This window comes from Oryctolagus cuniculus, chromosome X (assembly GCF_051225735.1).
Source record: "Oryctolagus cuniculus isolate XC-2025 breed Fujian yellow rabbit chromosome X, ASM5122573v1, whole genome shotgun sequence".
NCBI classification, from domain to species: Eukaryota; Metazoa; Chordata; class Mammalia; order Lagomorpha; family Leporidae; genus Oryctolagus; species Oryctolagus cuniculus.
The window spans coordinates 75,380,394-75,524,572 of record NC_142888.1 but is presented as its reverse complement, the minus strand read 5'-3'; the positions used below and the strand labels follow the sequence as shown (position 1 = coordinate 75,524,572).

At 37.5% G+C, this 144,179-nt stretch overlaps 1 pseudogene; it reads right to left on the bottom strand.

The window, feature by feature from the left end:
• Positions 1–33,808: 33,808 nt before the first annotated feature.
• LOC100351037 (cytochrome c pseudogene) lies at positions 33,809–34,981 on the bottom strand (annotated as a pseudogene).
• Positions 34,982–144,179: the final 109,198 nt, after the last annotated feature.

Sequence of the window (144,179 nt, the reverse complement as noted above, 5' to 3'; positions counted from 1 at the left end):
GCATAAAGAGTAAACTAAAACATAAGCATTGACTCCACATCAATCCAGTGAAGTCTGCTTACATAAGTGCTTCACAACTGGAAACCAGGGACAATTGTGCTCCCCAGAGGACATTAGGCAATGTCTGGAGGCATCTCGGATTGATACAATTAGGGATTAAAGAAGGTGCTACTGGCAATTTGTGGGTAAAGGCCAGGAATACTACTAAGCGTTCTGTAATGTGCAGGAAAGATCTAGTCCAAAATGGTAGTAGTTCCAAGGTTGATAACACTTGGATTAGAAAAATGATTGCCTTATCATTGGAAATTGGACTAATATATAAGAATATCAACCTAATTGGAAAATAAGATTTCATATACATATAGATTGGAAAAGAGAGAAAAGGAGATGCTTCACACACCTCACAATATTGAGACAGACTTAAGCCCTCCTTGATTCAAGAGAAGTAAGAGATATAAGTGATTAACATGGAGTCTCTGAGGGCAGTGATTTAGCCTAGCGTTGAAGACACCCATATTCCACATTGAAGTACCTGGATTGGATTCCTGTCTCTAGCTCCTGGCTCCTGCTCCTGACTCCAACTCCTGATTCTAGTTTCTTCCTAATGTATATGCAGGGAGACAGCAATGATAGCTCAAATAATTGGATTTTACCATCTATAGGTGAAACGTAGACTGAGTTCCTGGATCCTGGCTTCAGTACAGTTCAGCCCTAGCCATTGGAGGCACTTGAGGAATGAAACAGTAGAAAGCAGCTCGCTCGCCCTCCCTCCCTCCCTCCCTCCCTTTGCTTCCAAATACTTTTAAATGGGGTCTCTGAGAGCATACAACAGAACAAAGGTAAAGCGATGTTTTTGAAGACTTAATGGAGGAGCACACTTTGCCAATTACTTGCTCCACAAAGCAGCAGAAAAAATTAAATCTTCAGCCTTCTAAATCAGAGTCAAAAAGGCATGGTGTCTATAAAATAGGGACAGAGAAAAATAAATAACAGATATGAAGATGCAAAGCAAAGACAACTGGATGATCTGAAAGGAGCTCTGTAAGAAAACTATTCCACAGGAACTAAAATAGGAAACCACAAATAAACAGAGTCCACAAGCAGATGACATTAGAACCATCACTAAGGAAAATCAGTGAAGAGAAGGCAAATTGAAAACCAATAGCAAGGAGGAAAAGACAGACAAAAACAGTGAGAAACATAACAGTAGTGGCTCAGCCACAGATAATGGATGTCTCTAAAGAAAGGGCTAAAATAAATGGTATAAATATAATAACATTCTATCATAATTGAAAATTGTTCTCGGTAAATAAATGTCAGGGTCCAACATTCATGGGGTTTACCATTACTACGCACATTATGGCAACTATTTGATTCAAATTTATCAGCAAGAATTCAAAATACCAGGACTGGAGCTGTGGTGTAGCAGGTAAAACTGCTGTCTGTAACCCCAGCATCCTATATGAGTGCCGGTTCGAGTCCCAACTGTTCCACTTCTAATCCAGCTCCCTGCTAATGCACCTGGGAAAGCAGTGAAGATGGCCCCTGCCACTCACGTGGGAGACCTGGGGGAGGCTCATGGTTCATGGCTCCAGCTTGGCCCAGCCCTAACCATTGTGGCAATCTGCTGAGTGAACAAGCAGATAGAAGATTTCTTTCTTCTCCTTTCCCTCTCTCTTTCTCTCTGCCCCTCCCTCCATTACTGTCTTTAAAATAAAGTAAGTTAATTTTTTAAAAAAATAAATTCAAGATCTTCTATGAACTTTTTGGTGTGTGTGAGGAGGGCCAAGGTTTTCTACATAATAATAGAAGTCAAGCATTTAAGACTTCATGTATTTTTGTATCTTCCTTGATATTCTCAAAACTCTCTATTAGAAATCATACCCATGGGAGACCAGGATAAGCACCTGGCTCCTGTCATCGGACCAGCGCAGTGCGCCAGCCGCAGCGCGCCGGCCGCGGCGGCCATTGGAGGGTGAACCAACAGCAAAAGGAAGACCTTTCTCTCTGTCTCTCTCTCACTGTCCACTCTGCCTGTCAAAAAAAAAAATCATACAGCAAATACATAGTTCTGAGGAAGAAACATTCTGCTCAAGTGCTATACACATAACCAAGTTGTGATTTACTCATATCAGATGTGTAAGAGCCTGGAAAATGTACCAAGCAAAAATCATTCTTAGGAAAATAATTCATATTCCAGCCCATCTAGAAATGAAGTTAAATGAGTAAGTCGAGCAAAGGTTATTCCCACCATAGTGAATTACCATTGCTCATGGAATTCAATAAAATGTGGAGTCCTCAAAATGTAGTAATGGCTACTGAAAAATTAAATGCAAATCGTAAAAGGCTTTGTTATAAGAAATTTATGATGAGCACAACATAATTGCACCAAAAAACTAGATCTTAAACTCTAATGGGTAGCAATAGACAATGAATAAGTGATTGAGTACATGAGTAAATATATGAACAGAAGAAATCATTACAAATCCTATTACTAGTATGAAGGAAATAATTAGGATGCTATGAAAAAGAATAAGGGGCTAGCTTACTTTAAATATGATGGTCAAAGAAAAATTCCGTATGTAGCTTCATTTGAGCTGATATTTGAAGTATGAGAATGGGAAGAGTTGTGATAGGGGCATAGCACAGCATGGGTAAAGGTCAGACCAAACACAAAAGCCCTGTGCTGGGCAGGGGCATGGCACATTGGAAAGAATGGACAGCACCTCACTGGCTTCTTTCAGAGTATGCCTGGAAAAGCACAGTGAGACACAATACTAAAGAAATTGGCATGAGTAGCCATCTCCCACAGGCTGTATAAGGCCACAGTAAGAGTTCGTGAGTGTATTCCAAGGATAGAGATAAATTTTAAGCAGAGAATGGACAGATGTGTGTATAATATATAATATATGAAATTTAAAAATATATAATTTAATTATGATATGAATATATGATCTGGTTTATATTTCAAAAGGAAAGTATAATTCTTATTTGGAAATATATGATTCTTTTTAAAAAATAGATTTATTTATTTGAAAAACAGAGGAGCAAAGAGAAAGAGAGAGAGAGAAATATTCTGCTTGTTCACTCTCCAAATGGCCACGCAGCTTGGAGCCATCTGGGTCTCCTACATGGGTGCAGGGTCCCAAGTATGTGGGCCATCATACACTGCCTTCCCAGGCACATTAGCAGTGGAGACTTGAACTGTTACTCTGATATGGGATGCCAGTGTCACAAGCTATTGCTTACTTAACCTGCTGCACCAACACCAGCCCCTGTAGCTCTTTCTGTTTTTTTTTTTTTTTTTGATGACCAAGAAACAAATATTTTCAAATGAAAAAAAAAAAAACACAGGAAAAAGCTGACTAGCTGCCAATATATTTTTCTTCTGTTTTAAAGATCTATTTTATTTATTTGAAAGACAGATTTACAGAGAGAGGTAGAGATAGAGAATTCTTCCATCCGCTAATTCACTTACCAGATAGCCACAAAGGCTGGAGCTGCGCCATTCTGAAGCCAGGAGCCAGGAGTTTCTTCCGGGTCTCCCACGTGGATTCAGGGACCCAAGGACCTGGGCCATCTTCTACTGCTATCCCAGGCCATAGCACAGAGCTGAATCAGAAGTGGAGCAACCAGGACTAAAACCAGCGCCCATATGGGGTGCCGGCGCTTCGGGCCAGGGTGTTAACTTGCTGCGTCACAGCGCCAGCCCCCCAATATATTTTTCTGAAAAGAGCATAACATTTATACTAAAATATGACAAAGATGGCTCAACAAAATCAAGCTGAAGATATGAGTTCTAATTAAAACAATGATAAAACAAATTTATGGACATATATCATGATTACAAGGGTTTTTCAACATCAGGACAGAAATGGCATCCATAAAATTAAAAAGCCAAATAATTAAAATGAGATAAATATCTCAAAAGATGTAAAAACAAAGTACTGAATAAAATCAAAGGCATACTACTGATTTAAAAAGTTCCAAATAAACTATATATCAAGTCATATTTTCTTAAGATGATAGAATTAACCTATTGTAAAATCTTCAAAAAGTGATTATTGCAAATATTTCTATATTTTATACAAGTCCCCTTCAAAATGTAACAATATCAATAATAACAAGAATAGCAATAACAATATTTATGGGAGATTTGCATATGTAAGACAGTGGTATAATTATTTTCATGTGGCTTATCCTATTTAATTTCATGACAATCTTAGTGGTAAGTGTTACTTTTGTCTTCATTTGCAGATAAAGAATTTGTGCTCATAAACATAAATTATATGTAGAATAAAGGATGAAAAATGATCATGATTTGTGAATGGTAATATTATATGCCTAAAAGTCCAAGAAAATCAATTTCAAATGAAATACAGAGTTCACTTAGTTGGCCAGATAATTTTTAAGTATATAACTGTATAGCAGAAAATAACAGTAGACAAATACATTAACACATATAATTTATGGATGGCACTATTCAATATAGCGAACTTACTACTTCTCTCCAAACCGAACTATATACTTAATTAAATTCCAATTAAATTGCAAGTTCAATTATTTTGACTAGACAAATACATACCAGCACTAATAACAATGATTAAAGGGGTGAGAATATCTGTGGAACAATTGAAAAAAGAGTAGTGAGGATAGTATGTTAGGTAAACACAAATCACACAAAGAATAAAATTAAAATTGAAACACTATAATAAGAATATCTGATCAATAGAACAAAACTGAAACTCAATAAAAGGCTTTAATATGAAGTAATGTTAAATAAGGCAAATGAGAGTAGAATTATGGGCTATTCAATAAATGTATTGATACAATTGATTATTTAGAGAGGGAGTGGGAAAGGGGAGGGTTGTGGGTGGGAGGGACGGTATGGGGGGGAAGCCATTGTAATCCATAAGTCGTACACACAGAAGGAAAAAAAAACAGTAATAAAATATCATCAGAATTCATAAGAAGGCATACTTGAAGGAAAACTTTCTGGATAATCCTTGTAGATTTTGTATTATTTTAAGGTTTAGGTTTCTAAATTTTAAAAACACAGCACATGCATCTAATTATCTAGACATATTGATAGTTTGTCATTACATTTTGTAAATTCTGTATTTATGAGTTCACCAACTTGCTAACATTTATTTGTACCTTCCAAATCAATCAATACTCAATGCTGCTTTCATAGCCACTTACAGACAAGTGCACTGGGGAAAATAAACTGAATCTCAACTCAATACCTCCAGCTCATATTGAATAAGATTATATTTTGTGTTCTCGTTTCATTTCTCATAGTATAAATAATCACCATCTTGTGACTATGTAGTACCATATTTCTCACAATTTTGTGGTTTTTGTTAGGTATTTCAGTGTTTAAAATGGCCCATAACCATTGTGGTAAAAGATATGTCTGGTGTTTCTAAGTGCAAAAAGTCTAAAAGTGCCTCATGGAAAAGATATATGTATACTAGATAAGCTTTGTTTGGTCATATTTATATGGGACTATAAATTCAATGTTGATAAACAAACAATGTATTGAATAATGTGTCTTTAAATGTAGGTCATATAGTACAGTTGGTCATAAAATCATTGCTAATGAATGAACAATATATAAAATAAAGTGTCTTCAAACATAAATCCATGGAAAAAAACAATTGATTATTTAGAAAATAATATGTTAGAACCAAATTTTATTTTAGAACAGTAAAGGACATAATAGGTGGATTATAAAATAAAATGTCAAACAATTAATATATAATAAAACCAGGAGGAAACACTGGAATTATTTTTATAACAGAAAGCTATCACTATCTGGGGAAAATATTTACAAGTTGATTCTTGAAATATAACTATCAATATCCTAATAGAAATATGGTAAAGCACATGAAGAAATAAGCCATTAAAGCAAAATATAAATGGCAAACATAAAAGTATTCAGTCTAAATAAATATGATTGGGCAAGATCATCTTTCACTTCTTATGACTCAAATTTCTGATTTAAAAATGACAAAATAGAAAAGAGCAATTACTCGTCTTCACTATTTATGGGTATGTAAGAACAAGTGGTCGCAGAGTACTCACTGTGTACAACAACGAGTTAGACTTTGAAACTCTGCTGCTTCCTTTGCAAGAGTACTCTTCTATTTACCATGTCAAGAAAGGCAGGCTCTAGATGATTCCCATGTGTTCTTATCAGTAAGAAAAGTGAGTTCCAATGCCCTATAAGCATAAAGTGTAGTTCAGTCACCAACATTTTATAATAAATAATTTTTCTACTTGTTTTCTATTAGTGATCTCAGCCAAGTCCTTATTGCTGTGGCAAATGAAATTTATTAGATGTGTTTTTCACTTGCAGTTACAGAAAACACAATTCTACTACTCATTTCTCTTGGAAGTATACAGTGTCTCAGAAAATGTTTCAAATTATCTTGACCCTTCATGCCCTTCATAAAAAATAAGTATGTATACTTTGATAGAAAGAATTACTTTCAAAAGAGAAAAATCTAGAAATGTAGTTTAAAATCTGAGGTAAAATAATTTTATAAAGCAGACATCAAAGTATGGACAGAGGAAATATAAACTGCTTGCTATAACCTTGTTGAAAATTTATAAATCAATTTTGAATTGGGGATGAGAAAAAATAAAGTATTTCACTTATCTGGGGCTCAGACGTGCTACCCAGAATCATTGAACAAAATTCTTTATGGAATGAGTGGATGCATAAACTTAAAGCTTGGTCGTTTGGTATTCCATCTCAGAACAGACTACCAATAGCCAATTAAAAGAGGCAACGGATTGAAAAACATGTCAGAAAGTGACAATCTATAATGAGAAATAGCTGACTGTAAAATTACAAAGAAATCTCCACACATACCCTAGAGCCATTTAGTGCAGGGACAAACAGCCCTACAAGCTAAATGATCCATGGGGATGTCTTCACATTACAAGTCTTCTCAGTAATCATACGTATAATAAAAGCTACTATTGATCGAACAGGTATTATATTGACAGGCACTAACACACCATTGCATATTAACCTCACAACAATATTATAAAATTGGTACTATTATTACCCTAAAATTGTAGATGAGGAAATAGAAAGATTAAGCAATCACCAAAGGTCACAAAGGTAATAAGCAGCAGAGCTTGGCTTGAAATCCAAGTCCTTTCTGACTCTATAGCTCCTTGGCCTTAGCGATTTTGCTATGCTTTGTTCCCCAGTCAAGTTCACCCACCCCACTGTATTAGGGACTCCAAAATTTCATTCCTTGCTTATCTTCACTTGCCAGTAGCTCATTTAATAAACATATTGAGCATTTAATGGAATTAACACTACTTTAGGGAATGTCCTGAAGGAGTTCTCATTAAAGTGAGGAAGAATGTGGATACAAATACTTATCAACAATGCAATAAAGGAGCTGTAGCATTTTTCACAGTTGCTGAAGGGGTGTGGAGTATGACATCCCTGCAATTCTTTGCAATAGAATCTAATTTCAGTATATACTTTTCATTTCATTTTTGTTTATAATTCTCAAAAATGTTTCATCCTGAAAGCCCAGTGACACTTCCATCGGGCTTTCTAAAAAAAATGGAAAAGGGCTATCCATAGAGATGAGGATGTACAAATTCATGAAAGCAAGAAAGAATAATAATGAGTGGGAACTTGGAGAGTCTTCTGGATGAGTGACAGTGGTTCTCAAACCAGAACGATCTGGAGCACTTTTAAAAACATCAGATTCATGGTTCCATTGCAATGATACTTACTCAGGAGGTCTGGGGTGGGGATGCTCAGGAATATGAATTCTAAAGAAACCTCACACTGTCAACCAGATGAATCTGTTGCCTCACACGGGGAGAAAACCTTGGGATAGAGTTTGCTGAATCAGGAAGCATTGAAAGCCTGGTCTCAGAGTCTAATGGCCTTCCTCATCTTTGGCATCAAGCCCAAGAGAGCCTCTTGGGTTCCAGGCCTGGCTTCTCTGTGTGGTCCCTTTTAAGCCTTAGAGTCTGCAGGTCACACAGACCACTGAAGTGTTTGGCATGGGGCCTGGGAGGATAGACAGAAACGCAGCCACATGTGATCATTTTTTCTTGTCTTAGACTACTGGGCAGGGCTCAGAGTGAATCTAAAATAGCTGCCTCATTAGTTCTGTATGGCCACACAACTCCCATGAAATGAACAGACCAACAGCTCCTAACAAATGTTCGCTACTCACCATATTCTTCCTTAAAAAAAAAAAAAAAAAAAGACCCCTTTCCACTTTCCACTTTATTCTTCTCCTCCCTCACTTGGCAGATGGGAGTTATCTGAGATTTCTCAAGTACTACAATTCATGTACAGGCCAAAAGGAAATGTCTTTCAGCAACGATTTGTAAACCTATGACAAAGATATGGAGTGGCGCCAGGTTCTACATACTAAGTGAACCTGTGGTACTATATTTATAACACTGATTTTAAACTCTCCCTCTGAGACATTTCAAAAACACAGGTGGGAAAATGAGCCTATGGTGAAAGAAAAACACCAATAATTAGTGCCAATTTAATATTTGGACAGTGTTCTTTAAGGAGCTCTCATGTTATTCCTGTTCGCAGGCAGCTTAAAGTCCAAGTGTGAATAAAGAAATGCTAAATGTTTGAGGACATTATATACATATATATGTATAATACATATATATACATACATATATATATAGAAACACACACATTATATATATATATATATATGGACACATACACACACACATTTACCCTGATTGAACATGACATATTATCTACATGTATCAAAGCATCACATGATACTCCATAAATGTGTACTATTTCTATGTGTTTGTTTGAAAATTGTATTGAAATAAAAGTTTGTGGTTGTTTCAGGTCAAAATGTAGAAGTTGGCTTTATCAGTGGAAACACACTTTCTTTATTCCAATTAACTTTGCCTGTGTGAGCGTGTGTGTCAGCATGTGATGGTAGGTAGTACAGACTAGCTCTCTGTGTACAGAGCCCCTTTCTAGGTAGAATGGAAAGCATTAGGAAGTCAGAGACAAAGCCTCTTTTCTTCAAGATTGTTTTATGAATTAAGGATTTGAGGACAGAACAAAATACTGAAAAAAATACCCAAATTACACACAACAAAACACAAGTGAATACACTCATAATCAGCATAGCTGGACAAAGCGACACTTGAGAAAACTGCAATTAACTCACCATAACACTTACTATTCAGAATTTTCCCACACTCTGCATTTAAGGAAAAGGCAACGGCATAAAGAACTAATGCAGGTTATTTTAATAATTATAAAGTCCTGTTTCATATGCCCATAAGTCAAAATAGATTTACTGCTTTTTTTAAATTAACAGTTGCTTCCACATTAGAGTTACTGAGAGCAATAAGTATATTGCACATCATGATAAATTTGGTGAAGCATGTGTTGTATATGTTACCTTATTTCCTTATTTTATCCTGATACCAACCAGTGTAATAGGTACTTTCATGATTCACATATTTCTTTTTTAAGATTTATTTTTTATTTATTTGAAAGTTGCAGTTGCAGAGAAGAGAAGAGAAGGGAAGAGAAGAGAAGAGAAGAGAAGAGAAGAGAAGAGAAGAGAAGAGAAGAGAAGTTTTCTATCCACTAGTTCAGTCCTCAAATGGCCATAATGGCTGGAGCTGGAACTGGCTGAAGTCAGGAGCCAGGGGCTTCCTCCATGTCTCCCATGTAGGTGCAGGGGCCCAAGCACTTGGGTCATCCGCTGCCTTCCCAGGTGCATTAGCAGTGAGCTAGATTGGAAGTGGAGCAGCTGGGAATTGAACTGGCACCTACATGGGATGCCAGTGCCACAGACAGTGGCTTAACATGCTATGCCACAGTGCCAGCCCCAACTCACATATTTCAAATAAGAAAATGGGAGCTCTAGTGATCTTTTTTAAAAAATATTTTATTTATTTTTTTGAGAGGTAGAGTTGCAGACAGTGAGAGGGAGAGACAGAGAGAAAGGTCTTCCTTCCATTGGTTCACTCCCCAGATTGCCCCAACTGCTGGAGCTGTGCCAGTTCGAAGCCAGGAGCCAGGTGTTTCTTCCCAGTCTCCCATGCGGGTGTAGGGACTCAAGGACTTGAGCCATCTTCCACTGCTTTACCAGGCCATAGCAGAGAGCTGGATTGGAAGAGGAGCAGCCAGGACTAGAACCAGCACCCATATGGAATGCTGGCGCCGCAGGGTTAACCTACTGCACCATGGCACCGGCCCCTCTAGTGATCTTAAGTCATTGAAATACTCTCAATCATCAAAAAAAAAAAAATTCCATTTCGTCATGTGTATTTTTTTTACTAAGATGATAAGGCCATTCAAGATACTTTTAAAGGATTTTAAATACACAATGAAACAAATCAAAACAAAAGAAGTAAAAACTCCTGGTTAACTTAAAATGTTATCTAACACTCAACACTCATACATGCATACAATGACCAAGAAATATGGATAATTAAGGGCTCCTTGAGCATAATCTCAGGGGAGGACTCCATCCTATGATAAAATCAGAGGAGTGGAGTTAGGGATACTAGCAGGAGGAACTTGCAATAGGTCTCAGAGGGGATGTGGGATGGTGAAGAGCAGTTTCAAAGACAGGGAAAAGATAGGTAAATCCATGCGAGGCTGATGATAATTAAAATGTCAAACATGGGAATCAGAAAACCAAAGTTAAGAATGGGAAGGACTGCTGGGTAGAAGAAGAGTATGAATATTCGTTTTTCTTTTATATGAATATAACAGAGGCTAAAGTCAATGCAATTAATTCTGCTTAGAAATGTCTAGTTAGCTATTGCTGATAAGAGTGCAGTTACTCTTTATCTCAGAGTAAGAAGCCCACAGATTTTTTAAACACTGAACTTTTTTATTAGGCTTTGTGAAACCTATGAACTGTACAGTAATAACAACACTGGATTCAGAATATGACACTCCTATATAGTAAATATAGGTCTGAGATTTACTGATCAAGTAAATTTGATACTCAATTTGAATAGAATGGTTAGGGTCTGTGCTATGGTTTGAATAAGATTGATCTCCCTGAAATCACACTGAAGTTTAATTCTCAAAGCCCTGTGTTAAAGATATTCAGAAGGCAGAAACTTAAATTGACTATGGTGTTTAGAAATGAGGCCTTTAGAAAGTGATTAGATGAGAAATGAGCATTAGAGCAAGGTTCCCATGTTTGAGCCAGGGTGGCTTTATTAGAATGAGGAAAGTGACCACAGATGGAGACACAGATACATATATACTCTGTCATCATGTGATGTTCTACCACCTTGGCATTCTGCCATCAAGAAAGCCATAACCAGATGAGTGTCCTGGACCTTTTGCCTCTAGAACCATTAGTGAAAATAACCTCTTTTTTATATAAAGTTAGTTTGACTCGGGTATTTCATTATAGTACTGTGAAAACATGACTAATAAAATCCAGGTTCTGGAATAAGACTTAGTTTTAATCCTAGCTCTTCTACTTACCAGATGTATGGTTAAGGGAAAGATAATTTATCTCTGTGCACCTCAGTTTTCCCACCTATGAAATTTATAACAGAACTACTAGAAATAAATAATGCCCCTTTATGCATCAAATACAATACTAATACCTGTAAGAGCCTACATAACTGCAGTATTTTCTTCAACTGAGAATCAACAGGAGTTGGCAGTTATTAGGCACACAAAGATTGTGGGTTTCGCTACTAAAATCAACAATCATAATTACATCTTTTGTGCCATAAGTCTCTAGTACTAAGGGAAGATTCATATCACAATGCATAGAAAGCCTCACATCAATCTCAGTAAATAGTGTATTTTCTGGAAGAGTGTAGAAGTGTTAATAAGGAACTTCTAGCTCAGTTTAAAAAAGTGGACCTACCACTCCTCTTTAAAAAGTGATAACAACTAAAGCACAGACTTACTGAGGTTGATATCAGTAAATAAGTAGAGAAAGGCTAATGACCAAACAAGTCCTATTTGGTCAGTCTAGAAAGTTAAGGCAATGAACAAAATGTATGATTTGGGGTTATAGAGACTAGGTTGGAGTCTTAGCTATTTGTTTGAATAATGTCTCTAAATCTAAGATTCCTCATCTCAAAAATATGGATAATAATACCTACCATTCTGGGATTTTGATATAGATTGGAGATTCCTAAAGCACCTAGCTTGGGCCAGTAGTAGATGTTCCATGAAAGAAGATTTTACTATTACCAGCTGTATTTACTGTTTGAACTGCAAATTAATTGAGGTGGTAGATAGTTGGTTTTACTTTTTTTATTTAGTAAATACAAATTTCCAAAGTACAGTTTATGGATTACAATGGCTTCCCCCCCCATAATTTCCCTCCCACTCGCACCCTTCCCATCTCCTGCTCCCTCTCCAATTCCATTCACATCAAGATTCATTTTCAATTATCTTTATATACAGAAGATCAGTTCAGTATATATTAAGTAAAGATTTCATCAGTTTGCACCCACACAGAAACACAAAGTGTAAAATACTGTTTCAGTACTAGTTATAGCATTACTTCACATTGGACAACACATTAAGGACAGACCCCACATGAGAAGTAAGTACACAGTGACTCCTGTTGTTGACTTAACAATTTGACACTCTTGTTTATGGCGTCAGTAATCTCCCTAGGCTCTAGCCATGAGTTTCCAAGGCTATGGAAGCCTTTTGAGTTCGCCGACTTCAATCTTATTCTGACAGGGTCATAGTCAAAGTGGAAGTTCTCTCCTCCCTTCAGAGAAAGGTACCTCCTTCTTTGATGGCCCCGTTCTTTCCACTGGGATCTCACTCGCAGAGATCTTTCATTTAGGTCTTCTTTTTTTTTTCCCAGAGTGTTTTGGCTTTCCATGCCTAAAATACTCTCATGGGCTCTTCAGCCATACTTTTAATCTCACTTTTTGTTGGCTCATTAATGAGAACTCCTCTAGCAAACTGAGGATAGTCAGATACCATTCAACCATGCTAGTTCAAAATGGTGCCATGTGGGGCAGGTGTTTGGCTCAGTTTTTGAAATGCTTCTTGGGACTCTTGCATCCCAAATCAGAGAGCCTTGAATCAGGTCCCTGCTCTGCTTCTGATTTCAGCTTCCTGTTAAAGCATGCTGTAGGAGGCAAGTGATAGCCCAAGTTTTTGGGTCCCTTCCACACATGAAGGTGATCTGGATTGAGTTTGGGGCTCCTGGATTTGATCACACCCCACTTCAGTTATTGTAGGCTTTGAGGAAGTAAACCAGATGGTGGAAGATCTCTCCCTATCTGTCTCTCTATCTGATTCTGACTTTCAAATATTTTTTAACTTTAATTAAATAGTGAAAGGTATAATCACCTATCTTCATAAAATGTTATAAGAATGAATAATGGAGTTACTGATACTTTCTAAATTTGTTTTAACCAATGCTTTTCTAAAAAAAGTTTTTTGAACAAGGCAATAACAAAAAATGTTCTCAATTTCTGAGGGTGCTGATACTAAATAAGGATACTGCAAGGCAGTAAAAAACATAAAGGAAATCAACATATATTCACCTCCTATTGCTTGCCAGGCAATTTACACACAAAATATCACTTTTACAGTACAACATTCTTAAAGCATATGGATTCTTTTTGTCCCCATTTTACAGATGGGGAATTGAGCTTAAATATCTTACCTAAGTTGTACGTCTAGCAAGTGCCCCACACGGAAATTGAAATGACTACTTTTCTCTTTTCATTATAAGAGCCTATACAGGACATTCCTACATCTTAAGTAATCAGCCTCAGCTTAATAGGACAACAGAAGTGTCAATATCATATCTAGAGCAATGTGTATTTTGGGGCTGGTCATGGTGTTAGCAAGCCTGACTCAAAAAGATGTGAGCCCATTTTCCTTTGTAATTCCTATCTGTTGGAGCTGTGCTGCCCATTGTTCCATTCAGCCTATTTGTCTGGAAGATTTGCTAATTCAATTATTTTATTCTTCCAATATTGATCCTCACATCATACTCTAAGCCTTTGCTGGTCCTGTTCTTTGAAGTGCAATGATTTCCCATCAAGTTTTAATTCAGCAGTGCAGTGAACTAGATCAACATCGCCTTCTCCTTGGTGTTCATCTGCCCAGATTTCCTTATTAGAATTTAAAATTAGATTTTCTTTCTACCTAAAGCAAGGCTTCTACTTCATAAGTAGAGGAATGATTTCAGCGCTTTCTAAAGGAAACTGTATATGAACCTACAGCTCAATTTAAAAAAAAAAAAGGGCCAAATGACCCAAGGGATACAGTTTAATGGTTTCAAATGCGGACCATGCCACAAAAAGTTTTAATAATTATTCATTAAAGAATCCTTGATTTGTGGAGATTATGAAATCATTTTTATATTTTTTTCCTTGTGGAAGTATAATGTGGCTGGAAGGCAATAAGATTGATAAGAGGTGGATTGAATGAACATGATTTGATATCAGGTCAGATGCATTGAATTATAGTACCTCAAAAGTGACACTTCAGAAATTAAACATCGTTTTTTCTGCTAAAGTTCTTTCTTATCTTCTCTGATAACCTCATAATGACAACTGAGAGACCCATGTTTTAAATCCATGATAGATCATATATAATTGAAAGAAAAAAGGGACAGAGGAGTCAACCAACATATTTGACAGCAGGCATTATGGTAGAGATGATTGAGCAATGGACTGGGAGTAGAATGATTCAGCCTCATCAAGATAGCAGTTTTATTCAAGTAGTAAGAACGGAAATCTATGATTAAGTAAAGGGCAGTTGGTAAAAAAGAAATAGAGAGCCTTCTTGCAACTAGGGCTGTTATTAAATGTACCTTGGGGAATTACCAGGAATGAGGGAGAGTTGTTCTATGATAAAGGAAAACTGAGTTTAGTGGTTTTAGTCACCATCACCATTTTTACCATAAGAACTAAAAAATGTGTTCTTACCATATGCCAGGCACACTGCTTTGCAGTTTATGTAAATTATCTCACTTAATCATTGAACATATCCCATTTATTTACAGGTAGTAAAATAAAGCTTAGAAGGCTAGATGACTTATTCACAATCACACAGAATGCTATATTGGTATTCAAGTATAATCAGGAGAAAAAAAAAAAAACTTGGAGAGAAGGTCCACAAAATCCTTGGAGAGATTTATAATGTATGCAGTATGGTCTTAAAGGAAGAGTGAAGGCAAATACAGGAAGCATTTGCTGTAGAAATGAAAGGGAAACATCTTCCTCACTCCTTGAACAAAGGAGGAGGAGGGGGTAGGGGAGGAGATGGGTGATTTTGAGATGGAAAGAGTAGAACTTGAGGGAACACACAAAATATAAGTCAAATACAAGGCCACACTATAAAATATCTGTAATGGCAATGGGTATTGTGATAGTTTATAAGAATACAAGGATTCTTAAATATAATGAGTCCAACAAGACTACGAGATAGATTTGCAGTGAATCCAATCAATAAGGGTTGGTCATTTTCTCAATTTTCACAGCCCATCACATTGTGCTAGGTAATAGGACTTATCCAGAAAAGGAGTTTTTTTTTTATTTTTATTATTTTTTTGACAGGCAGAGTGGACAGTGAGAGAGAGAGAGAGACAGAGAGAAAGGTCTTCCTTTACCGTTGGTTCACCCTCCAATGGCCGCTGCGGCTGACGTGCTGCGGCTGGCGCACCTCACTGATCCGAAGCCGGGAGCCAGGTGCTTCTCCTGGTCTTCCCATGCTGGTGCAGGGCCCAAGCACCTGGGCCATCCTCCACTGCACTCCCGGGCCACAGCAGAGAGCTAGACTGGAAGAGGGGCAACCGGGACAGAATCTGGTGCCCCGACTGGGACTAGAACCCGGTGTGCCGGCGCTGCAAGGTGGAGGATTAGCCTAGTGAGCCACGGCGCCGGCCCAGAAAAGGAGTTTTTAAAAGACGCAAGGAGAAAGGATTGAGGTATTCTAGGAAAGGAATAATTCCCTCATTGAATAGTCTGACAATAAATGAATGCTAAACTGGAATACTGGAAGTATGAGGGAAGCATGAGGTAAAAATGAAGACAAGGAACATGTACAAGGAGAATAAAATAACAGAAGGGGGAGGACTGGGGTTTGAAATCAGACCCAGCGATTTCATGATCTTCATTTCATTTCCAAGTCTTCAAGCTGTAGTGCTGCCAGCAGGTGAGATCTAAAATGTCTGCTGTTCTACATCATGCTAAAAATCACATCATTCTTTAACACTGTTCCTAACATTCTCCATGATCTACTCTTCACCAATCTCTCTGGACTTTTACATCGCCATTCTGTCCCATATTATCCATAGCCACAATGGTTTTGTTTCAGTCCCTAAATAAGATTCCATCACTTCAGTAGTATCTTAACACTTCAGTGCTATATAGAATTCGTGTGTTGGAAGCATGTTCCTCAGTATGAAAACGTTGGTAGGTAGGAGGATCTTTAAGGAGTGGTATTTAGTGAAGGGTAATTAGGTCATTAAAGTGCACTGCACTCAGAGTTAACTGTAGTTCTCATGGGACACTGAGTCATTCTCCCAAGAATGAATTGTTATGAAACAGCAAGACTGGCTTCTCCCTGCTCTTTGGCTTCCTGTGTCACCATGTGACCTCTCCCTTCACAGGAACTCACATCACACCCATCCCCCATGTGTTACAACCAAGGGTGCCCTAACCAGAGGAAAGCACGTGTCACTTTGTGCTGTTGTGTCTGCATACGTATGTGCAAAATAAACATCTTTTCTTCATAAAGAACCTAGTTTTGAGCATTTCATTACAGCAACAAAAAAATAGACTAATACATTTAGCCAAAAATACATGAGTGCCTTTTATATGGCAGGTTTGTTTTAAGTGCCTGGGACTACAGCAATGAGTGAATCAAGAAGATCACTGCCCTCTTGGTCATTGCAATACAGCAGGTATAACCCAAACAAATCATCAAGATATCTTAGCATATTCTTTCAAAAGTTGAGAAAGAAAAGAACAGACCACAAAGGGAAAGCAAAATATTCTCTTCATTCTCACTTGCAGGCTACACTCACCAAAATCCGATATATTTTACGTATTCAAGTGGACTTATTTCACAAAACCTTCCTCTGACTCTCCATATTGGTGAGAGTGGGAGCATGGGCGGGAGAGACAGAAGGTTGGGAAGTATCACTATGTTACAAAATCAGTATATATTAAATGCATGAAATTTGTATACCTTAAATAAATTTTTTTTTTAAAAAAAGTAAGGAAACAAATCACAAAGGGTAGCCTGGCTTCATAACAACCTGCTCTTGTAATAAATAATCCCATCCTATGAGAATGCCATCAATACCTCTGGATGATCTAATCATCTGTAAAGTTCTCACCACCTCTCAACACTGTTACATTTGGAACCAAATTTGAATGTGAATTTCAGACAGGGCAAACCACCTTCAAAACACAGCAACTCTCATTGTACCTCCACTTTTCCTTCAGAGCACTTCCCAAAAAGTAAATATTTGTTGAATAATGGTTCTCTCATCACCTCACAGGGACTTTAAGTTCTGTTCAACCAGGAATTATGTTATTCATCTCTGTATTTCCTACCTGTGGCCCTCTGATTTCCAAAGAGAGAGGGAGACTATGCAGAGGAAGGTTCAGAGGGACTGGTATTTCATTTAGGACTAGGAGGTGATGGGAGTATTCCATGAATAGATGAAAGCTGTGACAATTCCTAAACTGTATTTATAATGAAATACATTTCAAAGGAAACGGTAGAGAAGATATCCAGACTAGTAGAATGGATGGTTTTGGAGAGGGAGAATGAGCTAGAAGATGAGAGCCAAAGAAATGATAGTTCTATGATGTTTTTTCTTTAGAAATAAAGCAGTGGTTGATTATGGAAGTAGTTTTTTTTTGGAAATGCAAAGTTGAATGGGTAGGATATAGACTTAGACAACCAAGGTGTTATGAAAGCTTCATGAATAAAGGCTTTATCTATGATCTTGGATTAGAGGTAAATTATTAATATTCAGAAACAAATTTCACAAAATAAAAAAAATTACAAACTTGCAATCTAAGCACAACTGGTATTCACCACCCTCTTCCTGTTGTCAGTTTTTCTTACTTTTTGGATCTACCTTGTCAATCAGGTACTAAGAAACCTCATTGTCCAACTTAGAATGTATAAACCATACCTGACATTTTAGGAAATGTTCTTTGCTAAGATAACACTTCTCAATAATTAATATACATACAAATCATTTGTAGGTCTTGTAACAATGAATATTCTGATTTAGTAGGTTGGTGTGGAGCTTGATACTATATGTTTCTAATATATTCCAGTTAATGTCATTGCTCCTGGTCATGAGTAGCATGAATCTGTATATATATTGACCACTATGTTAGCCAATGTCCACACATAGATACTGAGCACTTGTAATTTGGCTAGGCTGAATTGATATTTTCTTTTTTTTAATTTTTAATGAATTTTTAATACATTTTTTCCATTTGCTTTTTTTTAACTTTTATTTAATGAATATAAATTTCCAAAGTACAGCTTATGGATTACAATGGCTTCCCCCCTATAACGTCCCTCCCACCCACAACCCTCCCCTTTCCCACTCCCTCTCCCCTTCCATTCACATCAAGATTCATTTTCGATTATCTTTATATACAGAAGATCAGGTTAGCATACATTAAGTAAAGATTTCAACAGTTTGCTCCCACACAGAAACATAAAGTTAAAAATACTGTTTGAGTACTAGTTATAGCATTAAATCACAATGTACAGCACACTAAGGACAGAGATCCTACATGAGGAGTAAGTGCACAGTGACTCCTGTTGTTGACTTTACAAATTGACACTCCTGTTTATGGCATCAGTAATCACCCTAGGCTCTTGTCATGAGCTGCCAAGGCTATGGAAGCCTTTTGAGTTCACCAACTCTGATCATATTTAGACAAGGCCATGGTCAGAGTGGAAGTTCTCTCCTCCCTTCAGAGAAAGGTACCTCCTTCTTTGATGACCCATTCTTTCCACTGGGATCTCACTCACGGAGATCTTTCATTTAGGTTTTTTTTTTTTTTTTTTCCCCAGAGTGTTTTGGCTTTCCATGCCTGAAATACTCTCATGGGCTTTTCAGCCGGATCCATATGCCTTAAGGGCTGATTCTGAGGCCAGAGTGCTGTTTAGGACATCTGCCATTCTATGGGTCTGCTGTGTATCTCACTTCCCATGTTGGATCGTTCTCTCTCTTTTTTATTCTATCAGCTAGTATTTGCAGACACTAGTCTTGTTTATATGATCCCTTTGGTTCTTAGTCCTATCATTATGAGAATTGATATTTTCTTAAATGCAAAATATACAAAAGATTTCAAAGACAGCCTGAAAAAGTACAAAATATCTCAAACTTTTCATATTTACATCTATTTCAATAATAAAAGTATTACATTGCAGTCACTATATTTACTTCGAGTATTTACAGTAATATTTGAGCTATACCATGTTGAACAAATGATACTAAAATTAGCTTCACCTATTATTGTTTTACTATTGTTAATTTGGCTAGCAGAAAATTGAAAATTGCATATGTGACTTGCATTATACTCCTTTTACAAAGAGCTGGTCAATATCTTTTCTGAACATCTTTTCCTAAAATTGAACTTCCATGTCCTAATCCCATTTGTTCGGGGTCCTTCCTGCTTGTCTTCCAAAAAGCAGCTTGTTGGCTCAGCAAGTCCTCAGTACAGCCATGCATTAGATAAGGAGATTTAATGATTAAGTTTTAATGACTGTTAATGACATAACTCAAGTTTATGCCCACTACTGTACAAGTGGTACTCAAGTTAATGTGCAAGGAATTATACTTGCTCTTTAGCCTATGACAATTCCAGAAAAGGTTTAGAAGCTGACAAGAAACACACATGCACTCCATGCGGTCCATGCATCCCCTCCTGTGCCAACAGAATAAACCAAAGGCAGAAAGTGGAAGTACACTTCTTAACATCAGGTAGCCATAATTAGTAAATAAAAATACTTGATTCCCAGTTCAATTTGAAATTCAAATAAACAATTAAGAATCTTTTAGTATAAGTGTGCTCAGTTTAGGACATATTTATACTATATAAGCTATTCCTTGTTTACATGAAGTACAATTTAACATTACATACTATATTTTATCTGGAAAATCTACCCAGAAAATCATGGCTTCTTCATCTCTTTACAAAACTGTGCTTTAAAGAACTGGTTTAAGGGGCAGTAAAGCCAATGCTTGGAACACATGTGTCTCATGCCAGAGTGCCTGAGTTCGTGTCCTGGCTCTATTTGTTTACTCCAGCTTCCTGCTAACGTGCACCCTAGGAGGCAGCAGATGATGGCTCAAGTACTTGAGTCCCTGCCACAAATGTGAGAGACCCAGATTAATTTCCAGGCTCCTGGCTTCAACCTGATACAGCCTTGGCTGTTCTGGACATTTGGAGAGTGAACCAGCAGATAAGAGATCTCTTTATCTCTCTGTCTCTTTCTCTTTTTCTGCCATCTAATAGTTAAATAAATAAAAATTTCAAAAAAATTGTATATAAGTATCAATAGTTTCCATGCAAGAGAAGTTATACAGTTGCTTTCTAGTATGTTAATCTTTGAAATAAAAACCATTCCTAAGAAAGTTGGATTTTCTTTTGGACTTTCTTCAGGGTTTGGAGGCATTATCAGCTGATGGCACAAAAACCACACTTTTATATGTTCACTCTTATCCCTGAATTGATACTTTTTTTATACCCACCAAAATTGCTACCCTCAAAGCCACTGAAAGAGAAAAATCCATTTAATTAACATGAATACTATTGATTGAATTTTGCCATTAGGATTACCAACTTCCTCGGTATTTTGTTATGAAAAGAAACACTTGCTGGTAGACTGAGAAACAAGATAATAATAACTTGGGGTCAGGAATATATCATTTCCAGAGAACCTATAATACCATATGGTTTCACTGTAGAACTCCAAGTAATCTTTTGCATTTGTATGGCATTTGTGAGGCTATTCTATCCATAGTACCTGGGTATCACATTGGCCTAGTACACAGGGACAACTAGGAAAAGTTCAAGGTTTCTTCCATCACTTTTTCTTCATTTTGCCCAAATTGGTAGGGCAGTTAAGCATATTCAGATGATAGTGAAACAATGAAACAATTTAGCCTCTATTCTGATAAGCAGCAGTGTAGAACACATGATAATTCCACTTTATGCTAAGGAGCCTGCTGCCCCCATGCAAAACTATGGCAGGATTCTTTATTTTGTTTATCTTTTTTTTTTTTTTTTTTTTGCTTGAGGAGAGACTAGCATTAAGTTTTCCTTTGCCTTATTTTCAAAGATATATACAAATAGTATCTACTTACAAATCCAACATACTGGATGAGAAATCTGTCTCATTTAAATATCATACTGCATGAACTTATTTGCTTATTTTTCAAGATTCCAGATGGTGGATTTAGGACATGCGTTCAAATCTCATTATTCTAACAAAAGTGGAGAAGTACAAAAAGGAAGAAACTCATAAAAACTAAGAGAACAGGAAAGAGAGTCACCAAAAATGAGAGATGATAACATTTTGGGAAGACAGAATGTGGATAAGAAATGCCAGTTAAATATTGCATCCTGAAACTGAATGGAAAATATCCCTTTTACCTGCACACATTCAAATGTTTGATAACTTTTTCTTGCTATGTTTATAGAACTACTTTAGAACTACTTGATTTTAAATAATGTTTGTTTATTAATATATGCATATGCATACATGTGTGTATGCAAAAATGCACATTGATATATTTCAATTATTTTTATAAAAGTTTTATAAAATTCATTATGAAAAACAACATCTCTTCCCAGCAGCAACCCACTCTCAGATCCCTAGAGACTAGCCTTCTCAACAAAGTTAGTTATTTCTTCTAAAATAAAAATTGTATATTATACAAACATGATTATGCTTCTATGCATTCATATATTTTTATTATTATATATAATGACTTCATTTTTGTTTTATTGAGGCAAAAATAATAAATAAAATTATATTTATAACTATATATAATTTATATATGATTATGGTTTACATATTTTATATATATTTATATTTATATATTTGCTATATGTATGCCTTGATTACCACAATCAAGCAAACTGTCTATCACTTCCCACAGGTGTCTTCACTGTTTTGTAATGAGAACATTTCACGTGCCCATATAGTACAGTGTTATTAACCAGTCACCATACCAAATGTTTTTCAGAACTCACTCATCTTGTATAACTGATATTTGGTACACTTTCATCAATACCTCTCCATTTTTCCCATACCCCAGCCTCTAAAATACTAGGATTCTAATTTCTGCTTCTATGAGTATTTTCTTAAGATTTCTTTAGATTTCACATATCAGTGAGACCATGCAATACTTGTATTCTTTGTCTGACTTATTTCACTTAGGATAATGCCCTCCAGGGCCATCTATATTGTCTCAATTGACAGAATTAACTACATTTTATGAATGAATAATATACCATGGTGAGGTTGACATTGTGGTGCAACAGCTTAAGCTGCTGCTTACAACACTGCCATCCCATATCAGAGTTCTTACTATGTTTATAGAACGAATTTAGAACTAATTGATTTTAAAGAATGTTTGTATATTAATATATGTATGTGCTGGTTCAAGTCCCAGCTGCTCTGCTTCTGATCCAGCTCCCTTCTTCTGGGAAGGCAGTGGATAATGACCTAGGTGTTGCAGCAATTTGTGGAGTAGGCCAGTGAATGGAAGACACCTCTCTGTTCCTCCTTCTCTGTCACTCTGTCTTTCAAATAAATGAATAAAAATGTTCCATGTATACTCATGTGTATTTATATACATGAGGACACTTTACAAAGTTCATATAAATGGAATTAATAGGAAAGTTTATTTTGTTGAAAAATTTAAAAAAAATCATGCATTGCTTTCATAATAAACATTTACCATTGTAGTGGGAAACTCCAAAAGAAAGGTGGGGCACCAAGCTCTTAATAGGAAAATAGCTTTATTTGTCAGCAGATCCAGAGGAGGCGCTCCAGATTCTCGGTCCTGAACAAAGTAGGGTGCTGCCTAATATACCCTGGCACAAACAACTTTAAGTTTCCAAATGCATATTTGGTTTTATATATATCTTGATTGGCTAGTTTAGAGCTATAACACTGCTTACACAACCCTGACACAAAGTTAAACCTGCATGCATTAGAATTTCTTCAGTTGATCTAGTTATATTGTGGTATTTCTCAGAAAGCCCCTCTAACCCCCGGACCATTCCCAGAAAGTTCCTGCTGGAAAGCCCCTTCAGTTTCTGCCTTTAGCCAGTTTTTTTTTTTTTAAACCTTAGGGGAGATGGTCCCTGACATACCATGATCATTTGAAGATCCTCATATATATATCACATTACATTTTCTTTGTCCATTCATCTTGCAGGGTACATGTATGCTGATCCCATATCTTGGTTATTGTGAATAATGCTACCAATGAACACAGGAGTGCAGATAACTCTTTTAGCTCCTGATTTCATTTTGTTTGGATACACAAACAGAAGTGAGATTCTTGCATCATAGAATGGTTATATTTTAAATTCATTGAGGATACCCATATAGCTTTCCATATTGATATACTAATTTACATTTCCAACAACAGTATGTAAGCATTTCCTTTTTTTTTTTTTACATTCTTTCCAGCATTTGATATTTTTTGTCTTTTTGATAATAGCCAATCTGACTGGAGTAAAGTGATATATCATTGTGGCTTCATTTTCCATTATCTGATGATTAGGTATATTGAGCTTTTTGTTATTTACTTTTGGCCATTTGTTAGCATTTTTATATTGAGAAGTGTCTAATTCCATTACCTGAATCTTAATTGGGTTCTTTGCTTTCTTGCTATTGTGTTATGTATTTCTTTTCCTTTGATGAAACTTTTCTGTTTGATGCAATATCATTTGCCCTTTGTTGCTTTTATTACCTGTATATTTGGGGTCATTTCTTTATAAAGATTGCCAACACAAATGTCAAAAAGATTTCCCCTGTTAATTCTGCATGCAATTTCATGTTTTTGTACCTCATATTTTAAGACTTTATTCCATTTTAGGTCCATTTTCATAGTTGTGAGAGATAATGGCCCAATTGATTTTTCTGTAAGTAGCTTTCCAGTTTACTCAATATAATTTATTAAATGTCCTTTCCCCATGTGCATTCATGGCACATTAGTAGATTAATTGACTATAAACACATGGATTCTTTCTGGTTTTCTATAATGTTACATTAGTATATACAAGAATATATATTTTCATATATATATTCATTTTCAAACACAAACAATTTTATCCCTTTCTTTACAAATTTCAAAGTTACTTTCCTTGGAAGGCAGGGACAGGAAGACAGAAAAGAAGAAAAATATATACATATATACATGTATATATGTGTATATATATGTATACCTATATATGTATGTATACATGTATGTATATATGTATATATGCATGTATATATGTATATATATTTTATATATATACATGTATATGTATATATACATATACATATATATTCCAGTACTATGCTATTAGATTATAATAGGTTTATAGTATGTTTTCAGATCAGATAGTGTAATGAATCCAGATTTTTTGTTATTGCTCAAAATTGCTTTTTTATGGATTTTTGTGATTCCATATGAATTTAGGATTGAGTTTTCTATTTCTATGGAAAATTCCATTGCATTTTTTTTCTTTTTTTAAATTTATATGAGGTGAACAAATTTAATGTATTTCACATATATAGATGGGAGCATAATTAGGCTTCCCACGCTAGCCTCAGTTCTGACACACTCTCACCTTCCTTTGTCCTTCCTTATTCTTTCTTTTAATTTTTATAATGATATACTTTCAGTTCATTTTATAATCATAAGATTATCCCTCCACTAAGTAAAAAAAAATTCAACAAATAGTAAGAATAATACAACACTGTTTCTCAACAGTAGTGATAATAATCAATTCTCAAAATGAGAATTGGCTGTAACAATGGCTGTAAACAATAATCAATTCTCAAAATGACAATTTCACTCATACAAATTACATTTTTTGTACTCTATTAGTTACTACAGATATGCTTTTTACTGAATCTGTATCATGCTTGGGGTAATATGGACATTTTAAATATTAGTTCTAATCCATGAACATGAGATATCTTTCCACTCTCTTCTCTTAATTTCTTTCATCAATGTTTTATAGTTTACAGTGTACAAGTCTTCAGTTATTTGAATAAATTTATTTCTAAATATCTTTTTTTGGGGGAGGTAAAATAGCAAGGTTTATTAGGGAAGGGACATCTGTAAGGACAGATGGGCACCTCTCCAGACGGAGCCTGAAAGACTGGGGCGGGGGGAGGAGCGAGGTTACATGGTTGAGTGCAGAGATTACACCTGGCCAGACCAGGTGGGCAACTCAGCAGAGAGGCAGAAGGCTGAGCATGCAGTCTGGTTGAGGCCGAGGGTTTTTAAGGAGATGGGTCTTGCTTCCCCACCTCTGTTCCTCTTGGAACAAGGGATTTTTGTATGTAAATAGAAAAACTTCTCTCTTGAAGGTCTGAAACAAAGGACTTTATGGATGCAAATGTTATCAGACAGGAGGAAGGGAGCAGGGTTTTTGAGATGCAGATACTGGGCTGCACCTGAGAGATATCAGGTAGAAGGGGGCAGGGCAGGGCAGGATGTGAACACCGGGCTGCCCCTGAAAACCATCAGGATGACTTTGAGATGCAGCATATGCTGGACATAGATGTTTTCTCTTTAGGCCTTTATGTCGCATACACATAAACTCATAACTGACTTCCTACCTGACATTCCCCCCTCAAGAGGCAATATTTGATGTTATTACAAATGGAATCATTTTCTTAATTTGTGTTTTGTACAGCCATTGCTAGCATATGTCAATTTGTATCCTGCAGCTTTACTAAATTTGCTTATTGGTTTTAGCAGTCTCTGGGTGGAGTCTTTAGGGCTATCTATACATACAATCATGTCATTTTCAAACACAAACAATTTTATTCCTTTCTTTACCAATTTCAAAGTTACTTTCCTTGGAAGGCCAGGGGCAGGAAGACAGAAAAGAAGAAAAATAGCTAGTTAATATAAGATTACTTTAGATTACCTTTTTGATGTAAGTATTAAATCTAATGGAACATTGTTATCATGATAGTTAAAACTGGCTTGTTTAGGAAATTTGACCATTATTTCCCAATTCTAATTTCTCAGAAGATAATAATCTGCATTTGATTTGGTGATATAGAATTTCAGCATGAGTGACTCCATTTTGATTTTTAGTCCAGTTTACTGAGGCCCAGTGCAGAAACAGTCTAAAATATTGACATCTTGTATTTATTTAACATAAGTAAGTGGTGAAATGGAAAACTTTAAATAATGTCTGTTTTTCCATCTTATATTGAGTGGGTGTGGGACAGAGAGCATGTTGCTTTAGTTTACAAACATCCAAATCAAGATGATATGTCCCTGAGAAGCAACACCTGAAGAGGTACATACAAACCTTAGGAAGATTATAAACATCTGAATTTTTTTGTGTGCAAATAAAGAATTTGAGGACATTGGTATGCAGTGACCATGTTTGTATTGGAGAGAAATATTAATATATATACAGCCACAAAGCATGGGGTGGTATATGGTAACAACAGTCCCAGGTAATTTCCACTGTGTGAACAACCTTGAAAGGTGAATTTGTGAGGCCAGTGCCTGTGGTGCAGTATTAGTGCAGACTCAAGTACCTGCTGCTCCATTTCTGATACACCCCCCTCTGATTGTGATCCTTTGGGGAGTGAACCAATAAATGGAAGATTTTCTCTCTCTCTCTCTCCCTCTCCCTTTCCCTCTTCTTCTCCATCTACCTCTCCCCCTCTCTCTCTTCCTCTCTTTCTTTCTTTTTGTTTTTTTGTTTTTTTTTTTTTGTTTGTTTGTTTGTTTTGACAGGCAGAGTGGAAAGTGAGAGAGAGAGACAGAGAGAAAGGTCTTCCTTTGCCGTTTGTTCATCCTCCAATGGCCGCCGCGGCCAGCGCGCTGCAGCCGGCACACCGCACTGATCCGATTGGCAGGAGCCAGGTACTTATCCTGGTCTCCCATGGGGTACAGGGCCCAAGCACCTGGGCCATCCTCCACTGCACTCCCTGGCCACAGCAGAGAGCTGGCCTGGAAGAGGGGCAACCGGAACAGAATCTGGCACCCCGACCTGGACTAGAACCCGGTGTGCTGGCGCCGCAAGGCGGAGGATTAGCCTAGTGAGCCGCAGCACTGGCTCCTCTCTTTCTTTTTATCTCTCTTTTTCTCTCTCTCTCCTTGTCTCTCCAAATCTGCCACAGTGTTTTGGAGCTCTTTTTAAGAGGCTGAAAATATTAATCTACTTCTTGAGTTGAGACTAGGTTGTGAATTGCTTTGGCTAATTACATACAGAAAAAAACAATGTACCTGTTTTGTTCTTGTTCTCCCTGTGACATTATATCAACAAGGTTAGGCTAGACTGTTAAAGGACAATAATTATTGGGAATGGATGGACTGATCTGGAAGAGGACCTCCTATAATGATTACCCCCATCCACCAAATAACTAACCACAGGCTCATGAACAAGCCCAGAACCAACCAGCTGATTCTACTCATATTAGACAATCTGTGGAAATATGAGATAAATGAACTGTTGTTATTTAAAAATAAGTTCCTGAAAGTTTTGTAACAGAATATGTTTAGTGTAGTTATATTATTACCAGATAGAGTACACTTTACATCAAGGAGTGTTACTAGTGATAGAGGGATATTTCACAATGATTAAAGTGTCAATTCAACAAGAACAAGAATATATAACAATATAAATTTGTACGTATCTACTTACCTAGATTCAAAATATTCAGTGTAAATATTGATACAACTAAAAAGATATTACAATAAATCCACACTACATTTAAACAACAAAAATTCACACTAAAATGTCTTGAAGAAATAACAAAACAAAATATCAGCAGAATTATGGAATACTTTAAAATGATTAGGAAATTTCCCTAACCTTGCAACTCTATACCCTCCTCTCTTCGTCCTGCCCACACTTACACATGCATATATACATTACATCTAAAAAGTACAAAATATTCAAGTGAAAATGGATGCTCATCAAAATGAACTTTATTTAAGGTCAAAGGGGACATTTTAAATATTTCTCAGAAATTAAACCATAAAATATAATTTCCATGAGCATAATAGAATTAAGTATACAATATTAACAACAAAAAATTCAGCAAAACTACAAATGCTTTGGATTTATGTAATGTAACCTCAATAATCCAAAGGTCAATAAATAAATCCTAAAACAACTAGAAATTAAAATGAAGAAATAATTAAATTTGGGACATGCTCAATCGGACTTGCACCAAATGGTAGAGTTAGAAATGTGCCAGGGGATTCCAATTCAATCCCATCAAGGTTACATGTACCAATGCCATCTCACTAGTCCAAGTGATCAATTTCAGTTCACAATTGATCACACTGATAGGTCTAAGAGTCAAAGGGATCACACAAACAAGACTAGTTTCTGCTAATACTAACTGATAGAATTAAAAAGGGAGAGAACGATCCAACATGGGAACCGGGATACACAGCAGACCCATAGAATGGCAGATGTCCTAAACAGCACTCTGGCCTCAGAATCAGCCCTTAAGGCACTCAGATCTGGCTGAAGAGCCCATGAGAGTATTTTAGGCATGGAAAGCCAAGACACTCTGGCAAAATAAATAAATAAATAAATAAACCTAAATGAAAGATCACTGGAAGTGAGATCCCAGTGGAAAGAACAGGCCATCAAAGAAGGAGGTACCTTTCTATGAAGGGAGGAGAGAACTTCCACTTTGACTATGACCTTGTCTAAACAAGATTGAAGTCAGCGAACTCAAGAGGCTTCCATAGCCTTGGCAACTCATGACTAGAGCCTAGGGAGATTTCTGACGCCATAAACAAGAGTGTCAATTTGTTAAGTCAACAACAGGAGTCACTGTGTACTTGCTCCTCTTGTGGGATCTCTGTCCTTAATGTGTTGTCCAACGTGAATTAATGCTATAACTAGTACTCAAACAGTATTTTACACTTTATGTTCTGTGTGGTGCAAACTGATGAAATCTTTACTTAATATATACTAAATCGATCTTCTGTATAAAAGACAATTGAAAATGAATCTTGATGTGAATGGAATGGGATTGGGAGCGGGAGATATGAGGGGTGCAGGTGGGAGGGAAGTTTTGGGGGGGAAAAGCCATTGTAATCCATAAACTGTACTTTTGAAAATTATATTTACTAAATAAAAGTATTTATAATAAAAAATAATAATAATTTAAAATGTAGGGGTTTGCAGAGTAAAAGTACAGGTTTTTTTTTTTAATTGCAAACAGTGTTAACTTATTCTATGTAAGCCTCCTGGTAGTCACAAAGGAGAAACATACAACAGATATACAAAAGATAAAAAGTAACGAATAAGGCATGGGATTTGGCCTAGCAGTTAAGACATCCATGTCCCATATTGGAGTACCTGTAACTGATACCTAGCTCTGGCTCTTGACACCAGGTTCCTGCTAATGCAGACCCTGGGAGACATCAGTGATAACTCACGTAATTGGGTTCCTGCCATCCAATATGGGAGACCTGGATTGAGTTCCCAGTTCCTAGGTTCAACCTTTGCCTACATCTGGACATTGCAGACATCTGGGGAGTTAATCAATGGATGGGTGCTCTTTCTTACGCTGTGTGTCTTTCACCTTCTATGTGTGTCTTTACCTCTCAAATAAATAATAAATAATTTTAAGTAAGGGACCAAAAGATACCATCAGAAGTTCATCAAATCACAAAGGAAGATGGCAAGAGAGGAAAGGATAAAAAGTTCTACTTAAAGGGAAAAGCTAACAAAATGCTAACAATAAGTCAATGCATATCAATATTATCTTGACTCTAAATGAATTCAATTCACCAAACAAAAGACGTAAAGTGGATTTTTTAAAAGACCGAACTGTATACTGCTTAAAAGATACTTGGTCAGGCTGGCGCCGCAGCTCGCTAGGCTAATCCTCCACCTTGCGGCGCCAGCACACTGGGTTCTAGTCCCAGTCGGGGCGCCGGATTCTGTCCCGGTTGCCCCTCTTCCAGGCCAGCTCTCTGCTGTGGCCAGGGAGTGCAGTGGAGGATGGCCCAGGTGTTTGGGTCCTGCACCCCATGGGAGACCAGGATAAGTACCTGGCTCCTGCCATAAGTACCTGACTCCTGACATCGGATCAGCACGGTGCACCATTGGAGGGTGAACCAACGGCAAAGGAAGACCTTTCTCTCTGTCTCTCTCTCACACTGTCCACTCTGTCAAAAAAAAAAAAAAGATACTTGGTCTACTTTTAAGACTACATATAGGTTGAGAATGCAGGGATCGAAAACTATAGTTTATATTCGTTTGAAATGGATATCATAAGAGAGAAGAGACTGTTACATTTAGATAAAATAGATTTTAAGCAAAAAAAAAAAAAGAGTAAAACAAAGAAGGGCATATTATAATGGCAAAGGTGTACACTGTTAATGTATATGAATCTAACATCATCAGAAAACATAACTATATAAAGCAAATGTTAATTACCTGAAGTGAAAAATAGACTGCAATGCAATAGCACTATGGAATTTTAATACTGCTCTTTTAAAAATGGACAGATCATATCAGACAGAATAATCCATGAGGAATCATCCGAAATATGTCACACTTCAAAATAAATGGACCTAACAGATATATACAGAACATTCTACCTAATAGCAGCAGAGTACACACTCTTCTCAAGTGCATAGATTAGGTCTCAAATTGAAAGCTGAAACTACAACAAATATGTTTTCTGACAATAATATAAAACCAGAAATTATTAACAGAGGAACATGGGAAATTTGACAAATGCAAGCAAATTAAGCAATGCATTTCTGAATCAAAAATAAATCAACAAGGAAAGCAAAAAGTAAATAAAAAATACCTTGTGCTGAAATAAACTACAAACTCAATGTATGAAAACTCTATGATACATAAAAAAGCAGTTCTAGCACTCCAGTTTTTAAGACTGAAGCTATTTATTAAAAAATCAGAATTAGAGAGAGATATCTTCCACCCACTGATTCACTTGTCAAATGGCCACAAGAGCCAGGGCTGGACCAGAACAAATCTAGGAACCAGGAACTTTGTACAGATGTCCCATGTGGGTGCTGGGGCCCAACCACTTGGGTCATCTCTCATTGTTTCCCAGGCACATTAGCAGGGAGCTGCATTGGAAGTGAAGCAGCCAGGACTCGAATCTATACCCATACGGGATGCTGATGACAGCTTTACTCACTACGCCACAATGTCTTCCTAGTTCTAGCATTCTAGTATGTGTTACTATATATTAAGTTATATATAGTGTATGTTATTATATATTTTTCAAAAAGAAGAAAGAGCTTGAGTTAGCAATCTAACATTTCACCTCAGGGAACTAAAATATAACAAGAAGAAATGAAGTCAAAACTGTCAGAAGGGAAAAAATAATAGACTCTACTAAAATAAATGAATTAGAGACTAGAAAATCATAAAAAAAAAACGAAACAAAACATTGGGTTTTGTGCAAGTTAAAATTGATAAACTTTAACAAAACTAATTTAAATAAAATCAGAAACTAAAGAAGAGACTTTATAACTCATACCACAAGAATACAAAGGATAATAAGATAGTGCTATAAAAATTATACAATTATATGCCAGCAAACTGATAAGGATAGAAGGCAAATGTAAAGTCATAATCACATACAATTTTCAAAGACTAAACCATGAAGAAGTAGAAAACTTGAAGGGAGCAATGATGAATAATGAAATGCTATAGTATGAATATGTCCCCTAAAATTTCATGGTTTAGAAATTCAATCCCCAAATTCATGTGTTACTTGTATTTGGAGGTCAGGCTTTTAGGAGGCGATTAGAATTAAATGAGGTCCTGAAGGTGAGACCCTTGATGGCATGTATGGTTTTACTCTTTTTTAACTTTATTTATTTATTTTTAAACAAATTTCATGTATTTCATATATACAGATTTAGGAGCATACAGATACTTCCCACCTTGCCCTCCCTCCTGCCAACATTCCCACCCTTCATCTTGCTTCCTCTATTATTCCTTCTCTTAAATTTTACAATGATATACTTTCACCATACTTTATACTCATAAGATTAAACCTACACTAAGTAAAAATTCAGTAAATAGTAAGAAAAAATACACTGTTCTGGGCTGTAAACAATCATTGAAGTAAGCTTAAAATGTAAATTTTACCCCTTTACATTACATTTTTGGCACTCTATTAGTTACCACAGATCAGAGAAAGCATATAACACCTGTATTCTTGGGACTGGCTTATTTCACTAAGTATAATGGTTTCCAACTGTATCTGTTTTGTTTCAAAAGACAGGAATTCATCCTTTTTATGACTGAGTAGTATTCCATGGTGTATACAGACCATAATTTTTACATCCAGTCAGTTAATAGACTCTAGAACATATGCAAACACATGTAGACTGAACTGTGTTCCAGAATTAACAGTGGATAATAGAACAAATTAAAAGAGAAATCAAAAAAATTCTGGAAACAAATGGAGATGACAAAACAGCATATCAAAATTTATGGGATACTGCAAAAGCACTGTTCAGAGGGAAGTTTATAGCTATGAAATCCCAATCAAAATACCAACATTATTCTCAGATCTAGAAAAAAAATGATGCTAAAATTCATATGGAAACACAAGAGACCCTGAATAGCTAAGTCATTTTTATATAGCAAAACCAAAGCCAAAGGCATCACAACACCAGCTTTCAAGATACACTGGGCAGTTATAATCAAAAAAGTCTGGTACTGGCACAAAAATAGACATATAGACCCAACGTAACAGAATAGAAATTCCAGAAATTAACCCACACATCTACAGCCAGCTAATCTTTGACAAAGGAACTAAAATCAATCCCTGGAGAAAGCACATTCTCTTCAACAAATGGTGCTGGGAAAATTAGAAATCACCACGCAGAAGTATGAAAAAAGACCCTTACCTTACAACTTATACCAAAAATCAACTCAAAATGGATAAAGGCTCTAAATCTATGACATGATATCATCAAATTACCAGAGGAGAATATTGGAGGAAACTCTGCAAGATATTGGCATAAGCAAAGACTTCTTGGAAAGGGCCCCAGAACCACAGGCAATCAAAATCAAAATTGTCAAATGCAATTTATCAAGCTGAGAACCTTCTGTGCTGCAAAGGAAACACTCAGCAAAGTGAAGAGGCAATCAGCAGAATGAGAGAAAATATTTGCAAACTATGCAACTCATAAAGGATTAGCAGTCAGAATCTATAAAGAGCTCAAGAAACTCAACAAAACAATCTAATAAAGAAACACTCAAAGGACTTGAACAGGCAATTTTCAAAAGAGGAAATTCAAACGGCCAACCCACAGGTAAAAAATGCTCAGGATCACTATCCCAGCCCTGCCTGTTGTAGACATTTGGTGAGTGACCCAACAGATGGAAGATTTTGACCTCTCTCTCTCTCTCTCTATTCCTTCTCTCCCTCTATCCCTCCCTTCCTCGCGCCCTGTAACTCTGCCTGTCAAATAAATATGTGAATGTTTTGAAAAACATATTGTTAAAATGTCTGTCCTATACAAACCAATCTCCATATTCAATGCAATCCATATTAAAATTCTACTTTTCTTTTTTTTTTCATGATCTATAATTCTGTTTTTAATTCTCTTAAGTCTTGTGATCACATATTTTAGAGGTTTTGTGCTGATGGTGTCTCCTCTACCTTAGTCCTTCCATTGAGCTGGCAAAAGCACCATAACTAAACACAAATATGCAGTAGCTCCTCAGTTTTATGTGTTTCCAAATGGCTGCTTATAGACAATCCTGAATTTTAACTCAGTCTAAGGTAGTAAAGAATTCAACAGCAGGTGTAACTTGTTACTCCACCTGGTCATGCTGACGTTCAAAGCACCTGACTTTACAGATCATCTATAAAATGTGAGAAGTGTTAAATATTCTTTATTTGATATGCATAAACCACACTAAAATGACTTTCAGTAAGTAAAAGGCAGAAGTTTAGATACAGGAAATTCTAATGAGATTGCCACAGCTAAGACCAAAAATACGAAGTAGACGTTTCCAAATGTCTTCAGCTCTTGCCTTAGGCAGGTAGAGAACAAGTGAATCTTGTTCAGTTCTGAGACAGTGAGGCAATTTCCCCAGCATTTAAATCTAAATCCAATCTCCCAACAGGTTTTGGGATGGCATTGGCAAGTTTTGTTAGTTAAGTCCAATCATATCCTTAGAAGGGGAAAACAGTGAGGGCATTCACTGAACTGGAATTACTACCAAAATTTCCTATTTAACCACACAAGGCAATATTAGACTGTCGGACAAAAATATTCTGTCAGCCATTCATGATCTGAATTCTGGTGTATGAGAATTAAATTATGGTGCACATAAAAAAAGTCACGGGACATTGCTGTTTTATAATAAATAAGGCAGTGGCCAGCTATTACTCATTCGTAGCTTTTTTGAGATAAGCTATCAAGTCTGCCCTTTCATTCTTCTTCATAATGCCAGCGAAGATCATTTTGGTTCCAGGGATGTACTTCTTGGGATTCTCCAAATACTCCATCAGAGTGTCCTCTCCCCAGGTGATGCCTTTGTTCTTGTGGGCGTCTGTGTAGGAGAATCCAAAGGCCTGACCTGTCTTCCGCCCGAACAGACCATGGAGATTTGGTCCAGTCTTGTGCTTGCCTCCCTTTTCCACAGTGTGGCACTGGGCACATTTCTGAACAAAAATCTTCTTGCCTTTCTCAACATCACCCATTTTTAACTCGCTCGTTAGTAGCTCGTGCCCCAAAGGACCGCACTGGGAAGCTGGACGTCCTGCTCTCTAAAAATTCTACTTTTCATAGACAAAAGAAGACTACCTTAAAACTTTCATAGGACAAGAAAAGACTTGAAATAAACAAAGCATCCTTAAGCAAATAGGTCAAAGTTGGAAACAATATACAAGCTGACTTCTAAATCTATTAAAAAGCTATACTAGGGCCAGCGCTGTGGCGCAGTGGGTTAACGCCCTGGCCTGAAGCGCTGCTATCCCATATGGGTGCAGGTTCAAGACCCAGCTGCTCCACTTCGGATCCAGCTCTCTGCTATGGCCTGGGAAAGCAGTAGAAGATGGCCCAAGTCCTTGGGCCCCTTCACCTGTGTGGGAGACCCAGAAAAGCTCCTGGCTCCTGGCTTTGGATCTGCGCAGCTCTGGCCATTGCGGCCAATTGGGGAGTGAACCATTGGATGTAAGACCTCTCTCTCTCTCTCTCTCTGCCTCTCCTCTCTCTGTGTAACTCTGACTTTCAAATAAATAAATAAATCTTTTTTAAAAAGCTATACTAATAAAAAGCTCCATGTTAATGGCATAAAAATACACACATAGGCCTATCAAACATATATAGATATTAGAAATAAGTCCATAGATTTATGATCCATTTTTTTAACTTTTATTTAATAAATATAAATTTACAAAGTACAACTAATGGATTACAATATTCCCCCCCATAACTTCCCTACCACCTGCAACCCTCCCATCTCCCACACCCTCTCCCATTCCATTCAAATCAAGATTCATTTTCAATTATCTTTATATACAGACCAACCCAGTATATACTAAGTAAAGATTTCAACAGTTTGCACCCACACAGAAATGCAAAGTGTAAAGTACTGTTTGAGTACTAGTTATAGCATTAATCAACACATTAAGGACAGAGATCCTACATGAGGAGTAAGTACCCAGTGACTCCTGTTGTTGACCTAACAAATTAACACTCTTGTTTATGGCGTCAGTAATCTCCCTAGGCTCTTGTCATGAGTTTCCAAGGCTATGGAAGCCTTTTGAGTTCGCCGACTCTGATCTTATTTAGACAAGGTCATAGTCAAAGTGGAAGTTCTCTCCTCCCTTCAGAGAAAGGTACCTCTTTCTTTGATGGCCCATTCTTTCCACTGGGATCTCATTGGCAGAGATCTTTCATTTAGGTTTTTTGTTTGTTTGTTTGTTTGTTTTTTGCCAGAGTGTCTTGGCTTTCCATGCCTAAAATACTCTCATGGACTCTTCAGCCAGATCTGAATGCCTTACGGGCTGATTCTGAGGCTAGAGTGCTGTTTAGGACATTTGCCATTCTCAGAGTTTGTTGTGTATCCCACTTCTCATTTTGGATCATTCTCTCTCTTTTTAATTCTAACAGTATTAACAGACACTGTTCTTGTTTATGCAATCCCTTTGACTCTTAGACTTATCATTATGACAATTGTGAACTGAAATTGATCACTTGATCCATTGGTTTTTAACACAAATACCAAGAATACATAATGATAAAAGGCAGTTTCTTCAATAAATGTTGGGAAAACTGGATAGCAACATGTAGAGCTAAATTAAATCTTCATCTCAATCTTTATACAAAAATCAATGCAAAATGAATTAGCTACTTAAATGTAAGACCTGAACTATAAAAACACTAGAAGAAAACTTAAGGGCAAAGTTCTATGGCATTGGATTGGTCTGAGTAATCAGTAAATCCAAAAGTACAGGCAATAAGGGCAAAACAAAAGAAACAAACAAAAAAAGGAAATTACATCAAACTGAACATTTTGTATATCAAATTTAAAATCTGTCCACCAAAGAAATCAATATCATATTGAATAAACAACTAATGAAATGGGACAAAATATGTGTAAACCATATATCTGGTGAAAGGATAATATCCAAAATATATAAGTAATCAAAAGCAATAACATGAAAACCAACTTAATTTTTTTAAAAAAGGAAAATGCCTAACCTGAATAGACATTTCTCAAATGAAGACTTGCAAATCTTCACCAAGTTTACAAGAAAAATGCTCACCAAACTAGTCATAATAGAAATGTAAATTAAATCCACAATGTGATAACATCACACATCTGTGAGAATGACTATTACCCAAAAGATGAGAGAGGGGCAGATATTGTAGTACAGCCACTCAAGCCAGCACTTGGAATGTCTGCATTCCCATATTAAGGGTTGGTTTGTGTCCCATTTACTTCACTTCTGATCTACTTTTCTGCTAATGTGCCTGGAACTTCAGCAAATGATGGTACAAGTAACTTGTATCCCTGCCACCCACATGAAAGACCCAGATGGAGTTTCTACCACCTGGCTCTGGTCTGGCCTAGCTCCAGCTATGTGGGCATTTGGAGAGGGAACCAGAAGATAGAGATTCTCTCTCATTCTTTCTTTCTTTTTCACTCTGCCTTTCAAAAAATTAATAAATCTTTTTAAAAACATAAAAGATAGCAAATGTTGACCAGGATGTAGAGAAAAGGGAATGCTTGCATACAATTGATAGGAGTATAAATTAGCTCTGCTTTTATGGAAAATATCTCGGAGGTTCTTCAAAAAATCAAAATTGAACTACTCCAGTAATCTCAATGCTTGAATTTCCAAACTAAATAAAAAACTATTTTGAAGAGATATCTGTACTCCTATGAATATTACAGCATTATTTGTGACAGCCAAGATGTGGAATCAACCCATGTTCATCAATGGATTAATGGATAAAGAATATGTGATATAAATATATAATGGAATGCCACTAAGCCTTAATAAACAGGAAATCCTGTCACATTGGCAGCATCATAAATAAACCTGAAGGGCATTTTGTTATGTGAAATAAAGCAGGTACAGCAAAACAAATATTGCATAATCTCCCTTTTATGTGGAATCTTTATAAATTGAACTCAAAGAATTAGGAAGTAGCATGGAGGTTATCAGGGACTAGGGAGGGTGGGGATTAGGGTAAATATTTGTCAAGGGATACAAGGAAGAATAAATTCAAGAGCTCTATTGTACAACATGGTGACTATACTTAACAATAATTCTCAAAAATAACAAAGATATATTTAAGTGTTTTATCGCAAAAAAATAAGTATCAAGAAATGTGTATATTAATTAACTCAATTTAGTTATTTCTCAACATATACATATTTCAAAACAATATATTGTGTGTGGTAAGAATATACAATTATTATTTGTAAATAAAATTGTTTTTAAAAACCTGTGGAGACAGGCAAATCATTTCTTTGAACTGATTTGTACCCTTCAAGATATATATAGAAAGCATGGAGGTTTAAAGTCAATCCCTGCAGTTGTTTCAAAAGGTTAGAAATGTAATGAGGAATGATTAGAAATCAATGAAAAATTCAACAAATAGTCACAGCCCAAGGATGATTCGTTGAAATTACTATAAAATTTGATAATCAAATTGTTGTTCACACATTCAATGAAATGACACAGAGAAATGATTAAAAAAATCTGTTACAAACAACAATATGAATTATTTTCATCACAGAAATTTGAGCAAATGATATCAGGAAAGTGTGCACATGGTATCATTCCAATTTACAAAGTTCCAAATAGAATAACCCAGAATCAGAATAATAGCTGCATTTCTGGGCTAAAAACCAGTAGAGGCCATGAGACAAGCTTTACTGGGGCTGGCAGTGCTTAATGCTTTGATTTGGGTGGTGCTTTAAGAGATATGTTCAGTCTGTAAAAATTTCTATGAGCTGTAATAGTACATTTAAGAGTCATAAATTTTACTCTATATGTTGGGCTTTCATCCAAACTTTTCCCCTATGTCTTACATACACTTCAGAAAGTAGTTTGGCTCAGACACTCTGTCAAAAAAAAAAATGACCTAAATGAAAGATCTCCGTGAGTGAGATCCCAATGGAAAGAACAGGTCTTCAAAGCAGGAGGTACCTTTCTCTGAAGGGAGGAGAGAACTTCCACTTTGGCTATGGCCTTGTCTAAATAAGATAAGAGTCGGTGGATTCAAAAGGCTTCCATAGCCTTGGAAACTCATGACTGGAGCATAGGGAGATTACTGATGCCATAAACAAGAGTGTCAATTTGTTAAGTCAACAACAGGAGTCACTGTGCACTTACTCCTCATGTAGGATCTCTGTCTTTAATGTGCTGTACATTGTGATTTAATGCTATAACGAGTACTCAAACAGTATTTTTCACTTTGTGTTTCTATGTGCGTGCAAACTGTTGAAATCTTTACTTAATGTATACTAAACTGATCTTTTGTATATAAAGAGAATTGAAAATGTATCTTGATGTGAATGGAAGGGGAGAGGGAGCAGGAAAGGGGAGGGTTGCGGGTGGGAGGGAAGTTATGGGGTGGGGAAGCCACTGTAATCCATAAGCTGTACTTTGGTAATTTATATTCATTAAATAAAAAAAAAGTAGTTTGGCTCTATGTATTAATATGAAAAAATGATTGTACAAAACCTACTAACTTTATATCCAGTAATAAACTCTGGAGAACTGTATACATATTCACTAGGATTGGGAGATACATTTTTTTCTCCCTTCTATCCTTAAGGAGAGAGAGGAGGGTAGAAATTTGTTGTACAAAACAAAAAGCATTTAAAATGAATGAGCTAGAACTATTTATCCACATGAATAAAATTCAAGAAATAGTTTTGATCCTCAAGTTCACAGTATGACATGTAAAGTAACAAAAGCATTTATAAAATATCAAGCACAATATTCATTAGTTCAGATAGATAGATACATAGATAAAATTATCAAGGCATAAATTCTAAGGATGTGTACCAAATTTATCATGGCAGTTGGTTAGTTGCCACTGAGATTTGGTGGGCTACATGTATTTAGGAGAGCAAAATTTTACATATAATATCTTCATTCTTTCATGTAAAAATTCCTGAAACATAAAAGATCAAAATGTAAGCATTTGTTCATTCTCATAGGTGGATGCACAGGTGTTTGATACATTATTCTATGTAGTTCTCTGTATTTTAAAAACTTTTCAAAACCATGAAATGGAATGGATGATGGGAGCAAGTTAAAAGATGGAGGATGAAACAAACGGAGAAAACCCGTAGGCTAGAATATGTTTACAAGTGTGCTTCAGAGAAGGTGGAAACTAACTTACCAGTAGAAAGTCTGGAGAAGCTTTTGGCTCTACAGTCAACATTCGCTCTCAGAAGGAAATGTTTGGGGAAACTTAAGGCTTCTAGTATGTCAGAACTCTAGCAATGGGACTCTAAAACTTTAGCATGCATAAGAACCATCTGGATGGCTTTTTATTAAGAAAAGGATTTTTTTAATTAATTATTTATTTATTTATTTGAAAGTCAGAGAAAGAGATAGAGATCTTCCATCCATGGATTCACTAATCAAATTCCTGCCACATCCACAGCTAGGCCACACTGAAGTTAAGAGCTTCTAACTCTAACTGGGTCTCACAAACGGGTAGCACAGACCTAAGTAGTTGGGTCAGGCACACTAGCAGGAAGCTGGATTGGAAGTAGAACAGCCAAGACTTGATCAGCACTCTCATATGAGATGTGGGAATCCCAAAAGGGGGCTTAACCCACAAAACCACAACACCTGCACCAAGAACGTTTTAAAATATAGATTGCTGAGCTGTGCTTGGAAACTTGTGGGAAATTCAAATTCTTGTCTCTTTTCTGAGCTACTGAATCAAAACTCTGGGGATGGGGCCACATGACACAGATGTTTTTGGTCCCAGAATCTTAGGTTGAGAACCAGTGCTCTGGAATAAAAATTCTCCTTTCTTTATTCAGCATGGTCTTTCCCCTCAGTCTTCCTACTTCAGTGTAACTGAGGAACCCTTACCATGTATCCGGTTGTATTGAGAATAAGAAAACTAACCAGGAACAAAGGGAGTTTCAGCATAGTAAGAGGGAAAAACCCCACAAGTATAACCCCAACAGTTACACCAAAGGAATGAGATCTTTTACATTACAGAGTATAATTTTAAAAATAAATAAAACTCTAATTACCCTTAGAGACACGACAGAACTATCTTGTCCAATATGGTAGCAACTAGCTCCAGTTGTCTACCCAAACTGAAATGTCAATTGATATAATTTTTAAAAATTAAACATTTCAGTCATACTTGCCACAGAGTTCAGATACTTGATAGCTACATATGCCTAGTGGCTAACAATGTAGACAGTTTCAATTATTTCCATCATCATAGAACATTCAGTTGGACAACACTGTTCCAAGAGATACTGCAGCTTACTTTTGCCACCAAAATGCTTGTGCTGAAAGAATACAGAGAAAATTATCATGGTCACAGGACAAGGACGCCATATATCTGAGACTCATTAATTTATATTATTAATGAAGCTTAACCAGATACAATGGACTACATTTTTGTATCCCCCCAAAATTCATAGTTGGTATTCTAGCAAAAAAAAAAAAACACAATAGTATTAGGAGACAGAACATTTGGGAGCTGATTCAGTCGTGAGGTCATACATCCACTTTGTAAAATGAATGACCTTTCATCCAGGTTCCAGTCAGATATTCTTATTGCCTACCTTCATTTCCATCATCAAAATGGCTTTCCTGTCCCTATTTCTATCAGCATTCTGATCACTACCATTTAAACAATCATGAGCCTTCATGAGAATCATGCTTAACATCATTCCTTGGTGATCTAGGCATTTTCTAGATTTTCATGCAATTCTGAACTCTTCCAGTCTCTGTCATTACTGAATTCAAAAGCCCCTTTGACATTTTCAAGTATTTGTTACAACGATATCCAACTATTCAGTATTGATTTCTCTCTTAGTTTTTATGTAATTTACAAAGAACAGATATATTTGCTCACAGCCTAAGATATTCTAAGATCAAGGGGCCAATATTCAGTGTGTGGTGAGGGTATTCTTCCTGTGCTCTCACATAGTAGAAGACAGAAGGTCTAAAGGGCTATCTAGTTCTTGCAAACCCGTTTATAAGGGTATGTAATCCCATTCCTGAGAACAGAGCCTCCATGTGTTAAATCACTCCCTTAAGGTCCTGCTTGATAATATTGTTACATCATAGATTAAATTTCAACATGCGTTTTAGAGGGAACACAATCATTCAAACCATAGCAGCAATCAAATAATTTTTGAGAATGGCAAGACTATACCATGGGGAAAGAGTAGTTCCTTCACTATATGGTGTTGGGAAAACTGAATATTCCTTTGTAAAGGAATGAAATTAGACTATTTCCTCACACTATACACAAAAATCAATTCCAAATGGATAAAATACTTAAACATAAGATTTGAACATATAAAACTCTTGAAAGAAAACATAGGGGGAACCTCCTTGATATTGATCTTTGCAGTGATATTTTGGATATCACACCAAAAACACAGACAAGAAGAGCAAAAATGAACAAGATAAACCACATCAGAGTTTCCATATAGGGAAGGGAACAAGGGGGTAAAAAAAAAGTAAACTACAGAATGAAAGAAAACCATTTGCAAACCACGTATCTGAGAAGGAATTAATCTTTAAAATATACAAGGAAGTTATGTAACTGAATAACATAAAATTTAAAAAAACAAATTACCCAACTTTTTAAAATTGTATGTAAGACCTACAAATTTCCTATATTTCATAAATACATATTTAGGAACACAGTGACACTTCCCACCCTAACTTCCTCCTGCCCACACTCCCACCCTCCTTCCTCCTGTCTTGCCTACTCCCACTCTTAATTTTTACAAAGATCTACTTCCACTTACTTTATACTCATAAGGTTAACCCTACACTAAGTAAAGAGTTCAACAAATAGTGTGAAGAAAAAAAATCCACTGCTCCTCAACAGAAGAGACAAGGCTGTAAACAACCACTGAATCTCAAAATGAAAATGAGAAAATTTTCTAAAAAGACATTTCCCCAAAGAAGTAATACAAATGGTCAATAGGTACTTGAAAAGATGATATAGTTAGAGCATTTATCCTAGAATATTGGTGTATGCATCCCACATCATAGTACCTGGGTTCAAGTACCAGCTTTAGCCATAGATTCCAGCTGCTTTTGATTGCAGACCCTGGGAGGCAATGGTGATGGCACAAGTGATTGTGCTTCTACCACCCAAATGTGAGAACTGAATTGAGTTCTTGGTACCTAGCTTCAGCCTCAGCCATTGCAGACATTTCAGTAGTGAACCAACAGCTTTGTCTCTTTCTCTCTCTCAAACAAACAATATTAAAAGATGCTAAACATCATTAATCATCAGGGAAATGCAAATGAAAGCCATAGTTAAATATCACTTCACCATTGTCAGTATGGCTACTACTAAAAACCAACAGAAACATGTATTGGTGAGTTGAGGACATATAGAAAAGGGAACGTCTAGGCTGGCGCCACGGCTCACTAGGCTAATCCTCCGCCTTGCGGCGCCAGCACACCGGGTTCTAGTCCCAGTCACGGCGCCGGATTCTGTCCCAGTTGCCCCTCTTCCAGGCCAGCTCTCTGCTGTGGCCAGGGAGTGCAGTGGAGGATGGCCCAAGTGCTTGGGCCCTGCACCCCATGGGAGACCAGGATAAGTACCTGGCTCCTGCCATCGGATCAGCGTGGTGCGCTGGCCGCAGCGCGCTGGCTGCGGCGGCCATTGGAGGGTGAACCAATGGCAAAGGAAGACCTTTCTCTCTGTCTCTCTCTCTCTCACTGTCCACTCTGCCTGTAAAAAAAAAAAAAAGGAACGTCTATGCACTTCGGTGGAAATGTTAATTGGTGTAACCATTATGTAAAATAGCATGGAGATTCTTCAAAAAATTGCAAACAGTGCTACCACATGATCTGAGTGAGTTGAAATCAGGATCTTGAAACCTCTGTACACCCTGATTACTGCAGCACTATTCATAACAACCATGATATGGAAATAAATTCTATTATCCATCAACAGATGAACATACAGTAATCATAAAAAGGATGAAATCTTGTGATTTGCAACAACTTGGATGGAACTGGAGGTCATTCTGTTAGATGAAATAAACCAAACACAAAAAGACAAGTATTACATAGTCTCACTAATGTGTGGAGTCTTTTTTTTAAAAAAGTTGATCTCTGAAAAGTTATAATGGTAGTTCCCAGAGGCTGGGGAGATAAGGGAGAAAGGGGGATGAGGAAAGGTTGATTAACAGGTAGAATATATAAGCTATGTAGGTATAAGAAGTTCTAGGGTTCTATTTTACAGCAGGATGACTAACCATGCCAATAAAATATTATACATATTTTTATTAAAATAGAAACAATAAGACAGTTTTGAATGTTTTTGCCCTAAAGAAATGATGTTTGATAATGTCATATGACTATACTGATATGTACATTATATAAAGTATACATGTGTCAAAAGGTTAGGAAGCACCTGGGTGTGTAATTATTATCAGTTTAAAATATTTTGGGGGGCCGGCGTTGCAGCGTAGTGGGTAAAGCCACCGCCTGCAGTGCCGGCATCCCGTATAGGTACCAGTTCAAGTCCCGGCTGCTCCACTTCTGATCCTGCTCTCAACTATGGCCTGGGAAAACACTAGAAGATGGCCCAAGTCCTTGGGCCTCTGCACCCACATGAGAGACCTAGGAAAAGCTCCTGGCTCCAGATTGGCACAGCTCTGGCCATTGCAGCCAACTGGGGAGTGAACCAGAGGATGGAAGACTTTCTCTCTCTCTCTGCCTCTCCTTCCCTCCCCAGATGGCAGCAACAACTGGGGCTGGGGCTAGGCCTGACAGAAGTCAGGAGCCAGGAGCTTCTTGTGGGTCTCCCAAGTGAGTGAAGGGACCCAAGCACTTGGGCCATCTTCTGCTGCTTTTCTAGATGCATTATCAGGGAGCTGGATCAGAAGTGGAGCAGCTGGGACTTAAATCAGTGCCCATATAGGATGCCGACACTGCAGGCGGAGGCTTAATCTTCTACACCACAGCATCAGCCCCAGTTTAAAATATGTTTAACTTAAAAATGTTTAAAGAAATTCCACCATTTGTATCAACATGAATATCCCTGGAAGAAGATATATTAACTTAAATAATTCAGACAGAGAAAGACAAATATTGAATAATCTCACTTACATGTAGAATCTACACTAGCCAAATTCATAGAAATAGAGAATAGAGTCTTGATTGCCAGGGGCTAGGGAGAGGGGAATATGGGAAAGGAATGAGTAAGAAAAATCACTTATACAAGATAAGTAAGTTCTGTAGACCTAATATGCACAATAGTGGTTACAGCGAGAAAGATTGTAGTTTTCATTATTTTATTTATTTGAAAGGTGGAGAGAGAGAGAAATGAAATGTGAGAAAACTTTGGGAAATGAGGAACAAGATCATGACCTTGATACTGGTGATTGTTTCATGGATGTATATATACTTTTAAAGAATATTTATTTATTTGAAATTCAGAGAGAGTCATGCTCCAGTTTGCCACAACAGCCAGGGCTGGGCCAGACTGAAACTGGGAGCCAATAGCTTCATCCAATTCTCCCCTGTGGGTGTCAGGAGCCCAAACACTTGGATCACCTTACACTGCTTTCTGAAGCCATCAGCTGGGAGCTGAATCTGAAGTGGAGCAGCCAGAACATGAACTGACACTCATCTGGGATGCTGGCGTTGCAGACTGCAGCTTTACCCTTGGGCCCAGCATTTTGGCATAACTCATCAAAGTATACCCAGTGATAACTCATTAAAGTGGCTTAAAAACACAATTATTTATATATCACCAGTAAATTCTACCTAAGTACAAAAAAAAAAAAACTCCAACGAAATCTTAAGCTATATTTTGTAGCCTTATTACTACAGTAACAGTGAAATTGTTATATTGAAACTCATTGTAGTAATCTTATTGTTAGTAATAATACATGTAGTCTTCTTCTGAAATTATTATACATGTACATAAAAGCAATTAATTTATTATATTAATATGGAGATTTGATGAAGAGGTTATATTTTCTATTTAATAGAAGGAAAATATAAAATCAACGAAATTGAGTAAAAACATGTAAGCTTAATTTGTTTTAAAGATTTATTTATTTATTTGAAATGCCAAGATACAGAGAGGGAGAGACACAGAAAAAGAGAGAGATGTTCTACACTCCCCAAAGGACCAAAATGGCCAGGGCTGGCCCAGTCCAAAGCCAGGGGCCTGAAACTCTGTCCAGGACTTCCACATGTATAGCAGGGACTCAAGTATTGGAGACATCTTGCACTGCCTTCCCAGGTACATTAGTAGTGAGCTGTGTAGGAAGTGGTGCAGCTGGGACTTCAATGGCACCCATATGGTACATGGGCATTGCAGGCAGCAGCTTAACCTGCTGTGCCACATCAGCTCCATAATCTTAAATTTTAACTAAAATACCAGTCTTAAATAATGATATTTTCTTGCTCTTTTCTTATCTCTATCAACTGCAATAAACATCTAGTAGTAAAGAGCGGCCCTAATGCAAACATAATGGTCCTGAAATACCACTGGCTAAAGATGGGAAAAATTTGTGCAAGAAAATAATGCTAACTATTATGTATTTAAATACATGGTGTGATAGTCCAGGAAAAGATAGTTTAATAAAAGTGGAGATACTGTAGTCTCAGGGAAGAGTTAGGGAAAAAACTGCAGAGGAAGCCCTTCTGGAATGAGAGGGACATGGTGGATCCATGTGGAGGACATGGGCACCCATGGCTTGGGAGCCCAGCTGCCCAGAATCTTCTCCGCACCAGCGCTGGACAGAGAGGTGAGACAAAACTGCAGTAGCCCAAGACACTGGCAGAAAAGCAGCAGGAAGAGCCTAGAGGGAATGAGGCTTGAAGCCCCATGGAGGAAAGTACACCAGCCTAACTAGAGGAGAGAAAAAAAAAAGGGGGGGATGGCATGGACATGATTCTTTCTCTCCACTCACCTTACAAAGGCAAGCAAAACAATAGAGCAGGCAAGATTTTGGACATACATACACTGCACCCGCCCTAAACCAACAGAAAAACTTTACTCTGGTTGGGATTAATAACAGGAGACTAAGACTAGCGAATGTGTTGAGCTTATGAACCGGGAATGTGAAAAAAAAATTGAGGGTGTGTGGGAGAACTCATGGTGTAGCTGAGAAATGAGTAGTCTTGATATGAGATGCCACAAACTCAGTAGCCTTTGCTACCTGCTAAGAAACATTATAGGGGAATCTGAGCTTACACTGAGGACTGCACAAATCCTTTGTGTGGTCCTTGGGACAGAGCAGACGAATATTATATCCACAGGGGCTAGTGCTCAGGCACTGATTGCCATCAAGGAGAAGAGCTCAGCTGAGTGAAATTACTTCCCTTCTGATTAAAAAGAGAGAGAGAGAGAGAGGGAGAGAGAGAGAGAGAGAGATTTACCACGCTAAACCTGGGTGTGTCACCTTTGGCACACCCTTAACCCTAAAAAACTGAACAGAGCTCTCTGGCCACACCCACCACAAGCCTCTAGAGATTCACCAAAAGCAGACAGCTCGCTTAATCTAGAGTCATAATATAATGAGAAAAGCCACCACAGCAGAAGAAAAAAAGAAGAAGAAGAAGAAAAAACCAAAGAATATCTCCACAATGCCAAACAACAAATGCAAAAACTGAGGAAACAAGAACAAAGAAGACATCATGATGCTCCCAAATGAACATGAAACTACAAGATTATGAAGATGATGATAGAAGAAATGCAAGATATGGAATAAAAAATTTAGAAGTTATCAAAAACAAATACATGAACTACAGAAATCCATACAGAACAAGACAGAAAATCTCTCTCATAAAAATGAAATCTTAAGGAGGAATCAAAATGAAATGAGAAATTTAGTAAAACATGAAATTGAGATATTGAAGAGAAATCAAAATGAAATGAAGAGCTCAATAGAACAAATGAAAAACGCATTTGAAAGCCTTAAAAACAGAATCAGCGAGGCAGAAAAGAGAATAACAGACTTAGAAGACAGAGCATAGGTAAGTATACAGTCAAACCAAAGAGAGAAAATTAGAAGTCTAAAAAATACTGTTGGGAATCCACAGGATACTATTAAAAACCCAACATTTGGGTTCTAGGAGTTCCTGAAGGCATGGAGAGAAAGGATTAGAAGGTCTTTTTAGTGAGATACTAGCAGAAAACTTCCCGGGTTTGGAGAAGGACAGAGACATCCTAGTACAGGAAGCTCATAGAACCCCTAATAAACATGACCAAGAGAGATCCTCACCACAACACGTTGTAATCAAACTCACCACAGTGAAACACAAAGAAAAGATTCTAAAATGTGCAAGAGAGAAACGTCAGATTACTCTCAGAGGATCTCCAATCAGACTCACAGCAGACTTCTCATCAGAAACCATACAGGCTAGGAGGGAATGGCGAGACATAGCCCAGGTACTAACAGAAAAAAATTTGCCAGCCCAGAATACTATATCCTGTAAAGCTCTCATTTGTGAATGAAGGTGAAATAAAGATCTTTCACAGCAAACAGAAATTGGAAGAATTTGTCACCACCCGTCCAGCCCTACAAAAGATGCTTGAAAATGTGTTACACACAGAAACACAACCATCAATACAAAAGAAGGTAAAGGAAGAAAATCTCCCAGTGAAAGATCATAGGAAGTTCAAAGCATATATTAGAAATATCTTTGGAAAAATGTCAGGGCAATAGTCACTTTGAATGTAAATAGCCTCAAATCTCCAGTTAAAAGACACAGAGAAAAAAACCAGCTCCTCGTTTTGCTGATTTTTTGTAATTTTTTTGACTCAATCCTGTTGATTTCTTCTCTGATTTTAATTATTTCTCTTCTCCTTCTAGATTTGCATCTGGTTTCCTGCAGTTTTTCTAGATCCTTGAGATGAATTGAAAGCTCATTTATTTGGTGCCTTTCCAATTTCTTGATGTAGGCACCTATTGCTATAAACTTTCCTCTTAACACTGCTTTTGCTGAATCCCAAAAGTTTTGGTATGTTGTGTTGTTATCCTCATTTACTTCCAGAAAGTTTTTGATTTCTCTTTTGATTTCTTCTATGACCCAGTGTTCATTCAGGACCATGTTGTTCAGTTTCCATGTGTTTGCATATGCTCTAGGGATTCCGGAGTTGCTAATTTCTAACTTCATTCCCCTATAGTCTGAGAAGCTGCATGGTATGATTCTAATTCTTTTGAATTTGCTGAGACTTGCTTTATGGCCTAGTATGTGGTCAATCCTAGAGAAGGTTCCATGTACTGCTGAGAAGAATGTAAATTCTTTATGTGTAGGATGAAAAGTTCTGTAGATATCTGTTAGATCCATTTAGGCTATAGTGTCGTTTAAATCTACTGTCTCCTTGTTGATCTTCTCTCCTGTTGATCTGATTATTTCTGAGAGTGGAGTATTGAAGTCCCCCAGTACTATTGTGTTGGAATCTAAGTCTCCATTTAAGTCCCTTCACAAATTGTTTAAATAAACCAGTGCCCTGTAATTAGGTGCATATACATTGATAATCGTTATATCTTCCTGTTGAATTGATCCCTTAATCATTGTATAGTGCCCCTCTTTGCCTCTCTTAAGAGTTTTTGTGGTAAAGTTTATGTTGTCTGATATCAAGATGGCTACACCCGCTCTTCTTTCATTTCTGTTGGCTTGGTATATCTTTTTCCAACCTTTCACTTTCAGTCTGCATGCATCTTTGTTGGAAAGATGTGTTTCTTGTAAGCAGCAAATAGATGGGATATGTTCCTTAAACCAATCATCCAATCTGTGTCTTTTAACAGGGCAATTGAGGCCATTAATGTTCAATGTGACTATTGGTAAGTAGTAACTTCCCTGCCATTTGCCAAAGATATTTTCTAATATATGCTTTGAACTTCCTGTGATCTTTTGCTGTGAGGTTTCCTTCCTTTACCTTCTTTCATATTGATGACCATGTTTGTGTGTTTCTGTGTGTAACACATCTTTAAGCATCTTTTGCAGGGCTGGATGAGTGGTGACAAATTCTTTCAATTTCTGTTTCCTATGAAAGGTCTTTATTTCACCTTCATTCACAAATGAGAGCTTTACAGGATATAGTATTCTGGGCTGGCAGTTTTTCTTAGTACCTGGGCTATATCTCGCCATTCTCTTCTAGTCTGTAGGGTTTCTGATGAGAAGTCTGCTGTGAGTCTGATTGGAGATCCTCTGAGAGTAATCTGACGTTTCTCTCTTGCACATTTTAGAATCTTTTCTTTGTGTTTCACTGTGGTGAGTTTGATTACAACGTGTTGTGGTGAGGATCTCTCTTGGTCATGTTTATTAGGGGTTCTATGAGCTTCCTGTACTAGGATGTCTCTGTCCTTCTCCATACCCAGAAATTTTTCTGCTAGTATCTCACTAAAAAGACCTTCTAATCCTTTCTCTCCATGCCTTCAGGAACTCCTAGAACCCGAATGTTGGGTTTTTTAATAGTATCCTGTGGATTCCCAACAGTATTTTTTAAATTTCTAATTTCCTCTTCTTTCTTTTCTTTGGTTTGACTGTATACTTTCCTGTACTCTGTCTTCTAAGTCCGCTTCACTCACTCTGTTTTTAAGGCTCTCTAATGTGTTTTTCATTTGATCTATTGAGTTCTTCATTTCATTTTGATTTCTCTTCACTATCACACGTTCCTATTCTACTAGTTTCTGTGTTTCATTTTGATTCCTCCTTAAGATTTCATTTTTACGAGAGAGATTTTCTATCCTGTCCAATAAGGATTTATCTAGCTCAAGCATTTGTTTTTGAAAACTTCTAAATGTTCTTATAAATTTTTTGCAGTCTGTATCTTGCATTTCTTCCATCTCATCATCTTCATAATCTTGGCTTGGGGTGTCTTTTTCATTCGGGGGCATCATAATGTCTCCCTTGTTCTTGTTTCCTCGGTTTATGCATTTGTTGCTTGGTATTGTAGAGACATTCTTTGGATTATTCTTCCCTCACTGTGGTGTTTTTTTCTTGTTTATACTATGACTGCATTAAGTGGACTGTCTGCTTTTGATGGAGCCTTAGAGGCTTGAGATGGGTGTGGCCTGAGAGCTCTGTTTGGTTCCTCAGGGTTAAGGGTGTGCCAAAGGTGACACTCCCAGGTTAGGCGTGGTAAATCTTTCTTTCTTTCTTTCTTTCTTTCTTTCTTTCTTTCTTTCTTTCTTTCTTCCTTTTTTTGATTCAGAGAGAAGTATTTCCGCACAGTTGAGCGGAATTGAAGGTAGTTAGCAAGCGAACGATATGATTCTTTATTTAGGGGATCCAAAGAACTCTACTAAGAGACTATTGGAACTCATAGAAGAGCTTGGCAAAATAGCAGGATATAAAATCAATGCACAAAAATCAACAGCCTTTGTATACACAGGCAATGCCACAGCTGACAAAGAATGGATAAGATGAATCCCATTCACAATAGCACAAAAACAATCAAATACCTTGGAATAAATTTAACTAAGGACGTAAAAGAAGAGGATACCAAAAAATGGAAAAATCTTCCATGCTCATGGATTGGAAGAATCAACATCATCAAAATGTCCATTCTCCCAAAAGCAATTTATAAATTCAATGTGATACCAATGAAGACACCAAAGACATTCTTCACAGATCTAGAAAAAATGCTGCTGAAATTCATATGGAGAAGCAAGAGACCTCGAATAGCTAAAGCAATCTAGTACAACACAAACAAAGCTGGAGGCATCACAATACCAGATTTCAGGAAATACTACAGGGAAGTTGTAATCAAAACAGAGTGGTACTGGGTACAGAAACAGATGGATAGACCAATGGAACAGAATAGAAACACCAGAAAACAACCCAAACATCTACAGCCAACTTATATTTGATCAAGGATCTAAAACCAATTCTGGAGCAAGGACAGTCTATTCAATAAATGGTGCTGGGAAAACTAGATCTCCATGTGCAGAAACATGAAGTAAGACCCCTTCATACACTTTACACAAAAATCAATTCAACATGGATTGAAGACCTAAATCTATGACCCAACACCATCAAATTATTAAAGAACATTGGAGAAACACTGCAAGATATTGGCACCGGCCAAGACTTCTTGAAAAAGACCTCAGAGGCACAGGCAGTCAAAGCCAAAATTAACTATTGGGATTGCATCAAATTGAGAAGTTTCTGTACTGCAAAAGAAACAGTCAGGAAAGTGAAGAGGCAACTCACAGAATGGGAAAAATATTTGCAAACTATGCTACAGATAGAGGATTAATAACAAGAATCTACAATGAGATCAAGAAACTCCACAACATCAAAACAAACAACCCACTTAAGAGATGGGCCAAGGACCTCAATAGACATTTTTCAAAAGAGGAAATTCAAATGGCCAACAGGCACATGAAAAAATGTTCAAGATCACCAGCAATCAGGGAAATGCAAATCTAAACCACAATGAGGTTTCACCTCACCCCAGTTAGAATGGCTAACATTCAGAAATCTACCAACAACAGATGCTGGTGAGGATGTGGGGAAAAATGGACACTAACCCACTGTTGGTGAGAATGCAAACTGGTCAAGCCACTATGGAAGTCAGTTTGGAGATTCCTCAGAAACCTGAATATAACCTTACCATACAACCCAGCCATCCCACTCCTTGGAGTTTACCCAAAGGAAATTAAATTGGCAAACAAACAAGCTGTATGCACCTTAATGTTTATTGCAGCTCAATTCACAGTAGCTAAGACCTGGAACCAACCTAAATGTCCATCAACAGTAGACTGGATAAAGAAATTATGGGACATGTACTCTATAGAATACTATACAGCAGTCAAAAAAATGAAACCCGTTCATTTGCAACAAAATAGAGGAATCTGGAAAACATAATACTGAGTGAATTAAGCCAGTCCCAAAGGGACAAATATCATATGTTCTCCCTGATCAGTGACAACTAACCAACCACAAAAGGAAACCTGTGGAAGTGAAAAGGACACTATGAGAAACAGTGACTTGATGAACCCTTGTCCTGACTGTTAATGTACAACTTAATACTTTATCCCTTTTAGTAATTTTTTTTTTGTTCTGGTTAATACTATTGGTTGAACTCTGTAATCAACACACATTTATTCTTAGGTGTTTAAATTTAACTGAAAAGTGATCCCTGTTAAATATAAGAGTGGGAATAAGAGAGGGAGGAGATTTACGACTTGGTACATACTCAATCAGACTTGCCCCAAATGGTGGAGTTAGAAATGTGCCAGGGGATTCCAATTCAATCCCATCAAGGTGGCATGTACCAATGCCATCTCACTATTCCAAGTGATCAATTTCAATTCACAATTGATCACACTGATAGGTCTAAGAGTCAAAGGGATCACACAAGCAAGACTAGTGTTTGCGAATACTAACTGATAGAATAAAAAAGGGAGAGAACGATCCAACATGGGAAGTGGGATACACAGCAGACTCATAGAATCACAGATGTCCTAAATAGCACTCTGGCCTCAGAATCAGCCCTTAAGGCTTTCAGATCTGGCTAAATGAAAGATCTCCGTGAGTGAGATCCCAGTAGAATGAACGAGCCATCAAAGAAGGAGGTACCTTTCTCTGAAGGGAGGAGAGATCTTCCACTTTGACTATGACCTTGTCTAAATAAGATCAAAGTCAGTGAACTCAAGAGGCTTCCATAGCCTTGGAAACTCATGACTAGAGCCTAGGGAGATTTCTGACGCCATAAACAAGAATGTCAAATTGTTAAGTCAACAACAGGAGTCACTGTGTGCTTACTCCTCATGTGGGATCTCTGTCCTTAATGTGTTGTCCAATGTGAATTAATGTTATAACTAGTGCTCAAACAGTATTTTACATTTTATGTTCTTTGTGGGTGCATACTGATGAAATTTTTACTTAATATATACCAAATCGATATTCTACATATAAAGATAATTGAAAATGAATCTTGATGTGAATGGAATGGGAGAGGGAGCAGGAGATGGGAGGGGTGCAGGTGGGAGGGAAATTATGGGGGGAAAAGCCATTGTAATCTATAAACTGTACTTTGGAAAATTATATTTACTAAATAAAAGTTTAAAAAAAAGACACAGTCAGGTCGGTTGAATTAAAAAACAAAACCCATCTATTTGCAGATTATAGGAAACACATCTTTCCAGCAAAGATGCATGCAGACTGAAAATGAAAGGTTGGAAAAAGATATTGCATGCAAAAAAAAGTTGCTGGCATAGTCATCCTAATATCATACAAAATAAACTTTAACACAAAAACCGTTGAAAGATACAAAGAGGGGCACTATATAATGATTAAGGGATCAATTCAACAGGAAGATGTAGCTAATTTAAACATATATGCACCTAATTACAGGGCACCGGTAATCTGGAGATTGCTCAGAAACCTCAATATAGCACTATTACATGACCCAGCTATCCCACTCCTTGGAATTTACCCAAAGGATATTCAATTGGCAAATAAAAGAGCTGTCTTTACCTCAATGTTTATTGCAGCTTAATTCACAATAGCTAAGACATGGAATCAACCTACATGCCCATCAACAGAAGACTGGATAAAGAAATTATGGGACATGTACTCTATAAAATACTATACAGCAGTAAAAAAACAATGAAATCCGGTCCTTTGCAACAAATTGGAGGAATCTGTATAACATCATGTTGAGTGAAATAAGCCAGTCCCAAAAGGACAAATATATATTCTTCCTGGTCAGTGACAACTAACTGAGCACCTAAATGGAAACCTGTTGAAGTGAAATGGTCACTATGAGAAACAATGACTTGATCAGCCCTTGTCCTGATTGTCGAGGAACAACTTACTAGTTTATTCCTTTTAGTATTTTTTGCTCTACTTAATACCATTGGTTGAGCTCTTTAATTAACACACCATTATTCTTAGGTGTTTAAATTCAACTGAAAAGTGATCCCTGTTAAATATAAGAGTGGAAATAATAGAAGGAGGAGATGTACAGTTTGGCACATGCTCAATCGGACTTACCCCTAATGGCAGAGTTAGAAACGTGCCAGGGGATTCCCATTCAATCCCATCAAGGTGGCATGTACCAATGCTATCTCTCTAGTCAAAGTGGTCAGTTTCAGCTCATAATTGATCAGAATGATAGGATTAACTCTCAAAGGGATCACATAAACAAGACTAGTGTTATACTATCTGATAGAATTAAAAAGGAGAGAACAATACAACATGGGAAGCAGGATACAGAGCAGACTCCTAGAATGGCAGATGTCCTAAACAGCACTCTGGCCTCAGAATCAGCACTTAAGGCATTTGGATCTGGCTGAAGAGCCTATGAGAGTATTTTAGGCATGGAAAGCCAAGACACTCTGGGGGAAAAAAAAATTTGACCTAAATGAAAGATCTCTGTGAGTGAGATCCCAGTAGAAATAATGGGCCATCAGAGAAGGAGGTACCTTTCTCTGAAGGGAGGAGAGAACTTCCACTTTGACTATGGCCTTGTCTAAATAAGATTGGAGCTGGTGAACTCAAGAGGCTTTCATAGCCTTGGCAGCTCATGACAAGAGCCTCGGGTGATTCCTGACATCATAAATAAGAGTGTTAATTGTTAAATCAACAACAGGTATCACTGTGCACTTACTCCCCATGTAGTATCTCTGTCCTTAATGTGTTGTTCAATGTGAATTAACATTATAACTAGTTCTCAAACATTACTTTATACTTTGTGTTTCTGTGTAGGTGCAAACTGTTGAAATCTTATTATATACTAAATCAATCTTCTGTATATAAAGATAATTGAAAATGAATCTTGATAAAGAATGGGATGTGTGAGGGAGCAGGAGATGGGATGGTTGTGGGTGAGAGAGACGTTATGGGGGGAAAGAGCCACTATAATCCAAAAGTTGTACTTTGGAAATTTATATTTATTAAATAAAAGTTAAAAAAAATCCATGTGTGATTTCTTGATGATGTTTTCAAAACGCATCAGTCATCATTGCAGGAAGTGATGATATTAATTCATTATGCTGAATATTGGTGAATGTTAGAATTTCTAAAGGGAAAGAATGCAACAATATTATTTCATGCACAAATCATATCTCAGGATAACAAATACACACTTTTAATGAGGGCAAATTTCTTGGTATAGAAGCTTTCTAACAGTTAATAAGGAACGATATAATAGGAAAAAATCAATGTTCTATATCCCTAACAAAATAATACTTAACCGTTATTGATCTATTGAAATAAACAAAAAAAAAAAAAGTTTGAGTTAGGGGTGTGCGTTTGGTGCAGTAATTATGATGCCACTTGGGATGCTCTGATCCCATATGAGAGGTGTCTAGTTCAAGTCCTGGTTCCTGTGCTTCTAATCCAGTTTCCTTCTGATGCACACCAGGGGAGGCATTAAGTGATGGTTCAAATACTTGGGTCCCTGTCAGTTACAGATATACCCAGATTGAATTCTGTGCTTCTTTCTGGCTTTGGCGTGGCTCAGTCCAAATTTTGCAGGCATCTGTGGAGTGAACGACAGGGTGGAAGATATTGTGCTTGCTCATTCTTATTCTCTCTCTCTCTCTCTCTCTCTCTGTCTCCCTTGCTCGACCACCCGGACATTTAAATTTATAAATAAAATTTTAAAGTGTGAAATGATTAGGGAAACTGAAACACTAATGAAATATTCTGTTACAGAATTATTGATAATTCTTAGGTATAATAATTATATTTAGCTATATGAATATTTTATAGAGGAAATTATATTCTGGCTGACATTTGTTTCCAACTAATTAAGAAAGAGAGAGAGTAGAGTTATATGTGAAACAATTAATATTGTTGCTATATGCTTATAATATTAAATTTGATGGTAAATAAATGAATGCATGTTTTTATAAATGTCTATGGTTTGACTGTTCATCTCCTACCATTTGTGTTGAAACTTAATTGAGACTGTTATAGTATCAATAGGTGGAGCCTTTGTAGAAATGACTAAGCAGAGCACTTATGAATCTGATTAATGTCCTTACAAAAGAAGCTCCAAAAATCCTCCTGGTTTTTCCAATCCTTCTGACATATGAGGACACAACATTCACTTCTTTTTCACCCTTTCTGCCACAAGAGGATGCAGCAAAGGCATCCTATTTGAAGCATAGAGAAAGCCTTCACCTGAAATTGAATCTATTGGTGCCTTGATTTTGGACTGTTCAAACTCCCGAACCCTTGAGAAATAAATGTTTATGATTTATAAATTGCTCAGTCTCCTTGATTTTGTTATAATGGCATGAATGGATTAAGACAATTAGTCTCTGATTTTACATGGATTTGAAGCTTCCCATGATATAAATTTCAGAAGTAGATATTGTAACCACTAAACAGGTACCATTAAACAATGATACCATACAGGAATAATTAATCCATAAAGAAGATCTTTGGAAGATCAAAAATTACGATGGAGTAGAAAATAGAAAATAAAATAGAGAAAAATATTAGAAATATAGAAGATGTGGAAATATTTCCACAAATATAGAAAGTATCATTCCAAGTCTTACAATATCTAATTACTAGAAGTTTCAGGCCATGAAAGAGTGAGAGGAAAAAGTTAGCAAGAAAATAAAGAGGGCCAGCGCCACGGCTCACTAGGCTAATCCTCCTCCGCCTAGCGGCACCAGCACACCGGGTTCTAGTCCCGGTCGGGGCGCCGGATTCTGTCCCGGTTGCCCCTCTTCCAGGCCAGCTCTCTGCTGTGGCCAGGGAGTGCAGTGGAGGATGGCCCAAGTGCTTGGGCCCTGCACCCCATGGGAGACCAGGAAAAGCACCTGGCTCCTGGCTCCTGCCATCGGATCAGCGCGGTGCGCCGGCCGCAGCGCGCTGGCCGCGGCGGCCATTGGAGGGTGAACCAACGGCAAAGGAAGACCTTTCTCTCTGTCTCTCTCTCTCACTGTCCACTCTGCCTGTCAAAAAAAAAAAAAAAAAGAAAGAAAGAAAGAAAAATACAATAGAATTTCCCACAGTGGAAGGACATGAGTACTTGAGATTGTATGAGCTTATTCGGGGTTTACTTAATACACTGCTAAATATCCTTTTGAATTTTCAAAACATCATAGCTGAAGAAAAGATTCTAAACAGTTCTATAGAGAAAGCGTGAGTGACAAAGGTAGAAATGAAAATTGGACTGGCCTAAGACATTGTATCTGGAACAAAGAAATGAGGCATTAAAAGTTATGGAAAATATTTCAAAGTAGATTTTTATATCAAGTATAAGACAAAAATAAAACATTGGTTTAGTTTGGGTTTCCACAAAAATATTCACACAAATTGTTATGAGCGAAGATATATTAGAGTTTTCTGGAAGAAATTGAGGTAGAAGGTAAACTTAGACATGTTGACTATAAGGAGGTTGCAACCAATGCCTCAGCAGATCCAGGGGAAATTGTCCCTATGAGGCAAGGGCATGTGCACAAGTTAATCATTTTGTAAAAGATTTATTCATTTATTTGAGAGGCAGAGTTACAGAGAGAGAGAGAAAGAGAGGGAGAGACAAAGTGAGAGGTCTTCCATCTACTGGTTCACTCCCCAAATGACCACAACAGCTGAAACTGGCGAATTCTAAGCCAGGAAGCAGGGGCTTCTTCTGGGTCTCCCACGTGGGTGCAGGTGCCCAAGGACTTCAGTCGTCTTCTACTGCTTTCGCAGGCCATAAACAGAGAGCTGGATTGGAAGAGGAGCAGCTGGGACACAAACTGGCACCCATATGAGCTGCCAGCACCACAGGCAGAGGCTTAACCTGTTACACAGTTCCAGCCCCCAAAAGCTAATCATTGACTGAAACTCACCAGCTTACAAAAGTCATACACTTGGGCTATTTTCTGTGGTCAAGGCCAATTCTTGGGTTGGAGGACAGAAGTACGCACTACAGATCATCTCATGTACAGGTCATATATCCCTGCTTTTTCAGTAAGTTTGCTTCATTTGGAAACAGTTCTTTAGGATTCTAGTTGTTTTCTTTCTCCGTGAAACAGAGATAAGAAGGAATAACAGGACTGAATACACCCACCACTGTTATAACTGATATTAAAGCTACAATTGGCACCCATCAACTCCCTCTTCCACTATCCATTCCATATTTCCTACACTCTTGGGTAGCAACTTTGCTAGACTGGTCAGCTTACTTGGTAATGTGATACTAAACATATTCTCACTTGCCCCCTCTGTGGGAGAGAAGCCCTCCTTTTTCCTGATGATTGCCATCAATTATCACTGTCACATATGACTCCTTTCCTTGCCTACTAATCTTTTCCATGAGGAGCCAAAAGTGGCCAGGAAATAGCTATAAATTAAAGGTAAACAGGACTCATATCTCCCATGTGCCAGAGAGCTATTGCATCAGGCATCATGCCACCCTTCCACTGGTATCAAATCCACTGAGGAAAGTGTTAGACTATACTACAACAGCATGCTAAGGTGTAGTCATACTTCACATACTACCAGAGATTGCTGTACTCCTTGACAGCTGCTCTGCCAAATAATCCATTCTGAAATACCCTTTTAGAGTCTGCTATCTAGAAGCATGCCAGCTACCAACATTTTTAGATCAGGTTCCTGGGAAATGTAAATAGAATAAACACCTCACTTAGAGAAGTATAAATTAAAATCTCCAATGAGATACTACATCACACCCAATGAAATAGCTAAAATGAAAAATAAGTATAGTACCAAAAGCAAGGATATACAGCGACTAGAAGTCATACACATTTTATTATATAAGTACAATGGAAAACAGTTTGTCATTTTCTGATAATTCCATTCATTTAACATAGGGGGCAGCAATTGTACTTGTAGGTGTTTATTTAGTCAAGAGAAATAAAAACATACAGAAACCCAGGCTTATGTTATATGTTTCTTTCCAAGACTACAAAAAGACCTATACTTCATAGTTCTATTCATGATCACCCAAACTGTAAACAACTCTAATGCCCATCAAAAGAAGAATGAATAAACAAATTCTAGTATATTTATATAATGGAATGCTATCCAGTAATGAAAATGAACAAAATATTGATAGATGCAAAAACCTAAATGAAACTGAAAAAGTCTGATGCTGAGCAAAAGAAAGGCAAAAAGAGTATATACTGTACAATCTGACTTATTTGTAATTTTAGAATATACAGAATAACTTATAGGGATAGGAAGGAATACTGCAGAAAAGTAGGATAAAATGATGAAGGTGTCATGTATTTTATTAGAGTGGAGATAACATGGGGACAAAACTCATTGAACCATATGTTTATATATGTTCTTTTTATTTCATGTAAATTTTATATATCAACTTATGTCATGTGTGTATTATATATGGGTACATATATGTGTAAACATATATACATATATAGATGTGTATATATATATAGCCACTCATACTTATGAATAAATAATGTCCAGCTTTTACCTCAAGAAATTCAACACAGTGTCTATTAATCTAACATTATGGAATGTGTTGGGTTACAAATATTTTGAGGGTTCCTATTACTACTACTTAATAAAAATGGCTCTATTATTTAGTCTTCTGTAATGATTTTCAGGAATGAAAGAGTGTAGTATGATATATCAAGTTCCCTTAGTATATTTTGAATGGTATTGTATTTTACATGTGAATATATGCATTTAGAACTATACAGCATAAAAATGCTATTATAAAAATAAGATACCTATATAATCATCTGATTTGGAGAAATTGGACTTATAGGGTAAAAAGGATCATTTCCTAGTTACGAACTACACAGTCCCATACCATAGCATATGACATTGTCACTCAATATAGACAGCCAAAGGCCCTGTCTTGCATGATATGTGTGTGCTTGTCCATATACACATGTATTTCTTAAGGGCCTGGGAGATCACGCTAGACCAGATTTCTCAGTCTCACTTCTCTGGCTCCCAAAGTTATTTCACGGCTTTTCAGGCAAATTTAACTGCTTCTCTATAATTTAACTCTGTGGGAGTCTGGGGATTTGATTGTAAAGTCATTACTCATTAGTCAGATTTGTAAGGAATAATTTTTAATTATGTATAATGGACGTAGGAATGAAAACATTGCATGTAGAACAGTGGAAAAAATTAAATTACTTGGTATACACTAATGAGAACAATTGGAAATAAGGACTTTCCTCTTTCTCCACTCCCACTCATACCTTCTAGAAATAAACAACCAGCAATAGAAATTTAAAAAAAGTCCTAAAACAATATGCAGTCTTTACAGATCTTCAAAATTCAATAGAAGCATTACATAAGTCATATGAGTATGAACCATCCCTGTAATGTGGCCATCTTTTAAACAAATTTCTCTTAGGTGGTCAGTGTTGTAACTGAGAGGGTTAAGCTGCTGATGGTCCAGTTCAAGACCCAGCTGCTTCACTTCTAAACCAGCTTCTGGCTAATGTTTCTGGGAAGGCAAGTAGATGATGGCCCAAGTGTTTGGGCCTCTGCCACATGTGTGGGAGACCTGGATGGAGTTCGTGGCGCCTGGCCCAGTCCTGGCTGTTATGGCCATTTGGGGAGTGAGCCTATGGATGGAAGATCTCTCTGTCTCTCTCCCTCCCTCTCTCTGTCACTCTATCTTTCAAATACATAAATAAACATTATAAAAACTTGTCTTGGATGTGAGCATTAGTTTCTTAGTAGCAGACTGATTTTTCCAGCAAGACAAGGGAATTGTGAGATGAACATTCCAGCAAATTTCATTTTTGCAGTCCTTTCTCTCCTCTCCCAACATATTCTCATCACCAGTACTATATGAAGAAAGCAATCAATGGATAGAACTGCTGTGTAGTTTTAGGAATCAGTAGTGTAATTTGAATAAGCAGCCAAGTCTTAGGTCAGATTATGTGAAAACAGATCTACATTAAGAATGACCTTCAATTTTGTGCCCTACCAGAGTCATTCCCAGCATATGTGAACTCTGAGCAGGTTCAAGAGATTCCTATTTGCCTTCCTTTCTTGAACTTCCTTACTTTGTCTTCCAGTCCCTGAAATTGTTCTAAATATTGCCTTAAAGTAAGCCCTTTCAGAGAAGTCCTGTTGAAAGATTGTTCAGCAGCCAGTGAAGGAAGCCCATTCTTCTGCTTTGCTTCTGCACTCATCCTGTGCTATTACAGGCTATCTAAGCAATCTAAACAGAATTAGGTTGAAACTCAATGGCTTCTCTGATCAAATGACTCAGAATACTTGTATCACTTCCCTTGACAAGTCATCACATTTATCAAAATCAGCACACTATGCCTGAAGTGTCCAGGTCTGAAATTTGACAAAGCTCTTTTCAAATTGAATTTGTATCTTTCCAAGTGATTATCATACACCTTTAGAAACCAAAATGAGTTCTATTACTGGTATTTCTTTTCTAAATGTTTATTTATTTACTTTTCTTCTAATTGAAAGGTACAGTCACACACACACACACACATACACACACGCACACACACAGAAAGAGAGAGAGAGAGAGAGAGAGAGAGAGAGAGAGAGAGAATATCTTCTATTCACTGGTTTATCCCCAAACACCTGTAACAGGGAGGGCTGAGCCAGCATGAAGCCAGGAGTCTGGAACTTTATCCAGGTCTCCCACATTGGTGACAGAGGCTCAAGCACTTGAGTTAACATTTGCTGCCTCCTAGGATACATTAGCAAAAAGTTGGTTTGGAAGTGGAAGAGCCTGGACTCAAACTACCACTCTGATTTGGCATGCAGGCATCCCAAACAGAGGCTTAACCCACTGTGCCACAATGTTGCTGTTTATTGAGTCCCAAGGTAATTTCTCCATAACATACTCCCACTAGGGGAAGATTTTTCCTCCTATCACATAATTTAGACATCTATGAACCTTTGACTATATGCATTGAAACAATACACAGAATTAGATTTTTTAATACAATATCCATAGTGTTTCTCAAAAGGATAAGTTATCTCAGCCATTTTCCAAATAAACAGAGGAAGGACAACTCACCACTGTTTCTTGCGTATTCTAAATGCCTATGCTGAATCAAAGCAGAATGCTTGCCATCATGATGGCCACAATTCCCTTGGTCTATTTTAGTCTCTGTGGCTCTGAACCATGAGACTTATGAAGAAACTGCCATTCTTTAATTGCAACATTAGTGAGTACATTTCTAAATAAAACAGCTTCTGTTTAGAAATTATCCATTCTCCATAAATTGCACAATTAGGCCCTAAAATAGTGACAAAGCTTAGAATTTAAACTAATCTAACATTTGAAAAATGAACTTTTTATTTTAGAATAGCTTTAGATTTACAGAAAGTTTTAAAGATATTACAAGTTCTCATATACCTCACAACTAGTTTCCCGTATTATTAACATTTTACAAAAATTTATTGCATTTGTCATAATGAATGAACCAATATTGCTATATTATTATTAAGTACTCAATATAGATTTCCTTTGTGTTCACCTAATTTCTTTTTCTGTCGCAAATCCTATGCAAGATATCATATTACACTTAATTTTCATGTCTCCTTAGCTGCTATAGTTTCTTAAATTTCCTTGTTTATGACCTTGACAGTTTCAAGAAGTACTTACTGCTCAGACATTTTATAGAATGCCCCTTACATGATGTAAGTGTGATGCTTTGCTCATGATTATACTGGAGTTGTTAGTTTGGGGAAGGAAGATTACAGAAGAAGGGCACTCTTTGTACCATATCATATCAAGTGTACACACTGTGAACGTGGTTTATCACCACTGATGTTAACTTTGATTACCTAACTGGAAGTAGTGTTAGGTTTCTCCACTGTATTGATACACTCTCCCTCAATCCCTTTCCATGCTGACGGGAAGTTACTGGGCACAAGCTTTAATTAAGAAGTGGAGGGTTGGTCATTGTGGGTCAGCAGGCGAAGCCACAGCTTGCAATGCTGGCATACCATATCAAAATGTCAGTTCGAGTACCAAGCTGTACCAATTCTGATCCAGTTTCCTGCTAATGGACCTAAGAAAGCAGCAGTTGATGGCACAAGTATTTTCATCCCTGTCACCCACATGGGACACTTGGATGGAGTTCCTTGCTCCTAGCTTCAACCTGGCTCTTGGGAAGAATGAGTCAGCAGATGGATGACTCCCTCTCCGACTCCCTCTCCCTCTCCCTCTCCCTCTCCCTCTCCCTCTCCCTCTCCCTCTCCCTCTCCCTCTCCCTCTCCCTCTCCCTTCCTCCTTCTCCCTCTCCTTCTCCCTCTCCCTCTCCCTCTTACTGTTACTCTACCTTTCATATAAATAAATTAAAAACGAGAGGAGACTTATATGCTATACCTCTTTGCAGGCAGAGTATCAGCATAAACTATTTAGAATGATTCTTCATGGGAGATCTGTCTCATTTTCATCATTTATTTATTAATTAAATCATCTAATTATTTAAGTATGTACTCTGATCCCGTGCCACAGGGATAATTCAGCCTTCTCTCATTGCTTACTTGTCTGTAAACTCCTACAACACGTGAAACCCAATTTTGCCATCTGCCATTGATTCACATAATTGCTCATTTCTTATATATGCATACTATGATTTCAAAATCGTTAATCCATAGCTATGTGGAAATAAGATTATGAACTAGAGTATCATGTACTGTTCCTTGAAACTTTCATTCTCCATTCATTTCCTAAATTGGTCAGGTCAGCACTTATTTTTCCCACACCCTTCAGTGAGATTTTTTTCATACATTTGTGTTACGCAGTAAGATTGTTTTGATAGTCTGCATTACATTCTAGGATGTTCCAATCGTCTAAATGATTTTCTAATTTGCACACATTAAAGTTCAGTTTTTGTGTGGTAAAGTACATTGTCCTAGACTATCCTTGTACTTCACTTAATGATCTCTTCTCCCACCAAACCTTAAACAACCACTTAAATGGTTAACATCCCTTTAGTTTTGGTTTTTCTAAATTGGCATATCAATTATATCAATGTCAGTCCAGGACCCTTTCAATTAGCAAGAAGAATTTAGCCTACACCTTTGTTTCTGCGTGGCTTGATACATCATTCTTTCTTTGCTTAATTACACACATAGTTGTAGGAAATAATATGGAGATTCCATGTGCCCCTTACATAGTTTATCTTAATGGTAACTTCTTGCAAAATTATAGTACAATATTACAACCACATAATATTGATACAGTCAAGATACAGCATATTTCCATCATCAGAAGAATTAATCATGTTGCTATATATAATCATATCCACTTCCCTAAGGCTCCCTTCTAGCCTTTGGAAATCATTAATCTACATTTCTACAATTTTGTTATTTCAAGAATATTATAAAATGAAATAATACAGTATATAGTCTTCAGGGACTGACTTTTTGAATTCAGCATAAATCTCTGAAGATTCACCCATGTTGTTCCATGTATCAACAGTTTGTTTTTTTTATTGCTAAATAGTATTCCATTGATATGGATGTACCATAGTTTATTTTTTTAAAAAAAGACCATAAGTCTATTTCTTACCTGTAAATTTAATATTGGAGCTATAATTTCATAATGAAATGAAAGAAATTTAGTAGAAAATTAACTCTTTAAAAATTATTGGGACGGGGCTGGCACTGTGGCGCAGTAGGTTAACCCTCTGCCTGTGGTGCCATCATCTCATATGGGCGCCAGTTCTAGTCCAGGTTGCTCCCTTTCCAATCCAGCTCTCTGTTATGGCCTGGGAAAGCAGTGGAACATGGCCCAAATGTTTGGGCCCCTGCACCCGCATAGGAGAACTGGATGAAGCTCCTGGCTCTTGGCGTCAGCCTGGCCTATATTCAACTGTTGGGGCCATTTGGGGAGTTAACCAGCAAATGAAAGATCTCTTTCTCTCTCCTTCTCTCTCTCTGGAAGTCTGCCTTACAAATAAATAAAATAAATCTTTAAAAAATTAAATGATAAAAATTATTGTGGTTAAAACAGTCTAACTACAGTTTCTTTAATGATTTTTCTATTGATGTATAATTTGGCTGTTTTTTATTTTTTTGTTGTCATAAAAGATGGGCTACAATCTTGCATTATACTTGTGAGAGTTTAGTTTAATTTCTCTGGGACAAATACTCAGGAGTGCAATTTCCAGTGTATATGTAGTTTTAAAAGAAACTATAGGGGCTGGCTTTGTGAGGCAGTAGACTAAACTGTTGCCTGCAATGCTAGCATCCTATATCTGAGTGCCAGTGTGCCACTTCTGGTGTGCCACTTCTGATTCAGCTTTCTATTAATGTGTCTGGGAAGGCAGTAGATGGCTGAAGTATGTGGGTCCCTGTCACCCATGTGGAAGATGTGGATGGTGTTTTGGGCTCCTGGCATTGGCCTGGACAGGCCCCCGCTGCAGTGGCCATTTGGGGAGTGAATTAGTAGATAAAAGATCTCTCCCCCACTTCCACTCTCTCCCCTTCTCATTGTCAATCTGCCTTTGAAATAAATGAAATAAATCTTATAAGAGTCAAACTGCTTCACAACAACTATACCATTTTACATTATCCATAAGCACTGAGTAAGGAATACAGTTTTGCTATAGCATTATCAGTATTTGTTGTTATCACTTTTTATTTCATCATGGTTTTACTTTGCATTTTCCTGATGGTGAACAATGTTGAGCATCTTTCCATGTGCTTATTTCCTAGTTCCATATCCTCTTCTGTGAAACTTCTGTTCATGTCATTGGACCATTTTCCAATTGGGTTGTTTTCATGTTGTTGAATATTAAAAGTACTCTGTAGGTATTATAAGGTATAGTAGTTCTTTCTTAGGTATTAATCCTTTGTTAGATATATAGTGTAAGTATTTTCTTCAGTTCTGTGGATTACTTTTCATCTTCATAGCAGGAATTTAGTTGAACATAACTGTTTACTTTTGTTGAAGTCTAATTATTACAGTACCTTTCATTTTATTGATCATATCCAGCTGAAGAACTATTTATCAAGTCACAGACTCTGAATACTTCTTCTTCTCCTTCTCCTTCTCCTCCCCCCTACTTCTTCTCTTTTTCCTCTTTTAAAGATTTTTTTTAATTACTTGAGAGGTAGAGTTATAGACAGAGAGAGGGAGAGACAGAGATAGAGGTCTTCCATTCTCTGGTTCACTCCCCCAGATAGCTGTAAGGGCAGTAACTGAGCTGATCTGAAGCCCGGAGCCAAGAGCTTCTTCCAGGTCTCCCCCATGGGTGCAGGGGTCCAAGCACTTAGGCCATCTTCTAATGATTTCCCAGGCCATAGCAGAGAACTGGATTGGAAGTGGAGCAGCTGGGACACGGACCGATGCCCATATGGGATTCTGGTGCCCCAGATTGGGACTTTGCCCACTAAGTCACAATGCAGGTCATCTTTCTTTTTTTCGTTTTCTTTCTTTCTTTCTTTCTTTCTTTCTTTCTTTCTTTCTTTCTTTCTTTCTTTCTTTCTTTCCTTACTTCCTCCCTCCCTTCCTCCCTTCCTCCCTTCCACCCTTCCTTCTTCCTCCCTCCCTCCCTCCCTCTTTCTTTCTTTCTTTCTTTCTTTCTTATCTAAAAGTTTTATGGTTTTGCATTTTACTTTTAAGTTTGGAATCCATTTTGAATTAATTTTTTTAAGTTGTGAGGTTTAGGTTCAGGTTCACGTTTTGCCTATGTTCAATCATCCAGCACCATTTGTTGAAAAGTCTATCTTCCATGCATTGCTTTTACATCTTGACAAAAATAAGGGGCACATTTTCAGGCCAGCACCGAAGCTCAATTGGCTAATCCTCCGCCTGCTGTGCCAGCATCTCATATGGTCATCGGTTCTAGTCCCGGCTGCTCCTCTTCCAGTCCAGCTCTCTGCTGTGGCCCAGGAAGGCAGTGGTGGATGGCCCAAGTGCTTGGGCCCTGCACCCACATGGGAGACCAGGAGAAAGCACCTGGCTCCTGGCTTCAGATCAGTGCAGCACGCCAGCTATAGTGGCCATTTGGGGGGTGAACCAACAGAAGGAAGACCTTTCTCTCTGTCTCTCTCTCACTGTCTATAATTCTGTCAAATAAATATAAAAAATAAGTTGGGCACATTTTCAGGGTTCTAATGCTGCATTTCCTATTTCATTCAGTTAATCTATGCTTCTGTCCCCCTACCATTACCATGTTGTCTTGAATACTATACCTATATAGTAAGTTTTTGAAACTGAATAAAATGATACCTCCTAATTTATTCTTCTTTCTTAAATTTGTTTTAGTCATTCTCTTGCTTTCCATTTCCATAAAACTATTAGAATAATCTTTTATAAATCTACAAAATATTTTTTCTGGTAGAGTGACATGAATTGCATTAAATTTATATTTCAATTTGAGGAGAATTAATATTATTTACTATGCTAACTTTTCAATTACTGAACACAGTATGTCTCTTCAGTTATTTTGATCTTCAATTTCTCTCACTGTTTAAGAGTTTTCACCATAAAGTCTGTACGTGTTTTGTTAGCTTTATACCTAAATAATTCACTTTTCTGAGTAACTGAAAAGGTATTGCTTTTTAATTTTGTTGTCTATGTTCATTGCTAGTATATAAAAGTATATTTGATTTTTACATGTGTTCTTGTATCTGGCAATCTTGCTAAAATCACTTACTAGTTCTAAAAGGGGCTTTGTTTGGTAGATTCTATGGGATTCTTTACATAGAAAATTCTGTCATGTAAAATAATGAGTTTTATTTTTCTCTTTAAAAAATGTATGTCTTTTGTTTTCTTTATTTTCATTTTCATTGAAAGGCAGAGAGAGGGAGAGTGGAAGGGAAAGAGGGGGAGAGAGAAAGAGATCTTCATCTGCCGGTTGATTCCCCAAATGCTGGCAGTGGCTAAAGCAGGGCCAAGATGAAGCCAGGTACCTGAAACTCAATGAGGCAAAGACCTGATTATTTGATCCATCACCTGTTGGCTCCCAGAATGTGCATTCTCAGGAAACTGAAATCGGAAGTGGAGCCAGGACTAGAACCATGCACCCCAGTACGAAATGTGTATCAATCAGCATCTTATCCATTACATTGAATGGCTATCCCTTTTATTTTCTTTCCTTGCTATGCTTTATTGACTCCTAGCAATTTTTTTAAAACTTATTTATTTATTTACTTGAAAGTCAGAGTTACATAGAGAGAGGAGAAGCAGAGAAGAGAGAGAGAGAGGACTTCTATCAGCTGGTTCACTCCCCAGTTGGCAGCAACGGCCAGAGCTGTGCCGATCCGAAGCCAGGAGCCAGGAGCTTCTTGCGGGTCTCCCATGTGGGTGCAGGGGCCCAAGAATTTAGGCCATCTTCTACCACTTTCCCAGGCCATAGCAGAGAGCTGGATCAGAAGTGGAGCAGCTGGGTCTCAAACCGGCACCCATATGGGACGCCAGCACTGCAGGAGGCTGCTTTACCTGCTACACCACAGCACCAGCCCCAGCCTAGCAATATTTTTAACACGGGTAGTAAGAACTGACACCTTTGCCTTGTGTTCTATCTTTCAGGAAAGCATTCTCTGTTTCACAGCTAAGCACGATGTTAGCTGCAGTGATTTTTTCTTTTTTTTTTTTTTTCTCTATGCACTTTATCAGATTGAAGTTTCTATTCCTGTTTTTATGACAGTTTTTTCAAGAAAAATAGTTGATTTTTTTTTTTCAAATCTTCTTCATCCTTAATTAATATGACCTGGTGATTTTAGATTGTTAACAGTACTAGTATATATACTACTATATAGAGACATATTATATTATATATAGACCAGTATATATACTACTATATATATATAGATTTTTGACAGTTTTAGTATGTAAAGTACTGTAGTACTTTTCAATATTAGTTTAAGCTTTTGTCCATGGAATAAAAAATATTTATACTGTATAATTGTTTTATAGCTATTGCTAAATTATTTTTTTAATATGTACTAAAGAATTTTATTTGTATTCATGATGGATTTTAATCTTCAGTTTATTTGCACCATTTTTTTCAAGGTATCAAGTTTATCTGACCTCACGACATAGAAGAGATTGTGCAACATTGGTGTTAATTTTTGCTTAACTATTTGGTAGAATTCTTCAGTCAAATCATCGTGAACTAGAGACATTTTGGGGAAACTTTTAAAATTACAAAACTAATTCCTTTAATAAACTGCAGGACTATTCAAATTATTTCACATTTAGTGAATTGTTGCAGTTTATGTTTTTTGAAAAAATTGACCTATTTCTTCCAAACCACCAAATTTACAAGTGTAGATTTGTTGGGAGTATGTGTGTATTATTGGTGATAGGTCGTGAGTTCTTTCATTTTTGTTAGTTTGGCTGGAGGTTTACCAATGTTATCAATTTTTCAAACCCAAAGAACTTGTTTACTTAAACTACGTTTGTCTGTTGTTTTCCTGTCTTCAGTTCCATTAATTTCCACTCATGTTTTTATTACATTTTTCTTTTTGTTCTTTTTGCTTTGGGATTACTTTTCTCTCCTTTGTCTAGACTTTTAAGGCAAGAACTTGAATTGAGACCTATATAATTCTCTCACTCATAGCTGCCACCACATTGTACAACTCCAAAGAGTGCAAAGTAATCACAGGAAAAGTTCCTGTTAGAGATGCTAGTGACTATACTGACAACAGTACAGGAAAACAAAAAACACTAGCAAATGTGCCCAACAACATTGCACAACAGTAACCTAACAATTTCAGTTTTACCTTTATTTCCCTTAAAAATAGATAAATGTATTAACATGCAAGAGTTTCCATGTTATCTCTAAAAATAGTTCAGTGCAAAATAATATGTCTCTTTGTTCCTGGTAGATATTGCTGTATTTGCCATTAAAATCTTTGTTCAGGTGCTAAGTAAACTAAAAGTTTCCCTTTAACATTTCTTTTGCTGATTTTACGAAACTTTCAGTGCTTCATAGTATAAAATGGAATTTGTACATCAAATTAGGTTTGCTAAACTCTTCTTTTGCATGCATCCGCTCCTGGAGTGCAAATTGGCAATTATGGCCAATTAAAAACCATTTTGCTGGTCTTTAAAAAAAAACCCTACAAGTATTAGTATAAAAGAGGGGGTAGGAGGAGTAATTGCTTTAATAGTTGGCTTCCAGGAAACTAAAAGCTGAAAAACTAGTTAATAGGTAATTGCCTACAAATTACATGGAGTTCTAATTGATCCAACTTGGCACATGATTGGCTATGTAGGCAAGGGGGTTGAAGAAGTCAAAGATGATTCCAAGTTGTTAAATCTATGTGACTGAAAGGTGTCTGCACTATGAAATGAAATAGGAAATGCCAGAAAAAAGCTAGAGTATAAATGGGGCATAACAGCCAGGTAGAGGTACCCAATTCAGCAAGTTTTTGCAACATTGGGAAGAGGTGATAATCAGAAATGTAGAATTCATTCCTCCAATAAAAGTTTATTGACTGGATATTAGGTGCCAAGTGTTGAGCTCTGCTCATAGATGCATTTGTATACAAGGTAAACTTGCCTTATTTAACATCGCATGATACTATACAGGCTGAAGTGAAAGTAGCCAAATAACATACTTATGCCATTCTTACACTTAGGATATGGGAAAAGTAAAGGAAGAGATGGAAAAGTGAAGACATATCAGAAGAACAAGGAGAAGGCAGCACAACAAAGGCAAAGGAGGAGAGAATTTCAAAGAAAGGATGACAAAGAACAAGAGAAGTTTAAAGAGTTTGAAGGTCATAGGACATGATTGGTAAATAACAATAGTTAATATTCGTTGGACCCTGTTTCACATGCATGAGGTCGTTTAATCCTCACTGCACTTCTCTAAGAAAGAGCATTATTATTTTTATTTTATTTTAATACCTACACAATGATTATTTATCTATATGTATCTCCATGCAGTGTTAGATTTTTACACACATATATACAATGGGCAATGATCAAATCACAGTAATTCACATATCCATCACCTCAAATATTCATCATTCGCTTGTATCAGAAATATTCAAAATCTTCTTCTAGGTATTTTAAAATATACGATAAATTACTGTTAACTATAGTCACTCTTCTGGGATATGTAACAGTAGAGCTTAATCTTCCTAACTATACTTTTGTACCCATTAAAAAACCCTTCTTTATCCTTGATACCCACTGCCCTGTCCAGCCTTTACTACTATTTTACTGTCTACTTCAATGAAATAAATTTAGTTAGCTAGTTAGCTTCCCCATATGAATGACAACATGAATATAATGATATCTACTTTCCTAATTGAGAAAACAGAAATTGGTTAAAGAGAATCAGAGCCAGACTATAGTTAAAGCTGTAAACACAGATTTTTGTTCACAACCTATTAAAACAGGGTAAAGAGTCCTTAGTATAGAACTGGGCTCCATTTTGACAAATGAGGATTTACAGCCAAGGCACAGGGAGGGTAGCTTGACTGGAAAATCACTAAACCAGAACATCAATGGTAAGGATGTTCTTGTTACACCGACTTAACAGGATACTTACTAAAGGCAGGTCAGGGTGAGGAATTTGAGCTGTTATCAGGGGTGATAAGACATCAAGAGTGTGGGAATTCTTTCTGAAACTGATGTAGATCAGAATATGCCATCCCTTGGCCGGCGCCGTGGCTCAATAGGCTAATCCTCCACCTTGCGGCGCCGGCACACCGGGTTCTAGTCCCGGTTGGGGCGCCGGATTCTGTCCCGGTTGCCCCTCTTCCAGGCCAGCTCTCTGCTATGGCCAGGGAGTGCAGTGGAGGATGGCCCAGGTGCTTGGGCCCTGCACCCCATGGGAGACCAGGAAAAGCACCTGGATCCTGGCTCCTGCCATCGGATCAGCGCGGTGCGCCGGCTGCAGCGGCGGCCATTGGAGGGTGAACCAACGGCAAAGGAAGACCTTTCTCTCTCTGTCTCTCTCTCTCACTGTCCACTCTGCCTGTCAAAAATAAAAAATAAAAAAAAAGAATATGCCATCCCAAAATATGACTGTAGGAGACCAGAATATGCCACCCAAATGATGCCTCTTTGGGCATAAGGAATATTTGAAGCTGATTATTTTAAGAAACTGCAGACTCAAAAGAAGTTCTGAAAACAGGGTAGAAGTTGCCTGGTTGTGAAGGAAAATTGCATCTATAAAGAAATCTCTATTCTAAGGAGTGTGTCCCTCTCTGTAGCAGGCTGAAGAGGATGACTCTAAATAACTAGAGACTCATCCAGGCAACAGGCTTGGACTTAATCTCTATAACACTTCATTCTTGTTTACTATGTTTTCCTGGTTACCTCCCCAAAACTTACTTCAACAAAAACTTTTTTGTTGTCTTTGTTGCAGCAGAAGGGATATTTAAGTTTGAATTAAAAGTCACTTTTTTGAGATTTACCCAGTTCTCTGGGTGTCTCCCATGAGGAATGCATGTACATGAGGTATACAAGTACATGTTATTAAACTTCTGTGGGTTTTTTTTCTTGCTAATCTGTATTTTTATTATATGAATCTGCCCCCCAAGTAAAAGCTATGAAGGGTAGAAAAAATACAATTTTTCTCCCCCACATTGACTTAACAGGTTTTCTGTTACAATTAGACCGGATGAGCTGAAGACAGGACTCAAGTATGAGGCCTAGTCAAAATCAGATCTCCAAGGATCCTCACTAAAGTATGGTCAAGGACAGAGTCTTTGTCAGGCTCAGTGATTAATTTTGTTGAATAATAAAACAGGTGTTGAATCTCAGCTCTGTATCAGCCTAGACTCATCTAATTCTCAATCTTACAATAGGGAAATTCAGTCAGTATAAGGAAAAGCTATCCTAGAAGGAACTAATATGATGGTTCCCAAACTTTTCTGCACTTTATGGAAAACACCTGGTGGTCTGTTCAAACTCTTGATTTCTAAGTAATCATGCCCATAGCAATTAAATCAGGATGTCTGGTGTCAGTAGTTTTAAAAGATCTTCAGGTGATTTCATTGTGCAGCAAAATTTGGGAACCACTAAGCTTATGAATAAGTAGGCCAAGAGGAGGTAGAAACCAGTGTACATAATGCCTTCAAGCAATTTGCTGCTAAAAAGATGGGAATTAAGCTAGACAGGTTAGGAGCAGAAGCACTTGGGAAATATAATTAAAAGAAACAAAATCTTCTCCCAAACCAGAAAAGCTTTACACAAAGGTACTAGAAAAAATGCAGTGTTATTACTGAGTAAACATTAAACCAACATGTGATGCGTACCACAATCTGTTGAGATTGCAAAGATTGAACAAAATGTCACCTTTTTGTTTAGCTAAACAGGTGTAACCCGTTATGTACATGTTTTTAAGAAGGTAACTTTTGGGGCCAGCACTGTAGTATAGTAGGCTTAGCTTCTGCCTGCAGCACCATCATTCCATATGAGCGCTGGTTCATGTCCTGGCTGCTCCTCTTCTGATCCAGCTCTCTGCTATGGGCCTGGAAAAGCAGTAGAAGATGGCCCAAGTGCTTGAGCCCCTGTACCCATGTGGGAGACCTGGAAGAAGCTCCTAGCTCCTGGCTTTGGATCGGCTGATCTCTGGTTGTTGCAGCCATTTGGGGAGTAAACCAGCAGATGGAAGATCTCTCTGTCTGTAAATCTACTTCTCAAGTAATTAAAAATATTTTTTTAAAAAAAGGTAGCTTTTAAAATAATATTTTATTTATTTGAAAGGCAGTGACGAGAGACAGAGAGAGAGAACTGATTCACTCTAGCCAATTCCCACAACATCTGCACTGAATCAGGCCAAGGCCAAGAGACAGGAATTCCAACTAGGCCTCACATGTGGGTGGCAGAAACTCAATTATTTGGGCCATCAACTGGCACCTCCCAGGATGCACATTAATAGGAAGCTGGAATGGAGAGAAAGCGAGACCCAAACCAAGGCACCAATATGTGATGCAGGTGTCCCAAGTGGTGCCTTAAACACTGTCAAATTCTCACCCTGTCATGTATAATTTTTTTTAAATAAACAATACTAATCTTCAATTAAAAGAATTTTGTCACACATAATTCATCATGACTTTATCACGGGAATCGGGAAACCAAACACATTAGCTGATTATCTTTAATTGAAGGGAAAATTTGATGGAAGGGCTGCCACTGAAGTTAGTCTCTTTCTTTCCCCTAGGAAGTAAGGACACTAACTCTCTTGATGTTTGCATTTCAAAGTGATGGTTCCCAGGTCAAAAAGGAGACATTCCTGAGTTGTGAGATTGGTGAGTCTTATTCAGTCATTGTAATGATGTGAATACATTTGAAAAGAAAAAGCAATTCTGAAATAACAAGGAGAGGAGGGAGGAGAAGCTTCTATTTTCAACAGGGATAAATTAAACCTCTTATTTTGAATTTTAACCTGCTCTTACAGGAGATATCATGATTAAAGACACTTTCCTTTCCTTTTTTACATGGAGAATTGTGAAAAGGCTTGCAACATGAGGTTAAAAAAGCCCTATAAGAAGAGAGCAGAAAACATACAAAAGGACAGAAGTGTTGATGGAGCAAGGTTCCAGAGCAGGAGAACTCTATTGTAGGAGAGTTTAACTTTCCTCTCTGAAGGTTCAATAATCTGATTCTCCACAATAACTGACCACAGATAGATATACATAAGAAAACACAAAGAAATTTATTACTTGTGATGCACAGAAAAATCGTCATAAAATGGAAGGCTCAAAGAAGAACCAAATTATTGAGGTTTACATAGTATCATGAGCCAAATAAAGAAATAGGGGCTTGGGGCTTCTAGGAGTGGGGGTGGGGGTGACAATAGGACGTGAGAGGGTTAAGTGGAGGAAATCTATGGTGAACATAGGTTATCTTGTTATACACATCCAGTGTGTCTGGCAGCATCCCTGGGAAGAATAGGTGATAGACTGTGCCAATATCTCATTGGGTAAGGTTTTGACCTTTATTCTCTGTTCCTATGATATGAGTCAGCCACCCTTTGTTGATAAGATATCTGGGGAAGGGATCTGGGACAATTTAATTCTTTCCTGAGGACCCATCTCAAGGGAGATAGCAAAAAGCCTTTGCTAGCAGCTACAGATCCTCTAGTGCTTTCAACTCAAAGTCATAAATGTACCAAAAAGCCATACTTTGGGGTATCATTTTCTGAGCCCTGACAACATAAAAAATATAGTAGGAGTTGTAAGTTTGCCCTAGGAGGGAAACTTTTTTTCTGAAATGAGGAAGTGAAGATACGATTTTATGGAGGGAAGATTTTATGGAGATATGATTTTATGGAGAGAAGGAAGTTACCTGGCTTCCTCCTATGGAAAAACTATATCTATAATTGTTGCTCCATTTATACCATCTCCAGGGACTAAGCCCACTTTCAAGAGTCACAGTGCAGAGGCAGCAAATCTCAGAAAGATGTAATTAGCAAGAGCATTTCTCTAATCATTGCCTTCTTATGAAGGAAATTACAACAGCCAATGCTAAAGGCCTATTTGAATCTGCACATCTTCACATCACCAAAATATGCCGCAGTCATTATCAGAGGCCATTCATTTGCAAGGTATCCAGGGACATGGAACTGACTAAGGGGAATTCTGTAGGATTGTGACAAAGCCAAATCATTTTGACAGAGATCTTTCTATTTTATCTAAGACTTCTTTTATAAGTGCAAGAGATCAAACAGGATTATCCCTGAAAGATGGAAAGAAGAAAACCAATTAAATGCAACAAAACAGGTCCATTTTCTTTTTCTGTTGACATTCCAGGTTTTCCTCAAATGCCAGATGCCCATATTTAAGTTCACTTGAATCATCATTTAAGTGACCTATGAAATATTTATATTTTCATCTATTTAAATGAATTGGTTAAAGATGTTAAAGGTAAAATCTTAGATGAAAAGGCCAGATTTGTATAGAATTGTATGCTAATGTGGACATGGTGTATTGAAGGGTAAAGCTACAAGGCCTAAACAGGATTCTTCAGGGATAGCTTGAAACAGGAGAGAAGGCACACAACTAAAAGCTCAAAAGTGGGCCTTTTTAATATTATCAGCTGTGAAACCTGGGGTAATTGCCTGAATTAACTCTTACGGGACTTGGTTCCCTCACTTATGAAGAAATATATAAATTTCATGATTTGTCTTCCAATTTCTACTAAGAAATGAACAAGACAAAAAGAGTTTAAGCTCCAACACAAGAAATTAGAGGTTGGTGTGAGAAAAAAATAGTATCCAAAGCATTGCAGCTGTAGTGGAAGCATTGGATATCTTCTTTAGACATCTTTTAAGAAATCTTCCTCTATGAAGTGATTTGTGGACAAAGGTGCAAGCAAGAGTCTTATTTGGTGGTCCTTCCTGGCCAATAATATAAGAGATTCTACCGCAAATAAGTGAATTAAATGTTCTCTAGAATCCAGGCAACTGACAGTTGCAAACAGTTGATTCATACACCATGGGTGAGTCACTCCCATTGAGGTCCAACAGCAACCTGACCACTAGAAAGCTCTGGGTTTGTCTCCAGAGCATTAGCATTTTTATTGCTTTATGATCCATCCACATCCATATAAAAGTGATTTACTCCCTTGGAGTGTGCAATATAATACCAAAGAATTAGCACTGAAATAGCCTCTGGGGTCAATTAAACCAAGCCCAGAATTCTAAGTGTTAGAGATTAGTTTTTGGAATGTCTCCCAGTAATTAAATCTAGTAATGAAGGTGATTTTACCACTTTCCTAAGTATCTTTTTCTCAACTCCTGTAATTTTGACCGAGTCTAATTTTCTCATGTATATAAAAATCACTTAGGGATGGTTATGATCATTTATATAAATAGAAGTGTTATTGGGGAATAATTGCCTCTATACTTCTCCTATAGTTCCAGGAGAAACTATGACCCCCCAGAAAGATTATTGAGTTTGGTTATGCGTTCAGGCAAGAGACTTCATACTGTTTACCAGATAAAATGTTTTTAAAAAAGAACAAAGAAAGAAAACAGTGCTTAAAGCCCAGTTTCCCTATAAGTGAATGTGTATATGTTAATGACTATATTGGGAGAGGGTATACTTTTTCCTTCACCCAGTTTAAGTTCCTTGGCAGCAGCCTTTCAAATTATACTGACAAATGATAGATTAACAAGAGAGAACCAAACAGAAATTTATCAACATGCACAATCTGCATACATATGGGAACACTCACTGATGAGTAACATAAAGGGATGATTAAAACTCAGGATTACATAGTACCTTTAAAAAACAATACAGCCGGCGCCACGGCTCACTAGGCTAATCCTCCACCTTGTGAAGCCAGCACACCGTATTCTAGTCCCGGACGGGGCACCGGATTCTGTCCTGGTTGCCCCTCTTCCAAGCCAGCTCTCTGCAGTGGCCAGGGAGTGCAGTGGAGGATGGCCCAAGTCCTTGGGCCCTGCACCCCATGGGAGACCAGGATAAGTACCTGGCTCCTGCCATTGGATCAGCGCGGTGCGCCGGCCACAATGCGCCAGCCACGGCGCCCATTGGAGGGTGAACCAACGGCAAAAGGAAGACCTTTCTTTTTGTCTCTCTCTCTCTCACTGTCCACTCTGCCTGTCAAAAATAAATAAATAAATAAATAAGAACAATACATTTTCTGCAGACATGATAAGCAAAGAAAAATAACTTTGAGCTTCTAGGAGAAGCAAATTGTAGGTGTTGGGAGCAACCCGGACTGGACTGAGTTACTGGAATTAAGACTTATTCTATGCATCTGCTCTCCCACAATATGGCGCTGGGAGAGGAGGCAACAGCTTCTACCCAGCTGCCTCTCACTAACTTGACAAGCTGCAGGACCTGCTCCTGATTGGAGGAGAGCAGCGTACTCGGCGTGTGGGCAGCCGAGTTAGGATTGGCGGAGGAGGACTATAAAGGAGGAGAGAGACGGCATGCACCAGGAACATCTAAGGGGAACACCTGTGCAGCCCCCGAGAGAGCCGGCCGGCGGTGTGCCGCTCCCCCGTGGAAGTGGGGAATGTGGCAGGGGGAACCGCCCTTCCACGGAGGTGGAAGGGATGGTAGCCAACCTGGGAAGGACCAGCAGCCAACCCGGGAAGGGTCGGTAGCCAACCCGGGAAGAACCAGCAGCAAACCCGGGGAGGGCCGAGCAGACAGAAGAACAGCGCAGGGTCCTGTGTCATTCCTCCACGAAGACGGGGAGCGACATAATGGTGCCGTGACTCGGATATGAAGCCTAGGCAGGGTTCAGTGTCGTTCCTCCACGAAGAGGGGGAGCGACATAGTGGTGCCATGACTCGGATAGGAAACTTAGGAGGGAAGAAACGGGAAGAAGCAGGAAAATACCGGAGAGAGAGACTAGCAAAGAGCCTAGGGAAAAGCTGGACGAAAAAGGTGCCAGAAGAAGCTATTGAAAGCCTAGGCATAGACTCGGATACGGACTGTGGGAAAGAAGTTAGGATTTAAAGTGAAAGCAAGAAGAAACTTAGACTCAGATACGGACTGCAGGTTGAAAGTGAAAGTGAAACCTATAAGAAACTTAGACTTTGATACGGACTGTGGGGAAAGGCCAGGAGAAATGAGGGAGGAATATTGTTGGAAGAAAACTTAGGGAAACATACCGGGTAGAGAAAAATGTTAGGGAGGATGAAGCCGCGAGTGCAGGCCGAGGCGGAGACTTAAGCCAGCTTGGAATTCTTCAAGTCAGCCCGGGGAGCAAAAGGCGAAGATCTGGAACCAGAGGCAGAGATGTGGGCCACCAGGTTGGAATTCGCCAGGTTAGTCCGGGGAACTTGGACTGAATGCCGGTGGTGGCGGAAACGTGAGCTGGGGCTGTGTGACTCGAGGAAGCCGCTGCGTGCAGAGAGAGCACGGGGCGTGAATAGATAGGGAACGTGGGGCTGGCGCGAGGCCGTGGTGCGGACGCGAAGGGCGTGGAGACCGCGGAGTGTGCGCGCGAAGCCGAGCCGCGCAGAGCTGGGAGCCCGCTGGCGGGGCGAGGCGCCGGGAAGCTGCGCAGAGCCGTGAAGCTGCCGCGGGGCGGCGAGGCGCTGAGAAGCAGCCTCGGGGCGGGTGCCGGGAAGCTGCAGGGATAAGAGAAACAGAAGTTTAGAAGTAAAATGAGAGAAATAGGAATGCCCGGAGATAGAGAAATAGAGAAATAGAAAGGCCTCCCCACAACACAGCAATGAGAGAGCTTGGATTCGGTCTGCCTGATTAGGGCGATAAGCACCAGCAGGCAGCTCGACCAGAGTATGAGCTGCAGGTCACCGAAGATAGGCACGAATCAACACCAATAAGCCTCCCCACAATATGGCAATGAGAAGGCTTGGATTCGGTTTGCCTGATAGGGCTTGTAAGCACCTGCAGGCAGAGCAGAGCATGCGCTGCAGGGCACTGAACACAGGCACGCATCAGCGCCTAAAAACCTCCTCACAACATGGCGAAGAGAGGACCCGGATTCGGTTTGCCTGATTGATAGGACTTGTAAGAACCTGTGGGCAACTCTAGCAAGCAGAGCAGAGTGTGTGCCGCGGGACACCGAAGACAGGCGCGTATCAACGCCAAAAAATAAAAAGAAAGGGGGATCTGTGGGGAGCAACCCAGACTGGACTGAGTTACTGGAATTAAGACTTATTCTATGCATCTGCTCTCCCACAATATGGCGCTGGGAGAGGAGGCAACAGCTTCTACCCAGCTGCCTCTTGCCAACTTGAGTGCTGACCTCCAGGAGCTGATCCTGCTCCTGATTGGAGGAGAGCAGCGTACTCGGCATGTGGGCAGCCGAGTTGGGATTGGCGGAGGAGGACTATAAAGGAGGAGAGAGACAGCATGCACCAGGAACATCTAAGGGGAACATCTAAGGGGAACACCTGTGCAGCCCCCGAGAGAGCCGGCCGGCAGTGTGCCGCTCCCCCGTGGAAGTGGGGAATGTGGCAGGGGGAACCGCCCTTCCACAGAGGTGGAAGGGATGGTAGCCAACCTGGGAAGGACCAGCAGCCAACCCGGGAAGGGTCGGTAGCCAACCCGGGAAGAACCAGCAGCAAACCCGGGGAGGGCCGAGCAGACAGAAGAACAGCGCAGGGTCCTGTGTCGTTCCTCCACGAAGACGGGGAGCGACAGTAGGCAGGTAAATATATGACAGAAATAATAGAAGATAAAGGCTAATTCTTAAGATTCATTATATAAGTTCCTCCAGTGCTGTCTCTGGGCCAATAAAGGTCTAGAATTGTCTCTGGAGGTTAACTTCTGCCCTTTGTTGTAGAGAGAGGACAAAGGACAACTATATCAATTTATATACTGCCATTGGCAAATAAAGGAGGCCAGAGAGCTTTTCTTCTATCTGCTTCTTCTCACTTGTCCTGAAATCAAAACAATCCTTAGGCCAGAATGACATATTTTGGGGTGGCATATTCTACTACCATTCTTGACCAACAAGAGAATATGCACGGTGGAAATAAACACAGATATTTCAACCAGTCTGAAAAGAAAGAAAACAAGGGAGAAAAAGAAATAGCCCAGTTTTTCTAAGTCATGGAAGCCCAGAAGACCTAAAATATAGAAAGAAATGGACTAAGGACTAAGAGACACAGTATCTATCATCCCTGCCTTTTGATCATTCAACCTAAAGCGAAATGCATTTTTTTTCAAAGCCAACTAAGTCTTGCCATCAGCACTTGATACTCTTTAGAATGACTCTTTATGCTCTGAAAGTTTGAGGAACAAAATCTAAGAAAGATGAATCAGGAACAGACTACAGTGGTCAACGGGGAGAGTCATAGTCATAGAAATGATAAGGGTTTTAAGAAATTAAATCAAACCTCCCACCTGGGTCAGAATCCCCTGTACTATATAATACCTAGGCCAGGGGAGCATGCAATTACTTCTTGAAGACTTCCAGTGACTAAAATTCCTCTGGAGAAGGAGAATGATCCTCCATTGGTTGAATGAGAATCAGCTATCTATAATATTCATGGACTTAATTTCTACCAACAGAAGCTACAAAGGATACACATGTAGTTCCACTTTCATGTGACAGTTCTTCAAATATTTAAAGACAGATCTATTTATCTTGTAAAGAAATGATGTAAAAATCAACATTTTAAAGTCAATGTGAAACACTGCAACATGCATATACAGGGCTAATCTGTTGCTCCAGATATATTCTGGTCAGCACAATCCGCAAAAAGCTATTAATCCTCCCTTGATTGATTTCTATTAATTTTGCATAAATTTGTCACTTCATCCCTTTCTACATCACACTGATGGTATAATATCAACCAAAATTTCCTGGCATTTTTCATATAACCTTGCTAATAGCGAAGAGGCCTCCAATCCTATCCTTGATACCTTAGTTCATGACATATCATGGAGACCATTACAGACAACATTGAATTTCACGTGAACCTTATGCCCCTGAGTAATGGAGAAGGTTAAAGAACACTCCCCAAATATTTTTGTGTTATGAAAAAGTATATTGCAAAGCAACGTCCTTTCCCATATGATATCAATAAGACTCACAATATGTTTTCTTGGTTTACTTGCAACAAAGCCTGACACAGACCCTCCAAATGCCCATTGTTTGCCTCATGAATCATAGCTGAATTCCTTGTGGTGACAGATCATTTGGAATCAAAAGCTTGGTAACCAAGCTTTGGTCAAAATTTTCTCTTTTTCTCTAGGCCCCCAAATTTTGGCCCAGTCTCAATCTGAGCCAGCATAGAAGCCCTCCTTAAGGGCCACTCCTGGAAGTTAGACTTGCCTTCAGGTAAAACATGTTCAGGTACACTGCGCTATCATTCCACTCTTTGAACTCACTTCCCCAAACCTGGTTCTTCCAGGCCTTGAACACTTCTCTTATGAAAGAAAACCCCTTTTTACTGACCTGTTGAAGTGCTTTATAGATCTTACAGTCATAGCATTTTCCCTATAATAATAGTCCCTCTCTCCCTAATGCAATATTCCCTCCTCCCCTTGCAATAATCTTTTTGAATTAAGTCTCTCTTTATTAGGGCCAGATTTGTCTCAATTTGACATTAGGCTGGCGCCGCGGCTCAACAGCCTAATCCTCCACCTTGTGGCGCCGGCACACCGGGTTCTAGTCCCGGTCTGGGCACCGGATTCTGTCCCGGTTGCTCCTCTTCCAGGCCAGCTCTCTGCTGTGGCCAGGGAGTGCAGTGGAGGATGGCCCAGGTGCTTGGGCCCTGCACCCCACGGGAGACCAGGAGAAGCACCTGGCTCCTGCCATCGGATCAGCGCGGTGCGCTGGCCGCAGCGCGCCAGCCGTGGCGGCCATTGGAGGGTGAACCAACGGCAAAGGAAGACCTTTCTCTGTGTCTCTTTCTCTCTCACTGTCCACTCTGCCTGTCAAAAAAAAATTGACATTAGGTATTCCTTTACTGAATTACAATTTGTTCACTTTAACTCATCATTATGGCTTGTCCAGAATCTTTTGAATCTTGATTTCATTAGCCAGCATCTTAAATTTTATGTTACCTGCAAATTTAATAACGGTTTCTTCCATGTATTCCTTCAAATTGCTGAGAAAAATGTTAAATAGAATTATCAAGGTCAGAGCCCTTCAGCAGGATATCATCCATCAGTCTGACACTGAACTCAGCTGATACAGTCTCCTGGGATACAGTAACTTAAATACCTACAGATACTACAACAGTGCTGTTACCCAGCTTCCTTCTTTTCTTCACAAAGAGGCCAGGAGACCTACTGCCAAATATCTTGTTTACATCACAATATATTAAATAATATATTTATTAACTATTCTTTAAAGGAATCAAAGGAATTTTCTATAATTCTAAACAGGAATAAAAGACCATTGGATAGACTCTGCTCTCTCATTCTCTCTATAAGGAAAAGGAGTTGAGCTTTTAAATCATGTGTACCAATATGAAGGGACTGATATGGGCCAATTCATAAACTATCTAGGATATCCCTTTGCCATTTAGAAAAAAAATCCAAAAGGTTAGCCTTTTATTCACTCGGGCTTCAGGATAGAGTCATTCTAGTGATTGTAATGTTACTTTTACAATCAATATTGTGCATTTGTTTAAGGATTGCTATTTTCTGGTACTTGCCATGAGGGGCCCGAATAATAATTGGCTACCTTTAGTCTGTGTTATATTATTTCACTGACAAATATGGCTTCCAAGTACATAATGGTTGACTGTGGTAATACTTTGAGAAAACTTGTTTTGTTTCAAATAAACCAATGTTTGCAGAGGGCTTCCTGCTTCCAGACTGATCCCTCTGGTATATACTTGTGAAAGAATGCCTGAAACAGAAATATAACAATCAGATCCCATTAATGTTAACAAATATAAGTAGATAAGAAGTCCTCATCAGATCTACATAAATTTTAAGATCTGTTACATAAATCAGAAATACATACAAATATCCTCAAACAATGATAAAAATTACAAATTATATATGTACATTGTAAGTGAAAAATAATGAAATTTTCTTCGAGGAACTTCCCCCATTATGATGTGTCTTGACAGTATAATTGGCCCAGGAAAAGGTTAGTCCTTTTGATTTTGCAGTTCAAATTGCCCATCTAACCCTTGCATACAAGCATACATCTCTGAAGTCAATAGTCTCAGGAAATAATGCAACAAATAAACACAAGGTGCGTTTATTTTTTCTCTCAAGGAAATAAGAGAATCTTTAATTTTGTGTTTTCTGGTATAAATTGTAGTAAATTTTTGCTCAGACCTTATAAGTCTGTTCAAAATATCATACTGCCTTATATCCATGTGAATCATAATACACATTCAAAATTAAATTGCATTATCCCTCTCTTCTCTGTTGGTATGGAGGGATCATTTAATGGAAGCGCTGTTCTATTTTCCCATCAAAGATGAACTAGAATGTATAAGTAAATAGAGCATTGATTTAGCCTCTTGTTTGTTTTTTTTTTTTTGACTACAATAGTCCTGAATCTCCACATTATTACAAATTCATCTCCTTATTCCATTATTTTGGTTCTACTGTCCCAATTCCTATCTTCAGTTCTGTTGCACGCTGATCTGATTAGTTCATGTTACTGCTATTGCTGTGTTAATGGGAAAGCTTGTACCTGCAAACTATCTGTCCTCAATATCAGCCCTACTTCCAGGCACACATCAACACATACTAATGCTGTTAGTCTAAAATACAGCTAAAATTGCATCAGTTAGTATTGGCAAAGGAGCATTATCCAAAGTGACATTACTATTAATTCAAGTTTTTTGGTGGATAATAAAATGTATTTTTAATCATGACATTTAGTGAGATATTTCAGATACATGGCTGAAATAAAATGTAAAAGGAAATACATGATGTTTCCCAGAATGTGAATCTTTTGTTATTTAACCAGCTGAGTTTGTTTCCTGGAAGCTATTTCTTCAATTATGGTAGCTATATTTTCTCCTGACTTATTTCTATTTCTGATTCACAGATTATAAACTGTACATATTGAATAAAGCATGATATTTATAAATATTAATATATTGTGGAATGGTTAAATTGGACTAATTAACATATACATTACTTCTCTTTTCGTGGGGGGAGAATATTAAAAATCTACTCTCCTAGCAATGTTCAAGAATACAATACATCATTATACACAACAGTCACCATATTGTTCAAAAGATCTCTTATCCTTTTTATTAAAAAGATATATCTATTTATTTATATGAAATCAGAGTTTCAGAGAGAGTGTGAGAGACGGAGAGAGAGAGAGAGAGAGAGATCTTCCATTTGCTGAATAACTCCCCAGGTGGCCACAATAGCCAGGGCTGCGCCAAGCCAAAGGCAGCAGCCAGGAGACTTATATTAACTCCCACGTGGATGGCAGGGGCCCAGAAACTTGCACCATCCTCTGCTGCTTTCTCAGGCACGTTAACAGGGAGCTGGATCAGAAGTGGAGCAGCTAGGACATGAATTGGCATCCATATGGGATGTTGGTGCTGCAGGCAGAGGCTTAATCTACTAGCCCACAGCACCCTGATCTCTTATTCTTATGTAATGGAAACTGTGCGTGCTGAGACGAACATCTCCCAACCTTCATACTCTCCTCACTCTCTGGTAACCACCACTGTACTTTCCACTTCTATGGGTCAAACTTTTTAAAATTTCTAATGCAAGTGAGGTCTTAACTTTTTTCAATCTGTGCTTGGCTTGTTTCACTCATGATAATGTCTTTCCAGTTCATCCATGTTGTCACAAATTGCAGAATTTTCTTCTTTTTGGAGGTTGAATAGCATTATATTTTGTGTGTGTATATGTGTGTGTAGCACATTTTTCTTATGCATTCATCTATTAATGGACACTTAGATTGAATCTATTCTGGCTATTAAGAATAAGATTGCAATTAGATAGAAGTGCATATATCTCTTCAACATCCCGACTTCATTTCCTTTGGACATATATCCAGTAGTGGAATTGCCGATCATGATATTTAAAAATTAACAAATAACTTCATGGGTTTTTTGTTTAGTTATTCAAAAGGCAGAGAGACAGACAGACAGAATATCCATCTCCAGGTATGCTCTTAAGATGCATGTAACAGCTGGAGCTGGTTTAGGACAAAGCCAGGAGCTCAATTTGGTTCACCCACACTGCTAGCAGAGACCTAAGTACTTGAGTCATCACTTGCTCATGGTGTGCATTTGCAGGAAGCTGGAATCTGAACTGGAGTCAACACTTGAACTTAGACATGCAGATATGGATTGGGATGTCTTAAAAACACTAAATCAAGTACCTGCCCCTAATATTGTGTATTAATGGGATAAAATATCCTGTTTTAATCCATGTGTAGATTTACCGACATACAGCCATTTGTAGAACAGTCAGAACACACACAGTTTCACCAACTGATATGCTCACAATCATCAATCCTCAAAACAAGTAGTAATAGTAATATCACAGATCACTATAAAGATACAGTAATAATAAAGAGTTTGAAATATTGCAAGAATTACCAAAATATGACACAGAGATTTTAAATGAGTACATGCTGTTGGAAAAATGACAGCAATAGATTTGATCTGGCAAGGTTACTGCAAACTCCTGATTTGTAAAACTTTTTAAAACATGCAATATCTAAAACAAACAATAAAGCAAGGTACAAAAAAATGAGATATGCCTATACATTGTAGAAAGGCTCAATGATCAATCCTAATAACATAACCATTACCTCATCAACTTATTTTTGTATGAAAACATTAAAATATATTGCTTAATAATTTTGAAATAAACACTATTAATATACAATGTATAATTTCGAAATATACAGTGCATTATGGTCACTGAACTAGAATACTGAAACTTATACCTGCAGCCACTGAGACTTTGTATCCTTTGATCAACAGTTTTCCTTTCCCCACCCCTCTATCGCACTTCTAGCTTCTGGTAGCCAGCATTTGACACTCAGAGACTTTTTAAGGTTTTTCTACTGTACATTTCTATGAAATCAACCATTTAAAATTCCATATATAATATGTGAGATTATACAGTATTTGCATTTTTGAGTTATCTCTGGACTCTGTATTCCTTTTAATTGGTTTTCCTGTCTGTTTTTGTGCCAGTTACCATGTTGTTTGGATTATCATAATTTACTGGTATATTTCCAGTCAGGTAGTTTGATACCCTGATTTTTGTTCTATTTGCTCAAGATCGTTTTTGCTATTTGGGGTCTTTTGTGGGCCCATATGAGTTTCAACACTGTTCATCTTTCTATAGAAAATGGCAGTGGTATTTTGGTAGAGATGGATAAGGGGAGGGTTGCGGGTTGGAGGGATGTTATGGGGGGGAAGCCATTGTAATCCATATTCTGTACTTTGGAAATTTATATTCATTAAATAAAAGTTAAAAAAATTTGTAGATTGCTTTGGGAATTTTAACACTTTCCTATTAATTCTTTTAACTCATGAAAACAGGATATCTTTCTATTCACTTCTGTCTTCATCAACTTCTTTTATAAATATTTTATAATTTTCAACGTACAGATATTTCATTTCCTGGTTAAATTTTTCCTAATCATTTTATTCTTTTTGTAGCTATTGTAAGTGAGATTTTTCTTGATTTCTTTTTAGATAGTTGATTGTGTAGAAACACTACTGATTTCTGTATTTTGATTTTATATTCTGCAACTTTGCTGAAATAATATATTTGTTGTAACAGTTTTGTGCCAGAGATTTTCTTGTTCTTTTTATGTATAAGACAAATTGTCTTGAAACAGGCATAATTTGACTTTTTCCTTTCATTTTTATTCAATGTCTTTCTCTTGTCTAAGTGCTCTGGTTAGGACTTCCAGTATTATGCTAAAGGGAAGTTGTAAGAATGGTCATCATCTTCCTCCTGATATTAGAATATCTGATTCATTTTTATCTATAATTTTTAGATCATGGGAAGTTACCATTTGAAATTGAGCTTTTCAAGTCACTGATTTATTGAGTACTAAAATGGTAATAAAGGAAAAATAATTTTAGTGATCTTTCCTAGCGTGCCACTGTTTAAAAGAAAACAGCATTTTTCAAAAGAAAAAAGCATATATAGATAAAATTTCATTTACTTACCCTCATCATGATACTATAGCTCATTCAACTGTTCATTCTTGGTAATGTCATAAAAAATGTTGTGGTCAGTGTCTATAAGTTTCAAGTCCATTTTTCCAAATTAATATGCTGTAGCTTATAATGAACAATGATAGACAAATAAGAAATTCAATTCCAGCATAATTACTGTTGACAGAATTTAGAAATGTTTTACTTGATAGGAATAGAAAAGTGAAATTTAATTTTCCAAGCTCAAAATTAATCATTTCACAGTGTCTAGAGGGTAGCCAGAGAAGTAGCCAATCAGGCATTTCCAGAACTTCAAGCTCTTCATAACAAGGGCATTAAGTGCCAACTTCCAGCTCTGGATAAGGCTCATAATAAAATACAGAAAAAGAAAGGCACATGGAACATCTGATAAAGATGTTCAGTGACGAAAAAGTCTTTGCTTCCTCCATGTCTGCTTAGTAAGGAGATAAACTGCAATGTCAAAGGACTCAACACATTTCAGATTTTCCAGTAATTTGAAACTTGCTACTTCAAACTTGTGTGGCTTCCAAGTAGATGCAGAACAGCTTGATACTGAGTAAAAATGTTCTTAAAGCAATTCAGGATATTTGGCTACCTTGGCAGGGATGTGATTTAATGGAAAGGGGATGGAATGTTAAAGATTATATCAATCTTTGTGTATTTGCTAATGGGAAAGAAGATAACATCATCTCCATTAGATAGAAGGAAAATGTCTAATTTTAAAAGTATTTCAAATCTGCATTCTGATATCCCACTCGAGATGTTGTTAGGCACAATATGGAACACTGTTCGGTGAAATTCTTCAATAAATTGTTGAGATCTGGTTCTCAGGCATGGTAGCAATAAAGGATATATTTACGTATATTCTAATATCTTAAAGAAAGAAAACAGAACAAAGAGGGAAATTTTATTGCTTTTCTGAGTCAAGTATGGTCCTAGTGGCTTTTTCTTTCTCTCAAGCATAGATGCACAAATAGTGGCTAGAAAAGATTGTAAATACATAAGTTTGCTTTAGAAATACACAGATTGAAAGATTTAAAATAAAATCTGTTCCAACCCTTTTTTACTCTTCAGATTTGTCCTTTTGTGATGTGTTATTTATAACCAAAGCTTCAGGAAAAAAAAAATTCAGGACAACTCACAGCATAGATTAAGCCACTGAAAAATGGCAGTTGTGAGACATATTCAATAGTGTTCTGTAAAAGATCTCATTTCACCACCATAACTATGAGACACTGATATTTGGCAAAGTGAATCCATAGATTTATAGCTTCATCATCTGCTTTGCTGATTGCTAGTCTCTCAAGGACAAATGTGCTTTTAGACACAATTGTAAATATCTAAGATAAGGCAACATTATCTCTACTCTGAATCGTTAGTCCAAATTAGGAAAAAGTTGCTAAATAAAGTTAACTGAGCATTTAGAGGCCTATATAAAATATTCTTTTTTTATTTCCACCCCAGAGAATCATGCCAGGCTATTATTTCAAAATATAATTCAATCTTTCATTGGCCATCCTTCTTATCTCTTACATGTTAATTGCCTGAGTGGTGTTTGGCAAGGTGTCACCATTTTTACAAAGGTTTGTTAACTCCAGTACTTCAAAGAGCCTAGAGATTTTCTTTGCCTTCTTCTCCTTCTCTTCTTTTAATATTGGAGGAATTTGACAATGACTAGGTCCTTCAGGTATGAGATGAAGGACAGTCGGAGTTTGAGAGTAACACAAGAAACTTTAAAGAGAATAATCTGTTTGGAAAAGAAGAAATGATTCTGCTGAGCCCTAAGGGCAAGGGAAATAGCCTTGAAACGAGTGAGCAATGATTAAATACTTAAAGTGGTTGCTTTCAATCAACTCTTGACATTTATGTGATATCATAACAGCTCCGGTAACTCTTCGCAGTTTATGAAAACAATAATAGAACCACTGAAATTACTCAGCTATTTATTCTCAAAACGATATACAAATCCACTGAATAGAAAGCATTTTTTCTAGTTACTAAAACAGAGAAATTTAGCTATAGGGATGGTTGTTAAGAAAACATTGCACCTATTCATAGCAGCACTGAGAACTTGACAGACATTTAAGCTGTTTTGTTTTTTGCAAATACTAACAATTCTGCAAACAGCCCTATACATGCATCTTTGCTCAAGTGGATGAGCATTGCTGTAAGATACATTTCCATGAATGGAATAGCTGGGTAAAGGGAAGAATGTACTAAAAATATTGAAAGGTGCTGCCAAATTGTTCACCAGAGAAATCGGAAAGTATATGTACTGACCACGGGGAATTGTCAATGTTGTAACTTACTTACTTCAATCTGACAGGGAGAAATGATATCTAGTTCTCGCTTTAATTTCACATTTCTTTACTAATGAGTCAAATTTATTCTTTCCATATTTCTGATGGAGATTATATCTTTCAAACTATTTTAAAGGCAATTGTAAAGCAAGATTTAGATGAAATTAAATCTAACACAGAATTCTTAATGTTTATCAATTTATTATAATCCTGGTATAATACAGCGTCACTGATGAGTCTGATGACAACATTTCAGTGACTCACCTTGACATGTCCTAGTTTGGGGCTGAAGTCTCTCTTCTCAATTTTTATTCAGGGTTCATTTTAAAGGGCCTCTGGCTATTTCTCGCTAAGAAATGAGTCTTGGATTATATCTAATGCTCTCCCTTCAGCTAGTGATGGAAAAGATAGGAATGGGAACAACAAAAAGAACAATAATAGTAACAAAACATCACCATCACCACTACCACTACTACTACTACTAATAATAATAGAAGCTTGTATGCATTGAGTACTTGCATTGCATCTGACGTACTCTAAGTCCTTTACATAAAGTATCTTAGTTAATCTTCATAATGATGTATTTTGCTATTGAGGAAACTGACTTAAAGAAGTTAAGCAACTAGACTAAAATTATAAATCTATTAAGTACTGGATCGAGAACTCAAATCCAGAAGATAGAGTATTATAACTATACACTCTAGATGCAGATTATGTATCATATACTATATACTAGCTCTGTGATCTTACTTAAGTTGCCTAATCAATCTGTGTTTCTGAATTCTAATAGAAAAGTTGAGATAATAATAGTACTCATCCCATGGGGTTGTCTTGAGGATTAAATTAGTTAATATATGCAAAAGCCATAGATTATCTGTCTGCCACATAGTAAGGATTATGGAAATCTTAAGCATTACTTCCTCAAAGATAACTCAGAACATTGGCTTTTCTTAGCATCTGTTCTAGCACTGCTTAGACTATCGGCTAGTTAAAGGAACATTCACTTATCACCTCACATAAACTGCCTATCACTCTTGCTTCTGAGTACAAAGAACATTCTTCTCCCTTTATTTCTCAGCCCTTGCTTCACTCTTTCTATCAAACTTCAGGTGTATTTGAGTACCTAAAATCAGATAAGACACCAGGAAATGATGAGCACTTCTCCACATGCCACCACCTGTCTTCCTAGCCTCGCAAGCATGTGTAGGCAACACCACTCAGCAGCAAGTCAGAACCACAAACTCAGTGCAGTGCCACCAAGTTAATATCCTTCTCAGAACTTCAGTGTTTCACCAAGTTCTTCCAGAGTAGTAGTAAATACTCCCATTTTGGGTGGTAAATAATATATTAATTCAATAGCTAGCACCAGAATTCCTGATGGTAAAATTTTGTAGTAAAAACAATTTGTAAGACTCTAGGGGCCGGCGCCGTGGCTCAATAGGCTAATCCTCCACCTTGCGGCGCCGGCACACCGGGTTCTAGTCCCGGTCGGGGCGCCGGATTCTGTCCCGGTTGCCCCTCTTCCAGGCCAGCTCTCTGCTGTGGCCAGGGAGTGCAGTGGAGGATGGCCCAGGTGCTTGGGCCCTGCACCCCATGGGAGACCAGGAAAAAGCACCTGGATCCTGGCTCCTGCCATCGGATCAGCGCGGTGCGCCGGCTGCAGCGGCGGCCATTGGAGGGTGAACCAACGGCAAAGGAAGACCTTTCTCTCTCTGTCTCTCTCTCTCACTGTCCACTCTGCCTGTCAAAAAAAAAAAAAAAAAAAAAGTTAAAAAAAAAAAAAGACTCTAGGAATACAGGGTGAGACACTTGGGTTACTGACTTTGGTTAGAGCCAAGACAATGAAAGATAATGTCCAATTTGTTCAACATGATACAAAGAAAGATATTCTTTACTTTTATGCTTCTTCCTTTCCTTTTATTCTGGAAAGGAGGAGAGGAATGATAAGGGAACATAAGGAAACACTAAGATCGCCTGTACACTTTGCCCATTTTTCCCCAAAAATAAATTTTCAGAACTACAGTATACTATGACAGTTAATATACCGACATGGATCTTCTTCAGGTTTCCTCAGTTTTACTTGTATAGATTGTGTGCAAGTGAAAGATTTCTAAAAACAAGTTTCACTAGCATACAATATGAAGTCAATTTCATTTCTTCCATGTAAATCTCTCCAAGTATTCACAGTTTTTATATTGCAGGATTTTTCATTTTTTTGATTAATTTGTAGAAAGAATTTTTTTAAAAAATATTTTTCTGGTCTGGACCAGGAGAGTAAAAAGACTACACACATATAAGTGAGGGTTCAGAGTGAAAGAGAACCATGGGAAGGTAAGCTCTCCTAAACTAATAGAAATAATCAGAGGCTGGCACCCTGGCTCACTAGGCTAATCCTCCGCCTTGCGGCGCCGGCACACCAGGTTCTAGTCCCGGTTGGGACGCCGGATTCTGTCCTGGTTGCCCCTCTTCCAGGCCAGCTCTCTGCTGTGGCCAGGGAGTGCAGTGGAGGATGGCCCAAGTGCTTGGGCCCTGCACCCCATGGGAGACCAGGATAAGTACCTGGCTCCTGCCATCGGATCAGCGCGGTGCGCCAGCCATGGCAGCCATTGGAGGGTGAACCAATGGCAAGAGGAAGACCTTTCTCTCTGTCTTTCTCTCTCACTGTCCACTCTGCCTGTCAAAAAAAAAAAAAAAAAAAAACTTGGAATTGGAATTGAATTCAAGTGACTCTTATTTAGATGGAATAACTTAGCTGATAGGGGTTTGCATGTATTATTATTGGGTCCACTCTAGAAGGATGCAGTTGTTTATGTGATATGGTTTAATGATTCCCTAAATACTAAATAGCAAATCACACTGCCTCAAAAGACAGTATTTATTCATATTTGTGAAAGCATTTATTTTCAAAAAATCTCTCTTAAGCACAAAGACTTTTGGAACGAGACCTCTGTTTGAGACAGTGTAGTGAGTTCACTTTTTAATGACCTTTTTTGGTCCAAATACAAAGTTATAACATATAAATATAAAAGCAAGAAACTCAAAAGGATATAAGTGTGATATAAAGTACTTTCATTATTTCTGAGGATGAATAATAGGACAAAAAAATTCATCAAGTGCTAAGTAAACCTGAAGTCCCTTCTAGTCTCTGTGTTTAAAGGTAGGCAGAGGCTATTGGAAGTCCAGATGCTGTGTGGTAAAGGAATTAAAAGTGCTTTACAAAAGATGTATGGTCTGATTCAGGCTGGAGCCTGGGGCTTTGATAGCTCTTACTATTCCTTTCATTAGTCAGTGAAATAAACGATGTTCTACAGTTGACAGGCCTAAATGAATAATTAATTAATTGGAAGATATTTCTGAGAAAATTAGCCCAGGACAGGGCACCAAGAGACAGTAATTTTTAAATATCTGAAGGATAAATTAAGATACATGAAATATAGGCCACGAGTTTCCAATATTTATCTCATAAATTCTAGGAGAAGGAAATGAATAGAATGGTAGAACTCTTCGAGGATATAATAGCTGAAAATTTTCCAGAGCTAAAAACAATTCCTCAGCTTGAAAGTGCATTCCAAGTACCAAACAGGCTAAATAAAAATCAATCTGTATCTCTGCTCATCTTATAAGACTGCAGAGCAGCAAGGTTGAAACAAAACTCTTAAAAGATATCATAAAAACAAAAAGCTGCCAAGCTGATTTTTCTCAACTGAAGAAACAGTCTATGGACAATGAAAGGTTGCCTTCAAGTACTAGTTTTGGAATGGGATGGTGAACCTGGAATATTTGCTCACTTGGATTACCATTTATGAGTGAGGACAAAATAAAGGCAAGTTCAGTCATGAAAAGACGAACAGTTCATCACAAATTGCCACTAAAATAATTACAGAAGATGCAGCTTATAAAGAAGGAAAGAAAAAAAAAACAACAGGGAACAAGCTATTTCTGAAAACAGTGGTTAGCAGAGAAAATGATGAAATAGACTAGCAACTTAATTTTCCACTATAGCAAGGAATGAGTAGTTGAGATAGTAAAACCACGATTGTGAGCTAGGTGTTGACAAATGTTTTTAGTACACAGTCAGATAGAAAATATTTTTGACTCAAGGAGGCCATAGAATTTCCTTCTCTCTCACCTGTCATGTAGTAAAAAATTATGTATTTATTTTTAAATTCATTTTAATTGACAAAAAACATGTTTTTAACTATGTACAGCATGATGTTTTGAAGCATGTATATAAATGGAATGACTGAAACTAGCTAATTTATAAATAGATTACTTCACACAGTGACCTTTTTTGTAGTGAGATCACATATTCACTGTCTCTACATTTTTCAAAATGCAGTAATTCATAATTAACTATGGTCACTTTGATGTGAAATACATCTCTTAAAAATCAATGTCTAGGGGCCATTGCCATGGCTCACTTGGTTAATCACCTGCCTGCGGCGCTGGCATTCCATATGGGCACCAGTTCTAGTCCTGGCTGCTCCTCTTCCAGTCCAGCTCTCTGCTGTGGCCTGGGAAGACAATGGAGGATGGCCCAAGGGTTTGGGCCCCTGCACCCGCTTGGGGGATTGGGAGAGGAGGCTCCTGGCTCCTGTATTCGGATAGGCACAGTTCCGGCCATAGCAGCCATTTGGGGGGGTGAACCAATGGAAGGAGGACCTTTCTCTCTCTCTCACTGCCTATTACTCTACTTGTCAAATAAATTTTTTAAAAAAATCGATGTGTATCTATCTGTTGCATCCATTCAGCTCTGCTGTTGCAGAGAAAAAGCAGCTATAGGCAATATTCAAATGAATGAGCAAGGCTGTGTTTCAACACAATTTTATTAACACAAGCATGTGGCTGGGGCCAGCATCGTGATGGAACAGGTTAAGCAGCTGCCTGTGACACCAGCGTCCCATGTGATGCTGGTTTGAGCACCAGCCGCTCCATTTCCGATCCAACTTCCCACTAATGCACATGAGAAATCAGCGAAAGATGCCCCAAGTGCCTGGCCTCCTGCCACTCATGTGGAAGACCCAGATGCAAGTTCCTGGCTCCTGGCTAAAGCTTGGCACACACTTGGCCATTGCAGCCATGTGGGGAATGAACCAGCAGATGAAAGATCTCCCCCCACCTTTTTCTCTCTGTCTCTGTCTCTCCCTCTCTGTAACTCTGCCTTTCAAATAAAACAAACCAATCTTAATAAACAAAAACCAAAGAACAAAACATGCAGCTAGCCAGTGAACTAGTTTACCAACCTCTTCTCCAAATAATAACAGTGTAAGTCAGCATATAAGTTAGAGTATGCTAATTTCCTTTTTACAGTTGTGACAAGGATACAAAGACTGTAATTGTAGGCTTTCTAAAAATATCTCTGGAAAACAAAAATGGCTCAGACTTGTTTCAGTTACTACTACAGTGGGGCTCACTTGAAAGCAAGGCCCTTTGGAAACATAGCACATGATAAAATCTGTCAGACACTCATGGTAAAAAGGTGAGGACAAGGAAGGCATTTTATTTACATTTTGTTTTGCGTAAAGTTGGCTTTTGGATTTACTAGAGTGATAATTAATCATAAGTTGTTTTCCAAAAATTAGCCACTCATATTTTAGGTTCAGTGTAGATTTTTCTTTGCCCTCAAGTTTGGTTGAAGTGCTCTCTCCAAAATATCACCCATTGCACCTTGGACTTTACCTAATGTAGCACTTAACACATTTGATGTTTTCTGGTCTATTGGTGGTTGCTTCTATCAGGTTTATCATTCCCTATTATTTCCTTCATGCCAAGACAGTGCATGGCACATGGGAAATCTACACAAATGTTTGTTAAATGAATGAATAATTACTTATGTTAAATTAATAGGCACATGTCAAGATATATAACCTGAACCTCTAGGGTTATAGTATCATTTTCCTTTCAAATTTATTCAATCAACAAGTAATAAACTTGCACTTAATACAGGCAATGCACCATTCTAGGGTCTAGCGATGAAAAAAAGACCCTGCTTCATTTAATTTACATTCTAACAAGGGTGAGAGATAAACGTACAGAAATATTTATGAATGCAAAACCTTGGCTACCAGTAAAATATTAACTTGTTGACAATTCTGGATTTTTCAGATTCAGAATAAACATCAGCCAACACTTAGTAAAAAAAATGGTGGAAAATGGCAAAGAAACTGAACTGAGTCTGTATTGAGTTTCTTCCATCCTGGTATGTGACACGGTTCAGTAATCTTTAAGGGCAGCTTATTTACTCCTCTTTGAATAAAACATGCTGTGTTTTTTTGTTTGTTTTTTGTTTTTTGTTTTTTTTTTTTTTTTTTTTTTTTTTTGACAGGCAGAGTGGACAGTGAGAGAGAGAGAGACAGAGAGAGAGGTCTTCCTTTTGCCATTGGTTCACCCTCCAATGGCGCATCGCGCTGATCCAAAGCCAGGAGCCAGGTGCTTCTCCTGCTCTCCCATGCGGGTGCAGGACCCAAGGACTTGGGCCATCCTCCAATGCACTCCCGAGCCATAGCAGAGAGCTGGCCTGGAAGAAGGGCAACCGGGACAGAATCCGGCACCCTGACCGGGACTAGAACCTGGTGTGCCGGCGCCGCAGATGGAGGGTTAGCCTATTGAGTTGTGGCGCCCGCCTAAAACATGTTCTAAAGTATCCATGTGACTGATGTTTCATCTTAAATGGTAAGTTGGAAAACAAATCATGGCAGTGAATATTGGAAAAATTGGGTTGTAGATTCAAGTTTGCCATTCACTTACTGTGTGACTTTAGGCAAATTATTTCTTCAGTTTGGGTCTCAGCTCTTCCCATAAGAGAACTGGGTTCAACCAGAGAATTTAGTCATCTAGTCACTTGCATATCATCCTTGTGAATTTTGCCACAACTGTATGCCATATTTCTTATCATTTACCTAGTCACTTTAATCAAATTAAAACATTGCCCTTTTTGCATTTTTTTGTGTAAGCTTTGTCTTTAATAGTAAATAATATTGGTGAAATTATGAGTGCATTAAACTAGTTATAATGTTTACTAATGCATCCTATTAAATTCATAATTATTTAAATATTTAAAAATATTACCCAAAAGCCTTCTACATACCATATATATAGGTCTATTTTATTTGGAAACATGGGATTAAATGATTTTAAAGTTCACTTTGAGCTACAAGTATTATTATTATTTTATGATGGTCTGTATAATCACTTTATCTCAAAATGCTCTAGATATTTTCTTCTTTCAAGATGCGAAACACCTGAATTTAAATAACCATATTAGAGATTGCTTTAATATTTGAAAACTAATAAAGCCTGTGCTTGCTTGAATGTCTTTACCTCTCTCTTTCATTTAACCTACTATAATTTTTGCCAGAGTAAATTTCTAAGCACTTTAGACACATTTGTAAAGCCTGTTGTTTGCATGGTGTATCTTTTTCAATGCTTTCACTCTCAGCTTACTGATATCTTACACTTGATCTTAGCCAAAAGGCCAAGAAGAGATTACTGGTGTCTTTAAATTTAGTTTATCTCTTGGGGCTGGTGCTGTGGCGTAGCAGGTAAAGCTTCTGCCTGCAGTGCCTGCACCCCATATGAGCGCCAGTTTGAGGCCCAGCTGCTCCACTTCCAATCCAGCGCTCTGCTATGGCCTGGAAAAGCAGTGGAAGATGGTCCAGGGGCCAGCTCCGTGGCGCAGTAGGTTAATCCTCGGCCTGTGGTGCCGGCATCCCATGTGGGTGCCGGTTCTAGTCCTGGCAGCCCCTCTTCCAATCCAGCTCTCTGCTATGGCCTGGGAAAGCAGTAGAGGATGGCTCAAGTACTTGGGCCCCTGGACCTTCATGGGAGACCAGGTAAAAGCACCTGGCTCCTGGCTTTGGATCAGCGCAGCTCCAGCCATTGTGGCCATCTGTCAAGTGAACCAACGAAAGGAAGACCTTTCTCTTTGTCTCCCCCTCTCACAGTCTGTAACTCTACCTCTCAAATAAATAAATAAATAATCTTAAAAAAAAGATGGTCCAAGTCTTTGGCCCCCTGCACCAGTGTGGGAGACCCAGAAGAAGCTCCTGGCTCCTGGCTTCAGATCGACACAGCTTCGGCCGTTGCAGCCATTTGGAGAGTGAACCAACGGATGGAAGACCTCTCTCCTTCTCTTTCTCTCTCTCTGCCTCTCCTCTCTGTAACTCTACCTTCAAATAAATAAGTAAATCTTATGGGGCAGGCCTTGTGGCACAGTGAGTTCCGCTACAACTTAGGACGTTTGCATACATGTTAGAATGCTGCTTTGAATCCCAGCTCCTCTGCTTACAATCCAGCTTCCTGCTAATGCATCCTGGGAGGCAGTAGATCATGGGCCCTTGCCACCCATGTGGGAGACATGGATGGAGTTTTTGGGCTCCTGGCTTCCGCCAGACCCAGTTCTGGCTGTTGTAGACATTTGGGAAGTGAATGGGAACATAGAAGGGCTCTCTAGCGTGGGTTCTCTCTCTCTCTCACTTGTTCTCTCTCACTTTTCTCTGTCACTCTATGACTCAAATAAATAAAAAAATCATTAAAATCAAATTTATCTCTTATACATTGCATCTAATTGAGTCTTTTGTTGTTTTACTCCAGTCTGGCAAATTTTTGCCTTTTATATGGAGTAATTAGTTTATTTATATTTAAATTAATTATGAATCAGATTGATTTTAAATTTGCCTTAATTTTTAATTTTTTGTTGGTTGCTCTAGAACATACAGTGCTCAAACTTAACATATCAGATATATTTTTAAGTGAACCTTATGCAGGTAAAATGCCATTTATTAAGCTACAGTGCATAACAAAATTTCTGTGTAATATCCTAATTTCCAAAATATAACCTCGGAGCTGACTTTTACCTTGGGCTATATTCTATTGTTTAGAGAAAACAGATGTTTTGTTCAGCTTATATTTTCAAGCAAAAATAGGTAGTTGGGATATTTCAGTTAGCATGGGACAAGTAATGCTTCAGTAACAAAACCTCAATTCTCAGTTGGCTTCAAACATTAGGAATTAATTCTTATTCATTCTGCATATTCATCAGGGATATGCTGATAGACTGCTCCATGTGATCTTTTCAGAAGGGATCACACAGCCATACTCAACCACAAGGATCAGAAAGTATAGTCACACAATGAGCTCAGAAGGAAGGTATCATTAGAAATTTTGGTAAACATCCTTAATGGATTTCATTCTCCACCAGCTTTCTCCTACCCCTACTCCCCATTTTTTTGCAGTTTCAAGAATCATAACTTCTAAAGTGTTAGCACTACTTGATCCATCTGCTTTCACTGAGTATAATAATAACCACAAATGTCTTTACTGAAAGGAAAAGTATTTATAAAGCAGTGATAAATGAATGGTTGGAGGAGTGCTATTAGTTGTTTGGAAGAAGCAGGGTGGGCACTGAAGATTGGTAATAATGCTTCCTTCTGCTGGATGGGAACTACTCTGGGCCACAATTGGATTTCTGACCTCTATGACTGAAACAGGCATTTTTCAAAATATGAAATTCAAATGGCCAACAAACTCAGGAAAGAATGCTCAGGATCACTAGCCATCAGGGAAATGCAAATCAAAACCACAATAAGCTCTCACCTTACCCACATTAGTATGGCTCTCATACAGAAGTCAATAAACAATAAATGTTGGCAAGGATATGGGGGAAAAGGTACCCTAATCCACTGTTAGTGAGAATGTAAACTAGTACAGCCATTGTGGAAGACAGTATGGAGGTATCTCAGAAAGCTGAAAATATATATATGCAATATGACCCGGCCATCCCACTCTTGGAAATTTACCCAAGGTAAATGAAACCAGCATATGGAAGAGTAATCCAAACCCTCATGTTTATTGCAGCTCACTTAACAATAGCTAAGATATTGAATCAACCAAGATGGCCATCAATTGGTGACTGGATAAATAAATCATGGTGTATATATATATATATATATATATAGACTATGGAATACTACTCACTCATAAAAAGAATAAAATTCTAATTTTTACAACAAAATTTATGCAATTGGAAACTATTATACTTACTGAAATAAGCTATTCTCTAAAAAGACAGATAGCATACATTTTCCCTGATCTGTGGTAACTTGTGCTCAGTAATACAACCTTATGGGTCTGTTTTCTAGAAAAGCTCTTTTGCCATTATTACATGAAATGCCAAATCAGTGAGATTTTCCAAAAAGATTGGGTAATATAAAAGCATTTCATGAGGTCTGTGGAAAATGGGATTAAAATATATATAGATATAAATATATATAAATTTGATTTCTCAACATAAGCTTCATCAAGTTCAAGACACTTAGGTGAGCAAGCATAGCAACATTTAATATATCCCTAAAGAATTGAGGCTCTTGGAAATTTAATTATGTTAATACAGTCTTTTCTACATTATTAACTGAAAAATAATGGGTGCCTTTTAAAGATTTGGAAAGAACAACAAAGTCAGAAGGAGCCAAATCAAGACTGTAGGGTAGATGCCTAATAGTTTACCATATAAAATCTCACAAAATTTCCCTTGTGTAATGAGAAGATTGATCAGGAGCATTGTGATTGGAAAGGATCCATGGAGAAGCTCTCCCTGGCATTTTTCTGCTAAAGATTTGATATAACTTTCTCAAAATAGCCTCACAATAAGCAGATGTTATTTTTTGCCTTTGTTTTCTTTTGTCTTTCAGTAAATCATCTAGCAAAATACCATGACCATCCCAAAAAACTGCTGCTACAAACTGTTCCCTTGACTGGTCTGATTTTGCTTCGACTGGACCATGTCTATTTCTTGTTAGCTATTGTATTGGTTGTGTCTTCTCTTCAGTTGTTAAAGCCATGATTTTGCTGTTATAATTTTTCCAAGAAATGTTTCAGTATCTTGATCCCTTTTATTTAAAGTTTCTGTTGAAAGCTCTGTTCTTTTCTGAATCTGATCTGGATACAAACACTTTGGCTCCCACCAAGCACTGCTTTTAATTTTTTACTCATAATTATGGAAACTGAACTCTTTGAAATGTCTCTGGATGTTGCTAATGTTCCTGCCATTGGTCTTTGGTTTTACTCAATTATGGCATAAATAAGATTAATTTTTTCCTCACCAATTGATTTGGATAGTCTACCATTGTGGCTTAATCCTTAACATCAGTTCATCCCTTTTTAAAATGGATTATATATTTATAAACTGCTGATATGGAGGTGGGGGATATTGTCCTAATAATTATTTTGCAAAGCATCAAGGATTTTACCATTCTTCCACCTAAGATTCACGATAAATTTATTGTTTGTTCTTGTTTCAGTTTTAGCAAAATTCATGTTGCTCTGATAGTAGCTGTTTGTAAACTGCAGCCTTATCCTTCATTTAAAAAAAAATTTATTTATTTATTTATTTAAAAGGTAGACTCTTGGGGATAGGAAAGGGAAAGGGGAGAGGGAGGGTTTGAGGAAGGGAAACAAGAGAGAGGCAGAGAGAGGGAGAAAGACAAACACATACACACAGAGAAAGAGAGAGAGAGAGAGAGAGAGAGAGAGAGACAGAGAGACCATCTGCTGATTGACTCTCCAAATACTTGCAACAGTGAGGCTGATCAAGATCTAAGCCAAGAATGTGGAATTCCATCTTGGGCTCATGTGCTGGATGCATCAGCAGGAAAGTGGATTAAAAGTATGGAGTAGCCAGTTATTGAATCAGCACTCACATATGGGATGCAGGTTTTCCAAGTGGAGTCTCAACCTACTGCACCACAACTCCCACCCTGTCTTATCCTTGCTAATGCCTCAAACTAGATCCTGTCAGGAATGTTATAACAAGTTAGAATCAGTTCATTTTGATTCAAAATTATTTTGAAATTTATGCAGTTTTTCCCCATGAACTTTTTGAAGATCCCATGTATTGGTGGTGTCCCATAAGTCATATAAAAATGGATATGTCAGGCCAATCATCAATTGTCATGTATTAAAATTACACTTTTTAGCCACACATCCAAATCTGGAAGGCTAAGTGTGTATCAATTCTCTTAGAAAGAATCAATAAAGTAAAGGAGTCTGTTGCTAAAGTGTCTTAAAGATCAGGGTCTAGGTCATTGTTGATCAAACTGTGGTCTGAAGGTGCTTGACAGTTCAACAAACAGTGCCAATCAAGAAACATTTTACCAATACACCTACAGATTAGGAGTGTGTGTCAGAATGTCAATCAATGCACTGCTTCCACCATCAAGAAAATCATTCTAGAAATATGTGTATATCCATATATATCCTGTTAAATATAGTACATATATGTAATTTTATATGGCTCTATTTATCAATATGTAACTAATCTATTATATGTCATATCATATATATATATATATATATACATAGTATCTATATGAGGGTACCTCAAAATTTCATGGAAAATAAAATTATTTTATGTAAAATAACTTTCAATATCATACATGGGGGCTTCAAAAATTAGTGGAAAATGTACAGTATGAAAAAACTATAAACAGATTTGAAAAATTTTTAGAGCAAAGCAAACTTACCTTCAATTCCATTTTCCACAAGCTTTCTAAAGTACCCTCATATGTAGGCAAACCGTGTTTCATGACAATTCATTCACATACTGCTGTAAGCTTCATGACTCATTGCAGACAGCTAACAAACAGCTCATGGGCCAGTAGCATTGATCTCAGTCTCTTAGTGTTAAGTGATACTGAGATATTCAGAAGTGTGGATAACTTTGTGGTAGTAGAAATGCATTATCTCAGATGGTATTAGAACTATACTAACTGGGCATAATTAGTTTGAAAGTTATGCAGAGTGATGGTGCTCCACTTCTGACATCAGTCAGAAGTCTTGAGACCAGACTGAGCCTTTAGACCATGTAATTCTGCAAATCCAATACACTGGATTTGTAATAATCTGTTCTGTTCCCATTTATGTTGGCTGTTTTATTTCTCCACTGTTCCCAAATAACACATATTATTTTTAAATATTTTATCAAAAATCGTATATTCATTTAATCCTTTACCTTAACAGTATAATAAAAAGGAAAGGCTATCAAACAACTAAGTGCCAGGCACTGTCCTAAGTACTTTGCCCGATTTGAGGTATTTAATCAGCACAACAACCCTAAGCAGTAAGCATTGTTACTGTCCTCTTTTTACAAAGAGAAAGTGAAAATCAAAGTTTAAGTGACTTGTTCTGAATTATACATTAGCAAGGGCATCAGAGTAAGGAGCCCAACTCAGGCACATTAGTCCTTAAGCCTATATTCCTAACAAATAAAGCATATTTCCATTCTCAAAGGAAGAGATACTAAAACAAACAAACCAAAAATTTAAAAAAAAAAAAAAAAAAAAGAAAAAACAACTCCTGGACTATTAATGCAAAGGTCTCAATTGTAACTGCAGTCCTCCTACCCACCAGCCATGTGACCTTGGGCGAAAATCTTTCCCTTCCTTAGGTCTCAATTTTCTAATCTAGAGAAAGGAGCAGGGTAAGTATGATGTCTTCTGAGATCCCTTTCTTTGTTAAGGTCTTGTGAGTCTGTTAGTATAGATTTCTTACTAAAAGCAAAGGCATATGAATGTATCTTTTATACAGAGTCTCTTGTTCAAATAGAATTCTTTTTTTCTAATTCAGCAAAGCACTATTGCTCTGGGCCATCTGCCTGGATGTAGAAATAGCCTTATAATACAAAAGTGGATGTGAACATGAGAGTCATTGAAACAGGATCGCATCCCTTTGCTCTCTGTTAAAGACAGGATGTAACAATTACACACCAGTAATAAGCATGACATTTAATATTTGCTTTTTTTTCTTATTGCCTTTCTCAAGTAAAAAGGCTAACTTACCTTGTGGCTTGAATTGACTTCATCGGGGATGCATTTTTTTTTTCCCATGTCTAAAGTCTTGTCAGTCAGAAATGTTTAAGTATTTAAGAATTCTGTTTCTGACATACAGCAAATTTTGCCAAGTTTCATAGCTCAGTAGTCCACTATTTCTGGTACTCAGCCATAAGGAACAAAGAATACAGTGTTAGCATAGTCTTCCCCCATTTAGTGAGACAGTGTGATTTTTAATGAATGGTGGGATTACTGCCTACAGAATTAGGTCCATTTGTTCCACAAATAATCAATTTGGAAAGAAAAAACATTTCTGATCTCCAATTTGAAGAAATATAAATTAAATATAAGTAACCAGCTATGTTCCATCAAATATGTATTTAAGGGCCCAAGGATAGCTCTGTGCTTATGTCTGCTGAGAATTCAATGACAGGAAAGCAATTTTTCAAAAACATTAAGAGAATTTTTCAGTATCAACTTTGCTACCTTTCATTGTCATTTTGCTTTGCTACTTGAGCAACAGTAAAAATCTTCAGCGTCATCTCACTGTGTGTTGAGTACACTTTGCCCAGTGATGCTGGTAGCCATAGGGAGTAAGGGGTCAGATTTGTATGTTTGATAACAAGTGTAGTTGAACACAGAAAGGATTTTTTGAGTTTTTTACATGCATGATTAAAAGTCATGAAGCTAGGATCAGCTTAGCCATCAGGAAAGTTAAACTAAGATCCCAGTGGATAACTGAATGGCACAATTCTCACAGTATGGCTTTTTAGTGGTTATGAGTGCCTTCTGTTTTAAGACTGGTGATGAGTCAGTGTTCATGCTTTTCAAATACCCAGACCATATATATGGGTGATTACCATTTACCAAGATGTTTTTTCATGATACACACCACTGAAGATCTCCTAATCTAGTAGTGTGATAGACCTCATGTCTAAAGCAAGAAATGCTCATTTAGATTTCAGACAGATTCTAAGGCAATCAGTACCAGGAAGTTTAAACTAAAATTTTCTACTAGCCTAACTTTTAATGGAAAGTGATTTATGTTCCCTTTCTTATCTGCATAGTACAATGAACAGATCTGAATTGTAATTCCTATCTGCTAGTATCTCTATGGCTATGAGGAAATCCCTTAAAACCTTCTCTCTTCAGTTTCTGAATCTGTACATTGATGAATTGGACCAAACAATTCAACCTTTTCTAGGTGATAAAATGTTGTTATTTTAAAGCATTAGGATTTAAAGATTAAGTCCTTCCAATAATGCATCCTAATTTTCCCTCAAACCTTTGTTCTCCAACTTTCTTAAAACATGTATAGAATCAAACAGAGCTGAGATTAATAGAATGACATTCTATTTCAATGATACTACATCTAAGGACAGTTGTACCATTCATATGAATTTCAGTGAAAGAATATGGCATACCTCTGATTACCTCTATGGCTAAGACATAGCATGTACTGATCACTTTCTGTATGCAGGGAACTTTGCTAGCATTTTGCTTACATTATCTAACTTGATTCTCATGACAACATGTTGGGGTAACTAAAGGCAACCAGGAAATAGCATCTTTTTTCTTTGCCTTGCTCTGATCTAATCAAGAACTGGGTCCATATAGATTACCATAGAAGGAAAAACATTTCCTTTTCCCAGTAAAAAAAAATACACATAAATTGGATGGATGGTTTATATCCATGGATAAGCAGATTTCACAATATTGAATAACAGAATTGGACAGACTCAACACCCAAAACGGGACAGATGAATCTTGCAACCAGTTCCCAGCAACACTGCACCACTGCAGGCTTTTGCTGCCACCAGGGTCCTCTGAAGGATGGGGCAAGAGAACAGAGCATGTGCTGCTTACAATCAGCCTGTCTTCCACAAGGAAGAAAAGGAAACTGAATCGGGCTATAAACTCTTTGCTTATCTTCCACATACACAAATTAAGACACTCACCTCCATAAAAAAATAATAAAAGTAAAGGCATATGCTTTGATTATTTGATTATTGAAAGTATGTCATTGCAAAATTAAAAGAAAAATAAGAAAGGAAGAATTCGTAAGGGTAACACAGGGGATGGTCTGGGAAATATCATTATGTTCTTAAAATGACATATATGAAATACATAATTTTTCCTTTATACAAATAAAAAAATTAATAGACAATTTTTTAAAAGCCTGGAAGATGAAGGGCCTCCATCTAGGCATAAAGGGACAAAAAATAGGGAGAAAATGACTAGCCCTTAAGAAAACAGATTAAAAAAGTAACTTTTCAAAGGTCGTGCAACTACTAAAAATGAGGAATTAGGATACAATCGCAGACCTTCCTGACTCCAGAACCCTATTTCCATCTTTCTTGTGTTGTTACACTGCAATTTCCACCTTCACTATCTTCTACTACTAGTTACATAAATACTCAACAATTACTTTTTCTACTGAAAAGTCCCCTGTTATACCAGGGTCACAGATCATGGCTCCCTGTCCAGTACTATGACAATAAACAAACCACCAAGGTGATATCATTGTGGGATTATCCTCCAAAACAGGTTAGCTTGATTCTCAAACTGATTGATGAGGAGTACCTTTTTGGTTTTTACGTTCTTATTTTTTTGTATATGAATAAAGTGATAGGAATATACAATATTCTATGATATTCTGCCATTTTAACCCTGGAACTTCTTAATTAGACTATTGAAATTACTAAACAGCAGAGAATTCATTCTAATGAGATATTTTTCTAAGGAAATATGTCTGATAATGTCTTCTAAGTTCACAGATTCTATGGTATTTCAATCCATTAATTGTCAAGGGCCAAATTTATTTTTTAAAAAAAATATCATCCTGACATCAGAATGACTGGGATCAATTCCAGTCCATCCAACAGAGTTAGAGATGATAGCAATTTAAGAAGAAATAGTAAGCTTCATTTTGAAGTATATGACCTAACCCAGTAGAACAGAGTATGCATCTGGGTCAGAGATTGAGAATAATGTGTTTCATAGGTCAATAGAGTATATGACAAATGATTTTAGGAAAGAGAGTCAGGAATCTGTGGAGTGGATCAACAAGACCCCAGAGATAGAAAGCAGTGCAATCATGATAACATGGGGCTAAACGTCATATTTCAGGCCTCTTCAATATTGTTAACATCTGCTCACAAAGTTTCTGACAACAGAATCTATCATCAGAATGCACCTCCTTCACTAATAGAGGGCTAGCTCCTTTGAGTAGAAAATTGGCTTTACTTATCTACTTATATTTCTTTATTTCCCTAATCTACATTAGAGACAAAAAGTGCAGCAACATTATTTAGCAAAAGTGATGGTACAAACATCCCATCTTTTCTGATAAATGGTATAAAAAGATTCCAACTGCTGAATTTGAAACCATCCCAAAGTTGATTTGTTTAAAGTCTGAAAGAATAGTACTCCAGGAGGTCTGTAAGACACCACAGTGGTTTTTTTTTTTTTTTTTTTTTGACAGGCATATCACTAGTCTTAATAAGGTTATTTATTTATTATTTATTATCTGGTTGATGGTGACAAGAGCTAGTATGAAAAGGATAGAGGAAGAAGGGCATCATTACCAAGCAAGTGCTCATATATTTCCAGGGAAACATTATAGTGTTTGTGTATATTAAGACTGATCGATGGTAAGACATCGAATAGCAAGAAGCTGGTTCTTTAGCCAAACTATGTAAATTAGAATCTGAATCCTGCACTATTGAAGATGCCTATAAGAAAATTTTATTCACCTGTATTAATAGACTTTTCAAGATTTAAATTAATGTTGGCAATTTAGGAATATATTTCCACAAAATTTAACCTCTAAGAACTTACATGATTATCCAGATAAAGAATAATAAGAAAGTTGGTTTTCATCTATTTTGTTTAAGTTTTGTCAAAAAGGAAGCAGAGAAAAGGTTTTGAAACAAAACCGCATCTCTGGTTTTCTGCTGTAATCATCACAAGTTTGCACTTTGCTCTTAGTATGCGTTTGGTAAATGTGTAAATGTATTGTCCTTTGTTAGGTTACTTAACATATAGCAGTGAACAAGAGACATGTTCCCTAACAACTCTCAAGTTTTTAAAGGGAAAATAGCGGAACTGCCATTTTACTCATTGAATAAATATTTACTGAAAACCTACTGTGTACCAAGTGCTCTCTAAGATCGTGAAGGTATAAAAAGTAAATGAGGCGGTTACTATTTCTGGTTCATAAGGAAGTATTCAAGGAAGGCAGACATTAAACAATTAAACAATTGGAATACTGTAGGTTTATAATAGTCTGCTCAGGCTGCCAAATTGAATACCACAGATCATTTGGCTTCAACAATATATTTTTTTTTACATTTCTGAAGGCCAGAAGTCCTAGATCAGAGTGCCAATAGTATTGGTTTTTGGTGAGACCTCTCTATTCAGTTTATAGATTGTCACTTTCTCTCTGTGTACCCACATATTTTTTTCTCTGTGCAGGCACAAAAAGAGAGAAGGTTTTTGGTTTCTTTTACTCTTGTTATAAGGAAGCAGTACTTTTTTCAGAGACATAGATAAGGAGAAAGAGACAGAGTTTGACAGATAGGGAGAGAACTCTCTCATATCCACTGGTTCACTCCGCAAATGTCCACAACAACCAGGGCTGGGCCAGGCAGAAGCCAGGAGCCTGGATCTCCATCCATGTCTCTCATGTGGGTGGCTGGGAACTAAGCACTTAAGCTATCATCTGTTACCTCCTAGGAAACTGGATCAGAAGCAGAGGAACTAGGACTCAAACCAGGCAATCACATAGGATGCAGGTATCCCAACTGTGAATTTTAACCACTGCACCAAACACCTGCCCCTAGGTTTACTTTATGACCTCTTTTAACCTTAATTACCTCCTGAAAAATCCATCTTAATATACAAGGATACTTCAAAATGCTTATGGAAAAATGGAAATAAAAATATGAATTTAGAGCATAAGTATGTAGTATAGCAGTTAAGATGTTCACATTCCATATCACAGTGCCTGGGTTTGAAACCTAGTTCTGGCTCCTGATTCCTGATTCCCATTAGTGTAGACCCTAGGAGGTAGCTGTGAGGGCTCAAGTAATTGGATCCCTGCCACTTAGGTGGGAGGCCTAGATTTCATTCCCAGCACCTGACTTCAGCCTGGTCTACCTCCTGCCTTTGCAGGAATTTAGGGGAACAAACTGGCATATGGGAGTTCTGTCTCTGCCTCTCTGTCTCTACCTATCAAATAATAATAAAATATCTTAAAATTGTGAGTTCATTTCGGAGTAAAAATTTGGGGATTGCAAGAATTTCTTTATATAATATGCAGAAAATATGTATCATAGAAAGTATGCATGGATTTCAAAATTTATTTTGCAACCAAATAATCTTACATGTTTATTTTCATATTTCTGTGAACTTTCTGAAGTACCTTTGTACAGTTACACTGGGGGTTAGAGACGCAACACATGAATTTGTGGGTGCACAGTTTAGTTCATGTTAAGTTTGATACATGCTTACAAATAAAAATAGCTCTACCTTATGCTATCACAACATGCCATGAATGTGATACTCTAGTTTTAGTATCAAGCAAGCTTTTCCTGAGGAAGTCATTTAAGCTTAGCTGGAAGCATTAGTAAAAAGTTACCTTGGACAAGAACAGGAGAAGTGTAATTGAAGAAGCAGTAGCAACATGCACAAAAGTTACCAAATAAGGCACAAAGACATAAAATCATGTGAAAGTAGCTGGAGCAGAGAGAGGGAAGATGGGGCTGAGAGACAGGCAGAGACAAATCACCTTAGGAGCTATATGAACGCATTTAATTCTATTCTAAAGGTAATGGGAAGCCATGTTATGATTTTAAACAGGGGTCAGGTTTACTCTTTAGAAAGAATACTCCAACTGAAGTGTGTGAGTGTAAGTGGGCCTGTGTTTGTACACTCTTATTTTATACGTAGTCCTAGTGAACCTTGGTACAGAGCCATATACTGTTAAGGATAACCAATTTCAACTTTCAGTAATTTTTTGGATGTTTCTGTGCGAAATTGGATGTCTTTTGCCACCCCGGCCCCATGGGGGAATATAGAAACAAAAGAATAGGGAGATGGTCCTCCTGGCTTAAAAGGCCCCTCTCCCTTTGCCTCTTCCTTCAATGATAATAATAATTAAAATTTACAATAGTAATTAATATTTGTTGACCACATGCTGTACACCAGACATGGTAGTATTTAAAATGTTTCTTTAATCTGTAAAACCATCCTGTGACATAAGTATTATTTTTCTATTTACAGATTATGAAACTAAGGCCTTGAGGTAGTTACACAGTCTGACACAGATGGCTAAGTGTTCAAGTGGTAGAGCAGTGATTCAAATTCCATCACTGGAAGATGCAGGCCACACTCTACACTGACAGATTGTTTTGCTCCCAGGGATGGATGCCCAGGCTTAATCTTAGTAACAGTGCACACTGAAGGTATACAAAGAAGGGAATCATTCTTCTCTCCATTCACAACATTGCATTTATATTTACTGCCTCTGCCTTGAAAAATTGCAGCAAATTCTAGAGATATCTGATAATTACCAGCTTAAGAATGTTCTCTTTAGTTCATCATCCAGGGGCAATAATGTACAAATTCAAGAGTCTAAGCTCCGTAAACCTCACTGAAGAGGATAATGGATTTTTCCATCAAGTGTCTTTGACCTCACAATTAAAAGGCCATCTAGCCCCATACACCAACTGCAGAATAGCTAAAAGAAAATAATAGGAAATTGAGGAATAGTTTTGCAGTGCTTATTTCTAAGTTAAAATACACATTGAATTTCTTAATTTCCTTAATGGACATAATGATAGTCTGGCAAATTATTATGAATTTGGATTTGATTTGAAAATTTGGTTATATATTTCATTAAGCTCATATTTAGTGGAGCACAAGCATCCTAAATAACTCACATCAAAAAGTCTCTTTACTGCCAATGTTATGAGCAGATGAAGCATAGATATTTAAAATGCCAAACCTTTTGATTAAAAGCCTGATTGTAGTCAGATCAGGATAAAGAATAAGTGCATTTAAAGCTGCGATTTTTAATACTAGTGGACTTTTACATGGCTTCTTTGAAATCAAATATTAAGGTTTCATAAAATCTGAATTCTGAAAAACAAAAATAAACCTCAACCTCACTAAAATGAGCAGCAATAGGAAAAAGGCTTATTTTCAGAAGATCAAAAACAAACTTGCTGCTAATGCTGCCAGATCAATGAATTATTACTGCCTTTACACAACATGGGATAAACATTTGGAAGTTATGGCTTATAAAAGTAATACAGGCAAAAAATAGACATAGGTTTAGAATGTGGTTTTGGTAAATGAGATATTAAAGAAAGTCAGGATGATTTGAGGGGCATTCCTCCCCTTCTAAGACTGAGACCGCAAATGATTGGCACAATAAAAGACCAGATGCTGAATGTGTAGGGGCTCCTGCTCCTGTGAACAAGATGCTTCTTCTCCCTCTACAGAATAATAATTATTAGGCATGGGTCCCTGGTATTCATGTCCCTAGGGAGTTAGTGTTCCCTCAGGATTTCCCTGGTCTATTCAAGAATGAATTCCAATAAGCAACTACAAAGGAAGTGAAGCTCTTAAAATGTTAGCAAGGACTGTTCAAATACAGCAAAACTGAAGAGGTAGATATGAAATCCTTTCACCTAAAAGTTTGTAAGTTAAAGTGGTATGCAGCTTTAAAATCCTTTCAAAATTAGGCTTACAACCCAGTTCTGCAAATTGGCTATAAATTGGGTAAATTAATATTCTTTGTGGCCTCAGTATAGTTATCAGTAAAATAGTTCATAATCATATCAATCTTGTTGGGCCGTTGTGAGAATTAAATAACCTAAAGAGCCAGGCACATAATCAGCACTAGCTTTTTAGAGGCATCAGAAGCATTCCAAGCAAAAGTTGGAATGGCAATTAATGATAATTAACAATCTCTTTGAATTTGCTGTAATTTGCAATCTTTTTGGATTGCTAAAATTGCACACTTACATGCATTCCTGCATTTTTTTCTTTGACTTTACCTCTACTTTGCAGATGTTTCTGATACTACGTGGTCTCTGTCCAAAATGAATTTGAGGTGTGGTATAATGAGATGGGACTACAAGCACTCCTTAATCCTTACCCTGATGCCTGACATTTCAGGACCCATTCTTCTGAGAGGCAATATTACTGGGTTTTTTTTTTAGCTTTTATCTAGTAGATATAAATTTCCAAAGTACAGTTTATGGATTACAATGGCTTTCCCCCCCAATAACTTCCTTCCCACCTGCACCCCTCCCATCTCCCACTCCCTCTCCCATTCCATTCTCATCAAGATTCATTATCAATTATCTTTATATACCAAAGATCAACTTAGTATATATTAAGTAAAGATTTCATCAGTATGCCCCAACACAGAACACAAAGTGCCAAATACTGTTTGAGCACTAGTCATATCATTAATTCACATTGAAGTACACATTAAGGACAGAGATCCTACATGGGGAGTAAGTGCACAGTGGCTCCTGTTGTTGACTTAACAAATTGACACTCCTGTTTAAGGCTTCAGAAATCTCCCCAGGCTCTAGTCATGAGTTGCCAAGGCCATGGAAGCCCCCTGAGCTCGCTGACTTTGATCTTATATTTCGACAAGGCCATAATCAAAGTGGAAGTTCTCTCCTCCCTTCAGAGAAAGGTACCTCCTTCTTTGATGGCCAGTTCTTTCCACTGGGATCTCACTCACAGAGATCTTTCATTTAGTTTTTTTTTTTTTTTTTTTTTTTTTTTTTTTTTTTTTTTTTGCCAGAATGTCTTAGCTTTCCATGCCTAAAATACTCTCATGAGCACTTCAGTAAGATCCGAATGCCTTAAGGGCTGATTCTGAGGCCAGAGTGCTGTTTAGGACAACTGCCATTCTATGAGTCGGCTGTGTATCCTGCTTCCCATGCTGGATCGTTCTCTCCCTTTTTTATTCTATCAGTATTAATGGACACTAGTCTTGTTTATGTGATCCCTTTGACTCTTAGACGTATCATTATGTTCTATTGTGACCTGAAATTGATCACTTGGACTAGTGAGGTGGCATTGGTACATGCAACCTTGATGGATTTGTATTGGAATCCCTTGGCACATTTCTCACTCCACCACTTGGGGCAAGTCAGCTTGAGCATGTCCCGAATTGTACATCCCCTCCCTCTCTTATTCCCACTCTTACATTTCAGTTAACTTTAAACACCTAAGAATAATTTTGTGTTAATTACATAGCTCAAGCAATGGTATTAAGTAGAACAAACAAAAATACTAAAAGGGATATAGTATTAAATTTTATATTAACAATGATGACAAGAGCTGATTAAGTCATTGTTTCTCATAGTGTCCATTTCACTTCACCAGGTTTCCTTTTTGATACTCGGTTAGTTGTCACCAATCAGGGAGAACGTATGATAATTGTTCCTTTGGGACTGGCTTATTTTACTCAGCATGATGTTTTCCAGGTTCCTCCATTTTGTTGTAAATGACCAGATTTCATTGTTTTTTTTTTTTTTTTTTTTTTTTTTTTACTGCTGTATAGTATTCTATAGAGTACATGTCCCATAATTTCTTTATCCAGTCTACTGTTCATGGGTATTTAGGTTGATTCCAGGTCTTAGCTATTGTGAATTGAGCTGCAATAAACATTAAAGTACAGACAGCTTTTGTGTTTGCCAGTTTAATTTCCTTTGGGTAAATTCCAAGGAGTGGGATGGCTGGGTTGAATGGTAGGGTTATATTCAGATTTCTGAGGAATCTCCAGACTGACTTCCATAGTATCTTTACCAGTTTGCATTCTCACCAACAGTGGGTTAGCGTCCCTTTTTCCCCACATCCTAGCCAGCATCTATTGTTGGTAGATTTCTGAATGTGAGCCATTCTAACCAGGGTGGGGTAAAACCTTATTGTGGTTTTGATTTGCATTTCCCTGATTGCTAGTGATCCTGAACATTTTTTCATGTGCCTGTTGGCCATTTGGATTTCCTCTTTTGAAAAATGTCTATTGAGGTCCTTGGCCCATCTCTTAAGTGGGTTGTTTGTTTTGATGTTGTGGAGTTTCTTGATCTCTTTGTAGATTCTGGTTATTAACCTTTTATCTGTTGCATAGTTTGCAAATATTTTTTCCCATTCTGTCGGTTGCCTCTTCTCTCGCCTGTTTCTTTTGCAGTACAGAAACTTCTCAATTTGATGCAATCCCAAATGTTAATTTTGGTTTTGACTGCCTGTGATTCCAGGGTGTTTTCCAAGAAGTCTTTGCCTGTGCCTATATCTTGCAGTGTTTCTCCAGTGTTCTCTAATAATTTGATGGTGTCGGGTCGTATATTTAGGTCTTTAATCCATGTTGAGTGGATTTTTGTGTAAGGTGTAAGGTAGGGGTTTTGCTTCGTGCTTCTGCACGTGGAAATCCAATTTCCCAGCACCATTTATTGAATAGACTGTCCTTACTCCAGGGATTGGTTTTGTGTCCTTGATCAAATATAAGTTGGCTGTAGATGTTTGGGTTGATTTCTGGTATTTCAATTCTGTTCCATTGGTCTATCCATCTGTTTCTGTACCAGTACCATGCCGTTTTGATTACAACTACCCTGTAGTATGCCCTGAAATCTGGTATTGTGATTCCTCCAGCTTTGTTTTTATTGTACAAGATTGCTTTAGCTATTCAAGGTCTCCTGTTTCTCCATATGAATTTCTGCATCATTTTTTCCAGATCTGAGAAGAATGTCTTTGGTATTGTGATTGGTATCGCATTGAATCTATAAATTGCTTTTGGGAGAATGGACATTTTGATGGTGTCGATTCTTCCAATCCATGAGCATGGAAGATTTTTCCATTTTTTGGTACCTTCCTCTCTTTCTTTCTTTAGGATTTTGTAATTCTCATCGTAGAGATCTTTAACATCCTTGGTTAAGTTTATTCCAAGTTATTTGATTGTTTTTGTGGCTATTGTGAATGGGATTGATCTTAGCCGTTCTTTCTCAGCATTGCCTGTGTATACAAAGGCTGTTGATTTTTGTGCATTGATTTTGTATCTTGCTACTTTGCCAAACTCGTCTATGAGTTCCAATAGTCTCTTAGTAGAGTTCTTTGGATCCCCTAAGTAAAGAATCATATCATCTGCAAAGAGGGGTAGTTTGAGTTCTTCCTTCCCAATTTGTATCCCTTTAGTTTCTTTTTATTGCCTAATAGCTCTGTCTAAAACTTCCAGAACTATATTGAATATCAGTGGTGAGAGTGGCTATCCCTGTCTGGTACCAGATCTCAGTGGAAATGCTTCCAACTTTTCCCCATTCAATCAGATGCTGGCCGTGGTTTTTTCATAAATTGCTTTGATTTTATTGAGGAATATTCCTTCTATACCCAGTTTGCTTAGTGTTTTCATCATGAAAGGGTGTTGTATTTCTTAATGGTGAAAGGGGGTAGGCCAGATGTCCTGAGTGCTAATACCAACTCTTTCCCCACATAGATGTGATGTGATACAGTTACTTAATTTCTTTGTGGCTCAATTACCTTCCCTTAAACAAAGAGCAAGGATGATAATAAGAGCACTTTATGTTTTAATGATAAAAATGGTTTGTGTGTATAAAGCATCCACACAAACAAGCACTGAATAAATGCTAAATATTTTGTTTATTTTACTTTTAAACAACTCATAGCCCAGACTCATCATCACCAAATGGCTGCATAGCCTTCTGTTGGCAATGCTGAGAAGCATACCCAGATACAGTAGATGAACCATATATCAACACAAGTATGGCAATGGCCCCAAATGGTGAGCAGTAGATTATTAGGGGTTACTGTAGGCAGGCTATAAAAACCATTGGTGCAACTACCTTTTTTCCAGAAATAAAATTTTTAAAAGCTCTAGGAAGATATATTTCAAATTCTTTGGATATGAAAAAGGGGTTCTGATACATAAATGCACATATACATGCACACAGTCCTTGTGTTGTCAATCTCAGAAGGTAGACAATATTGAAAGAAATTATAGCTGTACATGACATCTTGATTTACATATCATCATTCTATGTTCCTCGAAAATACAGTTCATCAAAAAATTAGAAAAATATTTGCATAATATTTGCAAAAATAGTAGCTTTACAACTCTATCTTAAAAAACAAAAAGAAGGGTGTAAAACTGCCTCTTTTATTAAAGATTTAAATGGGGCAACTAAACACACTGAAACTTCTAAGGGACACAGACCAAATAACCTGGTACTCACAAATGACCTAAAGCATCTGAATATGAGTCTTAGTAAATGACTAATAAAGTTAACCACATTGAAAAATTAACCAGATAAAACATTCATTGTGTTTGAAGTAATTGCAATAAAAGATATAAACATTTTAGGATTATAGGATAAAATATATCTTGAAAGCTTAGATGTAATATGTCCTTTCTATAACTGTAAAGGATAAAATCTATATTAAGGAGTATAATTACATGCATCTGCATGGTTATATGGGTATTTGATTCTGACAGGGAATGTGAGACTGTTATTTTTTTTACTCACTTTCAGATATCTTTCCTTCCAATTCTTCAATATTTCTATTCATAGTAGATTAGTCATGAATTGTTAAGATTTTCACATTCACTGAAGAAGGGTGACAATATTAGTCACTGTCAATTTAACTGAAACAGACAGTCCAAAATGTTTCCTACTTCCAAGTATTATCATCTTTTCATTTCTGAATAGTAATGCATAGAGCTAAAGTATGTGTTTCATAAGTTCTACTTGTATTGTGACTCTGGGAATACTTTGTGATTTTTGGCAACAATATTTTCTGAACTTCTGTTTTCTACTCAATTTATTTAAAGGTACAGATGACCTTCTCATAACTAGAGGAAATGCACACTGAAATTAGTGGTACCTTTCTCTCAAGATCTTGACAAATATTGACTGTTTACAAGTATGTAAATCAACAAAGAATGCAGTAGGGATTTAATAAACAAATGTTTATTGAATCTAAATTTACTTTAAAAATAAGAAATGAGGGGGGTTCCAAAATGGCAGAATAGGCAAAAGACTTACTTCTTTAGGCTAGGGGAAAATAGTAGGAAAAAAAAGTGTAGGAAATGCATTCCCTTGAGATTTTGACAGAAATCTGCAGTCGAAATTCTACGGAAGGAAGAGGGACATTGTGGATCAGCATGGAAGGTATGGATGGACATGAAGCAATGAGTGCAGATACAGCAAACGATTCTCACAGGTGAGAGCCAGAGGAAGTGCTTCTTTGGTGAGTGAGGTGAGCGCAGACTGCAGCAGCCTGTGCCACATTGTTAGAGGGAGAGCCTGGCAGAGTACACTGTCTGAATCCATGACCCTAAAGGGGAAAAGGTACCTGCCTAACCCAGCAAAAAAAGGGAAAATTTCTTTCTCCTCATCCCTCTACAGTGCACCTGGTAACCAAATGGGAGAAGGTGCCATACTGACACCAGTACCAGCTGTGGCTGATCATGCGTGCAGACCCTGCAACCTGCGGGGAAAAGCGGCATCTTGACTCAAGTAGAGACTGAAAGCAGATTTGTGCACATGTGTGATCCAGGGATTTTACCAGAGGAGAAAATCCACATTCCCACTGATTTTGAGGCTGGTTAGGAGGATTGACAGGGCAATGGGCACACATGTGAGGTGACCCCAGCCTCTCAAAATACCTTAGGCTCCAGGGCTCAAACCACCAAGGCAGAGCACTCACAGGCAGCTGGCTCTCTGAACATCTATGCCTCTCTGTGCATTGTACATGCTAGTGGGGTGGAGTGGCTGCTTTGCAGCCTGTTAATGTGGGAGACTTGTGTGCTGAGACTACGGGAACACTGACTGCACCACAGGGAATAGGGTGTAGCTGGGTCTATTGGGAATCACTGTATGTGGCGCCAGAAGATCAGAGCTCCCTGACTGCCTGAGGTGGATCATTTTGGCGGGATCCGTGCTCACAAGAATACTGCACAGATCCTTTCTGCAGTTCATATGTGAAATTAAAAAGGCATAAAATAAGTGAGCTATCAATACATCTCTCAGAACTAGAAAGACAACAACGAATCAAGCCCAAACTTAGTAGGAAAAAAAATTTAAAATTAGAGAAGAAATATAAAATTTTTTTCAGATCATAAAAAAAAACACTAAAATTCATATGAACAGAAAATACCCTGAATAGCAAAAGCAGTCTTATACAACAAAAACAAAGCCAGATATTTCAATAAATATTACAGGGGCTGGTGCTGTGGCATAGCGGGTAAAGCTGCCGCTTGAAGCTCCCGCTTCCCATATGGGCGCCAGATCGAGTTTCAGCTGCTCCACTTCCAATCCAGCTCCATGCTAATACACCTGGAAAAGCAACAGAACATGGCTCAAGTCCTTGGGTCCCTGCAGCCACATGGAAGACCCAGATGAAGCTCTTGGCTCCTGGCTTTGGCATGGCCTGGCTGTAACCACGGCATCCCATATGGGTGCCGGTTCAAGTCCTGGCTGCTCCAGTTCTGATCCAGCTCTCTGCTATGGCATGGGAAAGCAGTAGAAATTGTCCTAAGTCCCTGGGCCCCTGCACCCATGTGGAAGACCTAGAAGAAGCTCTTGGATCCTGGCTTCTGGCTTCAGATCAGTGCAGCTCTGGCCATTGCAGCCAACTGGGGAGTGAACCAGCGGATGGAAGATCTCTCTCTCTCTCTCCCTCTCCTCAATCCATGTAACTCTATCTTTCAAATAAATAAATCTTTAAAAAAAAAGAGAGAGAGAGAGAGAAAGTGAACCAGTAGATGGAAGAACTCTTTCTCTCTCCATCTCTCTGCCTCTGCCTCTCCCTCTATGTAACTCTCACTTTCAAATAAAATATATAAATCTTTTCTTAAAAAAGTCATACTACAGGACATTTATAATCAAAACAGTCTGGAACTGGCAAAAAATAGGCATGTAGACTAATGGAACAGAATAGAAACCCCAGAAATCAATCCACATACCTACAACCAACTAATTTTGAACAAAGAAGATGATATCAATCCCTGGAGAAGGCACAGTCTCTTCAACAAACAGTGATGGGAAAATTGGATCTCCATGTGTAGACGTATGAAACAAGACCCCTACCTTACATGTTATACAAAACTCAGCTCAAAATGGATTAATGACATAAACCAATGACCTCATACCCTCAAGTTCCTAGAGGAGAACACTGGGGAAACTGTAAAAGATACTTCTTGGAAAAGACCCCAGAAACATAGGCAATCAAAGACAAAATAGACAAATATGATTACATGGATCTCAGAAGCTTCTGCACTGCAAAGGAAACACTGAATAAAGTGAAGAAGCAATCGACCAAATAGGGAACGAATATTTACAAACTGATAAAGGATTAATATCCAGAATCTATAAAGATTTTCAGAAACTCAACAACAACAAAACAAATAATCCAGTTAAAATTGGCAAAGGACCTAAATAGACATTTTTCAAAAAATGTAATGTATAGGAGTGAAATTGACATTTTGAAATTTGATAATTTGTTACAGTCCTTGACTCTACTGTTTAGGAATAGTGTTTATTTTGTTACTATTTGTTGAACTTTTTACTTAGCTATAGGGTTAACCTTATGAGTATAAAGTGAACTGAAATTAGATCATTGTAAAAATTAAGGGGATAAGAGAAGAAGGAGGAGGATGATTGAGAAAGAAAGATGTGAATATCACTATGTTCCTAAATGGTATATGAAATACATCAAAATTATATACCTTAAATAACATTAAAAAATAAAAATGAATGAGAAATTACCCATGGCAGAATAGAAGGTAGAAAATTTCTACCTTTCTGGACATACCTGAGCTTAGCATAGCTAAACAGATATTACAAATATATACAGTTAAATTATATTTAATAAATGAAAAACTAATAGATGAAGAATTATCCCAAATGTTCATTTACAGCAATATGGCACACCTGATACCTTAAAATTTGCCATATAAAAAGATTAAGAAATTTTTGATAATGTACAGAATTCTTTTTAGAGTTGTAGTTGATCTCATGAGAAAGTATGGAGAATCTTGAAATTAAAAGCAAGAAGAGAGCCAAAAACACTCTGGCTAACTGATAGAGGTCCTAAGGATGCCCTGGAAATTTGTGAAGATGGGATCCAAAGCTTGAGTTTTAAGCACTATTAAAGAATAGGAGATGAGGCTTTGGCCCTAGCAAAATGGAAATTGAAAGTGAAACCCCAGCATTAAGCTGTGATCCTTGACAAGTTGTTCTCAAATAAAATGGTAATTTAGAATGTAATCTGCACCTGCTGGCAGAGGGATACCATAAACAATTTATCCATCTTAGCTTAGGAACTGATGAGGAAAAACTAGCAAAAACTCTTCCTGGAGAATGACAGGGCTGTGAAAAACCACAAATCAGGAAATTGACACCAATTGTCTTTAGGTGTGTAGCACTAGAGAAAAAAGTAAATATAAATCATTAACACAGGGATATATCCTCCACTCATCCCTCAGAGTGTGTCCAACATATAGACCCCATGCAATACCATATAAACAAAATGTAAATAACACACAAAAAAAGATATAATGAAAGTGATAAGAAATCAGAAGTATATGTAGGTCTTCAATCCTTTCTAAAGTGAAATACTTGAATTATAAAACCCAGAACATAAAATCCGTTTATTCAACTAGTGGATGAGAGATATCTATCACTATCTCTCTGCCTTTCTAATAAATTTTAAGAAAAATTAAATTCAGTGTCTGAAATTTTAAAGAAAATATAGAATCAAAAACATAATCAAGGGGCCGGAGCTGTGGCGTATCAGGTAAAGCTGCTGCCTGCAGAGCCAGCATCCTATATAGGCGCCAGTTCAAGTGCCGGCTGCTCCACTTCCACCTGGCTCTCTGGTATGGCTCGGAAAGCAGCAGAAGATGGCCCAAGTCCTTGGACCCCTGCACCCATGTGGGAGATCCGGAGGAGGCCCCTGGCTCCGGGCTTCAGATTGGCACAGCTCTGGCTGTTGCGGCCAACTGGGGAGTGAACTAGCAGATGGAAGACCTCTCACTCTCTGCCTCTCCTCCTCTCTCTGTGTAACTCTGACTTTCAAATTAATAAATAAAATAAAAAAATATTTAAAAAATCAAGAATGAAAGATTCTCAATAATGTCTAAGAATTTTTTGCTTTAGAGTAAAATATTTAAATTGTTCATTAAAATAATTTGTAAAGGACATAAAATAGTATCCAGATACCATGTGATATTTTGGTACATATATACATTGAGTAATATTAAATCAGGATAAATATATCTATATCTTCAAACATTTAAAACTTTCATTGTGAAAATATCAAAAAATCCTATTTTTTAGATTTTAATAGAGAAATATATGTTAATGTTATCTATAGTCACATTAACCTACAATAGAATCCCAGAACTTCTTGCTCCTATCTAAATATAACATAGCATCCATTAATCACTATTTCCTCATTATTTCCTTCTGTCTTCCCTCTCCAGCTTTTGGAAGCTATTGTTATATTTTTAACTTCTGAGATCACTGTTTCTCAGGCTTCAAATATGAGTGAGATCATACAGTACTTGTCTTTCTGTGCTTGACATTTCATTTAACATAAAGATCTCCAGTTTCATACATGTTGTTGCAAATGCAAGATTTCACCCTTTCTTATGGCTGAATATTATTCAACTGTGTATATGTACTACATATTAGGTTGTTTCCATTTCTTAGCTATTGTAAAGAATGTTGCAATAAACATGGAAGGGCAGATGAATCTTTGGAAGATGACAGATGGATTTAATTTCCCTTGTATATGTTCCAAGGAATGGGATTCCTGGGTCATATTATAGCTCTACCTTTAGTTTTTTGATGAGCCTCCCTACTGTTTTCCATAAGGGCTGTACTACTTTATATTCTGACCAATAGTGTGCAAGGGTGCTGTACATATGAGAGGTCTTCAAAAATTTCATAGAAATTATTATCATAAAAAGACTGCATGAATTTCAAAAAATGCACCAAAATCAACATCTTTTTGCCAATTTTTAAAGTACCTTTGTACATTCAGAAATGAGTTATTGTTGAACCCTCTGAAATCCAGGACCACAGGGCTCATTGTAGCATTCTCCATTTGCTTTTTTTAAACTTTTATTTAATAAATATAAATTGAAAGTACAACTTTTGGATTATATCAGCTTTCCCCTCCCCCCAGAACCTCCCTCCCACCTGCAACCATCTCATTTCCCACTCCCTGTCCCATCCCATTCTTCATCAAGATTCATTTTCAATTATCTTTTCATACAGAAGATCAGCTTTGTATATACTAAGTAAGGATTTCAATAGTTTGCACTCACACAAATGCACAAAGTATAAAGTACTGTTTGAGTAGTAGTTTTACTGTTAATTCACATAATACAACACAGAATGGGCCTTTTTCCCTTTGCTTTTCTGTAACTTCTTTTAGTGACACTGAGAAATCTGGCTTATCTGGCTTTCATTATCTACAATATGTTTATTGGTTCAACCCAAGCATACACACAGCTTGAGAGCTTGAGAATTGGTAACCCATACATTTATGAAAAGTAAGATTGGTCAACTTTTAAAACAAATGCAGGGTGAGCATTATGTACATCATTTATGTTGTCATGTGGGATATCTGTATCCCATACTGGAGTGCCTGGGTTTGAGACCCAACTCTACTTCCAATTTCAGCTTCCTGCTCATGTGCACCCTGGGACGTAGCAAGTGATGGCTCAAGTACTTGAACCATTGCCACCCACATGAGATACTCTGAGTTCTGGGCTTTTGGCTTCAGCCTTGACCTCAGGTTTTGCTGGAATTTAGGGAGTGAGCCAGTAGACAGAGGATCTCTTGTCTCTGTCTCTTTGTATATTTTCCTTTAAAATAAATAGATATACACGAACACACACACACACAGACACACACACGCACACACTCCCAGATGTTATAGAAGCACTAAATTAATTTACACTAACGTATTTGGCAGGAATAACAGCAGTAGAAATTGAAGTGATGGAGTTATTTTTGAAAAAAAAAATAGGGCTGGGAAGGAATGAATGAAAGGGCACAGAAAGGCGCAGATAAATTTTGCCTCTTTCATGCTTTGCATGAGATACAAATTTGATCAATGGAATTCCTTATCTCCACACCTCTAGGATGCCAGCCCAGTCAAGGAGACATAATGACAAATACCTGGTTTTTGGAAAAACATATGGCATGATGCTGAGGAGCAGACATTAAGCTATATATCTGCCAGTGGTATTTTGGGAGTCTTTGGCAATTTTGATTTCCACCCAGCAGAGGTGCTCTGGCATTTTCTGAAGTATTGCTGTAGATCCATCCAGTGGCATGGCAATAACAAAAAGGAAGAATGAAAAGCAATAAAAAAAATACTATCAAACAACTTTTGGGAGGAAGATAGTAAGTACAACAAACCAGCCAGAGACACATCCCCTAATTATTATTCCAGGCTGTAGCCCATTTACTGGGCAGATTAGGGCAGCAATAAATATTGAGGACAGGCTACCATTAATCTAACCTCCTCGTGCCTTCAAAAACAGACTTTTCTTTACTCAATTCAAGAGTGTCAGTAATGGAAATGTCAACCTGAAAGCAATAGTTGGTTCATATTTTCATTATCACATGTTAGATCTCATCTTCCTCATATACACTATCAAGAAGACCTAGCACATTTCAAGAATATTTTTCAATCAGTGGCAGAGTTGGTTAATATATATCTATTTGAATCATATACACATAGATTCACATTTGGAATTTGACACTTTCACCTCCCTAAAACTCATTAAAACCTCTCTTTCCTTTTCAATGAAATATCTACCTCATGCTATGACAGAGTTGGGCATATTATATACTAAGTAATCCCAGCTCCTCTGCAGCACTATGGGGGAACACTACATTTTCCAGAGCCCATTGACATTAGATTGTGACATTTGATGGTGTTCTGGCCAATTCAGTAAATAGTACATACCACATCAAGATCCAGCCATAAAACCACACGTGTGATCCTCCACACTCTCCTCCTTGTGTTGTTGTCTAGTAGAAGGCAGAAGATTGAGATCATATTCTAAGAAAACCTTACGTGATGAGGAATTACTATACACACAGAGCCTTTCTCTTTGAGTCACTGCTCAATATCTTAAAATTCTGAGATACCAGTGAAAAAATATATTGTTACAAGAAGATTGGTAGGACTGTTTGTTACAATAGCTCATATGACCCTACTTCATACAGATTTGCTTCTATTATTCAATAAGAAATTTAGGTAAAACACCTAGCATAGTTACCAATAAATAGTAAGGCTTAACCTTCGTTTTGTATCACCAGTATAATCTGACAAAAGGGAAACAAGTTAGTCAAAGTGTGTTTGTTGAGCAAGGAAAATAAAACTACATTTCCTAGCACGTTTTTCATTTTTTATTAAACCACATAGAAAAATCTGGAGCTTCTAATTTCTATTTTTTTACCATTATGAATTGTGATGCCTGGTTTATTACTTGTCATTTTATCCTGTGTGATATTTATTTTATTCCCTAAAATCTGGCCAATCCTTCGGAAGATAAAGGCTCTTTTGTTGCCTAAACTCCAGATGAATTTCCACTAACTCTAGGTCAAATCAGGTCCTTTTCCTCTGCTTTTAAGATTTATCAATTAAAACTTTATCAAAACCTTGATTTTGTCTCTAGTTTGGGGAGGGGCAATTTCTTTTGAATTGCCCTAGAGTGTTATGATATAGTGAAACGCTGATATAATGGATACATCACTCTAATATTTTCACCACAAAAGGCCTTGAAGATTCTCTCACCCACTATATGCTAGTACTTCAGCTTCAGAAATTATTTGTATAGAGGTCAGCATTGTGGCACAGTGGGTTAAGTCATGGACTGAGATGCCAGCATCCCATATGGATGCTGGTTTGATTCTTGGATGCTCTACTTCCCATCCAGCTCCCTGGTAATGTGCCTGGCAAGTTGGTAGATGATGGTGCAAGTGTTTGGGCCCCTGACACCCATGTGAGAGACCCAGATGGCTCCTGGCTTTGGTGGGGAGTAAAGCCATGGATGGAAGATCTCTTCTCTCTCTCTCTCTCTCTCTCTCTCCTCAAATTGCTTTTCAAATAAATCAAACACACATTTATAAAAAGAACTTATTTGCATAGGCCTTCTTTCAGAGATATTTTTCTTTCTTTGTACAGGAGAAAGGAAGAGAAAGTTTCCAATTCTACACTACCTCAAAACTGAAAATGTTCTTCAGCCACTATATACCCTTTTAAAAAGAACCTTCAAAGCTTTTATTATTTGTGTTTTTACCTGGAATTGATAATTAGGTTCACTTAAAATTTTTCCATATGGAAACTGGCTTAGCAGTACCAATGTATTGGCTCAGAATCCGTAATAGCTGCCAAATTGTCCCCATTGAGAGTGTTTTTAAAATCTACATCTGCTCAGGTTTTCATCAGTGAGGAGGACATTTTCCACCACTGCATAAATAATGAAGCAACAATGGCAGACAAAATAATGATGTTTCCAGATTATGTGCCAAGGCATTAACAGTTCAATGTCCTACTTACCGATTTTTCCTATTCATAAAATACATATATTAAAACCTGCCTTGAGTACTTTAGAATCCAGATTCTCAAAGTATGGTCTCTGGATCAGAAGTATCAGTTGCAGTTGTGAATTTCTAGAAATGCAAATTCTTAGGCCCCCACTTTAAAACTTCTGACTCAGAAGCCCTGAGAATGGGAACCAGCAAGCTGTGATATGCCAAACTTTGAATGTCATTTTAGCATAGGCTAAGGCTTGAGGAATAATGCCTTAGAAAGTACTGTGAATATAAGACAACTAGAGAGGTCTTCAAAAATTCATGAAAAAATGTGCTTTATGAAAAAAAAAAACTACACATGGATTTCAAAATTTTTGTTCTCAAATAAACGTTTCATCTTTTTACAAAAAGTATTTATTTAAAAGGCAGAGAGGGAAAGAGAGAAACAGACATATATCTTCCTCTGTTGGTTCACTCTCCAAGTGCCTGCAGGAGTTTAGAGTGGGCCAGTCCAAAGCCACGGGGCAGGAAGTCAATTCAAGTCCCCCATATTGGTAGAAAGAACTCCAGTACTCGAACTATCACTTATTGCCTCCCAGAGAGCACTATCAGAAAACTAGAATTGGAAACAGCCACGATTCAAATCCAGTACTGCAATATGGAATGTCCCAAGTGGGATTTTAACTTCTGTGCAGTAAACTCTGGCCAAATTTATTTTTCAATTGCAGCTTTCTAGAACATCTTTTAAGTACCCCTCAAATACCACATGGTTGCTCTGTGCAACTCCTAAAGATGTTCAGTCCTGATTCAAGACATCTGTCATCAGGGCTTTGCAGTTTCCAAGTGTTTAAATATGCAGTCTCTATAAATTATGAGCTGAGTTTTTCAAAAGATATATATAAATCAGTATTTTAATTGACTACAATCTTTTGACTTCATTGTAAATTCATTATGTGGTTCTTATCCTTGCACTTTTAAGTTTTCTGTCCATCAGCCTGTCTGTCAAACATTCAAGAAATGAACCAAGAATTTAAGAAACTTCCTGTAATTCCCTAATCAATGAGGAAGACTTTTCAAATGTAAATAATGACCTCTTCTTTGTCAAATGTTTGTTTTTCTTTAAGCTAAATGCTGAATTATAATACATTTTGACTTATTATAAAAGGCTGAAAGACAATATTGTAAAACAGATTAATTTTGCCCATCCTGGCCCAACAGTATATGAAAACCTCTAAGAAATTAAGCTTCCACGCATCCTTAGCAGTTTAACAGCATTTAACTGTGCTTGGAGGGAAAGGCATGAAGAAAGTGCTTCTACTTCTTAGAGAGCCTAGCCTATTGTGACTGAGGATTTGCCTTTAAGAAAGCTAGGAGCCAGATACATACCCTAAATACTTCAGGGGGGTGGTGGGAATGATACTTTCATTTCATTTTTTTCAGCCTTAATCCAATCAGTACCCTAAATGCCTATGCTGCTGTGAGATAAACTGCCAACAAGAGGTTCCTCGTCATAATTGCCTTGCAAAAGAGCCCTTCTCTCAGGGAAGTTCATACAGGCTACACAGCAAAATGAGTAAGGGCAACAACAGCTCCTGAGAGGCTTCATTCATAAAGCAGCAGTAAGCATGAATGCTGCATTATTCTTTCTGGGGAAGTTCTGAAATGCTTGACCTCAATGGAATGGGTAAAATTTGCATAATGCTTCATTTCCTTAGAGCAACTCAAGGATTGGTAACCATTACATAAGGCCAGACAATATTGCTAGAAATATTAATGGAAAGAGGGTATCACTGCTTCCAAACAGAGAACAGTCATACAAGGTCACTGCAAGACTTACTGAGGGAAAGATGTTTTGCTCATTGAAATGTGTGACTTGGTTTTCAGGTTGATGGGGCAAAGTAAACCAATTGCACATCATCAAATATTAAACAGTCTCATAAGGCTCCTTCATGTTGAGCAACATAATCGTATACATCATGGTCTGGGGCAGATTTATCAAAAACCTAATGGTTTACATCCTTTGGCAAGGACCATTGTATGAAAACCTTTTAGCCAATGAAGAATTATCTGACCCACTTATTATCACAGAAAGGGTTTCTTTGGTAGGGGTTGGGAGGAGAATAAAAGAAAATGGGATTCAAATTGTCACCCATAAGCTATGCCAGCTTTGCAGGTGGTGGCTTTACTCACCATGCCATGGTGCTGGCCTGGATAAATTGAGTTATTTAATGCAGCATCAAAATAGCCTTAAGGGCTTAGGTGGAAGTGAGATGAAGTACTTAACCCAAATCTCTTCAAAAAAACATCAATTAGCAGTGAGTCTTTAACAAAGGATAACCTCCCAAAGACATAAATAGCTTTCTCCAGATAATTTTCTGATCATTGACTCCTCCTGGCCTAGAATAAGATTGTGGTTAGGGTACTTATTTATAAAGAAAGCTTGTGAGTATTTTGAGGCTCTTATCCCTAATTTTAGAACAGTAGAACTGCCTTGATAATTGGGTTGGACAGAATTCATAACTGTGTGGATTTTCAAGTTTGGAACCAAGAAGTGTTTTTTTTTTTTTTTTTTTAAGGAGTAATGTGTTGTTAAATGGGAGGGGTAAGCCAGAACTCAAAACTAATTGCTAAACATTGATATCTCATAGAGTTTATTTGGCATCTATCACTTGCCTTTTCAAGGTGAACTCTGTGTCTCACATTGTACACTTTCTTTTCAAAAAGAAAACCAACTGTAATGGAAGAGTGCATAATGAGAGAATGTTTTAAGATAATTATAAACTCTTAGAAATTAAATTATTCTGAACAGATGGTTAGCACTTTGACAGAAGGCTTTGTGTAGGCGCTCACAGTGCCTAGAGAGAGCCTTGAAGGCAGAAAGGACCCAATAAATGATTTTATGAATGAATGTATGGGTACATGCAACATTGTAAGCATATAGCACTAATTCTGATCTGAATGCCAGAATGCTCTTTGAGCCAAATTCATTTACATATATCTAAAGTAATCTTCATTTTTTTCATTTCATTTTTGAGAAAGACAATCAACCATAAACAACAAGCAAACAGAGTCACAACCATTGTGACAAATGAAACACATGAACACTTTAAGGGTATTGGTTTTGCATGATTAAATATGTATTTTAGTAAAAGGAATTGCTACTGCAGGAGAGGAAATACAGGCAAAACACAATTGTAACAGAAGATATGGAGGTTAAAAGGAGGCTATTTTAAGATATAACCATCTAATTACTTTTATTCTCCCAATAGTATTTGTATTAGTTAATCAAAAAGAAAAAAAAAAAACTCTTTTACTCCAGATTCTCTTCTCTGAGTATTTAATGTGCTGTTTTGCCTCTGGGTTTTTCTTAGTGTCATTCTCTCCCTTTTGCATCAACAATTCCATTTTTTTCCCCAACTAAGGACTATAAAAAGCCCTTAGCTATTACAGCACAGACACTACAGAGTTTTTGCCCTGCTGTAACGCAAAAATCCTTGGCTTAATTTTTCTCAGAATAGTGTCAAAGGCAAGGTATTTACTTATCTTTCTGTTCTACACTCTTAGTAAAGCTCATACATGGCTCAGGCTGTTATGACACTGTCTTTGAAAATTGTCTTTTATAAAGTATCACTTTGTCTTTTATTATTTTTGTTGCTGTTCTTTAAATTAATACATGACTGCCTGAGATTCATTGACCTCATGCATTTGATGAATTTCGAGGGGTAACAGTTAAGATTATGTCCAATAGAAGTAGGAACTTCAAAATTGTGTCTAAATCTATATATACTATCTGTGAGAGTCTTCACACACAAGAAATTCTCTAAATAAATGCTCCGAAGTAATAACCATAAGCAAATAAAATATTTCAAAGGAAACAAGTGATTTGATTAATATACTTCCAGCTTTCTAGAATCTGTCCATGATGAATGACATGACAAAAATTCTACCATCACCTTAATATTGAACACTAATTAAGGCAAAGATTGGGCATCCTCTCCATGCTCACCATATACAGTCTTTCTCACTGTGGTGACTTTTCTAGTCTGATTATCCAACCTATAGCACACTACTCACTGTCTAACCGAGTTAGGATACAATGAACTTTTTCACAAAGAATGACCTCAATAGATGCTTGAATGCAGACATAGATAAACAGGATTGAAAGGAAAAGGAAAAAAAAGGCTCATTGATTTTTGTCCTCTTCTACTCTTCTACTCTCACTTGTCATTCTATTATCCTGAAGAAAACATTAATAATTTCGCTTTTGCAATTAGTAGTGGTAATGTGTTCTTTCCTTATCTGAATCCTGTCTTCACTGTCTCTCATTACCAGTTTCTTGACTTTTCTGAAGATGTGTCTGTCATTTTCAAAAATTTCAATTGCTAAGAACCCTTTATGTCAGATGCTGTAGTGATATTGGAGGTTAAACAATCCCTTTAAGTGGCAAAGGCTTTTATATATATATATATGTATATATATATATATGATTTCTATTTGACTTTCTGTATATATATGTGTGTATATATATGTATATATAACTGTATATATATACCTGTATATATACATATAAATACACATATATGTGTATATATATTATATATATATATATGTATACACACACACACACAGAAAGCCAAATAGAAATCACATTACACAAGGAGCAACAGATTTGAAAGGCCTCATAGAACTTCCCAGCAATGCATTTCAATTTTATATTTCTATGACTCATTTCATAACTGTGCACCCATCTTCTAATCTCAGTTTTCTTTTCATATTATAACTTTGGAATGTTCCTGCTGGGTTTTCAGGATCGTCTCTTGAAATTTGTTCCCTTCCTCCCACTCTTGACATTGCCTCTTAGGTTATGCATTGCATCTGTCATCCACAAGTGGCTGCTGGTATATACTGAAACATATAACAAACAATGATATATTTATTACAAAAAAGGTTCTAGAGTATGGATCTCCAGCCAATTTCTCCCTCTGGAGCACCAGTCCCAAAAGTCCAATAGGATATCTATTTTGAATATCCCACAAGCTAGGTTATGGGCTGAATGTTTGTGACACTTTCCTTACATTCATATGTGGAATTCAGTGATGTTAAGAAGTGGGGGCTTGTAGCCAGCGCTGTGGTGTGGTAGGTAAAGCTGCCACCTGCAGTGCCAGCATCCCATATGGGTACTGGTTCAAGACCTGGATACTCCGCTTCTGATCCAGCTCTCTGCTATGCCCTGAGAAAGCACTAGAAGATGGCCCAAGACTTTGGGCCCCTGCAGCTGCATGGAAGACCCGAAGAAGCTCCTGGCTCCTGGCTCCAGATCAGTGCAGCTCCAGCTGTTGCGGCCAACTGGGGAGTGAAGCAGTGGATGGAATACCTCTCTCTTTGACTTTCCTTCCCTCTCTGTGTAACTGACTTTCAAATAAATAAATAAATATTTTAAAAAGAAGTGGGTTCTTTTAGTAGATGATTAGGTCATGGGGCATCCACTTTCATGAGTAGAATTAGTACCCTTTGAAAAGAGACCTGAGAGAGATTGTCCCTTCCATCATGTAAGAGAACAGCTAGATGATGCTGTCTATGAGGATAAGGCCCTTACCAGACATTGAATCTGCTGGTGGTGCCTTTACTTAAAACCTGCCTGTCTCTAGAACTGTGAGCATAAATTTCTGTTGTTTATAAATTACTCGGTTTAAGACACTTTGCTACAGTAGCTAAGTGGACTATGAAAAACAGTAAGATAAACCCGTATACCCAACACTAAACTCTTTATCTTCTCCCCTGCTCACCTTTCCTTCAGTATTCTCTGTCTCAGGGCATGACCTTACCACTCCCACATCTGTATATTCTAACATGTGTAATTGATCTTTTTACTCCGTGATAAAAGTTCTTCATAGTCTCCCCATGGACTTTAAGATAGAATTCAACTTTTTTAGTATGACACAGACAACCTTCAGTGGTTTGGCCTTGTCTGGCACTTCAAGTCTCATCTTTATTTCCAGTTCCTTGACTACATTCTGTTTGCTCATAGTTTCTGTTATTCCCTCTGCCTGCAATGTCCTTCAGCTCTAATTTCCCCCACCTAATTCTTATTTGTTCCTTCAGTCTCTTCTCAGGTCTTACTTCCTCTCAGGAGTTTGGTTCCTCCCCAAAACTGAGGCTGGGTTGGGTGTACCTCCTTTTTTCCCCCATATCCTATATGTATATATTGCAGCATTTTCACATTTTATTAGGATTGCCTAATTTTATGTCCCCTTCCATACACAATGAGCTGTCTAGGTGCAAGATCTATAGCTGCTCTTTTTATTCCCAGATACCTCCCTTATGGGTTGTATGTAAATTATATGTCAGATAAAGGTTTAGTGGGTGAGTGGTCACAACACTGATTAGAAAAGAAACATTCAAACACAAAATGGTTCCATTATATGATGTAAGCATTGATAACAACCAAAATACATTTCCTCTGAAGCCTTGCATTAGTTCACTGGGGCTGTCATAACAAAGTACTACAGACCAGGTGGCTGAAGCAACAGAAAATTACAGTCTCACAATTCTGGAGGTGAGAAGTCCAAGATGAAAAAGTCAGCAGGGTTAGATTCTTCTGAGTTCTTTATCTTACATGGCTTACAGCTGGCTGTCTTCTCCCTGTGTACATCTATGTCCAAATTTATTTTTCTTAAAAGGACAACAGTCATTTTGGACTGGCACCTATCTTAGGAAACATATTTAACCTTAATTACCTCTTAAAAAACCCTATCTCTAAATGCAGTCACATAATGAGGTTTTAGGGGTTATGACTTTAATATATGAATTTAGGAGGTGGGACATAAGGCATAATTCAACTCAATTATAGGTCCTGAAATCGCAGTGACAAAGTAATCCTTCAACTGTTATGAGCCGTTACAACTTAGCCTATTGCATATTCCCTGTCCTATCACAGCTATAACAGACTATCTGGATCTGGATCATTCAGAAAAAAATAGAGGTTTATTTTAGCTTACAGCCTTAAAGACTGCGAAGTCCAAGATCAAAACTTTGGCAATAGCCTTGTGCTGTTACAACTCATAACGCAAAGTGAAAGGACAGCGGAGTGTGTAAACTTGTAGTCACATGAAGAGAGGAAGCAAGGAAGTGAAACAAGGAAGGTTACTTTATTTTTTTTATTTTTTATTTTATTTATTTATTTTTGACAGGCAGAGTGGACAGTGAGAGAGAGAGACAGAGAGAAAGGTCTTCCTTTGCCATTGGTTCACCCTCCAATGGCCGCTGCGGCTGGCACTGATCCAATGGCAGGAGCCAGGTACTTATCCTGGTCTCCCATGGGGTGCAAGGCATAGCAGTTAAAATGCCACTTGGGACACCCACGTCTCATATCAGAGAACGTGGTTTCAAGTGCTGGCTCTGTTCCTAATTCTAGCTTCTTGCTAATGTGTACCCTGGGAGGAAATGGGTATTGGTTCAAGTGGCTCAAAGTGGGTCACTCACTTTGGCCTGGTCAAGCCTGGGCTATTGCAGGCATTTGGGAGTGAACAAGCAAATGGAAAACCTCTCTTTCTTTCTCTCTCTCTCTCTCTCTCTCTTTCAAATAAAATGAAAATAAACTTTAAAAAATCAAATATCAAGAAGAAATTGGTATCAACCATCATTTTCTTATCACAATCATAGTATTCATCCTAATTACTGGTATTTTGCTATTTGATCCTCCCTGCCCTTCCTTTTCCCTTTCCATCCAATCCAAATTCTACTCCATTTTTGTTTTTTAAGAATTTTATTTATTTATTTGAGAGGTAGAGTTACAGACAGTGAGAGGTAGAGACAGAGAGAAAGGCCTTCCTTCTGTTGGTTCACTCCTCAAATGGCTGCTAGGACTGGTGCTGCGCCAATCCGAAGCCAGGAGCCAGGTGCTTCCTCCTGGTTTCCCGCCTGGGTGCAGAGTCCCAAGGACTTGGGCCATCTTCTACTGCTTTTCCAGGCCATAGCAGAGAGCTGGATAGGAAGAGAAGCAGCCGGGACTAGAACTGACGCCCATATGTGACGCTGGCACCACAGGCGGAGGATTAACCCACTGCGCCACAGCACCGCCCCTCAAATTGTACTACTTATTCAAGCTCTGTGATCTCCACAAGGCCTTCCTTCCTTAATGACTTTGGTGTATTTGTATTTTCTCCTTTTCTGGTGGCCCAGAATGTTCACTATTTCCACATACAGGGAAGAGTTCATCTCTATGAGACATCGAAATATGTATTTACATACCTTCATTTTAAAAATGGGAGGAGGGATAGGTGTTTGTCATAGTGGTTAACACACCACTTGGGACACCTGCAGCCCATATTAGATTGCCTGAGTTTGAGTCCTGTCTCCACTCTCCATTCCAGCTTCCTGCCAGTGCATACTCTGGGCATTATTGACTCAAGTTGGTGGGTTCCTATAGACCTTGTGGGAGACACAAATTGAGTTCCTGGCTCTGGGCTTTAGATCCAGAGACAAAAAAAGACTATTTTAGGTATTTGGAGAGTGAACCAGTGGGGCTAGGAGCTCTTGCTGTCTATTTTCATTCTCTATCTCTCTTCCTCTCTCTCCTCAAATAAATTTTAAAAATTCAGAAATTGGAGAGACTAGCTTATAGAATGGCTATACCCCAGTATATAGTTCCCAGGAAATAATGTTATTTTTCTCCTCTCATTCTTTCAAATCTACTATGTTAAATATCTTTTTCAGACCCCTTAGTGGTATATTAAGCAACTCCCTTAGCTTTCAGTTAACTGTCAGGGATAATAAATAGTTTCAGTTACAGGAATTAAAACATCCAATCTATTTCAAAAATATAATACAATTTTATAAACTATAATTACCATGTTGATCAATAGATCTAATAAACATACTGTTTATCAGTTTGAGCGATTCTAGAATGTATACATATTTCAAAACACCATGGGTTATATGATAAAGATATATAAATGTGTTAATTTAAATAAATTGTTTAAACTTTAAGGAATGATTAGTACTTAATGCCTTTATAGGATGTTTAGTGAAGCAATAATTACTCATCAGAAATAAATATTCAAAAAAGTGGCCTAAAAAAAGCCCAATCTGATGTACATTTAAAACTTCCATCTTGAGGCCCACCTTGTGGCACAGCAGATTAAGCTGTCACCTGGGACAACCTCATCCCCTATGAGTGCTGTTTCGAGTGTCACCTGCTCTGCTTTTGATCCAGCTCCCTGCTAACGTGGCTGGAAAAGCAGTGAAAGAGGCCCAAGTGCTTGGGCCCCTTCCATCCTCGTGGAGATCCAATTGGAACTCCAAGTTCCTTTCTTTGCCTGGCCCAGTCCCAGCCATTATAGCCATTTGGAGAGTGAATCACAGCATGAATGATCTCTCTATTCCTCCAGCCCCCCACATAACTCTGCCTTTCAAATAAATAAATGATTAAAACAAACAAAATCCATCTCTCATCTTCTTCCCTTTCTTCCTTTTCCTTCTTTCCTTCCCTCCACAGAGAAAGATTGATTTTAAGTGTCATTTTGCAACCTGCCATTCTCGCTGAGGATGATTCCCTAACACTGTAGGCTAGACCGGATTCAGCTTGACTTACTACTCCCTCTCGGATCCTGCACTGTAGTGGTGCCTTCCTTCCCTGCAAGCAGTCTCTTTCTGCTGGACTGACCTTTTCCCAGAAGGCAGTTTTCTTATATGGGTCATTTTGTACAGCTCTAATACAGCTTCTTTCCTTGCTGTCCTCTTGGTCAACAAGAAAATACTGAAAACTTGTCCCACCTTGGAGAGAAGCTTATACCTATTGTGTGCTCCTGATCCTGTTCCCTCTAAGCCCAGAGACTGCTGATCAAGAATGTCATGGAACAAATTTTCCACGTGCTATTCCAGTGTCATGGTCACTAAGGCCTAAGTATAACCCTTACTTGGCTTGAGGTGAAAAGCAGAAGGAAGAACCAATTTATTTTCCTGTTGGCAACACTTCAGTGCCTTATCTCTAGTAGGCCAATAATTTGCTTTCAGCGTCCCCTCTCCCCAATCCCTATAAATCTCTACTTCTCTTACAGAGAGATGTGAAGTGGGTTATAGAGTAGGAGGTACAGGAACTGTTTGGAACCATCTCTTGTTGAACTTTACATAGATAGCTTTCTAGTTATAATGTGGGATCTAGCATTCTGTTTTGCGGAACCCAGCCTGAAATCTGAAACAGAAAGCCGAGATTCATTTAACATTCTGCTACATGAAAATATTGAGACGCTGACAGACTTATTTCAAAGTATACAGTAATAAAGATAATTAAAAATGAATCTTAATGAAGAATGGGATGGGAGAGGGAGTAGGAGATGGGATAGTTTGTGAGTGGGAGGGTGGTTATTGGGGTAAAAACTGCTATAATACGAAAGTTGTACTTTCAAAATTTATATTTATTAAATATAAGTCCAAGTGATCAATTTCAGTTCACAATTGATCATAATGAAAGGACTAAGAGTCAAAGGGAGCACATAAACAAGTCTAGTACCTGCTAACACTAACCGATAGAATAAATAAAGGGGATAGTGATCCAACATGGGAAGTGAGATACTCAGCAGACTCACAGAATGGCAGATGTCCTAAATAGCACTCTGGCCTCAGAATCAGCCCTAAAGGCATTCCGATCTGGCTGAAAAGCCCATGAGAGTATTTCAGGCATGGTAAGCCAAGACACTCTGGCAAAAGATCTCTGTGAGTGAGATCCCAGTGGAAAGAACAGGTCTTCAAAGAAGGAGGTACCTTTCTCTGAAGGGAGGAGAGAACCTCCACTTTGACTATGACCTTGTCTAAACAAGATAAGAGTCGGGGAACTCAGAGGGCTTCCATAGCCTTAGAAACTCATGACTGGAGCATAGGGAGACTACTGATGCCATAGACAGGAGTGTCAATTGGTAAAGTCAACAACAGGAGTCACTGTGCACTTACTCCTCATGTAGGATCTCTGTCCTTAATGTGCTGTGCATTGAGATTTAATGCTATAACGAGTACTCAAACAATATATTTCACTTTGTGTTTCTATGGGGGTTCAAACTGTTGAAATCTTTACTTAATGCATACTAAACTGATCTTCTGTAAAAAAAAAAAAAAAGAAATTATCAATTCCCAACTTGACTCTCACTGGGATTAAACATGACAACAGGTCTGATCTGATTTCATCATCATTTAAAAAAATCATCTATTATTTGTCACTTTATGTTTCTGTGTGGGAGCAAACTGTTGAAATCCTTACTTAATGTATACTAAGCTGATCTTCTGTATACTAAGATAATCAAAAATGAATCTTGATGTGAATGGAAGGGGAGAGGGAGTGGGAAAGGGGAGGGTTGTGGGTGGGAGGGACGGTATGGGGGGGAAGCCATTGTAATCCATAAGTCGTACATTGGAAATTTATATTCATTAAATAAAAGTTAAAAAAAAACCCTCCAGCTTTGGGAAAAAAAAAGGTATACAATAAGAGGCCAGCACTGAGGCACTGCCAGTAAGGGCACTGCCTGCAGTGCTAGCATCCCATACGGGTGCCGGTTCCAGTTACTGCTGCTCCACTTCCCATCCAGCTCTCTGCTACGGCCAGGGAAAGCAGTGGAAGATGGCCCAAGGGTTTGGGCTCCCTACACCCATGTGGGAGACCCTGAAGAAGCTCCTGGATCATGGCTTCAGATCATCACAGTACCAGCTGTTCAGCTGTTTGTGGCCACCTGGGGAGTGAACCAGCAGATGGAAGACTTCTCTCTCTTTCTCTCTCTCTCTCTCTCTCTCTCTCTCTGCCTCTGCCTCTGCCTCTCTATAACTCTGCCTATCAAATAAATACATAAAATCTTTTAAAAAGGTATACAGTAAGTGAATTGAACTGCAATAAACATTAAGGTGCAGACAGCTTTTGTGTTTGCCAATTTAATTTCGTTTGAGTAAATTCCAAGGAATGGAATGGCTGAGTTCTATGGTGGGGTTATATTCAGGTTTCTGAAGAATCTCCAAACTGACTTCCATAGTGGTTTACCAGTTTGCATTCCCACCAACAGTGGGTTAGTGTCCCCTTTTCCCCACATCCTCACCAGCTTCTGTTGTTGGTAGATTTCTGAATGTGAGCCATTCTAACCAGGGTGGGGTGAAACCTCATTGTGGTTTTGATTTGCATTTCCCTGATTGCTAGTGATCTTGAACATTTTTTCATGTGTCTGTTGGCCATTTGGATTTCTTCTTTTGAAAAATATCTATTTAGGTCCTTGGCCCATCTCTTAAGTGGGTTGTTTGTTTTTTTGTTGTGGAGTTTCTTGATCTCTTTTTAGATTCTGGTTATTAACCTTTTATCTGTTGCACAGTTTGCAAATATATTTCCCATGCTGTTGGTTGCCTCTTCACTTTCCTGACTGTTTCTTTTGCAGTACAGAAACTTCTCAATTTGATGCAATCCCAAATGTTAATTTTGGCTTTGACTGCCTGTACTTCCGGGGTCTTTTCTGTTTATTGAAGCTCAATTCACAATAGTTAAGACCAGGAATCAACCAAAATGCCTATCAACAGTAGACTGGATAAAAAAATTATGGGATATGTACTCTATAGAATACTGTACAGTAGTCAAAAACAATGAAATCCGGTAATTTGCAAAAAACTGGGGGAATGTGGAAAACATCATGCTGATTGAATTAATCCAGTCCCAAAGGGACAGATATCATATATTCTCCCTGATCAGAGACAATTAACCAAGCACCCAAAAGGAAACCTGGTGAAGTGAAATGGACACTATGAGAAACAGTGACTTGATCAGCCCTTGTCCAGTTGAGGAACAACTTAATACTTTATCCCTTTTAGTATAATTTTTTGTTCTAGTTAATAATATTGGTTGAACTCTCTAGTTAGCACACAATTATTCTTAGGTTTTTAAATTTAACTGAAAAGTGATCCCTGTTAAATATAAGAGTGGGAACAAGAGAGGGAGGAGATGTACAATTAAGGACATGCTCAAGCTGACTTGACCCAAATGGTGGAGTTAGAAACGTGCCAGAGGATTCCAACACAATCCCATCAAGGTTACATGTACCAATGCCATCTCACTAGTCCAAGTGATCAATTTCAGTCACAATTGATCATACCGATAGGTCTAAGAGTCATGGGGATCACATAAACAAGACTAGTGTCTGCTAATACTAACTGATAGAATAAAAAAGGGAAAGAACGATCCAACATGGGAAGTGGGATACAGAGCAGACTCATAGAATGGCAGATGTCCTAAACAGCACTCTGGCCTCAGAATCAGCCCTTAAGGCATTCGTATATTGCTGAAGAGCCCATGAGAGTATTTTAGGCATGGAAAGCCAAGACACTCCGGCAAAAAATAAATAAATAAATAAATAAATAAATAAAGGACCTAAATGAAAGATCTCTGCAAATGAGATCCCAGCAGAAAGAACGGGCCATCAAAGAAGGAGGTACCTTTCTCTGAAGGGAGGAGAGATCTTCCACTTTGACTATGGCCTTGTCTAAATTATATTGAAGTCAGCGAACTCAAGAGGCTTCCATAGCCTTGGCAACTCATGACTAGAGCCTAGGGAGAATTCTGATGCCATAAACAAGAGTGTCAATTTGTTAAGTCAACAACAGGAGTCACTGTGTACTTGCTCCTCTTGTGGGATCTCTGTCCTTAATGTGCTGTACATTGTGATTTAATGCTATAACTAGTACTCAAACAGTATTTTTCACTTTATGTTCTGTGTGGGTGCAAACTGTTTAAATCTGTACTTAGTATAGACTAAATCGATCTTCTGTATATAAAGATAATTGAAAATGAATCTTGATGTGAATGGAATGGGAGAGGGAGCGGGAGATGGGAGGGGTGCGGGAGGGACAGAAGTTATGGGGGAAAGCCATTGTAATCCATAAACTGTACTTTGGAAATTTATATTTACTAAATAAAAGTTTAAAAAAAGGAAAAGAAAAAATACCAAAATGTCATTCAGAAAAAAAAGAAAAAGTATATAGTAAGTGACAATACAGGAAATGCAAAAGTATATTGTGGCAATTATTGTATGTCAACTAATTTTCTCCTCAATTGATTAATCATCTAATTTCCTCTGGCTATATACAATTTCTCCAATAAGATTCTAAACCCTTTAAAGTATAGGATGGAATCAAACTGCTTTTGTATATCTTATCTTCAATTTGACCCTGGACACTACCTACTCCCAACATACAAATTATCATCCTTAAGCAAAGTGGTAAATACATAGGAAATGCATAAATGATTGTTTGAATGAACCAGCTAGAAACATGACAAATTTTGCCTTTTATTTTGTTACCTTTTTCATTTATTTATTACATAGGATATATGGTATGAACACCACATGAGAGAACCAAACTACTAACATTTATAGGTTCCTGCAAACACAGAATATTCTATGTGGAAATTATCTTAAATATTAGTTAAACCAAATGCTTCATTCTACAGAGGGTACACTAAGGCTCAGAGTGAAAATTAATTGCTTAAACTCACATAGTAAATTAGTAGATGGTCTCAAATTCATAAAGCTATTTTTTTATACTTGTTAATTTGTAGCAAGTGCCGAAGATAAAATTTAGAGCTACACTAGCAAGTGTAGAATTTCCATTTCCCTTTGGCAATCATACATTTTTGTCATTCTTCCTTAATTTGCATATTATAATATGGTGTATTCAAAATAAATTACATCCATCAATAGTGCTCTCTACTTGTAAAAACTAAAAAAAAATAAAGGAAGGAGGAAGGAAGGAAAGAAGGAAGAAGAGAGTTGAAGGAAGGGAAAGGGGGGAGGAAGGTAATATCAGTATATTGTTAGAATTGTATCTAAGAACTGCACTGAATCTGTCAAAAACTAAACATTTTCTAAAAAATAAAATGAAAAAAGAAAGCTGAAGTTACACCTTTTTCATGGGTATGCCATATGTTTATATTGCTTAGATGAATTGGAAAACGTCAGAAAATTACTCAATTTGAAGTCAGGGCATTCTGGGTTTGAATCACTTTTGAAAGAACTGCTAAATGACTCAGCATTCCTTTTCTTGGCATACCAAAGAGTGGAACTCACCACCTCACAGAGATATCTGCATTCTTTTGTTCTGTACTCACAATAGCCAAGATATGGAAACAACCTAAGAGTTCATCAGCAAAGTTTTTAAAAGGGATACACACACACACACACACACATGAATATTATTCAGTGGTTACAAAAGAAGGGGATTCTGCTATCTGCCACAGTATGGATGTAACTTGAGTCCATTAGGCTATGTAAAATATGACAAACCTAGAACAAAAAAGATTGCACAATCTCACTTATATCTGGCATCTATAAAAAAGATCAAATATATATATATATATGGGGTATAAATAGGGATTTTTATTAATTAGATTTTAGCTGATCTTGTTATTAAAAAAGTAACTATATGAGATAATGGATATGTAAATTTGCTTCACTATAGTAATCATTTTACTATTTATAAATGTATCTCATATCATGCTATAAACCTAAAATATAGATAAATTTTAATTTTGAAAAGTCATCTTTATACCATTACCTTGTTCTGCACTCAAGGTAAAGTCATTTCCTGAGCTTCAACTTCTTCAGCTATGAAATAAGAATAGTAAAAACCTCACAGTGTATTTTTGGGGGGTTTATTTAGAAAGAATTACCGAGAGAGAAAGGGAGAAGAGGGAGTGAAGGAGGGAGGGAGAGAGAGAGAGAGAGAGAGATCTTCCATCTGCTGATTCATTCCTCAGATTGCCACAATGGCCAGCACTGGGCCAGGCTGTATCCAGGAGTCAAGAGCTTCATTTAGGTCTCCCACATGAGTGGCAGGGAACGAAGCATTTAGGCAATCTTCCACTGCTTTCCCAGGCCATAAGCAGGGAATTGGATTGGAAGTGGAGCAGCCAGGACTTGAACAGAGGCTCATGTGGGATTCAGGCATCACAGATGGTGGCCTCCAGGGTGTATTTCTAAGAACAAATTAAGATAAGGTAATAGAAAGCCATATGTATGCAGTTTACTTAGATCAATAATGGTCCAATAGGGGCTGGCATTGTAGCATAGTAGGTAAGGGTACCGTCTGTGACACCAGCATCCCATATGGATACTGGTTCATGTCCTGGCTGCTCCACTTTTGATCCAGCTTCCTTCTAATGGCCTGGGAAAAGCAGTGGAAGATGGCCCAAGTATTGGGCCCCTGACACACACATCAGAGACCCAGAAGAATCTCCTAGCTCTGGGATTTGGCCTGGACCAGCACTGGCCATTGTGGTGATCTGGGGAGTGAACCAGTGGATGGAAACGCTCTCTGTCTCTCTGTGTGTGTCTCCCTCATTATCTATAACTCTGACTTTCAAAATAAATAAATAAATCTTTAAAAATGGTTAAATATTTCAATTCCATGTATTAAAAATTTTTTTATTAAAAATTATATTTTTAGAATTTTCTTTCCTATTGCTATAAAACAAATTCTTTTCCATAGTGCATATAGATAATTAACAACCTCAATATAGATGACTCAGGGAACAGTAAATGTGAGAGTATTTCTTGAAAGCTGAGTTTTCCCTGAAGTTTTCACATTGAATGGAATAGGTTTATATGTGACAGCACAGTGACTGGCATCTAGCATAATTTCCATAAAGAGTAATTACTATGATATTTTTAAAGAATGACAAGAAGTGTTAAAAGGATATTGCTCTATGAACTACATATATGATGCACACCTAATTCATTTTAAAAAATTTCTATACCACCTTAGAATATATAATACATTATATACTATATATTATATTATATATATATATTCCTAGAGTATATATTCCTCATCTCATACAAGAGTCATTTCTGAAATTATAAATGGACATTGCAATTATATGGAATGTATGAATCAGTAGGTTTTGTGGGAATCAGGAGATGATTGTATTTTAGCATTTTGTTTGATTCCTCAACCTTCCTTAAAAAGTGGAACTGTAGAGTTCCCCATAAATAGTGTTTAATAGCTAGGATGAAATTCATTAACACCCCATTCAGTATTCTGATTTGCATTAATAGAAGATCTACAGTGCTAACAACAACCTAAATGCAGTAGGCTCTCAATTGGACTTAAAGACTTTTTTAGTTCACCAAAACAGCTATGAAAGTTTTCCACAGTGGTGGGTTTTCTTTGTTTCTCTGTTACTTAAAAGTTGACATTCCAATGGAAAATGCAAAGGTCATAATGTCAACTTTAACATAATTCTTTCTGTTTGTTACATTTTATCACTCACTTTCCCTGTAAGTTATCGTGCTTTTGTTATGCATTGTATTATCACAGAGTGAGTTCTGCTTCTAAATCTAATTCCATAAAATATACTGATCAAATAAATGTTTATTGATTAATAAAAGTAAAACTTCATTAATTTTGTAGTTAAATATGTTTCTATCACATCAAGTATTTATGTAAAATAACAAAGTTTTGGTAGTGTTAGTATCTCATCTTGTAAGACATATTTAATAAGAAATTGTCATTATGGAGAAGTTGCTTTTAGGAAGAGCATGGACCATGAAGCTGCAACAAAATTTTAAATCTACATAAGCTAAGACCATGGGATAAAAAGATTATTTTTAGCTGCCCCTCTCTCTGTGTCAAAAAAAAAAAAAAAAAAACACTTCACTGCTGCTATAAGGTAAAAACGCATTAATTCAGTCTACACTTATTGAAAGATAGCACAGAATAAAAGCAATCTTCTTCAATAAACTAAATATAATATAAATATAAATGTAGTCAACTCAAAATCAAATTAATAAGACTGTGAATATGCTTCCTTTTCACATTGCTTTTATTAAAAACAGTTCAATGGTTTTCTGGCTAATGTGTTTATAGGGCACAGTGCTGAATTAGCCATTATACCAGAGAAATCATGGTGAATTAGAGAGCCATGGTAAATTACCTGACAGGCTAGTCTATTACCTCACTTTGAATAGCCTTAAGGTGTGAAATTTGGTTTTAAAGCATTCTTAGGTGGCAGATAAGCTATTAGATGTCTTTAGAACCTTGTTAAACCTTCAATCCAATGGTTCTCAATCCTGGCT